The following is a 109,187-nucleotide window of genomic DNA, read 5'->3' as shown; positions in this document are numbered from 1 at the left end:
AAGCCTGCCTCACTGAATGGTGTGTGTGTGTGTGCGCGTGCACGAGTGTGTAAGGTCCGCAGCAACCCGGATGCCACACGGTGAACTCCTCTCTGCACTACCACACACGGCCAAGTGGCAGAGGAAGCGGGGAACGCCCACTGGGGCCTGGCCTTGGCCCCTCCCAAGTCTCACGGCCCCCCAGGGGCCAGTTTGGGAACCACATTTCACTTCCCATCAGCTTCCCCTGAGCCCATGGGAGTGTTTTTAGCCTTTAGATGACCCCAATCCAGCACATTCTTGTAGGAAACAAGCTTCCCCTTTCCCAGCCAGCTCGTTGCACGTCACGAGTTCCCTGGCCTGGCTCACCGCCCAGCTGAGGGGAACAGGCCTGAGACTCGGCCAACCCCGCCCGGCCCAGCCCTGCCCTCTCCAGCAAGGTCAACGGAGGTCGTTGCCAAGGATGCCTCTGGGCCTGCGGAATAAGGAGCTTCCTGGGCAGTGAAGGCAGGACCGTGACCGGTGGTTATTCCTTCTGTCTCTCGTAGCTGAAGCCGCGGCTGCTCTCTGGTGCTCCTGGCTCCGCCCCACGCCTCCTGGGGAACGTACTTGGTTCTCCTTGTTCTACCGTCCCCCTGAAACCCACGGTCCCCCCACCCCAGGGTCCCGACCTTTGCTCCTGTACTTAGAAAGCACTCAGCAAATACTGAGTGGAAGAATACACTTCTATCCTTTCCCACTTGACATAAAATGCAATTTTTGATACAGGAGGGAGAAGGGACCCCACGAAGGGCAACAGAAAAACCAACACAGCGCACTTAGAGGCTCTCGGCTGGACGGGAGCCAAAAGTTAGGGTGCAATAACAAGCTGAATTGAACAAGTTTTCAGACAAAAGACTTGTTCCCTACCACGAAAAGTCAGTCGGTGACCAGGCCGTCACTAACAAATCGATAAGCCCCCGGGCGGGGTTTTGCGGAGCTGCTGGGAACCAAGAAGCACCCACAGCATCTAGAGGCCAAGGATCTTGTGGCCAGAACAAGATTTACATTTCAAATAAACAAGCGAACAAATGCTGAGGTTCATTCACAAAATAGCTGGTTCCCCGCCAGGGCTCAGGCTGGGCGAACTCCGCAGGCAGGTCTCAGGGGCTTCGTGACCCACGGCCAGGGCAAGGACAGGAGTGGACGGCACTTAATCCAAACTTGAGGGTTGCAGGCAGCTCCCTGAAGGGTGTGGCGCCTGGTCGAACCAGCAGGTGGCGCCCCAGGCAGGGAAACAGCAGGGGAAGCCCGGCAGCTGCGGCACCGCCCATTGAAAAGGTCGTTCTCGCCCTGGGCCTGGCCTCCAGGTTGTACGGACTGACGCAGGACAGAGGCAGAGTCAAGGTCAGGAAGCACAGGTGTGAGACAGCGCTCGTTTCCCCACACACCCCATGACCGGACAGAAAGGGGAGAGAGCCACGGGACAGAGCCTGGAAGTGACGCTTCGGCCGTCAGAGTGACACTTCCAGTGACAGACTCCAGCAGGTCTGACCGCAGACTCACGGGAGACCTGGCTCTTGCTCTCTTTAGGGGGGCTCCCCACCTCGACAAAAGCTTGGGGGTCCCTCTGCACTGGGCGAGCCCCACGGGCCAGGCGAGCCCAGGACGTGGCAGCGTCAGCTGTGGCAGCAAGGACAGCCGCCACAGGGGGCTTAGCAGTTCCTCCCGCTGACCATCTGCTTGTCCCCAGAGACGGCCGCCGCCTGGAGGGGTTGTGCGGACCAGGAGGGAGCTTGGGGTGGTGGGCTGGCCTCGGCCATGCAGGAGGCAGGTTCCAGTGAGCGCTGGCCCTGTGGACGCTGTGGGGTCTGGTGCCCACCCCAGCACCCGTCCCAACCCTACAGGGACAGACCCCTGTGCTCCAGGCCCCTGGGCTGCAGACTGTCAACCCTTGGCCCACAGCTGCTTCGCTCCCAGCACCGCCCTGACTTGGAGGGGCTGCCTGCCTCGGGGGGGGGGGGGGGGGGCAACACCCAACCTAAGGGAGGGACAGAGCTGAAGGCCAGTCCCGGTCCCGACCTCCGACATCACCCTGGCCCACTTCCAGGTGTCTCCCAAGGGTGCGCCCTGCTACAGCCCAGTTCCACTGTTTAAACGAGGGGCAGCTAAGAGGGGATTTATTTGATTATTCTCGGTACCATACATGTGAGATGTATTCTTTTACATCAATGCGCATGTTAATAAAAGTACTAATAAAAGTGTACATTTCTTGAATTTCTGTCTTATCCTTTGCAAGAAGTTTGCCAGAAATGTGAACAAGATATGTGCTCATTTTCCCCCGCAGCCCTGGGGCCACAGTCCCCTGGCAGCCCCGGCAGCCCCAGGCCCAACCCCGACGTTCTACCAACACACTGGCCGCCCTCACAGTGCCACCACCAGGGTCGCAGCGGGGCTGCCCCTCCGGCAGTCTCCACGTGTTTTAGGAGAGCAGCAATTCCCCTCCTGCGTCTGCGCTGTGCAGGTCACTCTGCCAGGGCAGGGTCCCGGAGGCCGTGTGCCGCGGCTACAACAACTTTTTGGACTACACCTCATTCAAATCCCGGTTGTGCTGCCCCAGGCAGACGTGGTCCTGCGGGGTCCTCCTGCCTGTGGCCAGCACATCACAGCTGAGTTTACGGAGCTGGACGCTGTGCAGGCTGGGTGTAGGGAGCAGGGCCACTGAGGTGACCGAGCCGACCGCTGACTGCCGACCACGGGGCACATCTCAGAACAGCACGCTGCGTGGACCCTTCGCTCCTGGTTCCACGAATCGGCCAAAGGTTCCTTCCCCGGTCTCAGAGAGTTATCTGTGACCGTTGGCACAGTAATAATTCTGTACGGTGCAAACTAAACAGATAACAAAATTTATTGAGTAAATTACCCTTGAAAACAGTTTAAAAAAACATGAAAATAAGTTTCACACAAACATGCAGTGCCCACAAGGACGTGCCGGTGTCCTCAACGCGAGTCCCACTCACTCCTGTTGACAGTCACCCCCCTCCGTCCCGGAGCCCCGAAGGGTCGGGGACACGCCCTCTGAGAGGGGCTGGCAGCTGCCTGGCAGGAAGACCTTCCTTTTTCCCTGAAGGACACCAGGGTCATGACCTCCCGGCAGAGATGGTGAGGGAGCGGAGCCCAGGGTGGAGCCTGCGGATTTGGGGGCCTGCAGAGGAGACTCGGGGCTGACGTGACCCGCTCTCTGGGACGTTTCTAACAGGACAGCACGTGCTGTGACCCCTCGTAGGGCAGACCCTGTGCTGGGGCCGATGTGGGGGGGCGGACCACCTGGGCTTCCATTCCCTTTGCACCTGGCGGGTCCCCAGCTCCCAGGTGAAGCTGGTGCAGCCCCGGCCTCCAGAGACTCTTTATTCGCCCTCACACGCAGCCCGGCACACGAAGGGTGGCAGTGGTGGGAGGTGCCGGGCAACTGTAACTAAACTGATGATGGCCACCGCTCCGGCAGCGAGCAGAACGCAGGTCCACGTGAGCAGTGGAACCCAGAGACGTGCTCCGGGGACCAGAGACACGGGCTGCTCGCGACGAGCCTTGGGACTCACGCTGCAACTCGACTGTCTTTACGCGACTTTGGTGCCTTGCTCACCTCGCTTTCTGCATTCATAGTTATTTTAAACCAGTATTTCATCAAAACGTTGTTTACCTTGGGTGCTGAGTTCTGCCCACCCCCCTCCAATCCTGCACTCAAGGTGCAGGCCTCCCCAGCTGCCCCCAGTCCTGCACCTGACCGAGGGGCACAGGTAACAAAGTCTGAGCCCCCCCCCCCCCAGTGCGTGCTGGAGCCCAGACAGCACAGAGGTGCGTGACTGCGCAGGTGCTCTGACAGCGGGTCGAAGCACGGAAAGGAGGGACGAGATGGGAACTGGAGGCAGGAATGTCAGCCTGGGCTCATTCAGCTGGCATCCTGTTTGGGAGGAGGGTGGAGGGCTGCCTGGAGGCGGTGGCTCCGGGATACACTGCCAGGGGGACAGGAGCTCAAGAGCACCACAGTGACCACGTGCAGGGAAGGCCTGCTCCTGTGGGGCGGGAGATGAGGGCCAGAGCCAGCGGAGGGGCCGCCCCTGGCCCTCCAACCCCCCAGCCCTCCAGGGAGAGGCAGGAATGCTCACCACGCACGCTCTTGCCAGGAGACCACTGGGGCCTGCAGCCAGAACCTGGCCCGGGGCGGCAGGGACAAGCAGCCCTGAGTGAGGGACCAGCAGTGTCCCGTGACACAGCAGACAGGCCACTTCTGAATGTTGAACTGAAACCACGAACTCAACACTGAAGAGACCTTGGCCTCAAGGCCCTGCTGGGGAACTTGCCTGTCAAGGCCCCCGGGAAGGAGCCTCAGGGAGACTGGGGCACTGTGCCGACCCCCCCCCCAGGTACGCCCCTCCCCGCCCAGGCCCTGGGAAGACCCCCGGGGGCTGCTGCGGCTTCCTGGGGCCCAGGGACAGACCCAGACAAGGGTGGGTTTGCATTGTCCTTCGACTTCCCCCCTGGGCTCGCTCCCCCTGGGGTTGAGGAGGGTGGTGGAGACGGGAAGGGAGGAGCAGAGATGGGGGCCAATTAAGTCATTAGAGAGAGTGAGTCCACCTAAAGCGACCTCTGCCCTGAACTGGCGGCAACGTCAGGAGCTGATGTCAGGAGCCAACTGCCACTGCCAAGGAGAGGAGCACTCGGCCTGGGAGAAAGGTCGGCGTCCCCTACGGAGGCTCAGGGGCCTTATCTGGGTTTCAAAGGTCCCCAAGGCCCCTCCCATGCAGAAGAGCTGGCTGCAGAGAGAATGCTGCGCCCAGACACTGCACACAGGGCCTGGCCGGCACCCGCCGCTCGCCCCTCTTGCCCGCCAGTGCCCGGGCACGCACAGCTGCCCCGCTTCCCCCCAGTGCACGGGCGCGCCCCGAGTCCTCAGCAGGCTGCAGGCGGGCCTCCAGGCCCCTCCTGTGCTTGGAGCTGCATGAAGGTGTGTGTGCGGCAAACATCAGTGTGCACACACACAGGTACACAGGAACACGTGTGTGCGTGAGTGTGCACACACATACCCACAGGCCTTCCCCTGGAAGAACCTGCACAAATGTCACAGTAACTACGGCCAGCTGGTAGCAGGGGCCCTCGATTCGTTTTTTCTTTATGCCTTTCAATATTGTCTAACTTACATGCATTCACTGTTCCTTAACTTACAATTCTGAATTTTTCTTAATGATGTAAGGAGTATTCAATAAAGTGAGAAAGTGTGAAGACGGCTGGCCATTTTTCCTGTGTTTATGAAATCACACCTGCGCCGTGAGTCCCCGTAGCACTGTGCCGGCAAGACGGCCTTCCTCCTGGGCGGCCTGCGAACGGGCGCCTCCATTCGGCAGCACAGCTGGCAGGGCCCCGGCATTACCGCGGTGACCACTGGGACCAGAGTGGAAAGCAGGGGCCCCTGTTCGCTGTTCCGCACGCAGGCTGTTAGCTCCTCGCGTGCCGCGCTTACGGCAGAGACTCGGGCCCTGACGGCTTTCGCTGAGGAGCGTGCACTTGCCTGGCCCGTGCTTTCTACACCCCGTGCGGTCTCTGCCCTGGACTCGGGAGTCTCTTGGAAGAAACCGGCAGGGTGGCCGGCCACCCCCACGGGCGCAGCACGAGTGCAGGGAGGGCTGCGGAGCTGCGAGCCTGGGCTGCAGGTGGAGGTGGGCGAGGCTGGCTTCTGGGAAGTTGCATTCAGCTGCTTCTTGAAGTCTGAGTGGGTGTCCGGGGGTGAGGGAGGGTTTCCAGGCAAAGGAGGACCAGGGACGCAGGCAGAGAAGTGCTCAGGGTGGGAGGGAGCACAGCCTCAGCGCAGGGAAAGGCGGGGGGGGGGGCTGCAGTCTGGGGACGGAGAGCGGCAACAGCTGACTGCAGCTCTCTCCACACCAGGGGCTGACGCCAGGGACACAGTGAAGGGTGGGGAGGGGGACGGGTGGTCGGGGGCAGCCTGTGGCCCATCACAGAAGGCAGGGCGGTGGGGATGACTGATCGATCGTGGGCTGCAGCCCTGGATGGGAGCAGACAAAACATGGAGGTGACGAGGGGCAGGGACTGTGAGGCCAGTGTGACAAGCAGTCATCCACGTGGACCTGGAGGTCGCCCGGGGCAACAGCAGGGCACAGGTGGAGGGGGCCAGGTTGTCAGTGACTGATGACAGATTGCAGCTGAACGGGCACAGATGGAGACAATAACAAACAAGGCAAGGGGCAGACCACAGGAGGGCACAGGCTGGAAGGCGAGTAGAACTGGGTTCAGGCGAAAAGGTTTCCTTAAAAAACAAGAGGCAAAACACAAAGTTCAAATGTGGGCTGCGGCCATGGGGAGCGAGCAGAGACCAGGCACAGCCCCACCCTGTGTGGCGCAGGGGCCCAGGGGCAGAGCACCCCCCACCACAGACCCAGGTCACAGAGGCCAGGAGGTCGAGGGGTCACTGGACTGACCCACAGAGGTTGTGAGCTGGCCCTCTCCTTGTCGATGAAGGAGCAGCAGCAACGGCCCCCCACCCCCAGTGTCCACGGCTCTGTGGTCTTTGGGGAAGAAACCTGACCTGACCTCCCAGGTTCAGACCCTAAGACCTAACAGGTCTCCACCCCTACATGCAGCGGCTGGGTGCTCCCCTGGGTGCTCCCCTGCGCCCCTGCCGTGCTGGGGCCTCCCAGTGCTCCTCCGAGGCCCCACACACGGCCCCTCCCGAGTGAGTGCCCCTGCGCATGGAGAAATCAGCCAGCCTGGGCCTGAAAAGCAGGGTTCAGGAATTCTGTCTCCGTCAAAGGCCTGAAAACACGGTTTCCGTAGTGACAGTTTAGAAACTGCTCTAGCAAGGGGGCAGAAGGGCTGCCGTCATCTTGGGAACCTGATCCTTTGAGACGAGCTTGAGATGTGAGTCTCCGGACTGCGGGATGATACCAGTGTCCCCCTGGTGCCACAACTCGGCGGTTTTTGTCTCTTAGGGGCGACCTTGAGACCTTCGGAAGGTCGCTGCACCTAAGGCAGCTCGCCTGGCTTCCCCGGGGGCAGAGGGATGGGGTGGGGGAGCGGCACAGGGCTGGCGGCTGGGCCTGAGCACCAGAGGACAGCACACTGGGAGTGCAAGATGGGGCCGAAAGACATTTAGTATGTGCACGCCCTGGGGACACGGTGGGGACAGCAAGAGGCTGCAGGCGTGAGCAGGGGCACCGACAGCCGTGTCCCTGGAGGGACAGGATGGGTCAGGGGCCAGTGTAGGGGGTGCTGGCCGCTCCCCACCCCTCAGGGCTGACGCCCACCGCCCTGCCGCACGCCCCCTGGAGGAAACAAAAGGCAGGGCAGCTGCACTGAAGGTGTGTGCCCAGAGGGCACAGTCCAATGGAACCCCGTGTTCCCTTCAAATGTGTCGGCCATCCTTCCTCTGGGCCCAAACGGACTTGTGGGCGGGTTGGGGGGCTTCTCCATTGATGTAAAAGTGGCAACCACAGTAACAGGTTCTCGAAAGAACTGTCACTTTTCTCTCAGGCCGGTTGATAACCACACTCCGCTCTGCACGCCAGGCGCACAGCTCCCCCCGGCCGCTGGGCCTGGCGCTGCAGGCCTGTGCTTGGGGAGAGACGCTGAGCTCCTCCCCGCGACCCTCAGGCCCCCCACCCCACACAGGGAGTCTCCGGGACTGGCTGCGGGTGGTGGGCCGCGCACACGTGCAGAACCCGGGAGCGGTGCTAATGAACCAACCACACGGCTGACGTCTTGCGTTCGCGTCCTTCGTGCACGGCAGTGGTTTGAGGCTCACACTCCCCCGTGGGGGTCTGCGGGCCACCCAGCCTCACTGCTGCCTCTCGAGGTTTCCCTCAGCGGCCATCGCCCTCCATGACACTGCGTCTGCCCCGAGCGTCATGCTCTGCCCGGGGCCGTTTGCCCGGACTCCCATCAGCCCCACAACACGAGGTGGCACCACCTCAGGAAAAGGAGCCCCTCTCTGTCTCTGTGCCACATGGCCTCTGGCCTTGAAGCTGTGTTGGACCAGAAAGCCCTGCCGGCGAGATAGCTGCTTGTGTACAAGTGAAAGGCCATTAACACCCGCACTTCCCAGACGGTACTTGGTGTGCGCTCCAATTACGTTATCTCCAGTACAACGTACCCTCTGAACTTGTGAGCAATAAAGGAAATCTGTCTTCAGACAGTACGCATTCTAATTCTCGAAACAAATGTGCCCACAAACAAATTGTAGTTCAAGAAAGCGTATGCTTAGCATGTTGCAATTCGGCTGAATTTCAGAAAAGGAACTAAGAAATCTGCAGGAAGCAACACTGGCTTGGCCTTCTGTGTATTCGGGCGACCTCCTGAACTTCGAACTGCCATATCACACAGCACAAGTCGAGTCTAAGATAAGAAGCAGGATAACTTCCCTCCCAAGGTCGGCCCTGGAGCTCAGACTTCCTAGAGGCTGACTCTGCTGCAGACCATGGCGTTCGACGGGACTTGGAAGATAGACCGGAATGAGAACTATGACAAGTTCATGGAAAAAATGGGTAAGCACTTTGTCTCTAGCGGGTCCTCCTAACCCCCTCTACACCCCGGGGCTGAGGCAGCGCCCCTGCTGCGGCATGAGGACCGGGCGGTGTGCTGGGGCGGGGCGGGGCGGGGCAACCGCCTCCTCCTCCCTGCTCCCACCGGGAGGAGAGCAGACCCTCGGAGCCTGGAGCAGCAAAGGGATCCCGGAGTACCGCTCACCCGCCAGGGGCCGGCTAAGCCCCCACCAGGGAAAGCCGGCAGGTGGTTCTGGTTAGAAAGTAACTAACAAATGGCAGTGTGTGCGGGGAACTGCAGACTAGAAGTTTGGACCCCGGGGGGTGGAAGAGCAGAGACCATGTGATGAAGTGAGGGCAAGGCGGCAGGTCAAAAGCCGCAGCGCTGAGGGAGGAGGCTGAGCTCTGCCCCCTCTGCTGTGAGAACCCTGAAACGGTCTCAGGCCAACGTGCAGCTTCTAAAGGAGGTTTCACTTGACTGATTTTAACGTCTGCACCAATTCTCTGGCAGCGCATTCGCTGCACAAGATGGGCAAAAAAAATCTGTGTTATTACCGCAGAATACAAACCTGCTTCCATTGTAACCTACAGTTCAGAGGTTACAGTTCCAAACCTATGGAGTTTGCACATTCTACGATGATGAACTTGACTGTAAAGACTGCAAACTGTCGCATTTTTGTGACAGAATTGCCACAGAAGGCAAAGAGAATTATGAAGTTCAACATTTAAAACCATCATGGCAGGTGAAGGTGCCATAAATAAAGAGTACCAGGCATGCAGAATTAGGGTTGAGCACCCTTATAAATAAATGGATGGTTTTAACTCTTCACTTGTCCTATCTGGAATTCGGCTTACTCAACTCTGAAACAAAAAGTTTGATAATTGTAACAAAGTTACTTAGTTCTAAGATTCTATAATTTTATGCTTCCTTTAATTTTTCTGGAAAAAGTGCCCTTTCTGTGTTGGAGCTTGAACTCTCCCCCGGAAGCAGTCTGAACACTGTTGTGCGAAGGACGTGCTCCGAGCCCCCGGCCCCGTATCTGTAGGAGCCAACACAGAGCGGTGGCCCTGACTCTGTGGCACCTGCTGTCCCCCTCTGCAGGCATCAACGTGGTGAAGAGGAAGCTGGCAGCTCATGACAACCTGAAACTGACGCTCACACAAGAAGGGAACAAGTTCACAGTCAAAGAATCAAGCACTTTCCGGAACACCGAAATCGTCTTTGAGCTTGGCGTTGCTTTTACTTACAGCCTGGCGGACGGAACTGAACTCAGCGTGAGCCCTTTTTATAAGCAATGCCTCCCTGACTTTTCTACGCAGTACAGCTGGGACGATCTCTGCCTCCCGTCCCTGGGGGCTGGGCTAGTGTGGGTCTCCTCCACTCATGGTTTATCCACAGTGTATATCGCTCAAGCTGGCAGAGCCTTTAAATGTTCTTATTCTCATACATATCTGCAAGGAACCTGGGCTGAATAATTAGAGTTAGAAAAAAACCCTTTCGATGACTGAGTATAGGCCCATTCATAAAGTAAAGCGTGGTGTTTTCAAGTTCACCAAGCTGACAGCAACAAAATTGCTGTTCTCTACCTTAAACATAACAGGCACTGATAAGCATAATTGAAATGATAACACGACTGACCAAATTAGTGAATGAGTGGGTGGCCTAATGCTACAGGGAGGTCACACCTTCTAATGTTGACGATACCACATTTTAGGGGACCGTATGTTTCAACAGATTTTTTTTAAAAACTTTTTTGTCCTCAGAATTTTTCTAGTTAAATTATATGTTTGCAATGACAAACCGTTAAATATTTTATCAGTTTCGACCTTTTAAAAACTGCTGTAACAATTACCTGAGTTCAAGGCACGTATCCAACTGTACCTGGGGCGTAGGGGCGGGACTCACTGGAGGCAGAACCCGCGCCTGCCCGCGGCCTGGCCCCGCCCCCGCCCCCACCCCGGGACTGCACGTGGCTCCTGGGCTTGCTTCCCCATTGCAACCCCCACTTTTCAGGGGCACCTGCGGGTGGGAGGGGCCCCTCCACACAGCTCGGTGCTGTCCCTGACACATGCAGACCCAAAAAACGCTCCTTTCTTACTTTGTTATTTTCGCACAGGGGACCTGGAACCTGGAGGGAGGTAAACTTGTTGGAAAATTCAAACGGGTGGACAACGGAAAGGAGCTGAACGCTGTCCGCGAGGTGGTCGGAGGCGAGATGGTGCAGGTGAGCTGTACAACCCTCATGGCTACTCCCCACGCCCAGAGTAACGACATAATATAACGTTATTTTCGTGGTTGCTGAGTTACGTCTTCAGTAAGCAGACTATTACTTTTCGCATAAAGCCTCTAGTTTAAGAAACAGAGATCTCTGCAGGTGCCCGTCTACTGAAGAGAAGCTACACCCACGTCAAATGCACCGGTGCTGACCACACTGAACGTGTCGCTCACACCAGAGCGGGTTTAAGGGGTGCGTCCTGCACCTGGACGAGGGGTCTCTATCGAGTGCGAGAAATAACAGTGCACTCATTTCGAAGCTACAGTGATAGCACACGAATCTACTCCGATCTTCATTCAGCCTCGAGTCTCACTGCTGAACTCCCCTGTCTGTTAACACCTTCCAGACCTACGTGTACGAGGGAGTCGAGGCCAAGAGGATCTTCAAGAAGGAGTGAGTGCCGCCTGCCCGGGGGCTCAGCCCAGAGCCAGCGGACGCAGGGCCCACATCGGCCCTGACCCGCCCCCCACAGCGCTACTGACCGATTGGTCCTCGAATCAGCAGTGGCCACGGGCTGACATTCCCGGTCTCGCCGAAGCGAAAGAAGTGAAACCTAATTAGGACCGAACCTGGCTTATGTTCTCCAAGACGTATGTTCATCGGCGTTCTAGCATTCTGAAGAATTTGTGACCTATTTTAAGACAGATAAATAAATAAATACTGTCCCTCCATTGCTGTGTAAGTAGTCTCTCCTTGAAAAAAAAAAAAAGCTACGTGGCACAAACATGTGCATCGACAGACTGGGGTTTTTTTGCACACATTTGGGAAACTAAAAACGAAGACCGCGTTGGTCTTCACTCCATTGCAAGACACTCAGTACATGGAGTGACTCCCACCTGCGCCCTCTTTTCCAGAGAGAGCCGGGCGCAGTCTGTCCGAACACCAGCAAGTCTTCTGTGGGGCTGCCCCTGGGCGGCCACCTGCTCTCCGCAGCGCTGGCGTGAGACTGCCACCTGCTGGTCCAGCCCATGAGCGCGTCCAAAGCATCAGGCAGCGGCAGGTGCGGCTCAGTGGGCGGTGCTCCCCGAAGTCGGCCACACTGCATGGGGCCGTTAGAACGACTCACCCACGGCTTCCTCAGCCCCAACTCCCCACCTAAACAGCAGTGACCCAAAGATCCCTTTCTGCCCCCCACATGACCCCCCATGGCGCGCCCCTTTATTCATTCACACAGCGCTGTGCGCCAGGCATCAAGGAGCCCCTGGGAACAGGGACCCAGGTCACTGAGAAAGTCACCACACAGACTCAGGCTCTCGGGTCCGTCCGGGGTCTGGACCGGAGCACCGACAGCAGCGGCGCCCCCTTCTGTGTGCACTAACACGCAGGGTGGCGGCGGCCCAGGGACCGTCCTCAGGCCACCGGCGGGAAGAGCCGTCATTGGAGAGCGGGTGGCCAGTGACACAGGCGGTGGCGGGAGATGACGGAAGTCGGGGTGTGGGCGCACCGTTGGAAGAGCACTCGAGGGCTCCTCTCCGCCTCCTGCGCGCCCACTGGGAATCCTCCAGAACGGAGGGTCCCTGGAGGCCGCCTTCGGTGACGTCTGCTCCACCAGGAGGAGAAGAGGGGACCTGACCTGGGTCCATCGTCAGTGGGCAGGGCCTTGTGGAGGGAGAGGCGGGAGGTGGCAGAAATCCAGGGCGGGCGAGGAAGCTCTCCCGGGTCTCCACCCGGTCCCAAGGCCACGTCCGCAGAGCAGAAGAGGCGTGACCGGTTTTTTCCAGGCAGTTCCGATGCAGGACCACACTCACCTGGGCGAGTACCTGAGCACCAGCCAGCAGAGCTCTCCCGCCATCAAACAGAAACAAACCGGAAGTGCTTTAAAGAAAGGCGCGCCTGTTCACTGCCATTTCTTGATTTGGCTTTGGGTGATTGTTTAAACCAGAGAGCAAGCCAACAAGTGTATCAAAGGCCATAAACGTGACCCAGAATGTCCTCGCTTCAACACACCCTGAGAAAGACCTCAGTGCGGCGGGTACTTTATCTTCCGTCCCAGCCCCCGTCCCAGCCCCCCAGAGTGGCCGTCCCACGTCCCTACTGCGCAGCGAGCTCGCCAACATCCCGCCGCACCCTGTGCTCAGCCTGCTCCCCTGCCCGCCACAGCCTGTGAGTGCGCCCGGGGCACGGCCAGTCTTTGGTCTGCACACCTCGCGTCCCTCTGACACACACAGTGCACGGCGATCACTGCAGCTAAGCGAACCCACGGGGCCTGCGGAGCCTGCACCTCGGCCGCCAGCCCCGCCACGGGCGCCACTTGCTGAGCGCTACCCACCGAAGCTCCGCTGCCGGGTGAGCCCCACTGTGCCCCAACACACCTGCCACCCCGTGCTGAGCCACATCTCCCAGGGGCTGACCTCAAGTCATGGTGGGAGAGGCAAAGCTGTGTGTCCCCATGGAGCGGGGGATCCAGCCTGGGCGAGGATGTGGAGGTGGCCGTCTGACGTGAGCAGGCACCACCCGGGGTGGGGGCGGGGGCGGGGGGAGGGCGTGCGGGACACGACAGAGAAGGAGCGGGACCCTTGCAGATGCTCGCAGCGCCGTCAGTTTGCTTCCATTGGCCTCTTCTTCCCAACACGAGGTCACGGGGGCCTGGCCAGGACTCCGGAAGGCCCAACATGCTTGAGATTCTTTTCCTCCCTATGTGGTTCTCAGGACCTGCAACACCTCCAAAAATACAGCCAATTGGCTCCCAAATGCAAGAAGAAAACTATGAACTGGAAGTAAAATGTTTTGTGCAGAAAGCACACCAGTGACTCTGATGGAGTCGGTGTAACTCCCACGACCTCACAGGAGCGTGCAGTGTGCCCGACTCCACGCGGAGTGCTCTGTGAGCGTCAGCCCACACCCTGAGGACTGGCGCTCCACCTCCAGGAGCACACGGGCAGCCGAGCCAGAGGTCAGGCCCCTTGTCCAGTGTTAGCGGCCAGGGAAGTGGCTGGGCCAGGATTTGAACCCTGGCTGCCTGGTTCGAGACTGTATGTTCTCGAGTCCAGATTCGATTTCACGACCATGCATTTTGAAGGGTTCTTTCGAACAAGCATCAGGAAACGTTAATTGAACAGCTGCTACATGTGGATGCGGATCCACGTGGCAGAGACACAAGAGTGGATGAGGCGGCAGCCCCCAGCCTCACAGAGGCCCACGGGCCCCACACACACGACAAGGCGGGAGCACCTTTGACAGCACGGTGCTGCGGAGAAAGCAGCACCAGGAATGGGGACACGAAGTGCCAGGGTGACGAAGTGACCAGGCTCCACAGGGCGCTCGGGGAACTGGCCAGGGTGGGTGACGTCTGAGCAGCAGGAAGCTGGAGGAGCGAGCGAGGGAGGGAGCCATCCTGAGCACGTCCTCATGATTCCGGAAAGAGAGGAGCCTGGCGCGGCCGCCGGCCACAGGGCAGGCAGAGAGGGCCCTGCAGCCACACTGATGAGCCGCACTCCGCCAGCACTCTCGCCGGGGTCGGGAGGGAGGGCACAGGCACGAGATGGGGCGGCAGGACCCATGAGCACGGCCCCCTGCCTACTGCACACGGGAACTTGTGCAGGGCTGGTTCGGGAGGTGGCGACGCTGAAAACATCAGACACTCGTCCCAGCTTCTAAAGTCAATAGGCTGTTTGCCACCCCCCGCAGTCACTGTGCTTTGCAGCTGGTGGGCAGAGCGTACCCCACAGTGGGTAGGTCTGCGGTTCACAGTGCCGTCCCAGTCCCCCGTTTTCTTCCTGCCCCCCCTAAGGATGGGGGTGTCGGGATTCTCTGCTCTCGCCGTGGAACTGTCCATTTATCCGGTCAGTTCTGTCCACGTCTCCGTCACAGACTCTGACAACCTCACCCCGGGCAGTGCCTGCTCACTGCTCAATGTTTCTGTGGAGGGACAAGGCGTGGAGCTGTCCAGCAGCCACAGTGAGCACGGGTCCCCTCTGGACACAGTGCCCTCCTGCATTCCAGCAGGATGCCCGCCGTCATGAAGGGGAAGCCTGGCCCCCTGGGGACCGCAGGGCCCGAGAGGCAGACTGAAGGCCCCGTCGGTGACCGCTGCAGCCCCACAGCAAGAGCCTTGGGGCTGGGCGCTCAGGGCGGAGCCAGGCAGGCATCGATGCTGCCCAGCCTGCCTCCTTCATTCCCTATCTTGTTTCCAAAACCCTCCCAACTCCTCAGTCACGTATTTCGTTGAGGAACTTTGGAAAATGTGGAAAAGCACAAAGACTAAAAGGGTCTGTGGCCCCATCTCCCGTGGCTGGCGTTCCTCACACTCCCGCAGAGTCTGATTCGGGTGAGTGTTTTATCCGTGGCAGCTGCCGCCTGCCATCCCCTCATGTCACACTGTCATTCAGGGTCGTGCCTACAAATACCAGCACCTCCTACCCTGGGAAGCCTCTTAGGTAACTTCATGCCACCAGCTGACTCACCTGCAGTCTCCACCCTCCACGACCGTCCCTCCAACACCCTCAATGAGATGAAAACAGGTGTTTTGCTCCGTTGATGAGCATATGATAGTTCAAGGTTGTGGGTTTCCACATCTTTGTCATCGACGCCTGCCTTCCAACTTAGTAACCTGAGCCCTACTGAGTGGTTTTAAAGTTTAAAAAGCAGCAAAATGCTTCATTTTAAAATAAAATCTTCCATGACACCCTGAAATGTGAGATAAACAAGACTAAGCTCTCCCAGCTGAGGTGGGGGGGCGCAGCTTGTGCACAGCCAGTCCCATGTGGCCTTCTCACCACCCCCCCGCCCCCACCCCACCCCCGCACTGTGGTGCCAGCCCCCAGGAAGCTGGGACAGGCCTCGAGGTTGTTGGGCGAAAGCACATGTCGCCTTGCTCAGAAGGCTCTTGTAGATGCTCACCGCCAACACTGCCACCAAAATCAAGAACGGGCTACTCTGGATTCAGGCGAGCCACCCCAGGTGAGACCCAGGTCACCATTCCCAGGATGCTGGCAGGCCATCCCAGAGGCGACCTTAGTTAAGGACCCCTGGGCCACTCCCCAGGCCCCAAGGTGGACACACTGACAAAGCAGACAGCTTTTTCCAAGACCACAGAGCAAGAAACTTCACTTCCACCTACCTTCTCCCCCGTGGGGTCTCCGTACTCCCTGAGAGAAACACAAAGGGGAAAACCTTCCTCTTGACAAGGCCGCTCCTTCCTTCCCATTTCCTGCAAGGCTGCCGGAGCCCGCTTGGCCCTACTTCCGTCTGGGCCCCCGCTGGGCCGTCCCTCTAACAGTGCCCCACTCCCAGGCACTGGGCCTCCTCAGCAGGTCGGGCGCGGCCCGGACACCAGCTCCCCACGCCCGGGCCACGCAGCCCGACTGCTGGGCCCGTCACATCCGGACCGTTGGCCAGAACAAAAACACCTGAGCTGTGCTGCTGCCAGTGAAGCGCTTGGTGGACCGCCTCCAGAAAATGGATCTACGACCAGGAAAACAGTGTCGCTCTTCTCCTTTTGGTGGGTTAACTGGACACAGAAGCTCAAGGGCTGGGCCTGCTCAGTACAGACATTGGAAGGGAACTTTCCCTCCGCACTGGAAACAGGCGTGGCGCTGGGCCTGTTTTGGGCAGCCCCACCGCGTGGTCCGACTCCACGGGTAGCGCCCTCCCACCGCTCGTGGGGTCACAGGTGGTCTCAGCACGGGCTCTTAGGGAGGGGACACTCACCAAATCACGAGACATTATGTGTGACTCACAAGCCATCCCTGTGGCTCCCGTAGTTAGCTGCCAAAGACCAAACATTACCTACGGGTAGACCAAACACCTGGACTGAGCTGGCCAGGTAACAAAACCAAGCCTTAGAGCCACTAAGGGGGCGGTAAGGCCTCGTTCACATCAGGGTTTCACCGCCTACTCTGCTCCTGCAGGCTGAATGCCGTGCATGGCGGGTGGGGACCTGCAGAGGCCAACACAGCAGGTGACAAGACTCACCACCCCCAACCTGCTGGGTCACACACAAGTGCCTTTCTGCACTTATCCATGAACCACACTGGTCTTTTCATCACATTTGATAACAAGGCTTGTAAAGCTTCCCACCTGCATAGCTAGTGTGGGCTCAGACTCCTGACACCGCTGTCGCCAGGTGCTCCGCCTCACATGCCAGCAGAATCACACACCTGGGCTCCTTTATTCTTAAAGTGGAGCCACACACACACACACGTGAGATGTCACAGAAAATCGGCGTGTACATCACCACCCTCCCTGGGTTCTTTTTGGGATCAAGAGCCTTTTCCCGGGCTCCAGAGTATGTCAGTTGGGAAAGCAGTTCCAACTCTTTCCAGAGTGACAGAGTGTGACATCACTGCGATCGCTCAGAAGGGAGCGGTGCAGCCCAAAGCCCCTCACCTGGACCAGGGACAGCCCCACAGAGAGGCACCCGACATCCCAAGAGCCGCTCACCAGCACCCTGTGAAGGACAAGATCAACACTCTCTACCCGACAAATGAGCCTCGGCCATTAGATGGCACTGACCTGTTCCCGAGCGGGAGATGGATTTAACAGGATATACGGAAATGTGCTCAGATTTGTGGCGTTCTGTTTACTCACCCTTAGTCTAATCTGTGTCTTTGCAGATACGCCTGTGCAGACCCCTTGCCGCTGGGCTACTAACCAATTCAGCTGTAATGGGGAAGCATCCTGTTCCCAGGAAGCTTCAGACGGGAGAAATGAAGTTCAGAGCATTTCACCTCAACTGTGCCTCTCTGGCAGGTTGACTGTTCTGAGTTCAGTGCAATCTGAGAAAACAGTAGGTGCACAGAGGGCCCTCTGACCTTTTTCTTCCTGAAACGAGGCGATGAGGTGCCCTCCTGGACCAGACGGAGCGGAAACACATCCATTAGCAGGGATGAGGCATGAGGATCGTCCCAAACCAACTTTGTGAGACAAACCCTTATCTCCTTCCACAATCTACCACCACCGGAGGCCCTGGGTCTCCTTTGCTCATCATGGTAAAGGTATAAAAGCTCACTGCTCTGGTCACCTCCCCAGGTCTCAGTTCTCCTGTGCACGGAAAAGGTGAATAAACTTGCATGCTCTTCAGTTAAACTGTCTCATGCTGCTTTAATTCTGGGGACCCAAGCAGGGAGGAGGGGTTTTTGCTCTCCAGTCACTGTCTTTCTGGATGCACTCTGACCTTGCTGGGGTCACACTGCAGACCCCGGGATTACTCTCAAATTCAAGCCCATGAGGAACGCGCAAAATTCTGTCCTCTGCTCCTTAGACGCTCGAGCAGATTAGGATGATTAGCACCTTATTATTAAGTCCCAAAACAAGTGTACCATGCCAGGGAAGGTACAAAACCCAACCCTCCGACACCCAGGAACGATATCCCAGGAGAACACTGGACAAGAAAGGAGAGGCGCCCCGGGGCGCGCCTAGGTGGAGCCGTCGCCCGCCGGAAAAGGAGTCACGGTGACTTCCGGTCCCGCCGGAGTACTTCTTCCAGGGAAACCTGAGCAGCCAGCTTTACGCCCGGAGGCGGCAGGAGGAGGGGCGGGCCCGCTTCGTCGGCTGGGCGTGCCGGCCGCCCCGCCCGAGGAGCTGCCTGCGGGCTGACGAGGAGACAGCCGCCAGAGGTGGTGTCTGCGCGCCGGGGGCGGCTCCTCCCACTCCGGGGCGAGGCTGGCCGCCGCGCATGCGTAGGTGGTGGCCCCGGGCTGCTTTCCGGCCGCGGGAAGGCGGAAGCACAGGACCTGCCAGGTTTCCGGCTGCCGGGGTGCGGCGAGGTGGGTGCGCGATGGAGGGGCGAGCGGCGGCAGGAGGCGACCCGGACGGGCCCCGGGAGCGGCGGGGCCCTGGCGACACTGCGAGGCCGCAGCAGAACCACCAGGCGCGGCCTCAGCCCGCGGTGGACCGGCTGCCCAAGCAGTCGTACTGGCTGGACCTCTGGCTGTTCGTGCTGGTGGACCTGGTGTTGTTCCTGTTCGTGTACCTGTGGCCGTGGTGAGAGCTGCGAGCGCGGGGCGGCGGGGTCGCAGGCTGCAGAGAGCAGGTGCTTCCCGGGCACCTGGGCGGGGCTCTGGGAACAGGTATGCGGGAAGCGGGGCTTCTTCCTCTGTCGGATGTTTTGGAATGGAACAGCCGGGTTTGGGCTCCTCGCTGCTGCAGACAGGAAGGACCACGACAGGTGTCTAGCTTCTTGGAGCTTTTGTCATTACCACGGGGGACCCGGGTAGCCAGGTAGCGAGGACTGCAGTAACTTATCCGCAGGTGTCTCAGGCCCCAGCTGCAATTTCCCAGGGTTGCCATTTCAGTGGACGTAGCTTCAGCCTGGTTCCCACCCACCCACCCGTCTGGAACACCAGCGGACTCATCGCGCAGCTCTGCAGGTTCCACTCGCAAATCCGTGTTCCCTGTTCTCATTGTCATGCACTCTGGAGACAGTTCTGGCAGCAGCAAAGGGCCAGGGCCTCGAGAGGCAGCCTGAGAGGCAGACAAACTGGGGGACAGGTGGGGACAAGTTGGGACAGAAGCAGGGAGCCGAGGAGGCGCCTGTGGAAGAAAAGCTTAGGGCTCCTTAGACAGGAAAAGGCTCCTTGGGCTTTGGAATGGATCACGCCTGCCAATCCGCACTCTTGATAGGCAATCGCAGCTTCTTTCTCTACCTTCGCCCAGGTCTTGGCACAGATTGGAGCGTAAGCTCCTATCTGAGACCCCCTTTGTCTGACTTCTCGGATCTGTGCCAGGTTAGGAGGCAGAGGGGTGAGTGGGAGAGTCAGGCATTTGTAAGAGGAGTTTCCACGCTTCTCTCCCTCCCCTCTTTTTTTATAGAGATACCTCAAATATAGTGTTGGGGTTTTTTTTAATTACCTGGATTTTCAGCTCTGGGTAGAAAACACAAGGCTTTCGATGAATAGTTCAGGCTATTTTCTGCTCTTATTAATATGTCAGTGATTAGGACTAGGCAAGTGACTAAGGCAGGTGATTTCGGAAGTTGATATAAAGCATTATTATGGGAAGGAAGGAAATACTGTTGACAAACATTCATTTTTTACAGACGGTTTGCCTGACATCCACATTAAGATGTTGGCTCCTGGACTGGATCCTGAAAATGACCCACTTCTTGAACAAAGAAGACAGACAGGATTGTGCGGCAGGATTTCAAACTCTAAGGGACCTTCCTCTTGTCTTACACATTTGTTACTCATTCGGGGACTCTATTAAATGGGTAATGAATGATTCATAGCTAAGTTCTTAAAATTAGACTCTGATTCATGTTTGAAAATGTTTTCAAGCATCTGATGGCTTTACAGAAGCTGAATTAAAATACTTATACAGAAAAGTTTAGTGCATTAAGAACTACAGTCATGTCTTTTAACATTGTAAGGGTTGGCCAGGGTTTAGCATGATGCAGATAATCTGGTGAATTAATGAGGTGAAGTATCTCAAAATAAATAACTCAGAAGTGAGAGAAGGATTTTGAGAAAAGGTGAAAGCGGTACAGAAGATGCAGGTCCAAGAAGCACCAGCTGTGCCTGGGCCTCCAGTGTGGCTGCCGGACCCACGGGTCTCCAGGAGGGTGGACAGCGCCCCCAGGTGGAAGGCTGGAGTGCAGGTCTTCCCACCCTACTTCTCCCTCATCCTTTTAAGCTCTTGAACTCCCTCAGAGAGGATGGTGTGCTTCAAAGCCATGTTTTATTATTAGGCTTGCACCAAAACACATTTATTTTTATAATTTCTGAAACTTACTTAACTAGGGTATTTCAGCAAAGTCAGCATATTTACTCACTGAACAAATATCTGGGCTCTTAGTATGGGCACTTAGGGTCATAGTGAAACCTGGGACTGATTGTGGAGGATTTTATCTGTTGACCCCAAGGTTGACAAAGGCAGGAGCACCCAGAGGAACGGAGCTGGGGGTCCCTGACACTGTGTGAACAGCTGTCCTGCTGCCTGCTAGTAAGTGTGGTGTCCAGTAAACCCTTCTTGTACAGCTCAGTGTGGTCTGGCGTGCACTTGAGGTGGTGGCAGGACTCACAGTCCTGTAGCCTGATGTTAAGTCGCACACACAGACTTACAGCATTTCACCCTTCTGAGCCTAAAATCTGCCCCCGACCACAAGGACAGAATTCTGAGCATTTCCAATGCAGGGGAGGTGGCGAACCTTCTGGCTAAGGCGTGCCTGTAAACAGCGAACAGAACTGGTGGCCGTGCGAGGGCGAGTCTGGCCTCCTGATGTTGAACAGGAAATTGCCACCCACCAAACTGCCACTTCAGGCCAGGCGGCTGCCACAGGCCCTGCCCTGGCACCCTGCCAGCTTTTACCTTTCCACACTGATGAACTGACAAGAGGTGACAAACTTGCTAGGACAAAAACAAAGATGTCAGAAGAGTGAACAGCAGTGTGATTTTAATCTGGTAAATTTCACGAAAGAAAGGCTGTTTTAATAACCGTTTGCAATGAACTGGCTGATTAGGAGCTGTGAGGAAGCCTGTAGGGGTCTGTTAACCTGAAAATGTTAGGACGCAAGGTGCTCCACACACCCAGTCCCTAGGCGTCATGGGACAGCATTTGGAGTCCCCAGGGTATTCAGGGACAGGGAGGCATGGGATGTAGAGAAAGCTGCGGGGTAAGGGTCCTCAAACTAAGGCTTAAGGGCCAACGGCCTCTTTTTATAAGGCCTGTGAGCAAAGAAGTGATTTAAAATCTTAAAAGGACTGAAAAGAATCAAGACCACTCAGAGAGGTAAAAATTATGCGCAGCCTCAAGTTTCCACGGCGGCGCTCCCCGGGACCTGTGTGTGCTCCTGCAGCATGTGCTCCGGGCCGTCTGCTGGAGATGCCGTGACCCGCAGGCCTGTGCTGCTCCCCATTTCACCTCTGACGGAGGCTGGGCCAGTCCCCGCGGGAGCCCTGCTCTGCACCCCACTAGGAAAACGCCACACCGTCAGAGACGGTCCCCACACTCTGGGCTTGCGACTGACTGGCATTTCTCATAAAACGCACGCCACACGGGGGAGAGGAAGCCACTGCTGATGAATGCCAAGAAAAGTCCAACCACATCAACTCAAAGATTGGTTTATCAAAAAAAAAAAAAATCTGAGAAACTGATTCCACATGAAAATAGAAGTCATCTGGGAGACTAGTACAGTATCTTGAACATTACAATTGGTGGCATTATTTCAAAGATTATCACAATAAGCTTGTAACCAGAAGAAAACACCTGTAAAAATAAACAAGCACAATAAAAATGAAAGTTTACATGTGAATTGTTAGTTACTCAATGTGCATTCCAACTGCATTTGGAGTGTTGATCAGCACAGAACGAGTGGCTGCTGTCTGTCTGTCCGCACTATGACGTGACTCAGGAGGCCTCCACGGGACAGGGCTTTAGAAAGAGCCCAAACGGGACGTTTCTGGTTGATGTCTGCAGTTCAGTTGTGAGCGGAAAATACAAATGTATGAGATTGCTGTTAAATATCAAATTATTTAACTATTTCAAATAATACATTTCAACTGGACAGCCTGACAAAATAAAAAAGTCTTCAAAAGCTATTAAAAATACTTGAAGCCCATTTTCTAGTATTTTACGATGTTATAAAAGCAATATTTATATATGCTGATATTTCAAATACTATTTTACAAAGTTTACAGTATTTACAAATGTTCCATACTAAAAGTTATGTTAAAAAATAAGCTTTCTTAAAAGATAAAATTTAATTGGGTTGATTCAAGTAATTCTAAATTCAGAGAAAGTGATCATCGCTGCTGTAGTTAGAAAAGGCTACTTAAAACTTCTCTTGATGGAAGACAACTTTGACCAAGATTTCGGAACTGGGTGAAGTTAGATTTTTATAAGTAATTCCGTTCTATTTGTCTAGAAGTATGTTTAGTCATTTACACTTAGGAATATTTAACAATTTGCGGAACTGGCCAAAACATTAACTTTAGTAGCTTGTTTATAGAATTATCAAATTATTTCTATAGACTTTATCCACTGACAAATGCAAGGGAAATTTTAATTCTGTAATTCTTAGTTCTCTGGAGTGGGCGAGATAAAACCAGGCTGAGCCACGGCTAGTTTACCAGCGCACGACAGCACAGAATGCCAACGAATGAAATAAGGCAGCTGAAGTAACATGCCACCCTTGTCAGGTCACCATCACGCCAGGAAATCCTTGTTTTATGTAAATGGAGAGCCCTCCCCTGCCCAGCCGTGAGAGGGGAATGGCATTTCATCAACACTGCACCCTCTCCTGTAAGGCAGAGATTTTATCTGGGAACCGGGAGGTGCACAGGGCGGGCTGACCCCAGCAGCAGGGAGGGGCCCGCAGGGGACGCTGGTGGCCCCAGCGGGGCTCCCAGGCCCAAGGCAGCGGTTAACCCCGAACACTGGGTGCTGACCACCCAAAGTAAACCAGACCAAAGTGAAAACTGTTCACATAAACTCAGAAAACTGTGACATGACCAATGGACTGAAGCACTTTAACCGCCTACAGCGAACGGGGCAGAAGTGCTGTGTGCGGACTCGCACACCAAGGCCTCGCGCTGCCCACCACCGTCCGCAGGCGGGCGTTCTGGGAGCAGAGTCGGTGTCTCCGATTCAGAGCTCGAGAACGGGATTTAAAAATTTCTTTATCATTAAGGCTTCTTCGCCCCGACGCCCTCGGCTCCACAGGCCGCGGTTTCCTAAGACGCCCAACGCCAGGAAGCAGCAGGCCAGGCGTCTCCGCAGGGCAAGCGCTGCTTCCCACCGCGCCCCCGCCTTCCCCAGGTGGCGTCTTCCCACCTACACACACGTGCTGGTTCGGCTAATCCTTAGGGGGCTACTAACCACAGAATAAAGCAGCGACTTCGATTCTCGTTCTACTGCAGCTGACGGCCGGTGACCCCGCGCCCCCTGGTGTTCAGCTTCTCGAGGCATGCCAAGACTACACGAAGGGGCTTCTAGGATACTCGGAGAAGTATTCAAGTATCTGTAGAATACTCTGAAACTGCCAGGGTGCCGCCTGTCCCACTGGTTGGGTCAGTCCGTTCCTGTGCTGCCCTTAGGGCCCGAGAGCATCCTCACCGGTCCCCTCTCTGCTGGGCGGAGCAGCGCGCTCCGGGATGGCTGGTGGCGTGGCTGCCAGGCCTCCTTGTCCTGGAGCCGCTATGGCCTCGGCCGCGCCGCAGAGCTTGGGCCGCTGGTGGTACTTCAGCCGGTAGGTGTCAGTCATGCAGCTGTCCACGGAGAAGTAGGTGGTCATTGACACCGGCTCGCTGGGGCAGCTGGGCCCGGCAGCCACTCCTGGCTGGCTCCTCGCAGGGACAGGGGGCCCCGCGTTGGGCCGGGCAGCCCTGGCCCCGGGGCTGGACGGGCGGCCCCACGTGGCGCCCACAGGCCCCGGGGGTCGGCCGTCCCTCGTGCACGTCCGCACGCCGGGGCCCATCTCCGGGGCCAGGCCTGCACCAGGCTGCGGGGGACCGGGAGAACGGGCTCTGCATGGGTCGGGAAGTCTGGCCTCGTCCTTCCCCGATGGAGGCACACTGGGGACCGCATACTTTTTTGGTGGCAGAGGGGGCGGTGGACTCTGGTAGAGGAGCTTTGGCATCGGAGCGGCGTCAGGCCTGCAGTTGGCCAGGACCCCGTGGGCAGGGCCTTCCGGAGGACAAGACTCCCAGGGACACAGAACTGCAGGACAAGGCTGCAGTGCAGTGGGCAGCTGGGCAAGGGGGGCAGCGTCTTCCTTTAGCCCAGCAGCGGTCCTCCCTGGTGGGACAGCGGCGTCACCCCTTCTCCTCCTAGAAGCAGGAAGGTCCTCGGTGTGAGAGAGGAAGCCAGTGTCCTCAGAGTCCCCTGCGCTTGGCCGCCCAGCACCCGTGCCGTTGCCGTCCAGTTGCCGCTGCTCCTCCGGGCGGGCAGCGTGCTCCAGGGCCACACGGGCCTTGCGAGTCTGTGGGCTGGACCAAGGGGGCAGCTTCCCGCTGGCATCCCGCACCGGTGACCTGGAATATGGAAGCAGACGGAGCTGCAACATGACACAAAATTGCAGGGAAGGCAGACCTCCGTCCTCTGATTTAACCCCCAATACGCGGCGTACAGGGCTTTTGTAACGTAACAAAAATGGGAGAAATTGGAACCATTTTCATTTCACACTCTCCGCCTCTAAAACCTCTCTGGCAGAATACGTGGGCACTTGCCAGAAACACCTGTCACTACTAAAATCAAACTTCTGATAACTAGAAGTGTGATTAAAAAAACGATTTCAATTTACAAACCCTGAAATTCCACTTATCTGAGGTACATGTAGCACAGACTCAGAAAGACGTTACAAGCAAACACGTCAACACCCTAAAACACTTCCCAAGGGACAGTGAAGTGCCGTCAGAGAGGCGTTTGAATTCTGACACATAAGGATGACACAATTTTAAAAATTTAGTTATTCAAAATTGCGTCCATTCAGGTAGTAAGTGACTTTGACACTGAAGACAAATAGTCTCGCGTTGCGAGTTATCTCCCCGTGGCCGGCAAAGCTACGCTCGGGTTTCGGCTCCACTGCTCTGGGCAAACCGCCTGATCTGAGCCCCCGTTTTCTCTTTCTGTAAAACACCCTCTGCTTCCCAAAACTCCGTGAGGCCCATGGGCCAGCCTCCTGCGAACGGCCCAGGTAACGCCGGCCCCGAGTACTCAGACCCACTGCTCAGAGGGGCAGCGGTATTTCCGCCTTTCCGCTAAACGAAGAGGCCCCCATGAGGTGCATTGAGGAGGAGAAGAACGGCCCCGCCCATCCTCCATTACCCTTTCCCCAGAGGGTTTTTCATCTGCAGACGTGACTCTGGGTGGCCCTCCTGAGACTGGTGACAGTCCACCGCCAGGCTCTTGAACTCTTTTCTAAAGCCTACAGGAGGAAGTGAGAAAGACAAAATTATTTACATTCTTCCAATTAACAAACAAAAATGAATTCTGCAAGACTCAGCTCAATAAAACCTCTTTTATAAAACCTGTTTCCCCAACTAATCATCACTTTGGAAGTGTCAGCAGTGTGCGAATAACGCCGTCCCCGCAGGCGGCAGGGACCTGGGTCCCTTCTGTGCAGGGCCCACTGAGAGGAGACAGAGGTGTGGGGGTGCGGGCCCTGCGCTGAGGACGGCTGGCTCGGCGAAGGTCTGGAGTCACTGCCGATGGGCGGGGAGCTCGGAGGAAGCCCCCCCACCTTTCCCCTCCAACATCCCCCTCCCACAGTGAGAACGAGATGGCCTTATCCATTTCACGGGCCTCCAGGGAGGCCAGGAGCATCGCCTGAATTAAAATGAGTGGGCATGTGTCACCACCTGATTAAGCATTGAACACCACTTTTACTCAAAAAGATGACAGCCCTGTTTATTCAGACTTGGTCGTTTGGCAGAAATTCTCCTTAAAACGAGAGCAGTGAACATCCGACCCCGAGAGAACAGCTGGCAGTGTTGACTGCCAGTGATGAGACTCCAGCCTTCAGGTGGAAGTAAGAATGTCGGAAAAGTGGTACCCACCACCACGAGTTTTGCAGCTTCCCAAGAACTGTAAAGACTTTGGCTAGTATCTGCGGTGACACTAACAAACATAAGATGGAAGTGCCCACGACTGACAGTACAGGGACGTCACGAAGTCAGGCATGACCGAGGTCAGTCGTTCTTCAAACGGACAAATAAATTGTTAGAAGGTTAGGTCTGAATGCTGAGCGCAGCACGTGTTGACAGACATGAGTGTGCAACGAAAGGTCTCCGAGGTCGTCACTTTCAACAGCACAGTGATCTGTGGTCAGGAGTTTGCAAACCCCCCGTCCTTGCCAATGGAAAACCAGCTGTCTCCCCAAAACCCGCCAGGGCGAGTCTGTGAGACCACCCCCTTTCCGTTCCCCAGAAAGGCAGATGGCTGAGCGCCGCACACACTGGGAGGTGACCGCAGTCTCGGGGAGCCAGGGCTGTGTCCCCACCTGGAGGCCCCTGCGCCAGAGCCGCTAACACACAAGGTCGCCGACAGCATTTCCGTCCGACGAGGCGAGACCCCGGTTCGACCATCAGGCACCTGGTGCACCGCCATGTGCCGATGCCCACAGAGAACCACGGCATCCACGCGTGCGCCTGCACTTTCGGGTGGCTGCCCCCACTCTGCCCAATGCCAACACGTCTCTCCGGGCCCCCCGATTCCAGGCGGCCTGGCTGTCGTGTGCTCATCTCGGTCCCCTCACCTTCTCACATGACCAGACCGAGGGACTGAAGACTGAAGAAAACACCACTGAAGGTTTTCAAGCAGCGACCTTATCTTTCAAACAACAGGGAACTCGATGGCAGATACCTTTTCATCCCTAAGTTGATCTTCTGGGGACGTTTTCAAAAACTGCCCCGTCACTCGAAATCCACGTGAAATCACAGGTGACCAAAACCCCTAAATATCCCCCAGCCAAAAAGGCCGAGGTCTGATTTTGCCCAGGCTCTGCAAATCGAATCTGGACGCAATCTCCAAGGCAGACCCGTGGGACGCGCAGACCGTGGGACGCTGTCTGTGCACTGTGGCTCGTACAGTGACGGCAGAAACTGCAGCGGCATCACGAGGGAGCCACAGGGCTCCTCACACGTGCTCTCACCGGGCTCGGCAGGCGAGCGCCGTGCTGCGCCGCAGCTTCCCGGGGGGCTGCCGCGGCTCCCAGCACACGGGGGACTCGGGGAAAGTCTGCAGAGTGAAAAAGCAGCCGCGGGAGAGACACGCCCACCCCGCCCGTCCACCCCGCCCCCAGCCCAGGCACCGGGACCAGGTGAGTGCAAGCAGAGGCCAGGTCTCCTCGACCTCCGCACCCGTCCCAGGTCTCTGCAGGGCCCTTCTAACCCGACCTTACAAACAAGAGGTGCAGAACGCATCCCAGAGTCTCCGTTGCTGGTAAGCTTAACACACTGCCTGAGGCTTGAAAACTAAGCCCCTTTCTTGACAGTTACTTTATGATTTAAAAAAAAAAAAAGTACTGTCAAAAAGAAGCTCGATGATGTTTCCATCTTTACTGAAAATTTGTAAGTTACATTATAATTTTCCACCCACTCTGATTTCACTTCAGAATGTTTTACTTTTTAACTTAGTCATTACTTTCAAGTTTCAAGTTTCCTATACTCACACACTTGATTAAAAAAAAATACTAATCCGCCCTGGCTGGTGTAGCTCAGTGGACTGAGTGCAGGCCTGTGAACCAGAGGATCACAGCTCGATTCCCATTCAGGGCACATGCCTGGGTCCCAGACCAGTTCCCAGCAGGGGAACTGCTGGGGACGCAGGGGACGCATGAGAAGCAACCACACATCGATATTTCTCTCCCTCTCTCCTTCCCTTCCCCTCTAAAGATAAATAAAAATCTTAAAAAAAAAATACTAATCCTTCCAGCTCTCACTCTTGTGAGAGCATCCACCCCGCGGGCAGCAGGGGGCAGCAGCGGCTCAGTAGCTGTGTCTGCAGTTTCAGTCTTGCTAAGGCAGGCATGCGACCAAATGGCCTGACTTCAGGATTCCAACTCACTTAAAAATAGACCTGTTATTTTCCTCTTCTGCTGACACAGACAGCCGTGTGTCTTTACTGGGAATTCTGGCTCCAGGCTCCTTGCAAATCTAAAATAGGCCGATTTTAACACCTGGCACAGAGCCGCCGCAATGTCAAACCAGAAGCTTTAATTAATAATCGTGCTAATTTTGATTCTGTACGAAAACACCTAAAGCCCAGGAGTCTAGAAATCAAACTTCCGCTGAACAGGCGGCCTGGGTTTGAAACAGACTCTGTGTGGCAATGACACGAAACAGCTGATGGGGGCCGAGCCACCGGGCGCAGGGGGACTGTGGGACACCCGGCCACAGTTAGGGAGCCCAGGGCAGGAATGTGACTGGTGGTCAGGTTAGGAAAGTCAGACACTCCAATAAGATCTGAATACTCCAGAAAAATCACAAAACTGTTATTGGATAAATACTTCTGGCTACATTCCCCCCCCCATGAAAAGGAGCAGGTACCTTACTAATGCTCCGAGGTCACTGAACTCTGGAGAGTACAGAGTAACGAGACAGGAATCAGCAACTTCTTTTCTCACTGGAACTGTAACTTGAAGAAACACAAATAATGCCATTTGCTACAAATGAAATTTCAGTGCTGGAAGTGCATGGTTTTGAAACATACATGGATAAACATCCAGGTGGTGTTGGACAGAGAAGAAACTGTGAGTAAACACACCACCTCCGAACAGTCCATGCCACTCGGAGAGCACATTACGTGTGCAAAGGAACAAACCCACCATTAAAAGTACTTCTTTCTCTAGACACACTTTATAATGTATTTGTTTTAAATGAATACACTCTGCAGTTTCAAAAACCACCTTAGAGAAAATAATCACTTAGGCAGGTGCACAAACCCCTTCAATAACATTTTTTCACTCACTAACCCCGGGAGTTCACAACACTAATGGTGTCTCTCTCACGTCACAAAGTGGAGGCTTAGATGCAGACTTTTCTGTAGGAAGGATTCCAGGGCGTTAGCAGGTTTTTGAGCACCGATGAGGTTCCACCACTCTTGACATCTCCAAGGTCTGGAGATCCAAGGTCCTCAGCTGGCACTGACCTGCCCTCTCCCAGGACCTGAGACCAGGACGAGCAGAGGTGCCGAGGCCAAGGGCAGGGATTCTGAGAGCCCTGACAGCCCCTCTGTGCTGTGTTGTGTGTGATGTGCACTGAGGTGGGCAGGTGACCTCGGCTTCTAGGGGGAGGCCACCAGGGGTGGAGGTCTTCAAGTGCCCCCGGAGCTCCCACCAGGGCGGGGGCCTGCCGCCCTCCCTCTCCCCCGGAGACCTGCTCCTCAGTCAGCACCCGACCTCACCCTGGGGACGGACCTGCAGGTGAGACCCAGTTCCCGAGTCCTTTTTCTCTCCAGGCACCGCCCCCGGCTTGTTGCTTCAGGGGCCTGTGCAGACCCTGCTAAACCCACTTCTTCACTTCTCTTCTATTTCCTTTCTGCTCCGCTGCAAAGAACTTTTTACTTTTAAGTAACTTCGGAAAGTTCGGAGAAGCCGAAGACTGACGCTAACACAAAGAAACCCCGCGTGACCTTCACGGAGACTCACCCCCGTGAGCGTCTGCCCCGGGTCTCCGGGCAGTGAGTGTTTATCCGAGGGTCCGGCGCCGGCAACGCAGCCTCTGCTTCGAGGCACTGACTCGCCCCCCACTCCTGCTGTGGCTGCCAGCGGCCCCTCCTGGGGCTTCCGCTGCCTCGACCTGCCTCTGAACCCAACCGGCAAGGCCCGCTCCCGGCCCCGCCTTCCCAACCTGCACCTCAGTCCCGGAGGCCCCACCTCCTGCCTCTCCCCCGCCCCCGCCCCCGCCCCGAGGCACCCGTGTCCTCCCGGCTCCCCAGCCACTCCTCATGCCCCCAGCGTGGCTCCTCCTCTCCATCCCAGGCTCCCCTCTGTCCACACAAACCCCACGTTCCTTCCTGTCTAAACCGGGAACCCTCGGTTTCCTGAGTGACGTGCTGCGTGTCTTTGTCACTCAATCCCCACACTCAGGGATGACTTCTAAGCCACCCTCTCTCCCGAGTGCTAGACCTTCCCTCACGACTGTCCCTAAGCCCACCGACCAGGCTGGGGAGGGGAGCGTGCACACGCCACAGAGCGGGGCAGTCACAGAGCAGAGACCAGAGAACTGGGGGGGCTCTGGCGGTTACTGGCAGCAAATGGTCTGAGCAAATGGGGGTTTCGTAGTGAAGTGAAAGTGCTTCACAGGAAGCTCCAGGAAGACACCACGTCCCACCCACCAGGGCGGCGACAACCAAGAAGGACCAGGCAGACCGCGTGCAGGGGAAGTGGGGAGGCTGCCCCCCAACACCGGGCGCTACGGGACCCGGCTCGGCTGCTGGGGCAGCCGGCCGCTCAGGGAGTTCACTCGGAGGGAGCACAGGGCGCGGCCACTGCGCCCCAGGTCCGGTCTCTGAAGAACTGACGCAGGGCTCTCAGACAGCTGTCTGCCGAGTCCCCAAGGGCCAAGGGTGGACGTGCCCCGCTGTCCAGCAACAGATGGACAGGTGGGCGAGGCACACGGCGTCACGTGATGGAGGCCTGGCAGCCTGGACCAGGAGGAGTGGGAACACGGGCTGCCATGCGGGAGGACTTTGGAGATGCTGTGCTCAGTGAAGTGAGCTGGCCGTACAAACACTGTCCTTCCTTGCCACTTACCTGAGGTCCCGGGGCCGCAGCGTCCAGAGACCAGCAGGGCGGGGGCAGTGAGTGTCTAACGGGACAGAGCTCCGAGAGAGAAGGGGGAGGAGCCTGGAGACAGCAGTGGTGACGGCGCCAGGTCACTCACAGACTATCGGCACGGCCGGTGCGCGTGCCTGTCACCACAATCAGGTCGCTCAGGAGGCCTCGACCCCGCTCTCCCTCAGTAGGAGCCCTCCCCACCACGCTCCCCTGCCACACACTCTGGCCACCAAACCCAGGGGCCGGGTGTCCCCTCTCGGGAAGCCAGACCTGATTTGTGCACAGCCGTGGACCTGCGGTCATTGCCCAGCTGGCCGCTGACAGGACACTGCCGGCCTAGGCCGCCACCCCCTGCCGCTTCCGGTAGTGCGGGCAGACCGGACCCCGCCAGATTCCCAAACAGGCGGGACTTTTCACGGGGAGGAAGGCTATTTCCTTAATAACAATGTTCCCTTCTGATACCAAGCCCACACAGAAGACAAAGTAACAACACTGAACTGCGTTCAGCGTCTGCAACCTGTTCAGCGTCTGCAACCTGAACAACAGTCTCCACGAAAGACTGAGAAACAAACTGTAAAACTTTTCACGGCATTTTTATTTTGAAAAGTTAAATCCCCTCTAATCCTCTGAACTTTGAAATCTCAGCACCGCCCACTACTCCAGCCTTGGTGACCCCTCTCCCCAGGGCCCCCACAGCCCTGCCGAGCTCTGCACACACTCAGACGCCCACCGTCCTTCCCTTCTGCCTGCTTCCCTTGCTGACTTGTCACCAGTGACAAGGCCGCACCATGAGCTACTATCTCCACACTGAACGCCCTGCAGGCCACTCGCCAGGGCTCCCCCTCGTCCTTAACCTTGGGGCAGCCTTAGGACCTCCCGCTCACCCTCCAAAGCTGTCCCAGCCCGGAGGTCGGCCTCAGCCACCCGCAGGCTGCGGTGTGAAGAGCTGAGGCTGCTGGCCTCTCCCCAGCCTCCCCGCCCGCTCCACACAGTCGAAGAGGCGTCTGTGCCCACGGAGCCCCCCAGCTGGGGCCCGCACGGGAACCAGGAGGAGACAGCACGCTGACCCCCACCAGATGCACATCGAGAACGAGAAGCATCGTGAATGAGAAGCATCGTGAACGAGGAACAGGCCCGGACACTGAGGTTCTGGGGTCGTCACCACCCGTGACACCCCCGTCCCTACCTGAAAGGACCACCCTCCCCTCCCCGAGGCTCCAGGCACGAGCTCACCCTGCTTCTGCCCCCGGCACTCCCAGACCTTCGGTCCCAGGGCCGCCCGTAGCGTCTCTACCCACACCCACACCTTCCTCTTTACAGCCTTCAGGACGACGTATTCACTAGGACTTTACCTTCGAGGGGGCTTTTACTCTGGCGGGGGGACGAGTTCGCATGCTCTGCACCTTGGTCGTCTCTCTTGCTCTGGTCACTAAAAAACAGCAAAACACACGGCAGACGCGTCACTACCAGGAATTACCACTGCCGTTCGCTCCGAGGCAAAGCAAGGAAACGACGTTTGTTCACAATCACGATAAGCCACGTGCTGCTCCGGGGCTTCACGCACATTGCTCTACATCGCAGGACGGCACTCGGACATGCGGCTGTCCTCCCTTCACGGCGGGTTAAGGCCTGGAAGTCACGCCACCTGCCCGGTAATTAAAGTCCAAACCTGCCTGGTTACAGAGCCCCAACCTCCTCCCCCTGGGCCAGGCCGTCCCAGAGTGTTATGAACCTGCCCTGCCCAGGAAAAGGCTCCCTGACCATTTCGATGAAACACCAGCAGCTGGTTTTAGTAAATCTGGCTTTTTAGTGATGGAGGTGGGAGAACAGCTGATATGCAATCAAGACATTTCAGACACACTGAGAGCAGAAAGAGTAGCCAGAGCTCCCTGAGGGGCTGGCCTCTTCCGAGGCTGTCCGGGGTCACGTGTCCAGGTCACACATGGAGCATGGTGCGCTGCAGGAGTGACTGAACACCAAGCCCATCGTGGACTGCATGCTCATACATCCATGGGACAGAAAGCGTGTCTTCCCAGACCTGGACGGGGACCGTGTGAAGCCCCCGACCCCGGGCTGCCAAGTCGGGGGTGGGGTAGCTGACCCACTAGTCTGGTGACGGGAGGCAGCCGGGGGCATCGACGCTTCGAACCCTGGCGCACACACCCATTGCTTCCAGCGCTAACTCGGTGATGGGCTGCCATACTTCAAAGGCCCTAACGCGACACAGTTGGGGTTTGTGGAATCAGGAAAGAACTATTAAGAATGGAAACGTGAAATGTCAAGCAACCTGCACTATCCCAGGTTTCGTGCCTCTGAACTCAAGCTCTTTCCTACAACACCCGACCACAAACTTTGAAAATCACGCCAGATAATTAACGAGAGACCCGCCTGTTACCTGGGGGGGGCCGCACCCGCCGGGGGGCCGCTCCCGCTGCTCTCGGCGCCCGGGGAGTCCGGGTGAGTGGACCCGTTGCTGACGTGGTCGCTGCTCTCGTACCCGGACTCGGCCCTTTGCCCCTGCCACGTGTCGCCGGCGGCTCCGGTCTCTCCGAGGCCTCTGCCGCACTTGGCGCCGCTGCCCCCCGGGGAGCTCCTCCTTCCCACCTCCGGCTTCGGGTCGTCCTCGTAGATGGTCACCAAACACTTCTGCTTCGGGTCCTCGTTGGGCCACCGGTGGGGACTCTGATCTCTGCTGCATGGAGGTTTGTTGCCGACACCTGATTTACGTCTCGGACTGTGCTGCCTCCTGTCACTGTCACTAAAAACACTGTCCACATTCAGCGTTTCTCTCAGCGGTCTCCAGCCTCGGCTCCGGCTTCTGCTGCTGCTGTGACAGCCGCTCCCTCCACCCCGAGAGTCCTGGCTGCTGTCTGTGTCGTATCCGGTGACGCCCTCACCCCTGGCTCTGCCGGTCACCTTCTGTCCTGCGGCTGGAGCCTGGGGTTTACCTGAACCCGGTGTCTGCGCAGCAGTGCGACCCTGCGGGGCCGCCTGGCCTTGCCCGTGGGGTAGGCGTGGGCTGCCCCATGGCCTGACGCCATTCAGGGCAGGAGGTGACCCAGACTTGAACGGCGGGAGCTCCTCGTCCAGCAGACCTTCAAAGAGCAGCAAGTCAACAGAGACACACGTGAGCCCCAGCCAACCACCCGGCTTGGGAAGGTCGAGCAGTAAGAGGTAAGTGGTGACTGTAAGCGTTTAAATGACATCACAGCGCTTTGAGATTGAAAAGTGCTTTTTGAATCTTATGCTCAATGAGCAGCATTTATACAATGAATGCTTATAGATTGATTTTTTAAAAAATGATCTGTAAAGTAGATCACAAGACAGTTTAAAAAAACAGTATTTCATTGCACTCACTAATTATAGTCATAAAAACATTTTCTATCTCTTATGCTGGTAGAATTTCAAAGGTTTGCTGAAGCAAATCCCTGTTGAGAGTGTGAGGAAAAACTACCCGGTCACTGTGTGGGGGGCAGATGGGTCTGGGTGTCAGGAGGGCGATGGAGCCTCGGAGTTCAAGTTCAAAGCAGACCTGCCCTAACCCTGCAGCTCCCCTGAAAGAGTCTACACTATGGCCACATACACACTAAGTGCACCACGTCCACGGTGGAAGGGGCCGCTGCAGCAGAAATCTTACATCGGTACCTCCAGCCACAGCCCCAGTTAAATTCTGCCCAAAAGGAGAAGTGTGGGCACCCGCAGGGGAGATGGGCTCGCAGTGGCCAGGAAGCCAGGGGAGGTCAGGGGACCCCAGGGAGACCAGCTCCTGCCCTTCGCGCACATCACCTTCCTCACATCACCTTCCTCACTAGTTACATGCGCCAATCAAGTGAATTGGAGTTCATATTAATTACAAATTAAATAAAGCAACTTTTACTAGCTTTTAGTTAAAAAGTTAAAACACCAAAACAAAGACAAGTATTCCAGGCTAGAATTAAATGAGAATGAAGAAAAATTTACATTTATAGATTTAATAAGGGTATTAGTGAAATCATATTAAAATGTATAATACATAAACGAATACATGTAATAAGTACATTTTTAAAATGTTAAGTCGAATTAAAGTCATAAAACTTAGTTTCAAAGCCGGACTTTCGCAGCCCCTCCCCAACGGAGGCTGCAAGCCCCACCAAGCCCCCGCTCACCTGCAGGCCGACCGGGCCCGGCCCTCCGCGGGGACAGCAGGCTTCTCTGCTGCAGGGCCTTCAGGGCGCATTCTCTAGAAATGCCTTTTATTCTTTCCCTCTGATCGTCATGACCTAACTTAACTGCAAAAGAAAAACCATTCTCACAATCATAAAGCAGGTCATTTTCCTAATTGCTCAATAAAAATACAAACTGAACTGCATGAAATATTTAAGATGCTACACATTAAAAACAAAATATATACAAAAGTATACAGCAAACTCATTCTCATGTTTAATTTAAAAAGGCAACGTGGTTCATCCTGACACTGCAGATGCCCATCTTCTAAAACTGCCTGTGAGGCATCGGAGCGAGTGTCAAAGGGAAAACGAGACCTGCCACAGGAGTGCGAAGAGCCAGAGCCGTGGGGACGCGTGGCCCCGTCCCGTGTCTCCCCGGCTCCACCTCCCGGGCGAGCACGGTCACTCACCATTTCGGATCAGGAGACATGAGTCAAAAACTCGCCCGTGTTCCCATAACCTGAAATGTAGATTTCAAGAGGTCCGGTTCCAAAGTTTGTGTTCTTTAAAGTTTCTGGGCTTAAAACAAGGCATCTCTGGAAAAGCAGAGGGTGGCTTAATCCAGCGGTTTTCAACCGAGGTGCCACAAGAATGTTTAAAACACGCAACCCCTGACCACTCGGTCAGGGGCCCTGCCTCTTTCCCTGGCTGACCAACGAAAAGTGACAGCGGCCAACAACACAGCGGTGGCCTCCCGGGGCGAGCGCCCTGCCTGACCCATAGATCCACAGGCCCCGCAGCGCAGCTGTACCTTACTGGTCACGTCACATCGTAAGACTGTGTCCGGTCAGCTAATTCTTGGAACCAGAAATCCCTACATACAAATGGAGGAACCTGGCTTTTAAGAAGTCAATTTGGAGCAAAAAGGGTTGGTAATTACTATTATCATTATTTTTTTATAAATGAAAATTATATCTATTTTTTGTCAGATCGGCAAGAAATGGAACATTTTTTGTTGGGCCATGGAGTTTTAGTGGTTAGTTTATGTGTGCCACAAGATGAAAGAGGTCGAAAAGGCGCAGTCCCGCTAAAAGTTCTAAAGCATTTACTGCACTCCTCTGTTGATAACCATTAATTCCGAACCTTACCACCCTGGAAATGTGATCTCATTAACATATTTAAAAAGTCGCTTACCAAATCACCCCGGACACCCACCCAAGTGGACTGTGGGGCCCGCCTCAGGCCCGCCCTGGACTCGGCTGGCGAGAACCCCAGTGGTGGCAGGGCAGTAACAGGGGAGCTGGGTAAGAAGGAGGCCAAGGGCAAACTACCACGGCAACTCTGAACTGCTAGGGCACTCACTGACGGCCCATTTCATTTTGGCACAGCAGACAAGCCACTGAGCCCTGCTTGTCCTCTGCCGGTTGGTAAGGACACCCTGAAGGGGAGGCCACAGCATTCTGTTCTCACTGACAGTGTGGGGAACGGTCCCGACAGCCTCCACCTGCGAGGCTCAGAGAGCACGGTGCACCTCCAACCCTGGGCGAGTCACACTGCTCCGAGGACACCATAGTCTCAGGCACGCAAGGACCGAAAGACACGGTTCTGTCACCTGCCTGTCCAGTCTCCCCGCGGCCCCGCCGGGCAGCAGGTCCAGCGAGGGAGGAAGGGCTCCCAGGGACACTGTGAGAACTCATGCACGTACCTGGTCCTCTGCCACCACTGGTCTGAACGTGGCTCCGGGTGCACCAGGAGGTTCCGTCTGTTTGAAATTTCTGATTCTCTCTCTGTTTGGCCTGGTCCCCAAGTCCATTTTCTTCCCAATGTTCTGACTTATAAACTGAGGGTTTCTCACATCCTGAAAAAGAAAAACAAAAATGCATTGTCCCTTTCCTTCTCCTGGAGAAGGGATGTTTGAATCCTCTTTTCAGACATTTTTAAAGCTGAAGACAAAACTACTTAAAAACTTAGAGGACAGACACCTTCCAAGGACTTCTGCGCGCTCCGCATGCCCCCCAGCGGCCTGGCTGCTGGGGCTCCCCCTGAACTAACTCCCTGTAACTCTCCACGTTTACAGCTGGAAAAGCTGGCAGCCCGTGGTCCCCTCTGTGCTTCTGTGGCCACGGTCGGGGGTGGCTCCTGAAGGTCCTTCTGACGCCACAAATAGGGAAAAATCACAAGGATTAACTCCAGCACTGGAATCTTCCTGAAAGCCATCTTAAACGAAATTTTGAAATTACTCTCGACATTAACTTTACCCTCGGTATACTAGCATTCTTAGTGTGACTGTGACAATAGAAAAATACCGAAGTAACACAAAAGGATTACCCGTGTTTCCTGTGACGGGCCCGTGGGGGGGCCAGCTGACCACCTGCCGGAGCGCGTCCTCGGTGGACACGGCTGTGCCCTCAGGGTTGGCGTAGAACAGCAGCAGGGGTTGGAAGTGGCAACGCAGGCACTTGGACACCACGTCTTTCCACCTCGCGCCGACCTGCCCAAAGCCGTGGCGGGAAGAAAGCCCGTCACCGAGGCGTCACGCCAGGCGGACACCGTGAACCCGCACGTTGAAACTCCCACAGACGTTCCCACAGCAGCAGTCCAACGGTTTGTGGTGCTGCACGACTAACTATCTCACTTAGTAACTAAACAAGACACCTCGGAACGTTAACATCTTAAAAACCGATGGGCAGGATTATATCCTCTCTATAATCGAGACTTAGGTTGGTGAACTTTAAAAAGCTTTTCACATAGTGTTCTCGCAGACTTCCGACAAAGACTTTAAGGCAATTTAATGGGAAAATACGAACGTTGATTCCACAAATGACATTGGAGCAAAAGAATGAAAAACAAAAAGCAAGACGACCACACAGGAAGCCCAAGAACTAACTCGGAAGGGGCCGCGCGGGGGGGCCCTGGTGCTCACGGAGGGAGACAAGGGAGAGCCCGACAACTGGGGTAGGGGGGGGCGGGGGGGGGATGTAACTGTCTGACGCAGGACACCACGAAAACCAAGAAAAACACTGTGAAATGGGGTTCCTCAGAATGAATTGATACTTTGCTGCTCTATGAAAACACCACTGAGACAATGAAAAAGTGAAGCCACACACATCTAATAAAGGACCGGTGTGCAGAACACAGAATTCCTACAGCCCCTTAAGAAGACAATCCGGTCTGAAAAGCGGGCAAAACAGGAGAACAGACTTCACCAACAGAATGTTGAGAGTGGCCGGTAAGCACGGGAAAGCTACCCTGACCTCCACTAATTGCGAGGGGAATGCGGGTGAGACCCCAGAGACACTGTGCTGAGCCCCTGGGGCTGAAGAGCGCCACTCGGGGCGCCGGGGCAGGCCAGCTGCCCGGAAGGATGGAGAAAGTCCGGAAGGACGGAGAAAGTGGTAAGCCACTTTCAGGGGTTACCAAAGAGCAGCGGGGAATCACGTTTACCCCGAGACTCCTCGCACTCAGCAGTGAGTAGGCACATGGCTCTGCCCAGCTGGACGGCAGGACACAGAGGAAAAGCGAGGAGAGACACACACAGTGAGCGTGACTTTTCACACCGACTGTGCCTGGTGAAGGAAGCGGCCCCGGGAGGCCATTCTCTTAACGCCGAAGGAGGGGCAGAGACGGTCACAGGGGCCTCGGTGAGTCCTGGGGACCGGGGTGTGGAGGGGGACCGGCAGGGACATGGCACAACTCTGGGGAGATGGAAATTTTCTGTATGATTGTGGAGGTAACACAGGAGTGTACACAGCTGTCAAAACTTAAACTATATACTCAAAATGGGTGCATTTTAATGTTTATAAATCATGCCTCTATAAAGTCCACTTAAAAACAAAATAAGATCAATCGAACAAAACAAAGCATTCTAGAATGCTGGCTTTTGCAGAGAAGGAAGGGGCCTTAAAAGGTGTCTGAGGAGTTTTTCAAACTGCACATATTTAGCTGTTTACCCTCCTTCCCTGGGAGGCTGAGACACTTGCAGAACTAGAATCATTTGAAAGCAAAACAAACATAAAACTCACAAAGGTGAGCCCTGGCTGGTGTGGCTCAGTGGATTGAACACGGGCCTGTGAACCAAAGGGTCGCAGGTTCGATTCCCAGTCAGGGCACAGGCCTGGGTTAAGGGCCAGGTCCCCAGTAGGGGGCGTGAGAGAGGCAGCCACACTGTATCTCTCACACATCAATGTTCCCTCCTTTTCCTTCTCCCTCCCTTCCCCTCTCTAAAAATAGATGAATAAAATCTTTAAAAAAACCCTCACAGGGTGAGTATACCCCAGTTCCTCCTCCCAGTTTCGACAACTTAAACTGTAAACTATGTGGACGCGAGGAGGATGGCCAAGGTGTCGCCACACGCGGGCGGCAGATGGCACGTCTTGGTGAACTGCTGTAACCGCGCCCCGAGGAAGCGGAGCAGAGGGCTGGCACCACGTACACCGTGCACACACCCCCTGGCCGTGCCCGGCACAGTCTACACGGAACTACCACCGGCACACTGGGGGAGAGGCACACGGCCACACGGTCCTGGCGCGGGCCCCGGGCCCCAGCAGCGTGGGCAACCCGCCGCCCTCCTCCTGTCGCCTCCCATTTCCCCTTGTCAGAGTCCTGTGTAAGTGGAGTCACCGTGCTGGGCTGCTGACGCCTCATTCCTTCATCGGCACCATCACTGCCTTTGAGACCATCCACACGGTGGCACTGCCTGCAGCTCACTGTACGGTGAGACCACAGCGTGGCCGTCCACTCCCCTGCAGGTGGACACTCGAGGTGTCGCCAGGTGGGGCTGCCAGGATAAGCCAACACGAACGTCCGGCACGAGCTGTGTGTGCGCGTCCACGGGAGGGGAAGTGCCAGGCTGTGCGCTAAGCATCCGCCCCAGTTCAGAGGGAGCCGGCGCACTTTTCCGAAGTGACGGCTCCGTGCGGCTCCTCAGGACGCCTGTGCCCAGGGTCTGGCCGCTTCGCACCCTGCCAGGCTCTGGGAGGCCAGGCTCCCGAATTTTGGCTCTCCTGACAGGTGCGTCCCCAAGCTCACGGTGACGTGGACTAGCATTTCTCCCGGGCTCCGTCACGCCCACTGCCATCCCGAGGGCCGCTCACACCTCTTCTTCGGAGAACTGTCCAAATCTTCTGCCTATTTTTAAGTGGGTTTGTCCTTGTCCTGCTGAGCTACGTGCATATGGCCTCCGTTTGGTGTTCGCCTGGCGAACACTTCCTCCCAGTCCATGACGCACCTATCCCCGAACAGTGTCACACTGAAGGGTGGAGGTTTGGGTGACGTCCCGCTAATGAGTGACTTTGTGGTCCACGCCCCGTGACTGTTTCCTAATGAAGCTTCTACTTAAATAGGAGCTGGAACATTCTCGTCTGGTACGTCCATCTCTATCATTTTTTGTCTTTTTTGTCTGTTTGTTTTTGAGTGACTTAATGTCACAGCTGGCCCAGAACTGCTGTGCAGGCCGTCAGGCTTGTCCGGAGCATCACTGGGACAACTCGGTCACTCTGCTCGGGCGACGCCCTGGGTGTCCGCACACCTCTCAGCATGTGCGGGTGGGAGGCGCGCTCCTGTGCGAGCCCTGGGCCAGCCTGACCTCCTGCTGCACGGTGGCCTGTCCGCACCCTAGCAGGACGCCCCCAGGCAGCAGGTCACCATTCAATCAAGATGAAAGGGGACCCCTGCCAGCCTCCAGAACTCGCCCCTTGTGGGACTGACTTTCTGGTGGTCTGTCTAGCAGTCAGCCACCTGGGCCTCGCTGATTTTAGGTTCCTTCACCCATTTTATATAACTGTATATTTATCATTAATCACTATTATATTATTCCAGTTATTCCAGTCTGTGAAATGCCACTCACCTCCTTCACGTTCGCGTCATCAAAAAAAACCCACTTGGAGCTCTTGGTGTGAAAGGTGAAGGCACAGTAGTGTCGGCTGGTGTAGCAGATCATGCCAACCAGGTCAAGTTCACTGTTTTTGGCATTTTCATCAGTGACCCTATAAAAAAGCTGTTTAAAAAATTAACAATGTACCTTTGATACAGTATTTTCCAAAAATGAAGTAACGATCACTTAATGCCACTGTGTTGCATCACTGTGTTGCTAGCGGGGTCACGACTTTGAATCGTCCACGAGAAACACATGTGAACACACTGAACTTAGCTCAGCCATTCGGTGTCTCCAGCCATGCAACGCTCACACGTTACACACGTGAACTCACAATGTGGGATAAATCACACATTTTCTGGTAACTCCCGACTGAGTCACGTATATGAGTTACAATTATCATATCACCTACATGACAATTCTCTAAAAGTTTAACCGTAACACAGACCGATCCGAAATACGTTAACGAGCACAGAAGAGGTGGAGACGGACTTCCATCTTCAACCCTGCCGGTCGCTGTCTGCATTTACGACCACGTCACCACCACGCTGGCGTGACGGGGACGCAGCACGAGCTCGGGTCAAACTGGCCGCCGGCCCCAGCCGGGCCAGAGAGGCCTTCCGGTTAGTCTGGCTGGGCCAGCCTTACCAGAGTCGCACCTGAACTCTGTCTCCTCTAGAGAGAAAGTGCAGTTCTGAGGAACCGAGCCCCGCGTCGCACACCAAGACGCGCCGGGGACGTGTAACAGCGAAAGGGCAGAGAGTGAGAAGGGCTGGGCTACCCCGGGGAGGTAGAGGCGCGTCGCTAGGCTCCGCACGACGTCCTCCGTCAGGTCCGACTGCTCGGAGTCCCAGACCAGGCCGATCGTGACGATCTCGGGGCAGTTCATCAGGACGCGGCGGATTTTTATCCTTTGGCCACAGTTACTCTAAAGAAAAACACAGAAGGCGAGTCTTGAAATTACTGAAGCAGACATTCCACAGGTAGTGCCTCGTACGGTTGGCGATGTGCAGTAACAGTCTTAACGTATGTGGGGAATTCATTTCTTCAGCACATTAAAACGAACATCTAACAGACAATTTCTCTTACTGATTACACTGGAAGTTTATTTTAAATTACAGTGCTTTTCCTTGGCATTTTTGTAAATCTGTTAAAACAAGAATTCAGCCTAAAAAAATCAGAAATAGAACCCTTGAAATCATTAATAATGTTACATCAGAAAAGGATGAAACCATTTGTAAAGTTTAAAGAAAAAAAAACAGAGTTAATTTTGTCTTTGGCCGAACGGCAAACTTGCAGAAATAAAACATTAACACACTGCCTTAAACCCCCAGGGCGTTCGGAGCCTTTGGAGAAACAGTGCTGAGGTGCATGGCCCACGTGGCACAGTCCATGACGCAGCCCCCTAAGGGACGCTGCAAAACCGACCCTTCAAGTCGGTCCCACGGGTCACTGGCGCTCAGGGAACCGTCTCCGAGGGGCGTTCCCAACGCCGGCAGGGAGCCCGGGGCTCCGCGCGGGACTTACGGGGCACCGCCTGTCGTCATCGGCCGTGTGCGCGGCCTGCAGCAGGTCTGCGAACAGCTCGGGCTTGCAGCGCTCGTGCCGGGCCAGCATCCTCTCCACCTCGTTGCTGCGGAAGAAAACACGGCCCCAGGTCCGACCGAGGCACGTGGGCCGGTCTGGGGATCGTGCAGGGAAAACACTACGTAGTCAGCAGATGTGCCGTCACTTGTTTCCAGCTTAAAACATGACTTTGTGCAAAAAAGTCAAATGTCGACATTAACCACTTCCGCCAAGATGGAGGCATAGGTGGATGTACCGTGCCTTCTCACACAACCAAATTTAGAGACAACTAAATATTAGCAACAGAAAACACTGCCAGAACACAGAAAATTGAACTTTTTGGAAGTCTGTTAACAACAAATTCTTCAGTCTGACCAGTAAGGGGCAAAACCAGCAGCTGGTGGAGCGGGGTTGCACAGGAAAACTCGGTCAGACGGACTCAGGCACCTGGAACCCAGGAGCGCGGAATCCAGGCCCAGGGTTGGACCTAGTGAGCGACCGCGGGGGGGAAACAGCGAGGGAGCAGGGCTGCGTGTTGACTGTGGTCGCGCATTTGTGCGCGGATAGACAAGCCAGGGAGTGGGCGATTGGACCGGGACCCAGCGGGTCCCCGCAGCAAGCGGCAGTGGAGGGCACCGCCATTTCCCTGCTCTGACCCCACCTCCACATACAGCGTCATAACCCAGCGACTCTGAGTGGCCCGGTACAGGTGAACCACCTAAGGCACTGATCCTCACCCAGCTGTGATAAACAGCAGAGGGGGCCGTCATTTCCCAGCTCTGACCACGCCCCCACATACAGCGTCACAACCCAGCGACCTGGGAGTCCAAGGCTCCGCTCCTCACACTTAACGGGGCGAACAGACCAAAAATGGCTCAAGAAGAGCTCAAAGCCCCAGAGCCTATAAATCTAAGCAATGAAGAAATAGCAAAACTCTCAGATGCACAGTTTAAAACACTGCTGATCAGGATCCTCACAGAACTGGTTGATTATAGGCACAAATTAGACAAATATATGAAGGCGAAACTAACTGAAATGAATGGAATTGCACAGGACACCAATAGCAATGAAATGGAAACTGGGACTCAAATCAATGGAGTGGACCAGAAGAAAGCAAATAATGGCCAAACAGAAAAGAGTCAAGAAGCAAGAATTCAAAGAAATGAGGAGAGTCTTAGGAACCTCCAGGACATCTTTAAACGCTCCAACATCCGAATTATAGGGGTACCAGAAGGGGGGAAAGGCACAGCCACCAGTGGAAAACTTATTTGAACAAATAATAAAGGAGAAATTCCCCTATCTGGCAAAGGAAATAGACTTCCAGGAAATCCAGGAAGCTCAGAGAATCCCAAAGAAGTTGGATCCAAGAAGGAACACACCAACGCACATCATCGTTACATTAGCCAAAATTAAAATGAAAGAGAGAATCCTAGAAGCAGCAAGAACTAAGGGGACAGTCACCTACAAAGGAGTCCCCATCAGACTGTCAGCAGGTTTCTCAAAAGAGACCTTACAGGCAAGAAGGGGCTGGAAAGAGGTATTCCAAGTCATGAAATCCAAAGACCTACAACCAAGATTGCTCTATCCAGCAAAACTTTCATTTAGAATGGAAGGACAGATAAAGTGCTTCTCAGATAAGATCAAATTCAAGGAGTTCATCATTGCCAAGCCCTTATTATATGAAATGTTAAAGGGACTTATCGAAGAAAAAGAAGTTAAAGAAACATGAACAGCGAAAGGACAACAAACTCACAGTTATTAACAACCACACCTAAAACAAAAGCAAACTAAAAGGACAGCTTTTCTAGATCAGGAGTGGAAACATAGAAATGAAGATCTCAAGGAGGGTTAGCAACAGGGGAGTGGGAGGAGGAGATGGGGGGAGAAGGTACAGAAAATAAGTAGCATAGACAGTAGATAGAAAATAGACAGGGGGGAGGGTAAGAATAGTATGGGAAATATAGAATCTAAAGAACTTGTGACACATGGACATGAACTAAAGGGGAGGGATGGTGGGGACGGGGGAGTAGGGTGGAGGGGAATGAAGGGAGGGAATAGAACAACTGTAACAGCATAATCAATAAAAAAATTAAAAAAAAAAAGTTAAATGTCCATCAAGTGGAAAACCATGAAATCTGGCAGACGTATGATAAAAAATCAGGCCAGAACAAAGTAACAGGAAAGTTACACCACTGTTTGGAACTATGTGATGAGGTGCATGATGCTCTGTCCAAAGGTCTTTCCAAGTCAAATCACTCTTTTACATTGTTACTTAAATCACTACATAACTCACCAAGGGACCTGAGTATAAACTTGGGCCCAACCAGAACAGCAGACGGCAGGGAAGGCGCCCTCTCTAGCCCGCTGCTCCCAGGAACAGTCGCCCTGCTCAGGGGGGGAAGGGCCCCTCGCTGGTGAACAGGAGCCCGGCCGCGCCTTCAGCCCCGTCAGGCTCGCCGACCACTTCACCGGGGCCTCCAGGGTGTGTGCCGCGTTTTACCCAACACCCCCCGACTGGAGGCCACTTTTTACTTACATATCGGGGTGCTGAGTATCTTTTGACTTTATTTATTAATTTAAGAGTGGGGAACGGAGGGAGAAAGAGAAATATCATTGTGAGAAATAAATATCCATTGCCTGCCTCTCGTATGCACCCTGACTGGGGACAAAACCCGCAACCTAGGAACATTCCCGGACCAGGGATCAAACTGGTGACGTTCTGCTTTGCCGACAACACTCCGCTGAGCCACACCGGTCGGGGTCGGTATTGCACATCTTTAATCCAACAAACACTCAGACATTTCCAAAAAGAAACGTGATGTGAGCTCTACCGCCCGCACCGGGTTCCGTTCCAGAGGCCCAGCCCTCCGTCCGTCAGTGCCCAGAGCGGGCCACACGCGGGTTCGCAGTTCCGACAGTGTACAGCACGCGACCTCGACGGGAGTGCCCTGGCACTGGCGCGCTCCGCCGAGCACGAGAGAAAGCACCGAGGCTGGTGGGCTCCTTCTCCCAGCCACTGGAGAGGTGGGTGACCAGGAAGATGCCGGAGTTAAAGGAAGCCAGACCTGGGTTTCCATGGTGACGACTCTAGTTACCAGAGGGCCCTCACTGACCCCATTTCTTCATCAACGAAAGAGCGTTTTCATTAGGGTTAAAGTGACAGTTGATGCCAAGCCTGGAACACAGTAAGCATTCAGTACCTGACATGCGGTACCTACGAGTGCAAACAGACAGGAGTCCTGACTCACGCTCCGTGCGTCTCACCGTGTGTATCTGCCTAACTCACCAACACCGACTGACGCAGACGCTGCCTGTACTGCTGAGGGCGGCCGTCGGCCAGCCCCACAGACGGCAGACACTCGCGCAGGTCAGGGCTTACAAAATAAACGCTCGTGGGCTGAGAGGCACTATTCGGTCTGGTAATGGTGACTTTCAGGGGCTTACCACAGGGCTGTTGTCGAAATGTAGCGCACGAACTCCGTGAAGGGCAGAGGGTCCGAGGAGGCCCCACAGCTGCGGCACACGCACTGCGGCGAAAACAGGTGCTTAATTCACCCATCTCGGCACAGACGGGCACCTGGGCGGGAGGGGCCCGCTGCTCACCTGCTCGTACAGGGTCATGGCGAACTTCTGGTGGGTGACGCAGCACTTGGAGGTGCACATGTCAGCGTCCTGGCCGGGCACGATGTGGAAGTGGATCCTCTCCAAGATGTTCTCCTGATTCAGAAACCGGGTGGCCAGTGAGTCGAGAACCTGGCAGAGGGCACTTCAAAACACAGCTCTGCAAACTCCACAAACTTAAAAACCTTCTGAAGGCTTCCTGACGTCTCAGATTAGAAGCGCCCTCCGTATCGTCAGCTTTTCTACTTAACCAACACTTCAAATCGTGTTCCATTGTCCACTATTTGTAGCATTAGCTTTTTAAAAGCAATAACAAAAGAAACATTATAATGTAATGTATGGTTGTAATAAAGATTTTTTTAATCCTTTTAAAAACCAGCACGTGGTGGCTGACATCTGGAACTTAACATTAGAAAGCACAGTCCCCCTGTTTTCAGCACTCTCCCAATGCTAAAAGCTGTTAATTTAAAGAAAAAGGCCCCCCCGTTGGACCGTGTGGATCATCTGTACAATGTGCACCGGCACATTGATCAGTGATCAATGATCAATACCAGTGACAACACCTGCTCTAACAGCCTCATGCAAGGAACGAAATCTGGAACAGATTTCAAGTGAAAGTTCGGATTTGTAGTGCAAATCAACAAGGGCATTTATTTCTTCAAAAGACAACTCTCCTTTCTACCAGAGCTGAAATAACGGCTCCTTCTGGCCAGCCACTTCCTCCTCCTCTGCCCCGGTGGTTTGAGAAGGCGCAGTGGTTTAAGCCAGGACGGTCTTGAACTACCGTGTCCTGCACCACTGCGTTTCATTCGAGAGAAGTGAACTGTTCACTTCAGTGTCGTGCCCAACATGCTTGATACTTGACGCACTGGGTCAGTTCTAAAGTGGAGAAGGGTGAGAAGCGGCTTCCCGACTGTGGGTGCTGTTCCGGACGCTTTACCCAGCACCGGGAGGGTGGCCCTGGTCTGGCAGCCTCGCGCCTGCCGCAGGGATGGTCGGGTGCTCACGAGGACACACCACGACGCACACGCCAGGTAGACTCTGCGGGACTCAGAGGCCCGCGAGGCTGTCCTTGTGCACCTCCCCGCCGGCACCCACTGGCCGAGCCTGCGCCCCTGACCAGGTCTGAAAGGCTGTGCGTGGTTCCGCAGGGAGCAAAGACTGTACCCCCTGCATGGAGCTGTCGCCCCAGGAGGGAGGGCGCCGCCCCGAAGGTCAGACGGGGTCTGGACGCGCATCACAGAGCCCCCTCCCTGAGGAGCAAGCACCATGTGAAGGTGAAAACACGGGGGCGGGGTGCAGGTGAAGGGACTCTGGGCAGGAGGCCTGACCTGGGGGCGTGGGGACAAGACAACAGTCGGACGAGGAAACCCGCCCAGGGTTCTGAGGGGAGAACTGGCAGGATTTGCTGGCTACGTGCAAGACTACGGCAGAGTCTGCTGCACCTTAAACACCTGCGGCACCGAAACATTTTGAGTTCTGCCCAGTGTGAGAACATGCCAGCCCAGTAAAGGTGGGGGGCGGGGCAGGATCCCAGCCTAAATGATACTATTTAACTGAATAAAGCTCTTCGCGCCCATAAATACATTTTAAAACATTCTAACACTCAATAAAACTTGGCACACAGCACAGAGGTCCGCCAGCACAAGGGCCAGGCCCCGTCCAGCGGTCCAGCGCTCCTCCCTGCGCACTGTAGGTTCAGGATGGGGCTCAGGACCTCGCCCCGCACCCCGCACCCCCAGACGCCGGCGGAGGGCTGCCCATGTCCCTGCTTACAAAGCACTCAGCGGCATCGTCCATGAGGCCCAGCTGGAACCTGTGCTCGTCCCTGAAGCTCTCGGCCAGGGCGCGCCGCACGTTGTCCGAGGGCAGCGCCTTCTCCCGGCTGTGCCGGAACTGCGCAAACATCACCTGTGAAGCCACAAGCGCGGCCATGAGCATCATGTCCACAGTTTCACTGCCACACTCGCCATCGAACACCAGTCCTGCTGGCCTAAAATTCCACCCACAGGCCAAGTGCCGGAATGACAGGCCTAGCCTCATGCAGCACAGGCCGGGCCCCCGAGTGCTGTCCCGCTGGGCAGACTTGAGAGAGGCCTGCTTTTAACCATCCCCAGCTGATTCTGATGCAGGTCTCGGGAAGTTCTGAGATAAGCTGCTTTAAATCTGAAAGTGCCATAGGAACTAAAATTAGGTTAACCCAAAACGAACACCTAATTACAGGACAACCAGTAGGAACTCGGCAGCCCCAAAATGCGTGGACGACATCTCAGTTCAACCATGTCAACGAGCGTTACCTTCAGCCAGCACAGACCGACTCCGGCTCCGCCTGCCCGCCTGCCCGCCTGCCCCTCTATTCTCAGCCCGGGAGGCACGGCCAGGCCCCAGAGCCTGCCTGGGCCAACAGACAGGCCTGGTTTCCCAGACAGCATCACCCCATGCCCACCTGGGGCCTCTGCCTGCCCGAACGCTCCGCCCACTCGGCCACCCCGCCCATTCATCATGTCTACGTCACCCTCAGTGAGGCGTTCCCCCCCCTCAGCTCTGTCCCCTTCCCCACTGCTGCTTCTCTTGCAGTCACTAGCACCTGATATACTTTCCAGTTTGCCTAGTTATCCCCGTCTCCTCCCTGGAAGAATATAAGCACCATGAAACAAGTTTTTTATCAGTGTTGTTCACGGCTGTTTCCTTGGTAACCAGAATTCAGTAGTAGCTCAAAAAATGTGTTAAAATACTTTCAAAATAATACAAAAGGTACTGTTGCTAACGAAGGTGAAAAATGACATGAACCCGAATAAGCCATACTTGACGAATTCATCTTCAAAACTATAAGTTACTGGACGGTGAACTTTCATTGCAAACAAGATGATCGAATATGTCACATACATCAAACAGGCCACCAGGCAGAATTAAATCCCTGGAGGAACGGCATTAGCCTTCCAGAGCCGGGACGGGGTTACCTTCAGCGCACAGAATATGCAGGCCTCCCCCTGGCAGGCATGTCCCGTCAGCGCCCGCAGGCTCCTTCGGAAGATGTCCAGCTGCCACAGCACCTGGAACACAGTGGGTGTGGGAGAGGCGGACAGTGAGGCTCTGCTCACGGAGACGGGAGACTGGCACGGCCTTCCGGCCGCAGGAGGCTAACGACTGGTCCACCCCGGGGACGTGAGCAGACACGCACGGCCCAGAGAGCGGCAGCTGGGCCCACGCAGCCGCACGCAGCCAGGGCGCCTCCAGCGGATGATGCGGCATGACCCCTACCGATGCACACGTGAACACGGGACAGACGAGCCTTTCGGACCTGACCAGGTTCCGCAAGGGACCACAAGCGACACACGCACTCCACAGGGAAGGACGCCCTAGGAGTGGGGACCTGGGGTGCTGACTGGAGGGCTTGGCGGGGGCGCGGGAGAGGCAGCGACTATGACCCTGGGGAGGAACTGGAATTGGGAGAGCCAGGGCGCGGCCAACAGGGGTTAGTCAGCACAGGGCGAGCGAGAAGCAAGTGTGAGCAGAGGCTGGTGGCCCCCGAAGGAGAGGGGGCTGGGCCGGGGCTGCAGCAGGAGAGGGGGCAGCAGTTCCAGCCCCAGGGCCAGACGACGGTAACAGCAGGAACCACAAAATACTGCAAGGAAGGAATAACCCAAGTACTTTTGCTGCACTTGCACATGCGTCATTTTCTACTACAAGACAAAAGCAAGATAAACAAGCAAGCCTGTCGCGGTTTAAATAAGTCGGCCTGGTACTCGAAGTCGTTGTGAGAAGTCTGCTGCCTCTGCCACGGGGACCCCTGGCTGCCTCGCAGGCTCCTGCCCGGATGGAGCGCCGTGTGATGGCCCGGAGGGCCCAGAGCAGCGCCCAGCACAGCCGGCGGGCATGGACCCTGGCTGCCCTCTGCTGCTGGAGCTGCCCTCCCGGCCACCGCCCCAGGGAACAGGGGAGTCTGAGAGGAGAATGGCCCAGGTTTCCCAGTGCGGCTGTAACTATAAACCGGCTCTCACCAAGCCCGACACAGAAACCTGGGAAACGCAGTGCGCAAGCGCACCCTCGTCGAGCTGCTGACGCCAGTGAGGGAGGAGGGACGGGCTGTAGGGCACGGAGACCGGACGGCAGGGTCTCTCCCGGGAGACCCCCGAGCTAGAAGGAAGAGGGGCGGAACCTTTCAAACACTGAAAGAGGAACACCGTCAACACAGGCACCTTTGGCGGAAGAAAGCATCATTCGAACACAAAATGAGCCCTGGCCCTGTGGCTCTCTTGCTCGGAGTGGCCTCCTGCGCACCAAAAGGTTGCGGGTTCGATCCCAGGTCAGGGCACATATACAGGAGGCAACCCGTCAATGTCTCTCTCTCTCTCTCTCTCAGCATACTCTCGGGTGAGGATTAAAAATAAATAAACAAGCAAACACGACAAAATCGATTTTTGTCCGGACCCCCATAAGCTGAAAGAACTCATCGTCGACAGCCGCGCAACGAGAACGGTCGTGCAGGGGCCCCCCTGCAGGAGCAGCGGGCGGGAGGAGGCAGCGGGGCCCAGGCAGAGGGGCGCTGGGCACCTGCGAGGCAATGCCACGGACCAGGGCGAGTCACCTGCCTGGCGGTGGTCAGCGCAACGGCCATTTAACAAAGTACCTTCCCGTGGGAACAGGACCCCGCGTCCTTCCCCACGATCGCGTCCTGACGCAGACCCCGCCCCCGTGGCGCTGCGCTTTGCAATCCCGGCTCCCTAGGTGACCCTCACCGCTCCAGCGTGCAGCCCACGCCTGTCTGCAGCAGAGGCTCCTGGGCTCCAGGGGGACGAGGGTCCCCGTGTCCCGTGTCACTCAGCGAGCATCTTCCTGCACGTCTGGCAGCACCCGATGCAGTGAGGCCGGGCCGGCGTCCAGACGTGAACGTGAACGAGAGTCCACACCTCCCCAGCCCACGGGGGTCCGCGTTCCGGGATGTACCCGACAGGGGGCGACAGAGAGCGCACGTCCGAGCCGGCAGTCTGCGCATGCGCTGCGCTCCCTTTCCCCCCCCGGGAGTCCGCCAACCAGCCCCGTCTCCCCCTCTCAGGTCTCGGGAGCGAAGACGCGTCGGACACGCGAGCAGGCTGATGTGTCAGAAACGCACTCTTCCAGGGTATATTCTAGGGCCCACGGAATACTCCCCAACACTCTAAGTCTGCCGCGTGGTTAGCAGTGGTGGAAGGACACGGGGTCCAGCAAACCTGGCACCGGTGAGTTAGGCTGGGCCGGACGCAGAGGGGACTCGCAGCCCGGACAGAAGGCAGGGCTGGTGCTTGTTAGTCGCAGGGGCTCAGCAGGGGCTGCAGCAGGGTGGGTGGGCCTTCCGCGTAAGGAAGCCGGGCCCGGGCCCAGTTCCCCGGGGCGGAGGGAGAGCGGGAGTGCCGAGGCCGGAGGCCCGCAGTCTCCTGCACCCCGAGAGCTTGCTCCTTCTCACACCGTCTGTGGGGCGCCCCCGGATTTCCTTTGTTAAAAAGTATGTGCGGGGGGGGGGGCGGACTAGCTGATTCAAAACAAGATTACATAGTGCACTAAGTAATCATTATAAATCGAAAGATATTTTTATATCACTTATTGGCAAAAAAAAAAAACCCAGTTCCATTTGCTATAACCAAAATGCCCAGCCAAAATATTTCCCCACCATTAAAAGTGACCATAAAAACTCATTCCAGTCAATATAACTTCATTCTTAACTTACGAGTTAAAGGAACACTGACAAAGAACTTCCTGAAAAGCACCCGCTAAGCCTGCGAAAGACCCGGGCCTCACCTGCACGGCGCTGTTGAGGAAGCAGCTGTTCTGCCCCGGCTCGTTCAGCAGTCCCTTGGTGGGCGCCAGGGACAGCAGGCTGCCCGGCTGGTAGGCCCGCGCCAGGCCGCCGCCCGGCTTCCGCAGGAACCTCACCCAGGCCATGCCCGCGCGCGGTGTCCGCGTGGAAGCCCGCGGCTCTACACCGCCGCGGCGCCTCGGCCCACGCGGCCCGGGTCTCCACCTGCCCGGGGGAACGCGCCGCAGGGCACCATGGCGACGGAAGCCGCCGAGTCCGTACTGTCCCCGACGCCGTCAGTTTTGAGGACTTTGTCGTGTGAGAACAGGGTGCGGGAACGTGGGGTTTGGAAAACTAAAAAGGAAGGCCATTTGAAACACGGCCTTAGAGATTTTTATGTGTTAAATTTTAAGAGAGATTTGTATAGATTAAAAAGAAAAAGATTTTTCCAAACTGTTACAAGTAATGTCGATGAATAAATCATTTTCTTTCAAGCACAAGCCATTGTCTTGTCTGGCCTGACCCTCTGGCCCCTTGTTCTCCTCACGGACTTTTCACAAGAAGGAAGGTTGTCTCTCCGGTGACGTCGTCAAAGGTGACTCCGTGTTTCACACCCGTGTGGCCTCGAAGCAACTCTACAACGAAGAAACACATTTAAATAAAGGGAAAGGCTAATCGAGAAAACCCCTACTTTACTCTTGGAACACAAATACTGAATAGATATTTAAAATGTTGCCTATGTAATCATAAAAAGATTAGAGTTAATGTTCCAAAATATGAAAATGAAAACACGGTTTGTCATTAAAAACATGTAAATGTCACGGTAACATCAAACGCTGCAGAAAGCAAGCCGATGGCTGTCGGCACCTGGCACAGAAAAGGTGAAGGGACGAAGAGGTGCCGGCTTGCAGGAGTAAAAGAGGTCGCGAGGCGGCAACAGCACAGGGCATGTGATCGATAGCAGCGTAACGACAACATCCCCATAATATTGCAACAACACAGGACCGCAGGGCTGGTCACTGCAGCTAAATCAGGCAAACGAAGCAGCCTCTCCCAGACGCTGCTGCCCTTCCGCAGGTCCGGGGTTTTGACCCGTCCAGACGGAGGGTGCCCATGTGGCCACCGATAAAAGCCCGGGTCCCTGCGAAGCCTCCTGGTGGACGCATTTCCATGTCACCACAATGCGATGCTGGAGCAGTGGCCTGTCCCAAACGAATCCACTGGGAGAAGCCACTAGAACTTTGTGCCTGGTTTCCACCAAACCTCCCCCACGACCCTTCTCCGTCCGCTGACGGCTCCGTGGCCTTTCTCCGTCATTCAGCAGGGCAGTGAGCCCAACGACACTCCCAGACAAGGCAGGCTAGGGGAGGGGTCTGGGAGACACCACCGGCACAGGGACCCAGAGCTACTTTGTTTCTGTCAGGCCGGCAACACTTACCAGTGACCCCCTCCGGGGAGAGATGGAGCCCGCACTTTCCTTTCTCCTTGACTGACACTTGACTGCCAGGAAATGTAATCATACCCCCCTACCCTGTGGCTATACTGTAGCAACCTGGCAACAACTATTAAAATTAAAAGCAAACACACTTCAATCTAAACACAAAAACAAACAAAAAACACAAAAGCCAATACTGACGATCTATGCCCCTAAAATAAGAGCACCTTCCTGAGATGTATGGGCAGGTGCAGTGAGACTGGAAGGAAACGAAACCAGTGTCCACAAACAGGAACGTAACAGTGGGACACTTTTCAGAGACAAAGGCAAAAGGCAGAAACGTAGTAAGATCCCGTTTTGGTGAAATAGCAGGTGTGGAAATACAGATCTCTCTATGAGCACCTGAGCAAGGAAGGGGCAGAGAGTGTGTGTGTGTGTGTAATTGAAATGGAGTCGGACAGTGAAGCTAGAAGGGACGCACAGGGAAAAATCCCTACGAACTGGGGTTCCCACAACTCCCCACAGGTCCTCTGAACGTGCCAGCACGACTCACCGGCGGACTTTGGGTCTATTAGGAAAGGACAGCACCTGGGCACAGCCTGCTGCGAGGGAGGCGAGGGGCGTGGGGAGGGCAGGGAGTTGGGTCCTCTGCAGACACACGCCCTCACGCACCCCAACCCCCACGTGTTCCCCACCCCAGACCCACAGGCCCTTAGTGACTGACTCAGTGCCCTCCACCCGCCCCTCCCTGGAGGAGGAGGAGGCTGAAGTCCGCTCCTCTAACTCACACGCCAGTTCCCCTGGCAACCAGCCCCACACGAGGCTGCACGGGAGCCTGGCACAGGCCACCTCGTCCCCACGCTAGAAACACACACCCTTCCCCAAGACTCCAAGGGGTTCGGAAGCTGTGGGGTGGGAAACGGGGCCAGAGGCCACATGGCTACTTCTTTGGGCCACACCTGCCCATAACCCCACCCGAGCCGGTCTCCCAGCACCTTCTCCACTTTGGCACCTGCTCTCACTGAACACACCGCGAGAAACCCTGCTCCGAGGCCACTGCCTGGCACTCCTCTGCCTGGAGTGCGCTTGTCCTGGACACCCACACAGCTTCTCCCCGGGTCCCTGCGTGTTGCTTTGCTCAAGAATCAGCCTCTGAAAGAGGCCCACACTTACCTAGACTGCAGCTCAGCGCCGTCTCCACCCCCCACTCCCCTTGCTGCCCCGCCCTCAATTCTCCCTGGCGTCCATTCTGCACCGGCTACACACGTACACCTGACTGTGCCCACTATCCTGTCCTCTCCCATCCTTGGGGAATGTGAGCTGAGTCCCGGCGTCTGGAATGGGGCGCAGTCCATGGTAGGCTCTGGCTGAACGCTTCCTGAACAGAAGCTCTGGCAATGAAGCAAAACCTCATGAACACGCCCTCTGAAGTCAGCGTTCCTACCAGAGATGACCCCGGCGCTCAGGGCCCAGGTCTGCCCTGCCCATCTGGTGGCGAGGTCAGGATCGGTGTGGACCGGCACAGAGGCTGGGCGGCCTTGGCCCACGTAGCAGTCCAACAGAGGAGGAGGACCGTTCCAGGACCCAAACAGCCGGCTCCTCTGAAAACGGCATTTGGTGGGGGCCGAGAGGGGCCGGGTTTAGTGTGCAGCCAATGGGGTGCAGGGGAGCCGAAGTAAAGGGTGCCTGCTGGGTCCCTGCGGCCCCCGACACAGGCGGAGCCCCCGACACAGGCGGAGCCCACGCACCAGCTGCCTCGGGACTCGCCTGTCGTTTCTTCCGCCTTGGTCAGGTGCTGGAGCACACTCGGGACTCAGCTCCTGAACCCCTAACGCAGGTCCGTCCCTCATCCACAGTCGCCGCTATGCAAAAGGGAACCCTGGAGTTATGGTAAGAGTCCCAAACCATGAGTGGGTAAGACACCTAACACACACCTGACACCTCGCAGGCACTCGGTACAAGCAAGTGGCTGTAATGACAGCAGCAGTGCTATCTTTGGCGTCAGAGCATTTTGAACAACATAAGCAAACATTTGAGTCAAGTGAGCAAGCGTGTGACGTGACATTGTGTGTCCCACTTGCCATCCTTCTGCGGTCCGGTCCCTCAAGCCTGCATCTCAGTCTCCACTTCAGCCTTTCTCCAGACTCAGTGGAATCGGATAAACTGCACACCAAAGCATCAATGTCTAAACTTTTAAATTCGTTAGTAAGTCATTCTCAGTAGAAAATGAGCAATTGCCTGTAGAGTTACATATACTCTAAGAAAACGTGACATGTGAAAAATTCTCATTCACTGAACACTGTTTGGGAGCACTTCCCTTCACAACTGCATTTAAACATTCACGTGCGAACTGGACCACAGGGAGAATGGAGCTAAAGCCCCAGAGGCAAAGCATCAGAAACACAGGGCGGCGACTCTGAGACGGGCGGGCAAGCAACAGGAAGATTCACTCCAGAGAAAGTCGACCTGCGACAGCCCTTCCCCCGTCACAGGGGTGGGTGTCTGAAACTGCGGCCAGTGCTGAACCCCACATCTACTGAGACTTTTCCTACACATGCTCACCTCGGATAAAGCTTAACTGGTCAACTAGCCACTGTGAAAGACGACAACTAGCAACAGAGACGTTATAAAGTGCAAGAAACATTGCATGAATGTGCCCGGCTCTCTCCCTTGGCAAACTGGCACGAATGTGTTCCTCCTTCAGGATTTCACGGGAACGAGACTCCGTGTCACTCCAGATCTTGGCGACCTCAGCACACGAAGGCGAGGAAATGCGCCTCTCACTGGAGGAAGCACCTGCGGCACTCCCGGCCTCGGCGCATCCAGGCCGCCCAGGCCGCCGCTCTCCTGCGTCGGGGGTGCTGAGCAAACTGAGGCGCCTCGCACCCAGCACTGCGGTCCCAGGACAGTGGGCGCGACACCCCAAGCAGCGCCTAAGTGACCCACGGGCAGGGGACACCCGCAGGGCGGGGATGCTGAGCAAGGGGCGGAGTCACTCTGGGACAGTGACAGACATCATCACATCGTGTGATGCCGGGCTGCTCAGCACCAGGCACGACAAAAAACTCATGAACTGTTCACTTCTGGAATTTCCCATCTAGTGTTTTCGAGCTGAGGCTGACCGTGGTAACTGAAAGGGGGAAAGCAAAAGCTGCAGATAAGGGGGCACTAGTAAAGCTTTTCAGAAACATCAGTACAAACATCCTTAATGAGGATTTAAAGTCATAAGTAAATGAAGATTCATCTGGCCACAAAAAAAATGAGAGCACCCAAATGCCCACTTGACATCGCTGTCACCACGTCTGCGTCCCTGAGAACCCTCCCGCTGCTGCATCACTGTCCTGGGGGAGGTGGGGGGTGGTGCACCCACCACCCAGTGCTCTTCGGACACTTCAGACATCAGGTGCATGCCACCATCTCTGGGTGCCCTTAGCTAGTCAGTCCTCCTGTGACCCAACCCAGTACGAACCCTCACAGAGGAATGTGCGAAGTTTGGGGGTTCCCAGCGTTCCTGGGTGTGCCCTCGGGGACTTCCGGCAGCCTGATGCCGCGCCTTTGTCAACTACATTGCTATTCCTTCGACTCCTGACCACAGGCCAGGGTTCTAATCCTGGAGCCCAGTTTAAGAAACTCCTGAGGGAAGATATGGGTTAACTTGGAAAAAGCAAAGAACAGATACTTTTTGCCTAAATGTTCTATATATGTCAAATTCCTCCTGTTAAAAATAAAGTGTGTAATAACTCGCCAAGTTGAGGATTTTATACGGCTATTTAAAGTGACCTGGGAAGCTCTGCTCTGTGGCTGCACAGGCTGCGTCTGCTCCTTGCCCCCACTACATGGGTAATAGTGGGATGCAGAACCTTCTCAGACCATCGCCTCTGTGCAAAACTAATAATACCACACTAACCCCACATGTGTGTCACTGCTGACTCCCAGCCGGCTCTGCAAAGGTGACGAAAATTGGCACCCCCCCTTCATCCACGGCTGCACCGGCAGCCCACCCCCCCTTCATCCACAGCTGCACTGGCAGCCCACCCCCCCCTTCATCCACGGCTGTACTGGCAGCCCCTGGGCCCGGCGCGCCCAGCACACACCGTCCAAACTACGTCCGGACGCCGCACGCGAGGTGCCACGCTGCAGGCCGTCTCTGGGGTCTATAATTAAGAACACCTTGTAGTTAAAGCTGTCAAATAACAACGTCTGCTAAGTATTTTAGTAACTAAACATCTGTAGCATAGCTTCATCTACCACTTTATAGATTTCAAACATATTTTTGGAAAATCGGAGGGTAAAGCAGGGTCTTCTGTAGAATGGTAGGTGAGTGGATCCAAAACAGTCCCTGCAGGCAAAATAACTCTGGTTTTGACTTTTAAATGTGTCCGTCACCTTAAAATAGATCGGAAGTTTCACAGTTTAAGTCTTTGTCCTGCTGAAACAGGCTTCTAAACCACGATTCCAAATTTGCATTTCTTAATACAAATTTAAACTCTGTGCTACACAGTTTAAAATAAACATTTGACACTAAGTCATATAAAAGATCTTGAATCACATATCAAAAATTATAAGAGTTTTGTGATTTTCTTCTTTTTTTAAGTATAAATATACACTAGGTGGAAAAGGGGGCTTCTCCCCCACTAAAATAGCTATCTTTTAAAAAACTACTTTTAATATCTTCTAGAGAAAGTAATATTAATGGAGTGCCTACTAGTACCAAGTTCCATAAACAATTTACGATCTCCATACATTTTAAAAATATTTTTCTCAAAAAGTAGTAGAGAAAAAGAAAGGTCTGTCCGTGGGCACTTGTTTTTTACACTATAGGAAAGAATACACATAGCTACCAGTGAGTTTAATGGGTGAACAAATTTAAATAAATCACTTCCATGGTTTATGAGCAGTAACCATGAGCCTGGTCAAATTGTCCAAAAGGCTAGTTTTAAAATCCTCCAAAATGTAAAACAAAAACAAAAAGAACTTGTTTTTTCAGGCTATAATTAACTCCTACCAACACTGAGTTAGTCTATTTGGAATTCTTATGACAATGGCAGATAAATCACATATTACTTTTGCAAAGTAAGTTTTGTTTGTGTGTGTTTGTGTAATTTGTCTTTAACAGGAGGACCTTTGCCTAGACCATCATCATGGAACTTAAAAAATAGAAAAAAAAAAGCTAATAAGTATCAATTTAGCCAAAAGTTCATTTCAATCAGAATGTTGTGTAAGATGACTACTCGTCTTAAATACTGAGAATTAGCTTTTCTTTAGAGACCAGAACTAAAAGGGAATCAGAGCCTCATCACAAAGAACTTCCTAAGTTTACTGGTAAACATCTCTCAAAACACAGCCTTGAAAAATCCTTAAAAAAAAAAAAAGACCTGGGTTGGGTTTTTTCCCCCAGATAAAGCAACATTTGGCAAACCCTGCTGCGTGACACAGAGCCTTGCAGCGCATTCTGCAAGCCTTAATCAGACTGCGCTGATAAAGAAAACTTGTAGCGGGATAACAAAACCTCAGACCGCGCTCAGAGTGCAGGCTCCGGGACCCTCCCGCGGACACCTGTGCAGGTACTTCCTGTTCTGCGATGTACTTTTAAAACACATGGGTAAACGTCCCATACGTGAATGTTTAAAAGCTAAACATTAACTTTGTATGCGACTCCTACCACCCAGCCAACACCAGCCCAAAGCTGCTCCCGGGTCCCGTCACCTGTCGTCTCCAACGAGGCCGGCGGGGCCAGGCGGACCCCTTTGAGAGCCGCCGCTCCGGGGCCGTGCCCGGGGGCGGCGGGCGGGCGCCCGCATCCACCGCCCGCAGCGCCCCCGAGGGACTCAGGTCCTCTCCCGCCACCGGCCCGCGAACCCAGCAGCGCCACCGCCACGACCCGGTCTGCGCGGCCCCTCTGGCCCCGCAAGGAACGCGGGAGTGGGGGGCGCCCGGGGGGGGGGCGCGGGGCTGGAGCCGGGGTGTCCCAGGCGGGCCAGCGGGCGGCGCGGGTCGCTGAGTCTGCATCCAGGGCGCAGTTCCAGAGACTTACCTGCGCTCGGCCCTGCCTCCCCCACGGGGCTCCCTCCCGCTGGCCCGGCGCTGCCTCACGCCGACACCAGGCTGACACGCCGACCGCCGCCACCACCGTCCCCGAAGCGCGCGAGGCACTGGAGCACGGGCAGCCGCACTCCGCCGCCCAGAGCACGACCCCGCGCACGGAGCATGCGCACACGCCGACACCCTCGGGGCCTGTCCGGGCAGTGACACCTGCGATCAACAGGTCCCGCCAGCCCCGCCCCTCGGCGCCGCGCGCTCGCCCCGCCTCCCCGTGCTGGCCCCGCCCCCATCCTCCCCGGCTGACCCCGCCCCGCCCGGAGTTCCCGGGTGTGGACTTGCGGGGCGGTATTCCCGCGGGGGTTGGATGGGCGCGAGATCCCGCGAGACCAGGGGCCGAAGCATCTCCCCGAAGGCCGGAGCGGACCACGGGGTCTCGGGGCCGGGGCCAGGTGGCTGTAGGTGGGGCTCCCGGTGCAGCTGAGGGGAGGGGCGCGCTCCTACGCGCAGGTGATTTTTCCGGTGCCCTCAGTCGTTCACCCGGAATTTTCCAAGCTCAGGAAGGCGAATCCGCCGAGCACGGGCTTGGGGCTGGGTGGCGGTCCCTGGGAGCACTGGGTCTCTGGCAGCAGACCCTTTGGCTGTCGGTGCCTCACGAAGACCTGTTTGCGGGGATGTGCAGTCCCCAACCGGTTGTTTTCGTGGCTGCTAATAAAGTGAACGCTTTCATAAACGTGCTGACCCAGTTAATGGCTAATGGTGGTAAGAAACGTGTGGCTGCCTCCTTAGGGCGCTTTCCAACAGGTTTCCAGTTACACGCGGAGTGCTGCTTGGGAATTGGGTTAAACCTGGCTTCGTTATAAACTGTTTCTTAGGAAGAGCACTGAAAGGAAAACCCACGGTTGTCTGTAGTGTTAACGTTGCCTCCGTAAGTAGTAAATAAGGTTGTGGAACTCATTCCAAAGTGGGTTCAGGTAGGACCTGCAGATTGTAACATTTAAGTAATCTCATAGGTAGAAGCATCTTAGGCTGTTTTGAGCAAATAGTGCTTCAAACTGAATCTAGGAGAATGTCTTGAGCACTTGCTATGTTCCTGTTACTATGTTCCTTAGGCATGGAAGGAAATTCAGTGAAATTTAAGACATGGTTCCTGCCTTCAAGAGATTTAACATTTTTGGAGGAGTAGGAAGATAAAAACTCTACCTTTTAAAAATGATAATGACACCACGAACTCCCCTTAGTTTCCCCAGTGCCCCTGGCCCCTGTTCTCAGACCCCCTGCCTGCCCCGTGTTACATGCTCCTCTCCCCTGCTGTGCTCTGGGAGTCCCCTCGGTTACCGGTTTTGTTGTTTAGCATTCTCATTGTCTCGGAGAGCAGTCTCTTTCCCAGCAGGGACCCACCTGCCAGGTGTCCCACACGCCCAGGACTCCCAGATGCACATCTTCAGGTTCCGCCCTTGTAAGCAACAGCATCTGCGGTCACTTTCAACACGGCCCACATGGACGCCATTCCCCACCCACCTGGAAACCCAGCCCGTGTTCATTCCCTATTTCTGAAACCCACAGACACCCTGTGTTTCACGTCCTTTTCCTCTGTCGTGTTACCAACTTCCGTTGACTCTTGCCTCTTTAAGTATTTCACACCCACCGCTCTTAAATCTCCACTCTCACTCCTAGGCTGTCAAATAGTCATCCTCCCCGACTCATGTCACCCGCCTCGGAACTATTGCAATAGCCATCACGTGCTTCACCTCCAGTCCAGCCTCCATTCCACCACTGATCTCCCTAATGTGAGAACACAGCTGCGGTGTCCCACGGAGTCCAAGGTGTTGTCCGGGGCTCTTTGGCAGCAGGAGGGCCCCTCGGATTCGGCCCCAGACAGCTAACCCCGCATGCATTCTAACCCGTGTGCCCACAGTAGCCGTGTACAACTCCTAGCTGTCCCGAGATCCAGCAGGGTCCCCGAAATATCCCGCAGGTCTCCACCCAACACCCGTGCCCCCGGTAAAGCCTTTCAGAACCGAAGACAGACTTGCCCTTCCTTCGCCACTTTTCGGCCTGTTCCTGTTACAACACTCGTAGTGTCCTATAATCATCCCTATGCAAATACAACGGACGGAGCAAGGCCCACCTCCTCCCCTGAAAGAATAAGTCGGACTCGGGTTGTAGGCTCACACTCACCGCCTTCCTCGTGTGGAGGTTGCAGAAGGATGCCCATGCAGTTCACCCTGCCCGAGAATTTGACTAAACCCTGGCTGTAGGCTTTTTAAATCGTGCAGTTTCAAACTTCCTGCCAGTTCGTGGCATATCTAAGGGCTGAGTTTTGAAATGTAGATGTGTCATAGGTCACCAGTTAAGTGTCGAGAGGTCGTGCTGAAGCGCACACGGAGGAAGAGAAAACTGGCACTGCCCTGCATGCAGGGATGGAAAGAGCCACTTTGAAACATATTTGAAACCCGTGTGAGACATTCCCAACAGCAGGAGTCCCCAGAAAACTCTGTGGTGAGGACTGTCACAGCACAGGTTTTAAATGCACTGCCTCTGGGAATCGCCGTCTGTCCTTGAGGGCTGCGTGTGTGTGACTCAGTAGTTCCAAATGGACCCGAATTTACGAAGAATGGTCTCTGCCCCTCAGGGAGGCACAGGGTTGTGTGTGGGGATAGGCTTAGTGTGCCAGAGACCACCTCGCATTGATCAGCCGAGGCCTAGCCAGCATTGACGTCACCCACACCCCCACGCTTACACACAGGTCACCATTATTCTGGAGTGGCCGTGACTCGGGCTTTGGGAAACCTGCAGCCTTGTGGCTGGACCTACCCTATCCCTGGTGAGTAGCAGGGTGGCAGCAGTGACTGCACAGTGCCAGGAGGTGAGCACAGCCAGAGGCACCGTGCACCAGGCCTGAGCTGGGGGGGGGGGGGGGGCGGCCACTGGAGGCTGGAGAAGTGGCCTGACTCAGGTTGGGCTGCAAACACACTCTGTTCTCCTAACGGCTTGAAGGGAGTGGTGAAGGCTGATGGGGTTCATTTCCTCACTAACTGAAGGCCCCGGAAAGCAGGGCCGTATCTGCTCTTGGCTGGAGTTCCAGGACGTAGCACAGAGCCGGGTGCAGACGCTTGCCAAGTGCATATTCACTGCACGAGGTGGAAGATGGGAAGTTCTATCGATGTTTTCAGAGACTAGAGACATCTGAGTGGACCGGAAGTGTTGGGGAGGGCCTGTGGGGGGTCAGACAGGAGCCGCCGCCTGCAGGATGCACGGGCCGGTGTGCTGGAAGGCATGGAGGAAGAGACGCAACTGCTTCAAGAGCAAATCTTTAAACACAGGAATAAACAAGGCTGATGTGGGGCTCTAATAGGAAGCCTTCAAATGTTCCTGAACAAGATGATTAGTTGGGAATGACACACAGAAGATTCGTAGGGGGAACTGTAGCTACACAAGAAGAGCCCAGCCAGAGCGGTTCCGGAGAAGTCTTCAGGTCGTGACTCAGTGACGAGGTCACCGGAACAGCATGGTCACCGCCCACCACTCCCTCCTCCACTCGCTCACATTCCGGTGGTTGGGATGTATTCCTCCCCAGCTGTGCCCCAACCTCTCTCTTTAACCCACTTTCATGCTCCAAGCGACACCAGGCCTCAGCGCCTGCGACCTCATCTGTCCTCCTGCACTTAGATCCGCTTCCCACGCAGGAGCCACCCACAGGGGCTGTTTCGAACAGAGACGTGTTATTCCCCAACTTCAAGTTGTTCGACGACTTACCATTCACATACAGTCAAGTCCAGGTTCGCACCGAGGCCTGCAGCCCACCGGTGACCTGTCCTGGCTTCCTCACCACACCTCATGCTGCTCAGAGCTCTGTGTCCGCTCCCCACCCCCTTTGTATGGCACGGTGGCTCATCCTCCAGGGCACATTTGGCAAAGGCCAAAAACACTGTCGCATTGGGAGTGGGGCGCGTCCCTACTGGTCTCCAGTGGGAGAGGCCAGGACCGCTGTTCGACACGCTCCCGTGTACAGGACCGTCCCCCGCAACAGAAACGACACGGCGCACGGTGCTGGCACTGCCCAGGGTGGCCAACGACGCTCGCCCCTGTTTCCAAGTGGCCGACTCCTTTCAGCCTCCGCACCCCGGGTTGAACTTCACCTTCTCAGCCTCCGGGAGCCCCTGCTGACCTTGGACAGAGGGTGCTGTTGACACACCTCCTGTTCATCACAGCTTGTGACTGTCATGCCTGTCCATTTGCCCACTTACTCATCATCCTCCGCACCACCTACAAAGAACATTCCGTGAAGGGCGTGCATCCCCTGTGGTCGCTCTGTCTGTCAGGCCTGACACCGTGGCACACAGTAGGGATCCACAGAGTTGTTCCACCCTGAATGCGTGTCTACGCTAGGTCACCGCGTGGACACTTACCAACCTTTCTTCTTGGATACTTTTCCTGGAACATTGAAATGCGCAGCCCTAATTTTCTAATTTTCAGAGAGCAGAGTGAAGACACTGGGAAGAAGTGGCCGCGACCAGCACTGTCGCTGGAAGGCCGCGGTCTGCGGTCCGAGCTCAGAGGCGCTGCTCGCTTCTCTGTCCTGAGCAACTTCTCACAGTCAGAACCGGAAGGGCAGTAATAGCATCATGGCCAAGTCAACTGCCGTCTGTTGGATGACAAAAATCAGTCAGGGGGGAAAGATGGTAAGGGACAACAGTGCCCGACGATGAGAGAAAACGGTAATATTTTTGATGATCTCTTAAAAAGTGAGAAAACCTGATTATTTATTTACTACACTCACGTCTGAAAAAAGCTGGTAAAAGTGCACTTGGCAGGTGGTTAATGTACATGTCATTTCCTTCAGCTGAGAAAACATCAATGGGGACACGTCTTTCTCTGCTTTCAGCGACAGGTCCAGACCAGGGAACCTCGGCAGGGGCCGAACTGCCAGTGGGGCGTTTCCCCCTTTTCTGGCCACAGTGATTGGTCTGGAGTGATTGGGGCTCATGGGCACCCCTGCCCAGGAGTTTTCAAATGACAACTTGCAGGAGAGAAGTTGTTCCCTGTTCCCTCCGACTGCGAAGCCCTGAAGACATGTACTCGGAGCTGCCTGTTCCCCACCACTGAGCAGCTGGTCTGAATGAATAAGGCGGACACAGTGGGGGAGGAGTCCTCGGATAAAACAGGGAGTTCGACAGTGGTGTTCACTGGGCTCCTCAAGGCTTGGAAGCATGGCATCCTGTTAAAAAGCAAGAGGTCAAGTTCAACACCCATGGCGTGTCGCCAGTCAGCATGTGTTAGGTGACCACAGTTGCTGGCTTAACCAGTGGACTCTTTGCTTTCTGCTGACGCGTGGGCTTGAGTGATTTCATTGCCCTTCATGTGAGTTCACTTTGCAATGTTCTAATTTTCTTATCTGTAAAACCGGGGTGAGAAATAATACTTATCCTGGGTGTCTTTGATTAGGCCCCAGATAAAAGCCACTGTAAAGGCCCAGCCTGTGTCATTACGGCCATTAGTGCTGTTCCCGTGGTTGCTGCTGGCCTCGGGGATAATGTGAGGCTTTATGAACCTGTACATCATCTTCCTTGCCTGGTACGTATTTTACTGCAATCTCAATGACGCAGGAGGCTGTGGGCGTCATCTGGTCCAGCCTCCCCTTCCCCGAAGAATTGTCCCCAACCTCTGTTTCAATATGGTGACAGGAGGGACAGAAAACCAGATGCTTTGTGGGGCGGCCTTTTGCTCTTTAAGATTTCTTAAAAGTTTCTGAAAAAGATTTCTTTAAGATTTCTGAAAATTTCTTAACTGTTAAGAAATTTTCATGACAATGAGTTAAATCTGCTTCCCAGAAATTTCCACACACTGGTCTTACTTCTGTTCTGTGTACCCGCGGAAATCTGTATTCTCTCTTCCATAAGACTATTTCACTTTGAAAACATCTCATGTTTTCCACCTAAAAATACTCAGTTCTCTCAGCTTTTGAAGGCCTCGTAAATATTAGGCTAACCGACCCAACTTCACCTCATCGTACAAAGGATTTAAAGTAGGGACTTAAAAAGGTAAAGGAAGAATGAAATCTCACATATAATATAAAGCAGGGATCAGATATAAATAAGAAAGAGAATCGGAGCTGGGAGACTAAAACACAAGTGGAACATTAAAAGCGAGATCAGAACAGATATGCGGAGACAGCCGTGGCTTCACCCCCGCTGGGCTGCGCTCGGAAAGGCAAGTGCCTCTGTGAGGTCAGCGATCGGGAACAGGAAAGTGTGTTTCTGTCAGCACCTCAGTCACAGTTTCCCCCGCGTGGCCTTCATCTGAGGGCGCCGTCATCTCTGTTCTCTCGCAACGGGCCCATCTGCAGAGCCCGGAGTTCACCACGCACTTGTGTTATCAGCTGTGGAAAAAAACGTAGCTCCAAAAATAAAAACAGGTTTTTAACGCAGGCTGATGTGTGGTTTGGGGCCATTGTATCCTCTCCTGGCTCAGAGGTTGCGTTGTGACCAGGACACTGTGAGGGTGCTGCCACTCACTGCGCAACCCGTCGCTCCTTTAGCCGATGCAAGTTCGCGTGGCCTGCCCACAGCCGTGGGGAGAAGCAGGAATGAGCAGGATGTACCCGCCTAAAACACCCAGACGTGAAGGATGCGGGGAGCTAAATACCTCTCTTTAAATTTTCACAAAATGCTCTCCCTGTGCGGTCCTTTGGAGCCGCAGAGATGCAAAGGGCCTCCGAGGCGCGTCTGCGGCAGCCTCCCTGCCAGGAACAGCGAAGCTCTGGGAGGTGAGGTCACCCAAGGCCACGCCAGGGGCCGAACCAGGCCTGCGGCCCCGTTCCAGGACACTCACCACCGGCCTGCTGTGAAACACTGTCCCTGAAACACTGAGTCTTGTTTCTTAAAGTGTGGTGGCATGTCTTCCGTATTCAAGTGCTGGCACCTCTGTGCCCTGCTGAAGGTTGAGGGACGGGGACGGGGGGACTGGAGGGCAACGTCCAGAGCATTTTGCAAGTGCTGACTGTCTCCTTGTGAATTATGCCGCCCAGGCTGGGTCTTGGGTTCCAAGGAACACACCGAGGTGTTTGGTCCTTCACCACTTTCGGTCTCCCACCCCTTGGGGACCTGACAGATAGAAGCCTCTGTGGTAGTACACACACACTCACACACACACACACACTCCCACACAACTTGACCTCCCGGACTGGCTGGTTTTTAAAGTAGCTCTGTAAGAACACAACAGGAAAGTCACACCGCGTCCTTTCCCCGAGGCCTTTGGCCGCAGCCCTGGGCCTGAGCAAAGGCAGTTGCCCTGGAGAGCTTGTCGCTTTGTCAAGGTGACGAAAATATTCAGGGCGCCCTGTTTTCACGTTGAAATTCCTTGTTGAAATGCACTTCATGGCTGAAGGAAAAGAGGGAAATCAGGCATGTTTTTGATAGAGTAATAAAACTGTGGGAAAGTATTCAGTGATAGAAATACTCCCAAGAAAGACACGCATATATAAAGGCAGAGGTTCCGAGTTTATTTCTCATTCTTAGCAGTCTATTTCTCTCCAGTCTTTCTCCCTCTATGAAATGAGTGCTAACCCTGGAAATGTACTGGGGGAAAAAAACCCAAAACCTTGGGCAAACAATACCCCTGGAATGTATGTGAAAGCCTTTCTGTGCATTTTAAAAATCAAAGTTTTCTGATTGAATTGTTTTGTGTCATTTTGTCCTCCTGTGTCAGACTCTTGAACTTCACAAGGACTCTCCTCGTCAGAGCAGTCCCAGTCGTTCTATCGAGACGGCAGCCGCTGCAGACAAGCCGACATTTGCCTTCCACGCAGCGCCTCCGGCAGGCAGAAGGGCGGCCCGGGGCCTGGAGGGAACCGTGTGTCCGCACGTCCGCGTGGTCCCGTGCCCGCGGCAGGCAAGAGCTGATCGGACGTCCACAGAACAGACTGTCCCTGAAAGCCATGCCCTCTGTTGCTTCCTTCTGCGTTATTCTTCCGAGTGTGACAAGGGGCGGAGCACGGCCACCTGCACCCGTGTCTAGACCCCTCCTCAGAGAACACAGCTGTCAAGTGAGGGACACAGAGCGAGAGCTTTGTAGCGAACGAGGCACGTTCATTCACTCTTCAATGCGGCCGAGGCGTTGGGTCCCTTCGCTGGGCGAAGAGGGTCCCTGTTGGTGCGTTTTCCTGGTGGGAGTGAAACTGCCGGCATCGTGAACTAGGCCTTGACCTTCCGGCTCCACGTTTTCTGGTTAGCCCTCCCCCACCTTACTGCCCCGTGGTGAACAAGGAAGGCACACAGATGACGTGAAGCTGTGTCTAGACGGGTGTTACTTGCTGTCTGTCCTCAGAGGGGGTGTGGTCGCGCCCCATGGCGGCTGCGTTCGGCGGAGGCAGGAGGAGCTAGTGGAGGGGTGAGAGGAGAAGCGGATGGTGGGCCCGGGTTTTAGACACGCGTGTGAGAGCAGACTAGCAACGTCACTTTTCTGAGTTTCCATCCTGTAAATGCGGGGGTTGGTCTAGAGTATTTTAAGACAATGTGTAATTCTGAAGCTCTTCCGTTCTAAGTCCAGGGTTGCTTATTTCAGCCAAGGGAGGGTTTCATTATGCTGCTCACATAGTAGTATTAGCAGGTTGTATTTGGCAAAATGGTAACGCGTTCTTCCCTTATTATTACATCCAGAACATTTACATCCTTCCACTGTGCTGACCGGGAACACGAGCAAGCATCAGGGTCCGGAGCCGCACCAACAGAACAGCGAGTCTGTGCAGTCTGATCGCCGGGGCATCGACCGTAACTGCTACACTCACACGCGTTCACACCTGACCAGGTGAACACCTCTCTGTGTTGCACTGCAGCCTGGTCTGCTCAGAAACTGCTGTGAACAGCACACGTTTGCCCCTCCCAGCCGTGCGAGCTGGCAAGTCCAAAAGGAAGGCGCCTGGCAGAGTTGGTGTCTGCTGAGAGTTTGCAGCCAGGTCCCCAAAGGGCTGCCGGGTGTGGCCTCATGTGGGGGAGGGGTCGGGGCTCTGTGGGGTCCCCCATCCCACTTCTGAGGACAGCACCCTCCTGACCTCTCACCTCGCACAGGCCCCGCCTCTAACACCATCCTGTGGGAAGTTAGGGCCTCAATGTACCAAGTTTAGGGAGCCTACATTCGGCTCCCGGCCTTTTACGTTTAACATGTTCTTACTGGATTTTGATGAGCTCGTGAGGGCACTGACTGTAACGAATCACATCCTGTGTTCGCATCTCTTTCTGGGCGTGAGGAGAGAAGCACACGCTTCTTCGATGTGGTCCGCCTGGCTCCACGTGCGTCCCTGAGCTGGTCCTGGGCCCGGAGGGCCGCGTGGCCCAGGAGGCCCAGGGCCTGTGGCCCGTCAGCTGGGCCGCGGAATCCTGGCCAGACCCACGTACACAGAGGCAGAGATGAAGCCACGTGGGCATCAGGAACCGAGCTTTAAAATTAAGCTTGAGCACGGGAGTTGGAGAGTATTCCGGCTGCTCCCTCAGGGTTAGGCGGGGAAGAAAAAACGGCTACTCCCGGTTGGCTGGGCGCAGGTGAGTTTTCCATTGGTCTACAGGAGAGGCCCCTCTTTCCTTGGATACGACTTCCAGGTGCAGAAAGGAAACCCCCAGAGGCAGGGGCTGGGGGTGGCTGTTTTTGAATCCGCACGCTAGAGATGATTGTGCCAGCGACTGCAATACTAGTGCAATAGGTTCTTGATTGGAAATGTTACCAACAGGTATTTAAATGGAAAAAAACCCAGCTTTTTTAGTTTTAAAGAGTCTAGCAGCTGTCAGTCCTGGGGGACTGTCTCCTGAGAGTGTGAAGTTTTCCAAAGAGGTCCGGTACTCGGATGAAGGGCAGCACACTGTTTTGTTTTGTTTTTTTAATTCCCAGTGACCTAGAAAATATGTGAATGGTCACAAGAAATAACATTTTAGCAAGACCCTGGGCAGGCTTTTTCCGTGGTGACCCGGACTCTGGGGAACAGGGCACAAGCTCGTGCTTATTCTAAGCAGCAGTTGGGCTGCCTCCGTCTTTCTGAGTTTGTCTGCACTTAATACTCTTGCTGCTTCGAGATGGGTGACTTGTAAGTCAGGGCTGAGTGTATTTATCCCAAAGCAATGCCAGTGTGACCTCAAATTTAATTCCAAGGGCCTTTGTGTTCTTACTGTGTGATGCTGATACTTTTTTATTACGTTAATAAGAGTAACTAACAGTTACCAAGCCCCCACCATGAATCAGGCAACCTGCTTTATCATGCAGTATGTTGAAGACAGACCCTAGTATTGTCCCCACAATTCAGATGCACTTGCTTATTTAACAGGTTTTCATCATTCGTCATTGTGCACCCGGCACAGAGGATGCAGTGGTCAAGGGCAAGGCCAAGTCTCTGCGCTGGGAGGGAGTGCACCCCGGCGAGTGAGAGGAACAGCAAAGGGATAAATCCGCGTTCATGTGTCCTGAGCTGCAGCCACAATCCCTGCGGATCCGTAACAGTGCAGTCGGCCTGTGGTCCCAGCTCTGTGCCCCATTGACTACTCGTGTGACATTCTCCCCGAGGCTGTCTTCCGCAGTCTGCTTCCAGCCAGCCACTGACCTTGATGGCAGTGACGTTGGGGCAGACCTGTTTCTGGAAAATGTAGGCCTCTTCTCCCAGGCGCCTTTAGCTCAAGGATCCCCCGACTGCCTTGATGAAATCTTCCCTGGACAGCACAGCTGCCTACAACACACCCCTGTCTAAAACACACCCATGTCTAGGACACGCCCGGTCTAGGACACGCCCACATCTACACAAGCCTTTTCCTGGAACACATCTATGTCTGGACCAGCCCATGTCTAGGACACGTCCATGGGCGGTCTCTCGACTCTCTGCCCATGTCCCTCTCATGTGGACAGTTTTCCTAACACCCTTTCTGCCCTCAGAGGACCCAAACTAGAAGGGCACTAGGTTAGGGAGCCACAGGCGCTGCAGAGAAAAATAAAGACATGACCAGCCATGAGCAGGATTGTCTCTTAAATAAGGGTGGTCCGAGGAGGTCCCAGGCTGAGCGGCCTTGAGCCACGTAAGCAGAGTTGGAGAAAACTCTGACTTTGAGAGTGAAGTAAATTGCTTACGATTACATCACTGATTTGTGGCAGGTCGGTAGGGAGCTGGTCAGGGCGCTGTGTTCACGTGTGCTTGCTCCAGGGTTGGGACGAGAGGCCACGGGGGTCCTCGGGAGCCGGCTCACAGCCCAGACTGCAGTCGTGTCCGCAGAGCCACTGCCGAGGCTCGTATTCCCCTCAGCCTGCCCCTTCCCGGCCCTCCTTCCCCTGCTCCTTCACATTCATTTTGCTGGTGCCGTAGCTTCCGTAGCAATTCCCCGATCAGCAGCTTTAAAACAGGGAATCACACCGAGTTTATCTTTTCCTCTCTGACCTTCCCTGCCCTGTTCCCTGAGTGTCTGTCTCCCACACCACGCAAGCTGTCATCGAAATGTGTCTCCAGATACCATGCAGTGCTCAATCTCGAGCACATTCTGTCTGGATCTGAACTAGAATCTTTTAGAAATAACTTTTGTCCCCCCTCTTTGCCCCTGTGCAGCAAGTTTCCTGTTGAGCTCATGTTACATGGAGAAGCCAGGGAACTTCACCAGCAGGTTGAAACCAAGCTCTTCTGTGTAAGGAACTGGCGTAGGGACACACATCCTTGGACTCACCTGAACCATCGACACCCTGAGACGCTGGTTCGCTCTCTCAGCTCTGAAATGCTCCACCTCTCTCGATGTCCCTGTTGGCACATCTGCCAAGTGCTGGCACCAGTTACTCTGGAACGGGTCCCCCTGCTCTTCTGGCAAAAGTCTGGCCCCCGTCCCTCTCATAGGAAGCGAGCGGCCGTCTTCTGCAGCACAGAGCGCGCAGAGGTGGCAAGTATTTTCCATGAGGGAGTGTTCACAACCCTACTTCCCTGAGCTTGGCAGAAAGCGGCGGTGGCGGAGACCGCACTGGCGCCACGTAAGGTTGATCTCGCCGCAGCAGCAGAGGGCACGTCCCAGAATTCATCAGTCTGCGGGCACAGCCCTGCTGGAGCAGCAAGTTCACCCTGTGCCCTTCACACTCGCCACCGGACGTTCTGCTCCGCGGGCACCTTGGTGGCAATACTTGGCTCCCTCCCCGTCCAGGCTGCTAAAACGCTTATAAACGCGTCCATTTGGAACACGTGGAACCCTCAGGGGAGGCAATAGATGGCCATTTCAACTAAAAATTATCGCTCGTATTTGCACTTGATTTTGTAATAACCGGTAACTCGTTTTTTATCATCAAGTCCTTGCAGATATTCGGGATGGAAAATGAGGGGCTCAAAGGCAGCGTGCAGGCCAAGGAGTATCTGTTCGTCACCTCGTTCTAGTCATCCAAGGGCCTCTGCTTATGGAGGGAACAAGCCGCCAGCTGGGCATCCAGACACGGGCTAAGTAAACCAGGAAATTAGTTTCACGCCCCAACCTCTGTTGGACGATGTCACAGACTTGGGGAGAGGCCCCACTGGAGCTGGAGAGCCCACCACCCCTGCGTCTAGAAGAAGTGTGGGCGTGCTGTCCCCAGTGCGCAGCGCTGACCAGCGGCTGCCCCCTGAGCGCGCCGCTGCGCCTCTCCAACGCGAACGCGTAAGGAAACGTGCGCGTGGCGTGCCCGGCTGCAGGCACAAGGACCGCGGTCTGAGAGCACAGCTCCCCGTGAGCGGGAGACCGCCTTGGTGGGCGAGTGTAAACTACCTCGCTGTACAGCTGGATTGGCCCAATTAAGATAATGGAGGGGTTGGTTGGTTTGTCTGTCTGTCCAGATGTAACAAAATAGTTCCAGGCTGAATTTTACTCTGAAAGAGAAGTAATGAACGTGAGTGCTTATAGATGTTCGAGTCAGACTTGCCAAGTTCTCCCCATTTTGAGCCAGAGTCAGGCAAGTCACCTTCGTTGTCTGGGGCTCAATTTCCTTATATGAAATGGAGGTTGTGTGTAATACCTCCCTCACAGAATAATTGTCAAAATAAAATAACATTAAAATACACATTGAATGGCCTTTATGAAGCAGGGCGCGGGCGAAATGCCAGCCTTCCTGCTACTCCACATGGACAATTGTGTTTCCTCAGACTCTGAAAGATGGGGCTGCTTTTCAGGTCAGTGGAAAGCCCAGTAAAATTCCTTTTGAACTCTTAATAGTACAGCAACTGGAGTGTGAAATTTTGGCATTTCTAAAGGTGTCAGACAGCTGAGCTAGAATTACTAGACGGTTCCAGGAAAGGAAGAAATACAATAGAGGGCTATGCCATCATTTTCTACCCAATCTTAGAAAAAAAAAAGGCACTCAGCTTCTGCCTTTTTAAATCCCACTCTGGTGCCGGGGAGCCCCCTCTCCTACCGCTGACTTGTCTAGTTGCTGCCCTGTCGGTGGCCGGCTGAATGGCAGCCCATTTGGAGCAGTTAAAGCCATGAAATAAAATGCCAGGTTAAAGAAAGAAGTAACTCATTTCAAACTTCCAAGAAAAACTAAGCCATTTCAGCAAAATGCATAACAGAATATGAGTGATCTTTATTTTTGTAAGATTAAAGTGAACCACAAATGGTGTGATGGGAGCCTCCTATCTAGTGTTTACCAAAGGTGCCAACATTGTTATTTTAGAACAGGTAAACACTAAAACGTAAACAAAGAATATGACATAAAGGTATGTTTTAAAGTATGCCAATTATCTTCAGTGATCATATGTGTAGATACAAATCATTGATGTGATTACTTTCCAGGGATTGCATTTTTCACAGGGAAAATGGTTTAATTTCTCTACTTACAAGTCTAGGGTGACTAAGTCGCCCACCGGTTCCAACACTGGGTGCAGATTCCGGTAAATCGGCAGCACCCCGCGCGGCACTTCCTCCCTCTCCTGTCCTCGCTCTGACCCGTCCCCCGAACGTCATCTGGTCGATGGTATTTTCTGTGGATGGGACAATTCCTCCCTGTTGAAAAGTCTATCGCCGAACCCTGAGTTCAGATGGGAAGACCTGCTACTTACTGTGGGACCCGTTCTCGGTTACACACGTCCTCGGTCACACTCGAAGATACATCTGTCACTTTATATTAGTCTGAGTCTTTTACACCAGTGCACTGACGCCTTTCATAGGAGGTGTGTGTGACATTACTCTGAGATGCTGTCATTTCGTGGCTTTGTTTGTGCGGCAGCATGTGCTCCCTAGTGCTTCAGGGTTCGAGCAGACTTTAACGACCCAGCAAAGACAGCGGGCAGTTCAAGGTCCTCTCCCCTCTCTCGTATACGTATGTTCGTTTACATGTGTATTAGTGTGTATTTTATTTGTCTTTACTCTTCTAAAAGTGTATGTGGAAAGTTGACCTTCAACAGCACACAGCACTGGGGTGTGAGGAACTTGAACCTCAGTAACCTTGGCCTTTAAAATGAGGAGGCAGGCTGTGCCTTGAGTCATCGTCTCGGGCTCCTTGACTGAATGTCAAGTGAGGAGCACGATGCAGCCAGGCCTGGAGCGTGTCTGGGGTAGTTGCTCTGTGACTCACAGCATGTGGAAGAAGAGCAAGCCCTCTGGAATCTGTAAGAATGCCAACCACAGTTCTTCTCCCAGGCACGCTACCGTGTCCTGGCCACCGGGGAGGGCCCGGCCCAGCCAACTCTTTTCCACCGATAACGGTCGTGCGTCATCGCCCATAACTTCCATTCCTCAGATAAAGCGTGGAGTGTGCCTACGTCTCTCCGCTGTGTTTTGATCCCAGACTCCCTTTGAAAAGCTTATCTGGGACCAGGTCGGTGCAAGGAGAGGGGCCAGAACATTTTGTCGTCCGCTGTCTGGGCTGCATCGGTGAGAAGGCTGCATTGTCAGGGCAGGTGACCGCCAAGGGCTCACCAAGACAAGGGAGTTCAAAGCTTGCACAAGTCATGGGTTGTTTATTAGTATTGGATCTGCGGTGGAAAGTAAATGCTGTCAAAGGAAAACTGCTAAATTTCTATCAAATTATCGCTACTGATGAAGAGTGTGGGAAGTAGCACAATGAAATGGCAACATCGGGGCTCCGGGGCGCAGAGGACTTCCCCCCAGTCACAGGTCTTCCGATTCCGGCGCGGCGGCATCCTCTGCAGCCTCGCTGGTGACCACTATGGGGATGTTCTCTGACATCCACCCCTTAGGAGTCCTGTTAAAGGACCGTCTGCCAGAAAGAGGGTTTGCGAAGGCCATGAACCTGGAATCCGTTAGAAGTAGTAGCTCGAAATCTGGAACCTTGAATTTAACCATTTTGGATGCTTTTTCAAAACCTCCAAATGGGGTGGCAACTCTGTGGGGAGTGAAAAGGAAACGAATACATTGGTTTTCAAGTTTATTTACTGGAAAACAGAAAACAGCCTAATGCATCATCACTTGACGGGCACCTTAGGCTCTATGTGACCTTTCGTTTTTGACCCTGAGACAAGCCTCTCCATTCAAGTCCCTTTGGCTGTACTCTTGGTTTGGGACAAAAGTAATCTAGCCCCTGTCCCCGGAGACCATCACAAACATGTCTTGCCTTTGGGGCTTTGCTCAGGGAAGCTGCCTCTTCCCTGCCTGCACTCCCCCTGCAGCCTGTAAATTCCCGCCACCCCCCCCCCCACCACCTCCCGCCCCTCTCCCAGCCTCCACCCCTTCCTGGCCAGATTCCTGCAGCATCCACTGTCTTCTGTCTCATTCAGGGCTCACGGAGGGGCTTAGATGGTCATTCATCTGAGCATTTAACCGAGCGCTGGATTATCATTCAGATGCTCCGTGATCCTTAAGCGTCAGCAGGCGGAGATGGTGATGAGAGCTGGCAGGTAGGGACTGGGCACCGGGCACCAGACCCTGACCGACATGCTTCCCAAACAGTACCGGGCCAGGAGGCGCCTTGGGCCCAGGTGACAGTGCAGACACTGATGGAGTCCAGGGTGTGTCCGGAGAGTGTGTATCCCTGACCAGTTCCCGAGAAACACCCGAGTTGTCTGTGTGGCCCACACATTGAGTACCGGGCGGTTTACAGGATCATCTCCCCAAATCCTCACAGCCTCGTGAGTTGGATCTGTTAACAACCCCATGCCATAGATGGAGGCACACATCTGCTAAATGTCTTGCTCAAAACCACTCACTCATTCAGTTGCAGAACCAGGACTTAAGCCTGCACACACCCCGGAGGCCCGCTTTCCCAGGACGCCTGTGGCACACCCTCGGGACGCCCTTCTCCACGAGTGGTGGGCCCTCTGGGGGCGCTTCTAGTGCCGCGTGTTTAGCTCTGACAGCCCACTCGGGCCCTGTCTGAAGGATGTCACACCTTGTTGCCGTCACATTCCTGAAGCCACTAGCTGATTCAATGTCCCACCCCTGCTCATCTGATGTAATGAACTTCAGAGTCTTTATGGCTTAAATCTGATTCCGTAGACAAGTAAAAACCTGGACTTCCTTTTTAGATTTAGGCTGCATCTGGTCAATTCATTTCATGCTTACGAATTCCAGAAATGAATTTTACCAATCCATGGGGTTTTTTGTTTTTGTTTTTTTTGCACTAAATCAAAAAAGAAACGCTCCTTAGCCACTGAAGTCCAGTGTTTGGGTTTGGTGATGAGGGTATTACTTTTTCCCTTTTCATCCAGTTCTGTGTTGTTTTCCCTCCCCGTTTGCGGGTCATTTTCTTCTCTTGTAAATGAAAACATTCCCTTCCTTCCCCCAGCGTCTCCTGCCTCCTGCCTCCGACCCAGTGAGGACTCGCTCTTTGAAAAGCAGGGCGTTCTTTTCTTTGGCACCGTGGAAGCTACATCCTGTTTGTTTGAATTTTTACTGCCCTCAGCACACAAAGTAAAGAAAGTCCATTACCAGAGATGTTAAACGTTCAAAGTAGGACCACTTGTAGGGTTTTGAAGAGCTCTGAAAATAATTCCAAGTTTTACTCAGAGATACTGAAGCACAAATTTCCACTGAAGGATTTAGAACAGTCTACCAAAAAAATAACTGAGCATCCTTGTGGCTCCTACAGAAATTCTTCGACCGTGGATCTGACTAAACACGATTTCACACGGGGTCGTCTGTGGAGTGGGCTGGAAGCCTGTGTCACTGAGGCGCCCAGTCAACAGATGCTTTTTGCTTACTTAGATTGATCAGAAATGGGTTTGCCTATATATTAATTAATACTGCTGGACTTAACAATACTCCCCTAGTAGTTATTGATTATTCAGTAAGGCACAGAATGTTATAAATGATTGTAGGATTTAAAATAAGTTACTCAACTAAATACCTAAAATATGTAATATATTTATAGGTGCTCATGGACTTCATTTTACCGATGAGGAAATCGATATGAGGAGGGTTACGCGACAGGGTCACGCGGCTTTTCGAAACTGGAAGCCGGGCCCCCAGTTCACTCCTCCTCCCGTGTTGCATGGGTTTCGTACAGTATTATTGAAATATAGTGTGATATTGAAATAGTGCCTTGCAAATGGGTACAAGACTACATAGCTGTATTAACCGTGGGCTATTTTAACAGTCTGATTAGACTGGGGAGCCATTTCTCACCTGCTCATTATCCCTGCTAAATGCTAGTGGACTTCCCCTCACCTGGTATGCCTCATTAACAATATCTAGTAACTATGTGTAATAATTCGTGGCTGCCAATAATAATATTTTACTCTTTGCAAAGGATTTGGGGAATATTTGGAAACTCTTTCTTTCTGTTGCTTTCATTTGTTTTTGCAAAGATAAAAAATGTATTAGGATAAAGTCCTAATATAATGATGTTGAATTATTTAAGAAAGACAAGAAAAATTGTACTCCTTATTATACTTTATTTTTTAAGTGAATAATAGTTGGGTAAAGAACTAAATTTCTGCTGAAATTATTTTTTCATAGCCTGGAGTAGGTTGATAAAATAAAATCCCATTAAATAACCTATAGCAAGAAAGATGTTAACCCACTTTGTCCCTAGAAATTATTTTAAACTTTTTAAATGACTGGAATGTGTTCTGGACTAATTCAGAGAATGAATTTTCATCACATCTAATTTAGAAAGACCCAGATAACCATTAAAATTATGTTGCCTTTGTAATTTTTTAAGTAAAAGCTTATTGAAGTATAAGATACATTTTTAAAAGTGTATGAATCACAAGGGAAAAGTTGATGAACATTATTTACATTCTAATTATTTGTTGCTGGTATAGAAACATACCGTTAATTTTCATTTTGACCTTGTACTTGATGATGGTGCTGACCCTACTCACTGAACTTCTTGAGGACATCACGTTGTTTGTGAATAAGGGCGGCTGTATTTTTCCGTTTCTGTACATATACCCATGTTTGTTGAACAACTTACTTGTGTGAAGACATGCAGGCATGTTTTCCTTTTCACTTTCTCCAGACAGAATGTTCTCACTGGTCAGGACGCACAGGCTGCTGGTCGTCCAGTTCCGGACTCGGGAGGCGCCCCATGAATGTCAGCGTTCCGCGTGGCTGACCGAGCCGCACGGTGCTCCTTCAGTCCGAGGTTGACATCTTCCGTCAATTTTGTAAAGTTCTTGGCCACCGATTTCTGAGATATTGCTTCTGCCTCACTCTTGCTTAGCCCCCTCCCCGAGACACAAATCACACCCACACACTGGCCTTTTCATTGCCGTTAAAAGTGTGTCTTCCATCCCCCACCCGTGAACCATTTTTCCTCTGTGCTGCAGTTTGAACGGCGCCTGCTCTTCATCTGTGCCTAGTCTGCCATGAACTCTACTTATTTAATTTTAAAAACATTCCTACTGTAAACTGTAACACAAGCACCCAAGCATGTACCACAGCTTATTCCAAAGCCGACAATCTGATTGCCCCCCTCGGGCTGGGCCCCCCACCCCCATCCCCACCCCCGCGGCACCTGCCTCATCATCACCCACTCCTGCCACGGCAGGGGTCCACATCTGGGGGTCATGATAATATCCACCTATAAGGTATTTAAAAACCTTCTATCTGTGTCAATAACCCAAGTGTGCACTCCAGACACAATGGCGCGGTTTTGCCCATCTCTCAAAGCGACGTCTTTCGAATCTCTGCTGCGCCGCAGACGTGCCTTTCTGCCTCCCTCACGTTTTATTTATTGAAGACACTGGGTCTGTGTTTCCTGTGGTCCCCCCAGACTGGCCGGGGCTGATTACACCCCCTCGGTATATTTTAGCATTTCGCTGTTCTTTGGGTTTTTAGTAAATTTTATATGGGTCCGGGGGCTTCATACTTTGACTTCCTAATTTCAGTTGCTGTATTTATGTCTGTAGAATTTCCATCCGACTCTTTTCAAAGCACATTCCCAATCTGCTGGAATTCTCCATCTTGTCGTGTCTTCTCTCAAACATCCTTCTCGTAATTAATTTGAAGTCAGTGCCTCATATTCCAGTAGTTGGGTCTTTTGCATGCTGATTTCTTTTCTCTTCATTTTTAGTTGTTTGCCTCTGTCTCATAGCATGCCCGGAGATTTTAAACATGGGAGCGAGGACTCCGGCCTCTGAGCGCGTCACCTTTCCTGCAGAGAGGGCTACTTTTGCCCAACAGCAAGCAGCTTGACTTAGAGAAGGGACCTGACCTGACCTACAGCTGTGCTGATGGGCACAGGCATTTATTTTCACGATCACTGATTGATCACTTGTTTGCCTTGATTCCAGTGACAGAGCCTTAGCTCTTCCAACTAAAAGCTGGGGCTGTTTGGCCGCCTCCTCCTGGCAAACCCCAGGCTCTGGAGGTTCCCATCAGAGGGTTCAGCGCTCTGTACTGTGATTCCACAACCGGGGCGGTGCCTGCCAGCCCTGTCGCTGGGGATGACTGAATTACCTGTTAAAGCTCCTGTAATCGGGCAGTTCTGCCTTCCCTTCCGGCATGAACAGTTTAGGGTGCAGAGCCTCCAACAGCTCCGGGTCGCTGCCGATGGCCTGCTCCCAGGGTGACTGGTAGTACTTGGGGACAGCTGTGGTGTTGAATCTCTCAGGAGGAATTTCCTTCAGTGGCCCAGAATATCCTTCGGAAAAACATGGCCAGGATGAGTAAACACAGAGCAACCGGGAGCCGCGGAACTCCACCTGGCATTCCACCCTGTTTAATTTTCATGAAGAATACATCCTTTTTATGACTTCTCCGGAATGAGAAGTCTGAAAGTGTTAGACATGTTTAAGCCCCTTTAAAGAAATTTTCAGAAGAAACCTCTTATCTTAGTACATATTTGCTCAGTGCGACTATTCATTTAATTTTAAATAATTGGGCCCCTTACGTTAATCAGCACAAGCCTTTAGAGGTCACAACTAACGAATTGACTCGAAAATATACACTGAGTGTCTCTGGTGGGCTGGGCTCTCGGGGAACAGCAACAGAGACAAAGTCTCCGTTGCCGAACTCCTGGCACAACTGAGAACCGTCTTCACAGGCACGGGGGCGGCACAGGCCCAGCCCTCCAGGCCCCGCCCTGCGCTCACCCTCCTGCGACCACTCGACCCACTGTGTCCGCCCTGAGTCTCTCCGCCCGGAGCTGCGCCTCGCACCCAGACCTCCCCCGCTGGGACACCCTGCCCTCGGTTTCCCTGGGCTCACTCCGGGCTCAACAACAGTTTCTGTGTCCCTCGGTCAAGCCATGCCTGTCCTTTCTTTACCGTGAATATCCACTCTGGGCAGTTCTGGTGGCAGTAATTTCACTTCCTTCTGAGTTCTGCCAGTGTGTACCTCTGTCCCCTGTGCAAGGCGTGCCTCTCGGACACTGGTGTCACTCAAAGCCCTTTTTTCAGACTGTACATTCTGCCCAGAAAATTCTATTCCTGCTCCTGACTCCCAGGGCGACCTGCACATCGGTGGTTCCAGGTTCCGATTTCGGCCCCCAGGCCCTTGGACTCCAGCACCTGCCACGTGTGTCCAGGTGAACGTGCCTGCACCCCGGACCGCCTGTCTGGGTCTCTGACACACCTGCCGCTTCCCCTGGGGGGTCACCTCAGCCATGCCCGAGACAGGAGCAGTGCCCCAACTCCCCTGCACCCCTACATCAGCTCACCAAGCAGTGCACCAGCCAGCCCCCCAAGGGCTCTAGAACAGTGCTCTCAGACGTCATGTCTCTGCACTGCCGGGGTCCCCTTGGAAACCCTGTTAGGCATCCAAATGCCGAGGGCTTTTCCCTCCAGACACCGGGCCCCTCAGTCTCAGGCAGGCTTACGGATCCTACACAAGTGGTTTGCAAGGGAAGTCAGGGACACTACTCTGGGGACTCCCTCCGTCCTCTGTATGTCCCACACAACCCCCTGGGTCGGCCCTGCCCATCCCCCCCTTTCCCAGGAGACTTTAGACTCATTGCTTAGCTCTCCACCCCTCCCCTGCACCCCCCCCACACTGCTGCCCTAGTGACCCGGCCACTGGAAAACTGGATCCTGTCACTCACGTCCCGAGGACACAAACGTAGCCAACTCAGCAGGGTGCATGTCCCCCCACTTGTCCGCCTGCCTCCCGACAGTCCCCTCTCGCAGTTTCTGCCCCAGAACTGTGCATCCACCTGGAGCTCGTTGCCCCTTGGCACCCTGACTTGTTCCATGTGCTCTGGCTGGAGACGGCCGTGTCCATGTGGCCATGGCCGCCTCCCTGTGTCTCTTGCGTAGCTGGTCCAGGGCCAGGCATGCAGACGGCCGGCATTTGCAAATCTCACCTTTTCAAATGTTTCTTAAAATCCCACCAACCTGACACCATTGTTTCATTTCTATGTATTCCCCCCAGTTTGTCTTCACTCGGTACCTGACCTGGATTTAATTCTTCATCAGTCAGTACTGACGCACAGTCATTCGCTAACCTCAGTCTCATCTTGTAAAATGCAGGTTGTAATGAGCGTGTGGAGGAGTTTACAGGGGAAGTAAGGAAGATATACATATCGCTTCAGAAACTTGCCCATTTCATACAAATGGAATTTCAGTGTAATTCCAGATGACCTCATTTTCACCGTAACAGGTGATCGCCCACAGATGCAATGGGCCGTCTGGAAGGACAGAAGTCTGCTGTGCCTGTTCCACGTGGCTCCTTGTGGTCTAAATATTAACATCAACTTCATGTTTACCCACAAATACAGGGTGGGCAAAAATAGGTCTGCAGTGGCCCATAGGGAAAACATAGATATGAATAAAGAATAACACAGAAACAAACCCTGGTTTTGTGAGCTCCCCAGCATAAACCTCCCCTTGCCCACCCCAGACAGTGAGACAAACTGTGTCCCTTCGATGTCATTGACCGAAGGATCCAGTGGCTTGAGCCAGACGTCTAAAAAGGACTGTATTGCTCTGTTTGTCAGGGGATGTGTTACCTGGTGCGATGCTTTCCGGATTCGGGGGGCTCCTCGGATCCGGGCTGTTGGGAGGGGTGAATGGGGCTTGCTGCGAGCCACCGTCCGCGGGGCTGCCGTCCACCTTCCCGTTCTGCACGGCGAGGCTGTACTGTGTTTGATCAGAAGGGAACTCTGCTGAAAACTCAGAAGTGTCGGACATGCCACCAGAGACACCTATGTGCCCCCACTCACATAGTCAGGGTTCAAGCACAAGGTCGCTTCCTTGTTTCCTGGGTCATTTACACGGCCACTGGCTGAGCTGTTGGCTGAGAATCTCCCTGAAAATCGATCTAAGACCCAGTTTGTGATGACGGCCCACTTACTGTGTGCCAGGCGCTGTGTCGGGGCTTCGTGCCGACCATTTAATTTAGTATTCGCTGCAGGGTCCCCATAAGGCAGGTCAGTTCAGGTCTGAAGCTGTCGCTGACCTAATGCGGAGCTCGCTGGGTACTCGTTGGTTAAGCCACTGTCTCATTACCGTGTTATTTACAGTGGGGATTGAATTAGATTCCCTAATACACCTTGTTTTAAAATTGTATCTGATTGAACACCAGTCATGTGTCATAAAAAATGCACTTTAAATGGTATAAACTTACAGAAGGAAGGATTTGGGATTTCAAGAAAACAAAATGCCTGAAAGATATTTGTCTTTAAGTTTTAGGTGCACTTGTTTATTATTATAGCTGAGGATTTATTCTATAGCAATAACAAAGCAGTTTAAAAACAGTCTGTTTGCCTTTTAACAGAGAAAACAGACATTGTAACAGGTTGTGTCCTCACAAGTACAACTTAACTAAAGCATTCTTTTATTTATAAATGGGAAACACATTTCTTTTTTCCAAAAGCCAATCTACAATATATATAAAAAGTGCATAAAGTCAAATTAGTTTTTAAATTTACTAAAGAACATAGCAGATAGGCAGAAAATATTTTAACACTTTTTATTTCTATATTTACTCATATGGTGAAGCACAATTTTATATTTTAATATGTGACTTTGTAGAATGTGAGAATAAAAGAGTATTTTTGTCCTAAAACCCAAATACTCACCATAATTACAGGCTGTAAGTTAAGGGCCTCACCTGAGGAGTGCTGTAATTTGTGCCAAATATACGGTAAGATGTATTCTTTGGACATGATGAGAACATATTCAGAAACCCTGTATTTAGTTTGGCCTCATTTCAGAATTATTTTTTATAGTATACTTTCCCTTCTCCCAATATTATGTCAGATTTCCAGGGATTTCAGAAAGTCCCTGGTTACTAAACACAGGTCGTCTGAACTGTGAGATGTGGATGTTTTGCTGAATTACCATCCTGCCCTGGGTTGGGGGGGAGAATCGTGACTGTTCTGAGCCACACTTCTGCTCTATCCCCCACCACCAAGTAGAAGATTTCCCTCCGTTGCCTTTCCTGCCCTCTCGGGTGTGCAGTGGGCTCATCCACCAACCGGAGCTCCAGGGCGGACTTGCCCGGAGAGCCCGGGGCCTGGCCTCCCTTTAAGAATGAATGTTCGTTTCCTGTTTCCACTATTTCCGTCCCAGATGGTGGCCTGGCTAGAACCGGCCAGTTTCTGAGCAGCAGACTTCGCCCACAACTGCTCTTACGTTTTTGTTTGTTTGTTTTTAAAACGATATTTAATATTTGAGCAAGTGGCACAGGCCACTAGGAAGGGAGTTTGTCTGTTAATAGCATGTTTGTTTGTTAATAGCACGTTATTTAGGGGACATTTGGCGCCAAGCGTTCTGTCCTCCCTGGTGGTTCTGTGGTTGACAGGCAGCAGACCTCCCCCCACAGCGCGGAATCCGAGCCCAGGAGGCCCAGGGGGCTGCGGTGCCCAGGCCCCTGCAGAGCCTCAGACAGTGCTTGCTCCCGGATGGCTGCTTCGCGCCCCGCGCTCTGGCGGCGTGTCCATCCCCCACGCCCCACTGGCCGTGACATGACTACAGCCCGGGGGGCACCCCGCCCCCCACTGCCTCCCCTGCTCCCAGTGGAACACACGGGGCACTTCAAGTGCCGAGTGGGCCACTCAGAGTGTCCCCATTGAACTAAAAAGGGACTCAGACAGAATATTTCTCCCCTTTACCCACCGGAATGACACACACACACACACACACACACACCCCACCCCACCTCCACCCCCGAAAAACCAAACCACCTCCACCCGACAGGAGCACCCGTTGGGGAACCCGCGAGCGCGCGCACGCTCCCAAGGGCTGCCCGTGCCCCCATGCCACCAGGTGCACCTACATCCATCTGCGCTTTCGACTGGTACTGCACGTTCTCGAACGTGTACTTGTCGGACCGCCGCTGCCGCATCTTGAAGAGCCGGGCCCCGCGGTTGTGGAGATGGGACAGCTCCTCCAGCATGATGTCCCTGGGGACGCTGACCTTTTTGCCCAGGTCCATGCCATCCACGTCTGGAAAGTGACACACGCGCGCGTGAGAACATGAGGGAGCGTTTCCGCTGCTTCCCACACCCCGCGCCTGCCGCCTGCCCCCTGCCCCGCGGGGTGTGTGGCCTGAGACGGGGGTGTGGTCTGAACGGGGGTGTGGTCTGAACGGGGGTGTGGCCTGAGACAGGACTGCCCTGGGCCCCAGTCCAGGCTCCACTGCATCCTAACCACGTGATCCTAGATAGGCCACCTGCTTCGTCTAAGCCTCAGTGTGTGTGCTCATCTCTGAAATGGGGCTTGTAGAAGTCAGACCTAGCCTGTGGGGCTGAAGTGAGGGTTAAATACAATGCTGCGTTCAAGGCCCTTCGCATGGCACCCGGCGCACAGAGTGAGTGAAAGCAAGCTGCCATCAGTAGAGGTAGAATTCAGTCTTTTTCTGCACGGTGAGCTTTCCAACAGCCCCGCATGGAGTTCTTTAATGAACTCCCGGGGGTTCCCCACATTTTTAGGCACCAGTCCCAGCTGGCCCGTTCCTGGGAGGCCCACCCTTTCACCCATGCCACCCCCTTTTCCTGCCGCTGCCCAAGTACTAGGCATTCTGCATGCGGCGCCCAGTACCCAGGAGCCCTGCTCGCTGGAGGCGGGTGGTGGGTGCAGAAGAATCAGACCCTGCCGAATCCAGTGCAAGGGCTGCTTCTGTGGCTCCCTTCCCCAAAGCCTCTGCTCATGGCTGCTCATGGCTTCGCTGCGTCCCCACAGCACTGAAGAACAGCGACTCCGGTCGTTCACATATCCTACCGTTTGAACTTTATGTTTCGGTCTTTGTGTCTCCCACGCGTTAAGTATAGTGGGCTCACTCCAGAAGTCGGAAAGATACCAGGAACATCTCCAAACCCTCTGGACCTAAACGACGCCACTTCTAAATAATCAATGGGTCAACGAGGGAGCCATCGGGGAAAGAAAGAGTTCCGTGAGCTGAGCGAGAAGGGAAACAGTATCGACACGTAGGGGACACTGCTCACACGGTGTAGGAGGGGCATTTACAGCGCCGAATGCGAACGTTACAAAAAGAGGAGGAGTCTCAAACCAGTGATCTGAGCACTACCCCGGAAGTGTGGAAAAGATAAATCCAAGGCGGCAGCAGTAAAGAATGATGGGGATGGGAGCAGGGGTTGGAAACAGAAAAGCAACAGAGAAAAGCCCCTGAACGTGGAGTCGGGTCTGGAACAGATCGGGGGAACGGACAATCCTCTAGTTACGCTAACAAAGGAAAATGTAGGAGACACAGGTCACCCACATCCGGAACAAACCAAACTGTCACTAGAGATGGTACCTGGAGCGAGTGGACAATGAGACACCACTGCAAACAATTCTACACATAAGTCCACGCAAATTGGAAAACTTGGGAAACTTGGCCGATTTCTTGAAAAGCACAGAGTACCACCCGTCGCCCAGTCTGGAGTAGTTAATCTAATCATCTCTGTGTCTACAAGGCCAGTGGGTTCATACATTGAAAATGTTTCAGGAAAGTACGTAACCTTTGGGGCTAGATGGACTCACTGGAGAATCTGCCACTCGAGGAAGAACTCGTGCCAGTGCCGCAGAGCCTCGGCCTGAGGGGGGAGAAGAGGGAAGAGGCCCCAATTCATTGTGAAGCCAGTGCGACCCTGACCCTAAACTGAACAAGGTCAACAGACCAAAGGCCACCAAACAACATCCCCCAGGCATAGAGAAGCGTCACACCAGCAAACGGATTAAAAAATAGTTCTGCACCAGGAGCAAGTGGGCCCCCCCAGGGTGGGATACTGGTGCCACATTCCGAAACTAATCGGCACCGCCCACCAGCCATCTCACAGGCTAAAGAAGAAAGGTCACGTGCCCGCACCCTCGGGACCCAGGGTTGGACACGGTGTTGTTCTGGTGAACACGGAGGGCACAGTCCACTGAAGAGTGAACGGATCCATTGGACTTTATCAACATCGACGACTTTCATTCTGAGAAAGATTCTGCCAAGGGGATGAAAGACACGCTACAAAATGGGAAGGAATGTTTACAAAACACAGGCTGGACAAGAGGCTAGAACGTGCGAGGAACTCGAAAAGCTCATGGGTCGGAAAGCAAATGGAAAGCCAACGGTCCCACAGAGCGCAGGCAGGAGGCAGGAAGAGCTTTTTCACCGAGAAAGGTGTGGGATGACCAGGAACGAAGGAGAAGGGAGTCGGATCCTTATTCAAATTAGAATTGAAACGGCCACGAGCTGTCACTCTGCACATGGCAGAGTGGCCAAGCGGGGACACAGGGACGGGCCCTATGCCTGTCGAGCGTGTGGGGAAAGTGGTCACCCCTGCAATGCTGTTGGGACGGAAAAGGGGGGCAGCCGCTTTGGGGAACCATTCAGGAGGTTCTGTGTGAAACTGAACGTGGAACTACCAGCACCCTGGGCGTTTACCCCAGCGACATCAAACGTACGTTCACACGAAAACCTACCCGCAAATGCTCTCGGCAGCTTTAATCTTAATAGTAATAAAAAACAGAATAATGAAATATCTGGTGGAAACTATGTAAGGTCCTCAAACAGCACATCTCTTCCCGGGTCTGCACGCAGTGTCCCCTCCATGGCGGCTTGAAACTGGCCTTGGTGAGAGTAATTTGCACCCCAGAAATGAGCAAACTCTGCAAGCCAAGGCACGCCGCACCCCCAAGAACCAGTAGTTAAATATTTACCAGCATACTGCTAGACATGGGTATATGCTAAGTCAACACATCTTGCACAAACAACAAAAGACATAGACTCAATTCTCCAATATCCCCTCCTCCCCTTCCAACGGTAACTGTGATGTGGCCAGAGCGGGAGTCAGACCACCTGCGAGGGGAGACTCTAGCGATGGGCACTCTTGTCCTTTAAAATTTCTGAGTGAAGGAGGCTGTCAGCTGGACCCTGGAGTCCAAGGTCAGCTGTTCTGAGCCCTTTGCTGGAACTGCTGTGCAGGGTCTTAGCCATGTGCCTGGATCGGATGCCTGATAAGTGATATAACTTATTCAGGATACGCGTCCATGACCTCATGCGTTCGAGGGCTGCCTTGGTGGCATTAGCTCATCTTTTGAAAATAATATTCCTGGGCATAGTTTCCTACTGATGTCATGGATCCTGATGCAGAACTTCCCACATGTTCTTTAATCATTTCATAGAACTTCATCTATTATATTTTGCCACTCTTTCAAGGAAACCAGTGATTAACTTTGAGTAAGTATTTAATTATAAAAGGATGTCAACATAAAGCTTTAGGGTCTCAACCATAATCAAAATAATTTCCATAAAAAACACACAGTTTTTAACCTACTAGAAACATGAAATAATTCTTACCAATATTCTTCCTCTTTAGTGTCCTCAAATGTACGCCGTTTTTATAGTTGAATTGGGATTTAAAATCTCACACTAAAAAGTTCACCTATTTCAATCCTTGGGGACACGCCCTTCCACTTGTCACACTGTGGAGCCGCGCTGCGGTGCGGACTACGAGCCCGGTGAAAAGCCTGCTTTCCCGGGAGGAGGGCAGCGGCCCCCGACGGACACTGGGACCAGCCGCCTCTCCGGCCCTAACTGCAGTGTGGCTCCCGGGGGGGTGGGGGCCCACAGCTTAAACCCCTCAGCGGAAACTTTCTGTGTTTTCACGCTGCTTTCGGAGATGAACAGTCTGAGACCGAGCCTGCAAAGATTTCCCTGCGCCCAAGCGGTTCTGTGTTTTTGGTCGGAAATTCTGACCCTGCCAACGTCACAGGTTGAGGCAGATCAGCAGACTCACTTCACGCTTTGTAAAGATACCCATGTACAGATCCCTGTAGGGAGACAAGACGGCTTTCAAGACGGTTTCCCACGATGCCCTGGCAGCTCCAGTTCCAGCGGAATGGGCAGACCCCTGGAGGGGAGCCCCTGAAACCGGCTGGCTGCGGGGGTCCGTGGGTTCACTCGGCAGCCTGACTGAGGCCTGGAGGTTTTCTCGTTGCCTACCGACCATCGGGTCTCTGTGGGCTGGACGCCTACCCGTGAAATGTACGCTGTTGCAAGACACAATGCCCTCTGTAAATGCCAACAGTATAGGCTGTGATTGCGAGTAATGTCTGAAAAGACTGCAATTGATGAAATGTGTACTAACAATTTCCCCCATATTAAAAAGTTGATACAGATAACTAATAATTCATCATTATTATATTTAATCATTAAACCATTATCATTTGATGACTGTGTGAATCTGCAGACATTTAAGATATGAGGTCCCTGTGCACTGAGTCACATGAACAGGATGGCCCAGCACTGTTACTTGGGTGCACACCCGGAGCACCTGGGCGTGAGGAAGACCACGCCAGGAGGGTGGAGTGGGCGGCCAGCTCCGAACACCTCCGCTTCAGCTTGGACGTAAACTGGACCTTGGCCTGGTCCCCCGAGCTGCTTTCCGGGGGGGGGGGCTTCTGAGAGGGTCAGAGTCTGCAGCCTGCTCAGAACTTCTGTGGGCTCACTCCCTGTCCCTGCACTCCACTTTTCAAGGTGAAACGTCTCTGCTGTAGGGTTAGGAGAAGTTTTAAACCAGAAACCACCTGACAAACTTGTACACTAAACCATTAGGTTATCTTTCCAGCCCCAGATTTTGCTCTGTGGCACTTACGGCCTTCCTGGTGCCCTTATTTCGACATTCGTGACTTGATTAATTCGGATGTGTTTGTTACCCAGGACAAGTAAAAGGTCCTCCCGTAATCTTCCCCCTGAAATTCAACCTTTCATACCCCGTCCTTCTCAAAGGGCTCGTGCAGCTTCTGTCAGTGCCTCTGCTGCCCGTGTCACTGGGGGAGAAACTCAATACACTGACGGCGGACGCGGGCCCAGAGCCCGAGAAAGGGGCCGCGTGGAGGCTGAGAGTGAGCCACGCGGCACCACCAGCCCAGCCCGCCTGCTGCTCGACCTGCGCCCCGCGCTGAAGCGAGGCCCGGCCACCTGAGAGCGCCCAGCGAGCCTCCTGCTGCAGCGCAGAAACAGCCTGTTTGGTCCTCCTCTGCACGAGGGGAAGAGCCGGTCACCGGTCACAAGGGGAAAAAACGAAAACATACCAAAAAAGAAAGCGAGCCCCGTGGGGCCCAGGTGAGGACACGGAGGGTGACGGAGCAGCCTCTGAGGTCTGGGGCCTCCCTGCTTCCGAGACTCTCCTTCCTCCTGCACCGCCAAGCATGACGGTGCCTGCGTCTGGGGGCCTCAAGCTGCCACTTCTCCCAGGCGCTGTGTCCCCAGGCCCGGCCCGCTGCTGCTGGACCAGCGCCAGGAGGTCCCGCACTTCTCAGTTCATGCCCCTGTCAACATCCTCTCTGCCATCGTCCCTCTGTCCTTCCCCCTTCTCCCTCACCAGTCAAGTCTCAGTGGACCGAGTGCGGTAGAGGAGGCTGCTTAGCAGGCAGAAAGCTCCAGATTCAGGAAGAGAGCCACCTGCCCCAGCCCTGCAGGGGGCTCCCACACTGACGAGGGCGGTTCTGCTCGTCTTACGATGTCGCGCTGAGATGGTGTCGACACGGCCCTGACACCTCCGTGCAAAACGCAGAGATTTGGTGTCATCATAGTGACACAGGATGGTGACCCCCATCAGCTCTGCTGCTCCTAACACTGACAATGACCACAACGTACTAACAAGGACGGCCCTGCAGAAGCAGGCGACCCTAGGGTCACAGACGCCTCTGAGTAGTTACAGGTCGGGGGTGCGGTGTGTGAGCCTCTGGGACACGAGTTGACTCGAACACAGTGGGTCCGGAGTGAGTAGCAGTTGGGGTGTAGTGAGTAGAGGCTGGGAGTACACGTTTTTACTACTTATGTCTAGTTTTATGTGTCTTAGTCTACACGGGTAGGATTTCCAGCGGCTCCCCGAGGCCATTTCTCCTGCAGATGGATGAGCGCTCTGACATGAAACCGGGAGGAACAACCGGGGAGTGAGACAGACCGTGCCGCCCAGGGTTCAGCTTGGGGAAATAAAGCCTCAAACCTCCGACTGAAAACACCTCTGGGGGTTGCAGCAGCGGGAGACACTCCCAGCCTCACAGAAAAGTTCACTGGGGTGTCCTAGAACGTACACAAGCCCACCCACAGGGGCACCAGCACCAGAAGGGCCCAATTTGCTTGTGGGCAGTGGGGGAAGGGACTAAAGCCGGCAGAGAGCCAAGCAAGAGACACTGTTCCGTCTCGGACCCCTCCCCCACACACAGCATCACAACACAGTCACATGGGTTACCCCGCCCTGGTGAACACCTAAGGCTCTGCCCCTTATACGTAACAGGTGTGCCAAGAAACAAACAAACAAAAAATGGCCCAAGTGAAAGAACAGATCAAAGCTCCAGAAAAAATACAACTAAGTGAAGAAGAGTTAGCCAACCTATCAGATGCACAGTTCAAAACACTGGTAATCAGGATGCTCACAGAAATGGCTGACTACGGTTGCAAAATAGAGAAAAAAGTGAAGGCTATGAAAAGTGAAATAAAGGAAAATGTACAGGGAACCAACAGTGATAGGAAGGAAACCGGGACTCAAATCAACAATTTGGAGCAGAAGGAAGAAATAAACGTTTAACCAGAACAGAGTGAAGAAACAAATATTGAAAAAAATGAGGAGAGGCTTAGGAACCTCCAGGACAACTTAAAACATTCCAACATCCAAACCATAAGTCTACCAGAAGGAGAAGAGGAAGATCAAGAAATTGAAAACTTATTTGAAAACATAATGAAGTACTTCTCTAATCTGGGAAAGTAAACAGTCTTCTAGGAAGTACAGGAAGCTCAGAGATTCCCAAAGAAGCTGGACCCAAGGAAGCACACACCGAGGCACATCACAATTACACTACCCAAGATTAAAGAGAAGGAGAGAATCTTAAAAGCATCAAGAGAAAAGGAGACAGTCACCTACAAAGGAGTTCCCATCAGACTGTCAGCTGATTTCTCAAAAGAAACCTTGCAGGCAAGAAGGGGCTGGAAAGAAATATTTGAAGTCCTTGAAGGCAAGGACCTCCATCTAAGATGACTCTATCCAGCAAAGCTATCATTTAGAATGGAAGGGCAGATAAAGTGCTTCCCAGATAAGGTCAAGCTGGAGAAGTTCATCATCATCCAGCCATTATTATATGAAATGTTAAAGGGACTTATCTAAGAAAAAGAAGAAGGGACTTATCTAAGATAAAAAATGTGTATAATAAAATGACAACAAATTCACAACTATCAATAATCAAACCTGAAAAAACCAGAACCAAAAACAAACTAAGAAACAACTAGAATAAGAAAAGAATCAGAGGAATGGAGATCACATGGAGGGTGACAGTGGGGAGGGGGAGGTGAGTAGAATGGGGGCAAAGGTACAGGCAATAAGTAGCATACACGGTAGGTAGAAAATAGACAGGGTGAGGTTAAGAATAGTACAGGAAATGGAGAAGCCAAAGAACTCATATGTATGACCCATGGACATGCACTGACAGGGGGCTGGGGGGTGAGGAGGATGTGGGTGGGAGGGGGTGTGCAGGGTGGAGGGGAATAAAGTGGGGGGGGATGGGACAACTGTAATAGCATAATCAATAAAATATATTTTAAAAATTCCCGATGCACAAGGGAAGGAGAGGCCTGAAAACGTTCCTCTCTGTTCATTTTTGCGATGGTCAGACCGCTAAAACAGCTGCACACTCATCTTCAGTCACCCAGGTGCCACCCTGTGCATGCGTGAAGGGTTGGACGGCTGTCCCAGGAAGGTCTCTGCCACCAGGTCTCTTTTCCACATCCTTAGAACCAGGGTACTGCCCGAAGCTCCAGGTCCCCAAACACTGGGTCCAGAGCAGACAGTCCCCAGGAGGTGCCAGCGGGCACGGGAGAGGGACTGAGTTATGCCACTTTATGACACACTGCAACGGGGTTACGGGAGGTGAGCTGGACAGCGTCTGCGATGATCCCTGTGTTATCTGGGGCCCTGTCACTCCAGACAAAGGCAGGGCATGTGACTCCACTCCCAGGGCCTGGACTCCCCCAGGGACAGGGGGCGGGGGCCTCTGGGGACTTCGAGTGGCTGGGACCCACTGGGGCTGAGACTCTAGGGTTGAAGGGCTCCCCCCCTTGACATATGACTGTCCTTTTGTATTTCACAAACACACAAGTGAGTCTGTATAGAAAAAGAAAAAGGCATTCTCGCCCTATATATAGCTCTGTGTCTGGACTAACACTAAGACCCAACATGTGATTTGAACTGGGAATTCATTAGATGGGTCGACTGATCTATGATTTTGATGCAATGAGAAAATAACAACTTATCTCAGGTCTAGTTTTAAGGTAAATAATTCAGCCTCAAACCCCAGTGATCATCTTATTTTTGCCATACTGACCAAGAAAACTGTAGAAATAATCTCAAGTAAACTGCCTGAAGCTGCAAATACCAAGAAACATATATACATTTTAAAGAAGCGTGCATTCTGAGACTCTGGATCCTGGGAAGTCAGTCCTGAATTCCGATCCAGAATGATTCCCACGTTAGGCCGAGCTGGGTGGACATCGTAGAACATGGGAGCGGGCTGGGGCCCAGGGCCCTGAGTCTGCCTCGCAGAAGACAGAACACGTGGCCACAGGCCCCTCCATGTAACAGCGCTGCCTGGTAACCACGGCACAGGTGACCATCGCTCCACCTCCTCCAGGGGAGGGGGCTGGCCGTGATGCGCTAGCTACCCTGTCCCCGCTGCCCCTCCAGGTCTCACGTTTCTAGGTCTCAATGACATTCAGGTGGAAGGTCACCTGCCTTGTCCATGGAGCAGGGACAGGGCACTCCGAGAGCTGCACGGGCATCTCTGGAGTGGCTCAAGTCCGCCCGTGAAAGGACATTCCACTCTCTGCCACTGGACATTGGTGCCACCCTCGGCCCATGAACACCACTGGACTTCCTTTACATCAACCAAAATGCATCTGTATATGGCATCGCTTTCTGGGTGTTTGGCTAGAACTTAAAGGAAAAGGAGAGTGGACAATGTTTATGTTGGGATTTTTTTTGAATCATAGGCTTTGAGACTACAAAAACTTTATACTGTCCTAGAAATTATAAATAAAAGCAGATTCCCACACAATACATATCTTGGTCAATTAATTACTAAATTTGATGACCGGTTTCAGGGTTAAAGACGTTTACGATGAATATGAATTCCAACTTAACTGTGTTTGGTTAAAAAGAAGGACGATAGAACACATTTTGAGTGGTTCGTGTGCTAAGAGGGGACGCAGACCCAGATTTGTGCGTGGGATGAACAGGGAAGACGAGCGTGAGGTCCACCCGGAGGGAGAGAAGGCGGGGAGCAGAGAGCCGTCCGCCCGGCGCACATCAGCTGTCAGGCGGCTCCATTCCTGCAGAGCAGTTGCTCATCTGAAAATAGCTTCCAGATGAGAAAGGAGGGCTACAAAAGAATCCTCGGCCACGGGCCTCCCACCCCTGCAGCTCCGGCTGCCGTGACCGAAGACCGAGGGTTTAAAGGTCGTCGGCCAGGGATGCCCACGTGAGGGAGGGCGCACGTTAGCACGTTCGGGCCACACGGGGCGTTACTGGTACCGTGTCCGTGGGCCTCCTTGGCGATGGCGGACGCTTGCTGCTTCCTCTGCCTCACCATGGCGCTGTGTGACAACATGGCCCTCGGTCCGTCCCCTGTGAAAGGACACCAGGGTGAAGCAGCAGGAGGAACCCGACCTTTTGAAAGAGAGCATCTTTGTTCTTTACGGAGAATCAGTCATCGCTTTCCACGGAAAGACTGTGGCGTGTGTTCTGCCCTGAGACACAGCCTGTGCGTGGTGGATGGGCAGCGTCACCACGACCAGGGATCAGGTGTGTCTGTGTCCCATCGCACTGGCCTCGGGGCCCAAAGGGCTGGCCACCCCCACCCCCGCTCTCTTCTCCAGCTTATTTCTCTCTGCCATTGTGTGCCCCCCGGCCCCCCAGTGTTACCAGCATCCATCAGCACACCAACCCCTGCAAACTGTGACAATGGAGAAATGATACCGGATCACACCAGAACGCTTGGTGGTGACACTTTAAAATCGGCATCAACAGCTGTCCTTTGAAGCGAAGAATGCCCATTTATGAGTCACAGCTCTGAACACCCTAGGACAACTGAGTAATAAAACATCTTAGGGAACAAGACACCCACCTTGCTCTGAGCCCGTGCTCGCCGGCAGGACGAGCCCCGAGGTGAGGAGGCGAGGCGGGGGCCGCGGAGAACGGGTGGCTCGGCCGGTGGGTTTTATTCCCGAACCTCAGACGGCATGGTCCTCACTCTGCCTCCAGCTGGGGACTGAGCCTCTCTGCAGGGACCGCCGTCCCGCTGACATCAACCGACTATATATAGCACCAAATACTTCAGCGACTCATATCTTCCTGGCGAAAGAGAGGAACAGAGAAAGATTAGGCTCTCTCCATTGTGTCCCTGCTCGGTGGGACGGCCGAGGGGACGGCCGGCGGGGTTTTGTGGGCGCCGTCTCCCTTGGGAGAGGTGGCAGCGGAGAGGGATTTGAAGAACTTTTTAATATGTAGCTCTAATGCTGGATCTTAATTGGGACGGCAGGGCAGGTGACTGACAATGCAAATGGACCTGTGGACAATCAAGAAGAAAGCAAGCGATGCAGGTGGACCGGCACAGCCATCCCTGGGCTGGGCTGAGAAAATGGGTGACATTTGTTCGGTGAAGGGGGGAGCATTCTGAAGTGGACATTAGGTGCTGAGCCCTGGGCCTGTTGAGTAGAATCTGAGACGCCAGCGGGGGCCAGCTTTTGGAGGAGGCCCTGCAGAGAGCCGGGCACACACAGCGGCTGTCTGCGCCGGCTGGGGGGCCGAGGATCCTTGCCCGGGAGGAGGGCGGCTGTGCCGTCTCCTTGCCGGTCTGGGGGACGCAGGAGCATCCTCGCACCTCTGAGCATCTCCCACCCTCATGGCTCTGTCACGCGTGTACGACCCATGGGTCTCAGGGGTCCTCCTCACACGGCCCGTCTGAAATACCACAGGGGGCCCCCCTCCAGCCCCTCACTCTGCTTCACATTCCTTTCTGTTTTCATACATCTTGTTGGCTTTGGCAGAATGGTTTCTCCCTGGAACCGAATGAATACCTTCAACAAAAACACTGCTCTAGAAGAGACTGTGGTGGGTCAGCCTGGCCCGGCCCTCTGCCCCCTTGCCCGCCAGGTCCTCTGACCTGCCACCAAAGTGCGCAGCCCGCCTCGGTCTCGTAGCAAACAACTCTCTCCCGAGTGGCCACTTATCTGATCGAAGTCAAATGACAGAAAACGCCCAAAACACAGACACCGTCGACAGTGAAGGCTGTTGTCCCACCACAGCTCAGTCTGGGGGACACCACGTAGCGTTGGTGGGACGGACGCACCGCCAGGGGCTCGGTCACCCGCTGACAGTTGCTCCATCGTCCCTGCAACGCAGACCCCTCGGGCCTCAGTGGCGTCTGCAGCTCCGGTCAGCGTTTCGTGGTTTAATCGGCAGTAAGCGGACGCGATGAGCCAGGCTCAGCGTCCCTGCTCCGGAACACGGCCTGACGGGGCCCGAGCCCCGTCCCTGCCTTCCCTCTGGCCGGACCGTAGTCACAGAGCCACGCAGGGCTCAGGACAGGCAGCAACGGTGACGATTCTGTGTGGCCGTGTGCCTGGCTAAAACTCAGAGGTTAGCTGACCGGCAAAGCAGATGGACAGCTACTGGGAGTCAACGCTTAGCTTCTGTCACAAGGACACAGTCACATTATTTTACCTGTTGTCTGTCCGTCTGTCTATCCGCCCAGCCATCCACCCATCTGTGCAGTATCTGTTTCCTGCTAAACCATGACCACCAGGGGGGCCTGGGCTTTGCACACACCTTCGGCAGCAAGGATGGATGGCGTCCAGTCCCCGGGGCGCTCGGTTCTCACCAAACACAGGGGCGCATGGAGATTAACGGTGGGACGCGTCGTCACGGGCACTGTAAGGATGCGGCAGGGGTGTGGCGTCCTCTTTCCCGTTGCGCCCAATTCTTGGGTGACAGTAGGGACCAGATATGTGGATACTCCGTGAGCATGAGAAGATGGTGCCGCTCGGGAGAGAACTGTCCTCTGTGAGACGGAGGCAGGTTGTGTGCACTGTGGGGTCAGGTCAGGGGACCGGGCGTCGAGGGGGCTGAGGGCGGGGTCGGGCTGACCTACCGCAATCGCTTTGGGGCCGATGTTCACGCCGACTGTGCGAATTAGCTTCCGCAGAGAAACGGGTTTACCAAAGCTCCCGAGGTTAAATTCCGTCTTAAGGCCCTTCCCTGGTCTTTATAGTCCAGGCTTTAGCGTTTACTGTCGTCTGCTTTTCAGCTAGTCTCTTACATTCTTAGTGTTTTTCATCCATAAAGTGGAGATTACAGCCTCTGCCACACAGTGTCACGGACACTTCACACGTGATAATTTTAGAAATTCCTGATGGTTAATAAAAGTTTAATACTATTTATTATTATTATTATTCCTGAAGTGTGAAAGGACTTAGAACCCTAACAAAAGCAGCGAATTATTCAGGAAAAACTGCGAACATCCTCAGCAGGCCCCGGTTTTCCTGTCGGTCCCTTCGGAAGGTTCCAGCCTCGTCTTCTCAGTGGCACAGGTTGAGGTGCTCCTGCTAATTTTGGTTTCCAAATTAAAAGATGTTTTAAATTTTTTAAAAAATATATCGGCCTACTTGTGTTTATTTTTCAATTACACTCAGAACTGTTTTGCCTTATTTTTAAGCCCCTTTCCACACCTCTCTGATAGCTTCCGGTGTCTGGTGCCATCTGTTCCGGAAAAAGAAGAAAGACACCCCGCACCTCGGTTCTTGGGCGGCGTCTGCTCTCCCTGAGCTCGGGGACACAAGGGCTCCATGGGAACGGGGACGATGGTGGCCTGTCCCGGGAGCCGGAGCGTCTCCATCGGGAATCGAGTCGCAGTCTGCGAAGTTCCATTCCACCTGCAGAGACCTGGGGCAGGTCGGCTGCCCCCAGGTTACACCCCCTCCAACTCGTCAGGGTGCTCACCCCTCCCTTGGTCCGAAGCCCTGCCCTCTGATCCCCGGGACCCAGCACCGCCCCCTACATGCTCTGCTTGCCGCATGGGCCCCAAGTGTGGGACCTCAGCGCCCACACCTGGCTCGTCTTGATGATCATTCTTGTCCCAGAAGCTCCCCCTCACCTGCTCTGAGCAGAGAAGAACTTTGTGTTCCCCTCAGGGCCCAAAGCAGGTCACATTAGTTCCCTCGAAGGGTGAAGGCGAGGAGGGCTCTTCTCGTAGGCAAAAGCAGGGGTGCTCGGGGTGGGGGGGGCCGTGGCGCCTCGGGGGGCTGCCAGGCAGGATGGTGTTGGGTGCAAAGCTCAGCCAGCCCCTGTGACCAGACTCCCTGCTGCTGGGGTGGCCTGGGGTGCGTGGGCAGCCCCCTCACCACTTTCAAAAAGAAAGTTGGAATGAGATGGATTTTGCCCCCTGACAACACCCCCCCCCCCCGGGGGACCCGTGAAAGACAGCCTTGTTGGGCCAGGGCTGACAGGGCCCACACTCCTCTGACCGGCACTGGTGTGGATGCCGGTTCTCTTCCTCCCTTTCCATCTGTACTCGGTGGCTGTGGGCAGCTGGAGGTCAGAGCCAGATGGTGGGGGCGGGGGAGGGGTGGCGGAGGAAGTGGGTCCAGGGGGCCGAATGTGGGGACCAGCTGTCCGAGAGGTGGGTAGAAGGCACATCAGCACCACTGAGGCTCAGTCCTGGACGGGCGCACGCCTCGTCCAAACGGGGCCGCTGCCAGGCCTTGGGCGGGGTCTGACCATGGGGGAGGCATTGAGGGGGCGGCCTGCTGAGCTGCCCATGGGCCTGGGCTGAGTGTCCCCCCAGCGGCTGGGCGGCCTGCCACGTCACCGTGGGGGCTGTTTCCTCTGCGGAGGAGGGTCTGCTTGCAACTGCTCTCCCCAGCGGGCCCTGGAGAGGCAGGTCCGTCACCAGCAGGGCGGCAGCGACCGCAGTACCTGCCCTGGTGAGACGGTGCAGGACAGGTGGATGAGTCTGCAGCTGGTGCATTGCAGGGAAGGGCCAAGGACACACCGGGAGAGGAGCCGCAAGCCCCCGTCAGCTGGGGGAGGGGCCAGGCACCACCCCGATGAGGAGACTGAGGCTCTGAGACCCCTCTTCTCATATGCGAAAGATACGGAGACAGAGTGCGGCCCCGGTTCTGCCTGGTCAGACGGCCGCTGTGTGGGCACCGCACTGTGCAGAAAGCTCGCTCCTCCGGAATGCTGGCTGCCTGAGGATGGGCGCCTTCCGGCCGTGCCGAAGGTGCAGAGTCGAGCGTGTCCAAAGGCTGCTTTCCACGCTGCCCTTACTGACCCCCCCCCCCGGAGTTCAGCGCCCCAACGGCAGGTTTGCTTTGGCCGAAGCACTCGTCCTTACAGCACTGCAGGCCCTCTGCCAGCTCACGTCCTTCTGCTTTGCAGACTTCTAGAGTTCCTCCTGGTGTCTGTTCTCAGGGCGCTTTCCTTCCCTTTCAGCTGTGCAAACACCAAAGTCAGCGACACTCGGAACATAAACAGATGGAAACCTGCCCGCGTGCTGTGCCGGCCTCCCGCGTCCTCCCCACACAAACACACTGCAGCTGGGGCTCACCTCCCACTGCACCGAAATAGCCTGTTTAGAGGCGAGCCCCGTGTAAGAGCCCCGTGTCTCCTCGTGTCCTCGGCAAACGTGTTTTCTGCTCAAGTGCTTCAACTAGACTCCAAAATTAAGCCTGGAGGTAAACTGGGGAGAGAAGGAGAGGTAAACAGAACCCGGGGCCAGCTTGTCGAGGACAGGAGCTAACGGAATGGGGTTGGGAACTTGGAAGGAAATAACGTTTCACATACAGGAATATTAAGAAACAAGTTGCCAAAGAAAACCTGCAAATCATTTTTTTCCCTTTGCTTGCATAATCCCAGCATTTATCCACGACTTGGTCCCATTTCCTTTCCCGGTTCCAGCCAGCCTGTATTTTTCCTATAGTCTACAGAAGCAGTTTCTTTGACAGCTTTCTCAACGGCAAGAAAAAGAATCTGCTTCTATGTACAAATTAGCTTGACCTGATTAAATAAAAGTTCGTTACAGAAAACATGAAGTGTTTTGAAGAATGCAGAGTCCCGGAGTTCAGCGACCGAATCCGGATTCGTGGCTGCGTCTCCCAGACCCCACTCCCTGTTTTCATAGCGTGGCTGTAAATTAAGGACAAGCACGGTGTCACCACTGCGTCACGGCGTGGGGCGCGTCACGGTGCGGGACCAATGGGACATGTGTGAAGGTGACTGTCGGCCATTGCCATTTTCGTCCTCCAGAAGTTTATCTTCGGCCCAAGACCGTGAAAGGACGACAATGAAAGTGTGTGACGTCCCCTCCAGTGAGGGTGGCTGAGTCCCCGTTGCAGGGGAGACACAGAGAGGCTGCCCCCAGACACAAGTGCCGGGGGTCGGACAGAAAAGGTGGGGTGCTCGGGGTCCATGCAAATAAGCGCCGCACCTGTGGCTCAGGGAAGGCGTCCCCAGAACCCGAGGGTCCGAGCCAGCACTGAGGGGCCCGCGTCCGTGATAGACTCACATCCCTGCTGGGAGATTTCTCGGGGCCCCGGAGGCTGGTGCCCGTGAGGACGTCTGGACCGAACGACTAGCTCTCGGGTCCCGACCTCCGAGCACTGCCCAAACTTCCACCCGTCCACTGTTCTCCCCCGTAGTCGGCCGGGGCCCCGACCCGCAGCCCATCGTGGGGCTGGAACGGCCAGGACCCTCGGCTGCTGGCGAGAGAGGAGTGAGTGAGACACGGCTAAAGAAATGGGGGGGGGGCCCGCAGAGCAAAGTTCCAGAGAAAGGAGACTGCTGAGGCACGGGCCACAGAGGGGACGCGGGAGAAAAGGTCATCGGGCTCAGCGGAAGTCGGTCGCTGGCCAGAGACGGAGAAAGCTTGTCAGTGTGGGGGGTGAGAACCCACACAGAGCAGAGTCAAGGCCGGAACAGCGGAGGCCGGGGCCGGCTGCAAGTGGAAACTATTCGTCCGAAAGGACGGGCCGAGCACTGGACGGGGGCGGGGGGGGGGGGGCAGCTCCGTGGTGGGAGGAAGTGCCGCTGGGGGCACGTGCCCGGGTCTGTGTGTGTGGCGTCCTTTCTCACACGTGTATGAGTTTTCTTTTATTGTGAACGCTCATTCACAATGAAACTCGGTCGCTGGGCTTTTCCGATCACCCCCCACCCCCGCCCCAGGGAGGGTTGTGTTCTTTCCGATGCAGGGGCCAGACCTCCCAGCCCTTGGTTCCACTTTGAACGGGCCCGGCTGTGGAAGTTTCAGCTCACCACACCCTCGCCAGGCAGACCGGGCGTGCTTCGACCCTGAACCCCAAACCTTCCAGGGGCGGCACAGGCTCAGGGGAGCTTCCGTGCCCCAGGGCCAAGTTCCCTCCCCACGGTGTTCTCGGCTGCTGGCCTCCATGGAGGGTCCATTAGCTGCTTGTTTCCGGTTGCCCTGCCCAGGGTGCGGGGCTCTTCCTGGGCTCAGTGGGGACAGAAGGTGGGGAGCCCTGGGCACCCCGGCGTCCATTCTCACCTCCCGGGACCCCTGCTTGACTCCTCGCAGGCTCTTCGTTCATCTTCCAAGTGGGTTTCACACTTTTGGATTTTATCTAACAACTCTCAGTGAGTTGAGAGAAGTATGAATACACTCGGCATGTAAATCCAGTTGAAAACGGTGCGGGCATGTGTGGGAAAGACCGTGTTTTTCAGTCTAGCGCCCACGCTGGGCTGCCTCGGTGGACAGGCAGGTGCCCGGACGGGACCTCACCAGTGGTCCGAAACGACGGGTTCTGGAGGGCACTCGGGTTGAGCCGCTGTCCCGGGAGGCCTGAGAAGGCCCTGTCCCTGATACGTGGCTCTGTTAGCTGCTCTGGTGACCAGGCAGCCTGAGGCCTTGACCTTTCTCTAGCTAAGATGTGCCGCTCCATCTGGAGTATCTGCCCCAGCGGACCGGGCCCTGTGTCGCCAGTCGCCCTCCGTCCCCAGTCGTCTCATCTCTCCCAGAGGCCACGCGAACCTCGTTCTCCGTGTGCTCCGTGCTGTGCCAAAGGTGAGGGAGGCAGAACAGCCTTCTGTCGCTGCGGCTCCTGATTCTCGGGACTAACTGCTAACGCACTTTCCTTCTCCAGCGGGGTCCGCGAATGAGCGCGTGGGTCCGAGGGAGAGGGGCTGGGTTTCACAGAGCGCCACTCTGCACCGAAACCTTCAGAATGAGCTGCATAGCTTTGTGAAGGACGAAAATCCCAAGAATTTTGGGCTAAGTGACTTGGTGAGCACCAACACTGCCATTCTGGGAAAATGGTTCTGCTGATTCAAAGGTGCATTCATGTCCCCGATCCAGCTGCCTGGATGACAACCACATTCTTGTCCTGCCTAGGGGGTGTCCTGAGCCAAGGCCATTTCTGAGTTTCGGCAAATTCCAACAGGAGTTCCGATGAACCCGGCTGTGAGGAGGCAGAACCGAGATTCAGGTGAATTCTCTTCCTCCGGTTTCCACGCTGCACCTGCGCTGGACCCTGGGGCCCTCTGCCATCCGCAGGCCAAGTGCACGGACAGGGACACATAGGCCGTGTCAGGTGGGAGTTTCTGGCCGTCTCTCTAGGTCCTTGTGATTTATGCTACCAGGTCGTTCCAGACGGGGGTCTCTGGGAAGAAAAGCGAGACACCCAGGGGGACTCGGGCTTAGCCGCTCTGGGCCGAGTCGGGTCGGGCAGGTCTTGCGTGTTCAGAACTCGCTGTCTGGCTTTGCCTGCAGGTCAAGGCCGGAGAAGGGAAAACGTGAAGGACTCTTTTTCAGGATGGCTTTGTGGTCTCCAGGGCGACTTAATGTTGGAACCACAGCCAGCTCGTTGGGTTTAACGACATCCTTTGTCCGTCTTATTCAGCAGAATGAGATGGCTCACGCTTCCTGAATGGCCGGAAGCAGCTCTTTGGGCTTCTGAATTCACACGTCCCCTGGCCCTGCGGTCGGACACCTCCTCGCATCTCAGTCTGACCCTCCCGTTTATCTTAAGGAGGATCTCTGTCATTTTCATATCATAGCATCCTTGACCCAGAATCTTTATTCTTCAAGTATTTGTGTATCTATAGACATATAGTAATATGTGTGTAACTAATATAGGCTTTAATAAATTGCAAGGGTTTTTTTTCTGCAAAAATACAGTACTGAATTACAAGACCTTTTCCAAGCCCCATAATTTTGATTATATTCTGCATACTAACTCTCTGTGGTTAAGTCCTTCCTACCTCTGTCCAGCCTAGAGGTGACAAAATGCATTCTGCCACCAGTCACCTTTGCCACCTCCACCGTCCACGACCAGCAAACGTCTCTGCTTAGTTCTTCTCCGCCGCTGGGGTGAGGCCGTTTCACCGACCTCACCGGCAAAGCGGCAGTAGCGACAAGGACCCGCTTAGTGTGGATATTCACAGAGGGACGCTGGAGATTGAAGCGGCCTGAGATCACCGTTCGGTGAAGCGAGTGACCCGCCAGAGATTTTAAATGGCCACCAGGTTGGATTCTGTCCTGTTCTTTCAGGGCTATGGGGCGGGGCAGGGGTGGGGCCCGAGCTCCCTGGGCGACCTTCTCCCTCCCCCAGCTCGCAGCCTCTGTGGCCTTCAATCAGGGCAAACACTCAGAAGAGCAGCGGGCCCCTTGCCCGAGTTCCTTAACAGTCCTGGCCCGTGGGCTTTCCGTGGGTCTGCGTGTTATTTACTTCTCTCTGCCGATCACCTGCCTTCTCGAGTCCTGGCTCGGGGAGGCGTGGCTCTGGCTGCCGGAACCGGGTTTGCTACAAGTGCCCTTTGTTTTATTTTTACTGTACGAAGCACAAAGGGCCATGTAATTACCAGGCTCGCCTATTTATACTCCGAGGCCACAGAAGGTGAGGGCTAGGTCCTCTGCTTTGTGTTCCTGTTTTTCCTGTGGCACTAAACCCTTGGGTGCCAAGCTGTTATTTGCCAGGACAGTGGCCTACATTTTGATGTCTGATGTCCCAGTAACCTCTTCAGAATCCCTGAAAATGTTCACAGTTTGGGGATCTGAAATAATACACAGAGGTGCCCTAGGACCGGCTGCAGAATTCACACCTGTCCCCCAGAGAAGCACATGCCTGCTGTACACTCAGCTGGTGGCTGTGGAAGAGAAGTCACTTCTTTCTGAAGACGAGCTTTGAGTGGCTGAAAAGTAGACGAAGAAAATGGAACTGTGACCTTGGTTCCACCCTCCCCTCACCTGTAAAAACCAAGCTGAACTGCACCTCAGACACGGCACGGATTGGTATGTAGGATTTCACGTGTGGCTTGTAAGCTCGTGGTTTCCTCGTCCGACCTTCTTGGCGATGGGCACAGATTAGACGTCCCCACCCCTCAGGGCAAACGAGGAGCTGGACACCGCGGCCGCCCTGCACCTGCCGCCAGCGAGCAGAGCCGGGATGGGAAGCCGGGCCAGTGGATTCTAGGGTCTACATTCCTAACCCCCCACATTACACCCTTCCCCCATGGGTGTGTTACAAAAACGATGAAACAAAGTTCGATATCTGTACTTGGAACAGAGACCTGCGTGAAGACCCACCAGTCACGTGAATCTGACTCGGGAGGACTCGCTCCCGGAACCAAAGCTACGGAGCTGTTACATGTGGCGAGGCTTCTGCGATGAGACCAGCGGGTCTGCACACGACCTCTCAGACCCCTCCCCCTCCTGGGGAAGGATGCTGGCACCCCAGCCCTCCCTCGCCTGGACAGAACCGAGCCCCAGGGTGTGGGACAGACCGAGCCCTCTCCCTGGGACTAACGGTTCTGGAGCCCACGCCGGGTTGGCTCTCGAAGCCCATTTCCAGAGGAATCGCTGGCGACTCAGTGGGAGAGGCACCAGGACAAAGAACGGGGCACCGTGGTTTCGTGCGTCTTCCTCTTTTTCTTAGTCACCATGACTGTCAGCAGCTGCTGATCATAATAAGGAAATTGTCTGGTGTTTTCAGGATTCCTTGGGGTTAGGTCATTGTTACTAGATGGAAGGAAGTCCGGTGCCTGGAACGTCAGGGACTTACTCAAGATCGCACCAGTGAGTCACGCAGCGGAGAGTGAGCGAGGCACTTCCCGGTCACAGTGCTGTCACCGGGGCTCGGTCGGCCCCGTTCCACCGCTGGCCCTCGGGCCCACGGGCTTTCTGTGGAGGCCGAGCGGCTTGTTCTTCGGTGTGACTGCCACGGCCGCTCCCCACGAAGCCACCAGCTTGGAAGAGGGTTTGTCCCTTGTCAGTTGCTAATTTCTTTGGATAGACTTTGCCTGAAAGGTGCACTGTTCCGGAGAGCAGAGGTTTTGAAGGTCGGCAGCTGGTGTCGGGCTGTGAGCAGGCGCAGGGAGTGAGACGCGCCACCCGGTGCCCTCTCGCGTCAGACCAGGTCCCGCCCACCAGGTTTGTACCCGGTGCGATGCCATCCTGAGGGAGAGGCCCTGCTCCCTCCGACTCACGCAGGGATCCCTGTCCTCCGGACGTGCACGATTCCCACCATTTGCTCCTCATAAACCGAGACTGCATCTGCTGTTCTGCGGAGTTCGGGATGGACGCTGCCTCTGCGGGGACCACTCCTAACTGTCCAGTTTGTTTTTCTGTCCGCTCCCTGAACTCGGCACCACTTGTGTCCTGGGCCGCAGCTGCCTCCGTGCCCCGTCTTACCCTGAGTTTCGCTGACGTGAGCTTGGCCTTGCTGACCTACACTTGCAGAGCTTTGGGGAGACGGGCGGGAGGTGCCCCCCCTGGGGCGGGGCCAGCCCCCGCGCTGGGGCCTTGGTGTTCAGCAGATCCTAACGGAGGGTTCCACTCCCTCCTCCGTCACCTTCTGCTTCCGCTTCACAGGACTCTTGGTCTCGGGGTGCGCCATCTCCTCCCCAGCTCTGCCTCCTCTGAAAGGCTGTTCCACTCCCCCCGGCAGACTTCTCTGCCCACGGTCCTTTTTGAGTTTGCTGTCGACACAGAGTCTAGAAACCGGACAGGAGACGAGGTGTTTGGCTCGTGTGGCCTTTCCATCAGCAGTCGGGGGGGGGGGCACCCCCTTTCCTCCACCCGAGCAGCCCAGCCGCATTCCCCCGGCGCGTTGCAGGAATTTTTAACACATGCCGTCACGCCTGACTATTCAGTCGGGGGCACTGACCTCTTTTCCCTTACATTGTCAAATAAAACAATGACAACAGCCAACCCAGCCACAGCCGCCCAGCGTGAATGGCCCGTCTTGAACCACAAATACACAGGTCACACAACGGGGCCAAATCTTATTGGTCACGTCGCCCAACCAGGTTGCGTCTGATTGGTTATTTCTTGCTATCAGAAAGCCTTATGTACCAGGTTTCCTTAGGCACCTGATTTTTTTAAAAAGTCAATTTGGAACAAAAAGGGGAAATGACTGCTTTTAGTAAATTGATAGAAATTGTACCTGACTTTTTGGATTGGTAAAAATATATATTTTAGTAATTCATTTATGTGTGCCCCGAGATGAAAACGGTTGAAAGGCACCACAACCTGCCGACTTTCACACCTCCTTTCCTTTCGTAGGGGACTGTCCCTGTGGCGCCAGGTCCCTCCCTCTGTGACAGCCCACGGCCTCGTGCGGGAGGGAAAGAGCCCGAGGTCCCCTCTGCCTCCGCCTGGAGGAATGCGGGTGCCCCCCGTGACCCTGGAGGAATGCGGGTGCCCCCGTGACCCTGGAGGAATGCGGGTGCCCCCTGTGACCACCTCCGGTTTCCAAATGGAGACTCCGCTCCGAGGCGTTTCCTCGTCCCCGCGTCCCCTTCCACTCCGCACGCAGCGCAGCCGTGGGCACCAGCTCGTCTGCGGGGGCAGCTGCGGCACTGCCAGGGCGCGGTCAGGTAGTGGGGATAGAGACCGTAGGGACACAGAGCCTAGACTATGTGTCGGCCCTCCCCTGGAAATGTGGACCACCCCGCGCTGGAACAGACGCCCGCCAAGCAGGGTGCTTGCCGGTCTCCGCCGCGGCCCCAGGGCCTGGAAGGATCCCGGCGCTTCAGGGAGACTCAGTGAGAATTTGCTGGAGGCACCAGAGGAGGAAGGGTGGGCGGCCGCCCCACCTGCGGCGCTGTCCTGCCCTTCACCTGGCGGGACTCAGCCTTCTGTCCCTCCTTGTCCTCTGACTGTCCTCCGGCTTCACTCGCCCACTAAGCTCTTCCTCACATTCACCAAATTTCCAGATGGAGAAAAGTCCCCGAGATCAGCTAAACCCATTTTGGAAACAGAAAGGTTAAGTCAGAGAATTTGGGGACGTGGCAGTTTCATTAAAAATGTGTCTATTTTTTTCGCCCTGGCTGGCGTAGCTCAGTGGATTTAATGTGAACCAAAGGGTCCTGGTTCGATTCCCAGTCAGGGCACAGGCCTGGGTGAGAGGCAACCACACACTGATGTTTCTCTCCCTTTCTCCCTCCCTTCCCCATTCTCTAAGAATAAATAAAATCTTTTTAAAAACCGGTCTATTTTTTCTTTACTAGCCCATTAGATCGTGTTCATTTTAAAGCAAAACCTCCGGCAGGAAGAAGCGATATTTCTTTTCATGGCCAGTCTTCACGTACCTGGCACACTGCTGGGTACCCTGGGTTACGTTTGCTAAAATGTGGGCGTGTGTTAAGCTGAAACGTTGGCCCAGCTGATGGGGTTCGATGTTGACGGACTAGTTCCCTTTCTGCTCTGTTGGCTTCGCACTGACGACTGTCAATACGCTCGCCCTCCCTGTCGGTTTGTGCGCAGGAGACTTTGCCCAAGAGGCCGCTGTCCTGCGCGCACGCGCCTTCCCATTCACGCCGCCGTGAGCTCGGTGGGCGCGGAACGAAAGCAGCGCGAGCTGCACGAGCTTTCCACGCCCACACTCACAACAGAGGAAAACACACAGAATCCCTGCTGGGGCTGAAGGCGCGGGGGGGGAGGGGGCGGTGCTGAAAAACCCCGTGAACCTGCGGCGTCTGGAATGTTCTGGCAGCGAAGCCAGTTATCGCCTGGAAACTCAGAGGTTTTTGAAATTGGAGGCCCAAACTCCACCGTGTCCAAAAATAACCTGGGGCGTGAGTTATTACTGTTCCCTTCGAGGGAATTTCACAATTGGGCTGAATCTGATAAAGGTAAAACCATGGGACTCTGAATACCCGGCCACTCGGGGCAGTCCCGACGCGGTCGCTTCTGTAACTTGGTTCTGGTGCCCGAGGGACTGGCAGTCCCGCCGTCAGTCGGGGTCTGCTGCCACCTTTGGCAGTAACATAACGAGAGTACTCAGCCCTGGGCTCCCGCCTGGGTTGCTGACTGGAGCCCCCGGCTCAGTCCCCACGGTCCCCCCACCCCGTTCAGCTCCCACCCAGCCCCAGGGCACCCCACTCACCATCCGTCTGGGTCTCACAAGTGGGGATTGTGGCAGGGAACCCAGGTGAAATATTCATTACTAAATATCTAAACACCTTTCCAAGTCCGTTTCAAACTCTAAGATATGTAAATGATACAGATTTTATCTTCCATCACGATGGCTTTCCCAAGTAACTTCGGTGAAACCCTGTTCTCCGATTACCGAGTGGCGAAAGCAGCTAAGGTGGTGGGAAATAAGAAGGTTGGACTACACCATGTGATGGCAAGTTTTTCTTTAACTGTTGTTTTTTGCCTTGTTTCTGTGCTCTAACAGATGGACTTGGCTTATTTTTCATAAATCTCTGTCCTTGAGTACTTAAAAGAAACCACATTTACAAAATGTACCGGGTTTATTAAATGTTTATCAGTTTGGGAGGAAATGAGCCTGCTCGTGCCCTGGTGGCTGATGTAGTCGAAGGGACCTGCCTGGACCGTGGGTGGCGTTGGCCTGGGGCCCCGGCCTGTATCTCTCCCGCCCTGGATCTGGTTTCTCCTTGAGGCTGGAGACGGCTGGACTGGGGCTCCGCATCCCCCGCAGGCAAACAGTCTTCCACTCCCACTGCGGGGCCTGGGGGGGGCGTGTTGTGGAAACCGACTCGCAGGCCGGAATCCAAGAACTACGCCCACTTCCAGCTTTGTCTTGCTCACTTCCAAAATTCCCTTCAGAAGGAGGGTAAAAATGAAGTTTATTTAACTTATTCATCTTTTGTTATTCCAAAGGCACACCCAGCCACTGGGTCAGGGAGAAAATGTTCAAACATTTGTAAACAGTCGACGTGGGCCCTCCTGGGAAGGGCAGCTCAGCAGAATCCTGAACAGGGCCAGGCCGTGGGAGCAGCCCCAACCCTGGCAGGACCCCTCAAGGGCCCCAAAGCAGGACCCTTCGCTACCTGGGCCTCCCGCGCCTCTCTTTGGTCTGCAGCAGCGTCTTACCGCCGGAGGAGAACGGAGAGGACAATGGAACTGCACTGACTCACCGGGATACACCTCTCGGCGTGGGGATTTCAGCGCCCGAGTTTGGGGGAGGCTGGTCACGCTTCCGGGTGATGAGGTGACTCGACTCAGCAGCATGGCTGTGCAGGGCCTGCTGGCGGACCAAGGGCCAGGCTGAGCTGTGGCTCAGAGCAGCTTACGGTATCGATAACGACACCAACCAAACAAAACAACACCTGGTCTGTACCCACCAGCCGGAAGGGCCCGGCCGTGAACGAGGGGCAGGTGTGAGCCCGGGGAGGGGAGCGCACCCTTGGAGGGCGTTTCCAGACCTGGACGAACTCGTATCTTTGCAGTTTTATGGAGACAGAACAAAGCCCGGGGCTCGCCAAGCACGGGACGCTCACTAAGTGAGATGCGCCCTCTGTAAAACTGGGACACAGAGGACTGCAGTGTCATTGTCCAGGCGGACCAGAAACGGACCCTGCCAAGAGGCGGTCCCTGTGCTCTCGGCCTGGCAGTGCCAAGGTGTGTGGCAAGTGGAAGCCCTTCCGTGGGAGCCCCCTGCCCCAGGCCTGCAAGATCCTTGGGTTGACGAGCAGCTTACAGACCCGTGTGTCTGCTGCCCACGCCAGGAAGCAGGAGACCGAGGGGAA

General features: G+C 54.5%; 3 protein-coding genes and 2 long non-coding RNA genes across 8 annotated transcripts; 2 read left to right on the top strand and 3 right to left on the bottom strand.

The window, feature by feature from the left end:
* Positions 1-2,123: 2,123 nt before the first annotated feature.
* On the bottom strand, positions 2,124-4,305 carry LOC128626362 (uncharacterized). Its single transcript, XR_008390297.1, has 2 exons — positions 4,125-4,305; positions 2,124-2,847 (listed from the first exon to the last, which is right to left on the bottom strand). It is a non-coding gene; the product is annotated as an uncharacterized LOC128626362 (long non-coding RNA).
* Positions 4,306-8,285: 3,980 nt separating this feature from the next.
* FABP2 (fatty acid binding protein 2) lies at positions 8,286-11,247 on the top strand. Its single transcript, XM_037129934.2, has 4 exons — positions 8,286-8,510; positions 9,610-9,782; positions 10,625-10,732; positions 11,130-11,247. The coding sequence occupies exons 1-4, from the start codon at positions 8,444-8,446 to the stop codon at positions 11,178-11,180; spliced, it is 399 nt and encodes a 132-aa protein (XP_036985829.2). The 5' UTR covers positions 8,286-8,443; the 3' UTR covers positions 11,181-11,247.
* A 7,109-nt stretch (positions 11,248-18,356) lies between these two features.
* Positions 18,357-19,948, top strand: LOC119037654 (uncharacterized). The gene is made up of 2 exons (XR_005080258.2): positions 18,357-18,706; positions 19,761-19,948. It is a non-coding gene; the product is annotated as an uncharacterized LOC119037654 (long non-coding RNA).
* A 1,872-nt stretch (positions 19,949-21,820) lies between these two features.
* Positions 21,821-72,048, bottom strand: USP53 (ubiquitin specific peptidase 53). 4 transcript variants are annotated; one of them, XR_008390296.1, is made up of 17 exons: positions 59,383-59,603; positions 51,916-52,548; positions 49,101-49,193; positions 47,917-48,051; positions 46,123-46,236; positions 45,964-46,046; positions 42,481-42,586; positions 41,735-41,881; positions 40,927-41,076; positions 37,410-37,572; positions 36,787-36,939; positions 35,082-35,204; positions 33,332-34,031; positions 32,289-32,365; positions 25,485-25,584; positions 23,538-24,691; positions 21,821-22,130 (listed from the first exon to the last, which is right to left on the bottom strand). XR_008390296.1 is itself a non-coding variant. In XM_053658502.1 (17 exons), the coding sequence occupies exons 3-17, from the start codon at positions 52,057-52,059 to the stop codon at positions 23,752-23,754; spliced, it is 3,228 nt and encodes a 1,075-aa protein (XP_053514477.1). In that variant the 5' UTR covers positions 52,060-52,548; positions 63,800-64,035; positions 71,075-72,048; the 3' UTR covers positions 21,821-23,751. The 4 variants fall into 4 exon arrangements, 3 of the variants coding, with proteins under 3 accessions (XP_053514477.1, XP_053514478.1, XP_036985881.2); XM_053658502.1 differs by lacking the exon at positions 59,383-59,603 and adding exons at positions 63,800-64,035; positions 71,075-72,048 and having other exon boundaries at positions 21,821-24,691; XM_053658503.1 differs by lacking the exon at positions 59,383-59,603 and adding exons at positions 63,800-64,035; positions 64,171-64,340 and having other exon boundaries at positions 21,821-24,691.
* A 2,248-nt stretch (positions 72,049-74,296) lies between these two features.
* MYOZ2 (myozenin 2) lies at positions 74,297-94,470 on the bottom strand. Its single transcript, XM_037129938.2, has 6 exons — positions 94,306-94,470; positions 93,714-93,806; positions 83,978-84,147; positions 81,708-81,837; positions 79,220-79,403; positions 74,297-74,702 (listed from the first exon to the last, which is right to left on the bottom strand). The coding sequence occupies exons 2-6, from the start codon at positions 93,787-93,789 to the stop codon at positions 74,468-74,470; spliced, it is 795 nt and encodes a 264-aa protein (XP_036985833.2). The 5' UTR covers positions 93,790-93,806; positions 94,306-94,470; the 3' UTR covers positions 74,297-74,467.
* Positions 94,471-109,187: the final 14,717 nt, after the last annotated feature.

This window comes from Artibeus jamaicensis, unplaced genomic scaffold (genome assembly GCF_021234435.1).
Source record: "Artibeus jamaicensis isolate MK-2021 breed Jamaican fruit bat unplaced genomic scaffold, CSHL_Jam_final scaffold_537, whole genome shotgun sequence".
NCBI classification, from domain to species: Eukaryota; Metazoa; Chordata; class Mammalia; order Chiroptera; family Phyllostomidae; genus Artibeus; species Artibeus jamaicensis.
Note: the sequence above shows the minus strand (reverse complement) of the source record. Positions and strands in the feature narration are given on the sequence as shown.

Excerpts from the sequence above, each read along its gene's own strand:
- FABP2 (XM_037129934.2), top strand. The coding sequence starts at position 8,444 with ATGGCGTTCGACGGGACTTGGAAGATAGACCGGAATGAGAACTATGAC. Across the intron at positions 9,783-10,624 it reads CGGACGGAACTGAACTCAGC|GGGACCTGGAACCTGGAGGG; the intron begins GTGAGCCCTTTT and ends ATTTTCGCACAG. Across the intron at positions 10,733-11,129 it reads TCGGAGGCGAGATGGTGCAG|ACCTACGTGTACGAGGGAGT; the intron begins GTGAGCTGTACA and ends AACACCTTCCAG.
- USP53 (XM_053658502.1), bottom strand. The coding sequence starts at position 52,059 with ATGGCCTGGGTGAGGTTCCTGCGGAAGCCGGGCGGCGGCCTGGCGCGG. Across the intron at positions 42,587-45,963 it reads ATTTCGACAACAGCCCTGTG|CAACGAGGTGGAGAGGATGC; the intron begins GTAAGCCCCTGA and ends TTTCTTCCGCAG. Across the intron at positions 25,585-32,288 it reads GAGTAAAAGCCCCCTCGAAG|GCTTTAGAAAAGAGTTCAAG; the intron begins GTAAAGTCCTAG and ends TTCCTCCTGTAG.
- MYOZ2 (XM_037129938.2), bottom strand. The coding sequence starts at position 93,789 with ATGTTGTCACACAGCGCCATGGTGAGGCAGAGGAAGCAGCAAGCGTCC. Across the intron at positions 81,838-83,977 it reads AGTCGAAAGCGCAGATGGAT|TACAGCCTCGCCGTGCAGAA; the intron begins GTAGGTGCACCT and ends GATCAAACACAG. Across the intron at positions 74,703-79,219 it reads GATTACAGGAGCTTTAACAG|AGTTGCCACCCCATTTGGAG; the intron begins GTAATTCAGTCA and ends CACTCCCCACAG.